This window comes from Amborella trichopoda, chromosome 13, assembly GCF_054954075.1.
Source record: "Amborella trichopoda isolate Santa Cruz 75 chromosome 13, AtrichopodaSantaCruz75HAP2 v2.0, whole genome shotgun sequence".
In the NCBI taxonomy this organism is placed as follows: domain Eukaryota; kingdom Viridiplantae; phylum Streptophyta; class Magnoliopsida; order Amborellales; family Amborellaceae; genus Amborella; species Amborella trichopoda.
The window spans coordinates 29,447,302-29,591,480 of record NC_142348.1 but is presented as its reverse complement, the minus strand read 5'-3'; the positions used below and the strand labels follow the sequence as shown (position 1 = coordinate 29,591,480).

The 144,179-nt window shown below is 38.4% G+C and overlaps 4 protein-coding genes across 33 annotated transcripts; all 4 read left to right on the top strand.

Moving 5' to 3' along the window:
- Positions 1-30,164: 30,164 nt before the first annotated feature.
- LOC18444939 (polygalacturonase) lies at positions 30,165-33,474 on the top strand. The gene is made up of 4 exons (XM_088856602.1): positions 30,165-30,302; positions 30,454-30,588; positions 32,588-32,877; positions 33,141-33,474. Exons 1-4 carry the CDS (start codon positions 30,165-30,167, stop codon positions 33,472-33,474), a joined length of 897 nt encoding a protein of 298 aa, XP_088712728.1.
- An 11,530-nt stretch (positions 33,475-45,004) lies between these two features.
- Positions 45,005-60,958, top strand: LOC18444940 (protein IN CHLOROPLAST ATPASE BIOGENESIS, chloroplastic). Of its 30 annotated transcripts, none has more exons than XR_016047379.1 (11): positions 45,005-45,130; positions 50,297-50,380; positions 58,277-58,351; positions 58,523-58,565; positions 58,667-58,724; positions 58,877-59,044; positions 59,203-59,257; positions 59,381-59,464; positions 59,697-59,778; positions 59,868-59,978; positions 60,591-60,958. XR_016047379.1 is itself a non-coding variant. In XM_006855096.4 (11 exons), exons 1-11 carry the CDS (start codon positions 45,016-45,018, stop codon positions 60,729-60,731), a joined length of 1,035 nt encoding a protein of 344 aa, XP_006855158.2. In that variant the 5' UTR covers positions 45,005-45,015; the 3' UTR covers positions 60,732-60,958. The 30 variants fall into 30 exon arrangements, 12 of the variants coding, with proteins under 12 accessions (XP_006855158.2, XP_088711733.1, XP_088711736.1 ...); XR_016047378.1 differs by having other exon boundaries at positions 59,381-59,475; XR_016047381.1 differs by having other exon boundaries at positions 59,381-59,479.
- Positions 60,959-66,789: 5,831 nt separating this feature from the next.
- Positions 66,790-104,389, top strand: LOC148779151 (uncharacterized). Its single transcript, XM_088856601.1, has 5 exons — positions 66,790-67,004; positions 67,084-67,203; positions 75,649-75,776; positions 103,631-103,924; positions 104,081-104,389. Exons 1-5 carry the CDS (start codon positions 66,968-66,970, stop codon positions 104,387-104,389), a joined length of 888 nt encoding a protein of 295 aa, XP_088712727.1. The 5' UTR covers positions 66,790-66,967.
- A 15,221-nt stretch (positions 104,390-119,610) lies between these two features.
- TMM (Leucine-rich repeat (LRR) family protein) lies at positions 119,611-121,398 on the top strand. Its single transcript, XM_020673998.2, has one exon. It carries the CDS (start codon positions 119,846-119,848, stop codon positions 121,313-121,315), a length of 1,470 nt encoding a protein of 489 aa, XP_020529657.1. The 5' UTR covers positions 119,611-119,845; the 3' UTR covers positions 121,316-121,398.
- Positions 121,399-144,179: the final 22,781 nt, after the last annotated feature.

Genomic DNA, 144,179 nt, shown 5'->3' with positions numbered 1-144,179 from the left:
ATCCATAAAGAGTTTTGTCATGGTCCCAAAACCAATTTTGAAAATAGATTCATCCACCTTTTATTTAGAAGTGGTTTAGCCTTAATCAGAGACATATTGGTCAGTGGACAATCTCTAATAAAACATATAAAAATTCTGGAATTTCATTGCAACCATAACAAAGATTCATACAAACATCCATCAAGAATTTCAACATGGTTCCAAAACCAAATTTGAAATAGACATACCCATATTTTATTTAAAATTATTTCGAGATCATTTGGACACAATTTTTTCAGTAAATAGTTCAATAAAAAACATGCAATATTTGTGAAAATTCACTGCAACTCACAAGAGTGACATGTTCATACAAATGAGGGCATGATTCCCAAACTATAAAAAATTTCAACATACAAAACCAATTTTGAAGTTGACATATTTCATTTAAAAGTAGTTTGAGATTATTTGGACACCATTTGGTTAGCAAACAGTTCAGTACAAAACTTACAATATTTTTGAAAATTCACTGCAACTCACGAGTGACATGTTCATACAAACAGGGGCATGATTCCTAAACCATAAAGAATTTCAACATGGTTCCAAAACCAAATTTGAAGTAGCCATACCCATATTTTATTTAAAAGTAGTTTGAGATAATTTAGACACCATTAGGTCAATAAAAATTTTAGTACAAGACATGCAATATTTCAGGAAATTTACTGCAACTCACAATAGTGACATGTTCATACAAACAGAGGCATGATTCCCAAACCATAAATTTCAACATGGTTCCAAAACAAAATTTGAAGTAGACATACCCATATTTCATTTAAAAGTGGTTGAGATCATTTGGACAGCATTTGGTCAGTAAACAGTTTAGTACAAAACATACAATAGTTTTGAAAAATTCATTGCAACTCACAATAGTGACATATTCATACAAACAGACGCATAATTCCCAAACCATAAAGAATTTCAACATGATCCCAAAACCAAATTTGAAGTAGATATACCCATATTTCATTTAAAAGTAGTTTGAGATCATTTGGACACCATTAGGTCAGTGTTTAATGGTATTTTTTTTAAGACTTGTATCCTCGTTACCAATAAAGAGAAAAGCAATATGCAACCTACGTCCGCAGGTACTAAAATGCCTGCAGAAAAGGGAAGCCATAGGATAATAAGCCCTAATCCATAAACGAAATTTCCAAATCCCTTAGAATGGCCCAATAAGGTTCAAAAATGTTGACAAAGGTCTCCGAAGAACACCTACTGAGTTTCGTCACAATCCGACGAGTTTAAGGCAGTGCAGATGCAGAAATAGTTTGGGGAAAATCAGCCTCTATCACCCTGAAAGGGGTCATATAACTAAAGCCCTACCACCAAAGCGTCAAAAGACTGTGAGACCATTGCCATTGGATCTAAAACATCCAAAAAATCTTAAGGCTGAAGTTTTGGCTTGATCAGATGTTTTTGGAACAAGTTATGGGAAAATTACCCGAAATGGGTAAGTCACACGCTATTATCGTGCACCCTCAGTGAACCAATTTCCATTAATGGAAACTGTGTTCATGGGTTTTGGGCTCAACTTTGAAAGGCATATCTCTCTCATCCCAAGCCGGATCAAGCTCAAATTTTACGGGCGTGTTTGCCTCGTCAACTCGAGCATTGTGATATGTGGCATGACCCATGTCGTGGCTCGAGCCAAGAGAAGAATACGAGAAAAGATCACGATTCAAGGCAAGGTTGCAGGTTTTCTAGCAGGCGCGCACCTCGATTGAGGAGCGGCATCATGACCCTCGCGTGTTTGATCCACCCAAAATTAGACCTATTACGAGCATAAGCATCGAGGCTTCATCATAGCCAAACCTCACATGTGATAGACGGTCAAATTCGATGTACAACGAGTATGAAATTGCTGCACTTTCCGGCCACCGGAAACCAAATTCCGTCCAAAAGATAAAAAATGGAAAATGGTCATTCAAGCACCAAATCAAGCCACGTTTATCGCCAAATGCTCACAACGACTTGCGTCGATATTCAATGAAGAAATCATCGAAAAACACCAAGAAATGGGTGTAGTCTTTAAACAAAGATCGCACATTTTTTGTGATTTTCGCACTTCGTGATCGTGGCCCAAATACCCGATCAGTGGCTCGAAAGTGGTATCAAAACGACTGTCTTCTTGAGCCCATCAAGAAAAGAATCATCTTTCGACCGAACGGAGACCGAAAAGACCTCGAACCAACCCTAGAAGATTGAAATAGTTCTTGGGCATAGCAAGGACTCTATTGGAATTTCGTGGATTATTGGTGCACAGGCAAAATTGTCATTTTTCCCATTTTCTTAGAATTTCTTTAATTCACTTAATTGTTAAGTTTTAGCAATTAGGTCAAATTTTGATTGTACACCCATGCTTGGGCCCCACTTCTATATAAACAAGCACGCACCTCATGTAAAAGGACCCAAGTTTTATTAATAAAAATTCTACTTTTTGCTTGAGATTTTGGTCACGTCTTAAAGAGAGAGAGAGAGGAGAGAAAAGACTTTTGGTGGTACCCTCTAGAATAAGGTAATATTATTTCTCTCATATTTCTCTCTCCTCCTTCTCTCTCCTCTTTCTCTCGACTTTCCCTTTTTCTCTCTTCTTTCCTTCTCTCCCCCTCTTCTTTATTTTTCTCTCTCTTCTTTCCTTTTCTCTCGCTCTTCTTTCCTTCTCTCCCTCTCCTCTTTCCTTTCCTTCTCTCTTCTTTCCTTTTCTTTCTCAGTCATTTACGTTCAGCAATGCGTAATGTCAAGCGTAACATTCTCTTCCCTCTCTGTTCGTTGCACACAGCAGTGCAAATGCCGAAAGTGACTTTCTGTTCCCCCTCTGTTCGTTGCGAACGATAGTGCAAATGCTAAGCGTGACACTCTCTCTCTTGTCTGTTGTGCGAGGTAGTACATGCTACCGAGTGTGATGTTCCCTTTTCTTTCTCAGTCTGTTAGTTCATTACGCAAGACAGTGCAAATGCCAAACATGACATTCTCCTCTTACTGTCTGTTGTGTGCAGCAATGCACACTGCCGAGAATGATGTTCCCTTCTCTCTCTCTATTTTCTTACACACTGCAGGCAATGCACACTGACGAGCGTGATGTCCTCTCTTCTCTCTTCCCTCTGCCGCGTGCGATAACAAGCACCGCAGATCACGACCTCTCTTCCTTCCCACTTTTCGCCCTCCATGGCAGCACGCACTATTGAGCACGATCTCTGTTCTCTTCTTTCTCCTTATCTTGTTTGACCAGAGGGCTGGCTGAGCCTTGGGCTGTCGTGTCAGTCTTGACATCGAGCAATTTAGCCGATGTGCCGGACTAGTTAACATGCCCGTCTAGCTCTCACACCAAACTAGTCACCGTGTCAGGACAGTCGTCGTGCCAGCCTTGTCGTCGAGTAGTTTAACCATTGTGCTGGTCTAGTTACCGTGCCCATCTAGCTACCGCACAAGACCAGCCACTGTGCCAGATTAGCCACTACGCCAATCTTGTTGTCGAGTAGTTTAGCCGTTGTACCGGTCAAGTTATCGTACACGTCTAGCTATTGCGCCATACCAGTCATCACGCTAGCCTTGTGACTCCGCCAGTCTAGCTGTCGAGCCAAATGACTTTATTCTCTTTTTGAAGGTTCACCAAGAGCCAAGCTGACTTTCATGGTTTCTCTCATTTTTTTTCTTCTTCTTCTCTCCACAAAAAATTCCGTTCTTTGCCTCTGAAGAGTTGGGTGAATTCCAAACCAATGTCCGTCCCACTTTTCTCTAAAGGACTAGTTGAAAGACATAGTAGCCTTCAAACCTTTCTTCATTTTCTCTATCATTTCCTCTATCTCACCCCTTTCTTTTCTTCCTTACTATAGGATCTTATTAAAAGTCCCTCTTCATGGAGACGTCGTAAGGCTATCGAATTGACATGGATTCTTTTATGTTTTTTTTTTCACTTCTACTTGAGTACACATGCACATATGTGTTCACCCTATGACAAGGTGGGGTCCTCAAACCCACTTGTCTGTACTCTAATGAGTGTGTGTGTGTTTTGCAGGTAAGAAGAAAACAGGTCAAGGGAGGAGATTCCGAACCGGCCACAGGCCAGGGGGGCATTCTAATGTGATCTAACAGGGTGCCAATGAAAGTTAGCCTAAGCACATCACGGACCCACGTGAGGTGAGTCCTATCTTGCGAACTTAATTCCTCTCTCACCGGTTGGTATTCCTGCCTGTGTCTTCTTCACAGGGTTCACGAGAGAGCGGTCTCAGGTTCTGAGTCCATCTCGAACCCCGAACTATACCACCAGGTCAACCTGACCCAAAGGCTAGATCGAGGCACCTAACCAGCTTAACAACTCCACTAGGGACATGCTACCCCATCGTTGGATCGTTCTTGTTTGGCCTTGCCTTTCTTCCATTTTCCTACTTATTAACACACACACATGTCTTATGGGTTGTTTAACCTGTTCATCCGAGTTGGGGATTTTATAATCCCCACACTCATGAAGTTTTCTCTATAACAGGTTCCTCGAACCTCGTTCTTGACCTTCCTTCTGAGCGAGGACCTAGTGTCACACTCCCAGGTTCTTACCTGGATTGGTGTGAGGAGGGACTTGAAAGTCCCTCACTCCTCATCTTCTAGCATTGGTGGACCCTCCACCAAAGCACCTTGCATGGGTGGCAAACTAGCCACCCCACACCGTATGCACCCTGCCACCGACAATTCACTTGTCAGTCATATTGCTCAAGGCAGCCGAAAGGCAATCCCTTCCCTTCTTGTGCATGGCAGCCTAGCTGTGAATGCTCCTGTGGGTCACCAAAAGGCCACCCCCATGCTCTACCACGCCGGGCCTTTGTAACAAGAGGCTCGACACATGGAGGAGGGGTCCTAAGGCCACCACCTCCCACACACACACTAAGGCTCGTGGTCCATTCACTCGAGCCACACTTCGGGGCAATCCTCGGGCTGCCTCAAACCACTGTACAGGTTCGAGTATTCTCGGACCAAGCCATGTTTACCTGATGCATACATATCACACTTCTCGGGGCAGTCCTCTGATTGTGCTTAGCCGAATACAAGAGAAACGACCCCTCGTCGTCCCTCTCAGTACATGCCTGCTCACTCAGCGAGGGGTGGCCACAAGGCCAATCCCTCACAAACACACGCTCGTGGTATTCAGCCTCCTAAGGCTGAACACACAGCTCGATCCCGGGTTGACCCTCAGGCTGCTTGAAACCCTTCTTCAAGGGGAGCACAGGCGTCGCCACCACTGACTGCATCAAGCACCCGACCAAGAGGTCAATGATAGCTATCTCCACCCCCATTTTTCCCTTCACCACTGGTAGAACCGCTCAAGACTTGATACTCGAAGACTTTTCCAAAGAGTACCCTTTCCTGATTGGCCCGACCTTTGGAGCTCATAAGAGAGCACAATGCAAGACTCTCCTGAGAGATGAGGTCTTTCATCCCCCGTCTCTCCCCAAGCCAAAACAAAAGCCAGAACTAGCCCCTATCTTTGACCCACATCCCTTGTTGCACCTGATGGGGACGGCCTTATCATGCTCGATGACAAAAGACCATTCATGGTCTCAGTTCTGGAAAGAGGTACACCAGAGCCTGAGAGCCAAACATGACCGAGGCATAAAAATAGCACCAAGGAAAGAGTCCAAGAAGCTCAGAGCAAGAAAGATTGCTGACCTCCTAGCAGAAATCCCTTCCAACCCTTACGGCCTGGAGCAGAACCTAAGGTAGAAGGACCAGGACCCTGTATGGTTATCAGCGTCACAGGAGACGACTCAACCGTGTAGCCCCCGCGATCCCAAGACCATTGCAAATCGGTCCTGACCCGATCAACGTACAAGGCTCGAGCTCAGTTGGGGCATGTCGAACCCCTACTGACTGACCTACCTCAGCCAGCCCGAAAGGCATGCAAGACTCTGACCATGCAAGGGATATATCTCCTTGAAGAGAGGGTCATCATAATGGTCATTGACGATCGTAATGACGACCAGGAGGATCGAATGAACCGGTTTGAGGACATGATGCGTAGAATGATGGACAAGATCGAGCTCATGGAAAGTACTCGGCCCTCTGAGAACTCATCCCACCATGATACCAATTCTCCTCATCCAGCCGAGCCGGTCCTGAGGCAGCCACCTCCTTCACACAACCATTCCTCCCACCGTCAGATCTCTCAAGCTGACATAGACGCTATGGTCACCCACAGTTTGCAAGGAAGGCAGATTTCGTTCATGCAAGGCCCAACCCTTTATCATAAGCCCTATCCTTCCTATATTGATCAGCTGTCGTTTCCCCATAATTACCAAAAGGGGAAACTCCCACTTTTCAATGGAACGAGCTCCCCTCATCAGTACACTCCCATTTCTATTCGGCATGTCAAGAGACAGCAACTGATGGGAGGCTTCTTCTCCATGAATTGGTTGAGACTCTTGACCAACTGACATTCAAGTAGTATGCTCGTCTCCCCCCAAACTCGGTCAAGACCTGGGAAGAAATGGAGCACTTTTTCTACAAGCGCTTCTATGAGGTCGAAAGAGAAGTTTAGGTTATCGAGCTTCTCACGATGACCCAAGATCCAGATGGACCCGCCGATCAATTCATTGCAAGGTGGAGAAATTTGGTTGCACACCAAGCTAATCCCATGCCAGAAATTGATGCAATCCAAACCTGCGTACACAACATGCGATCAGAGATTTCATTGAAACTTTCATATCGAACTTAATCTCTAAATCAGTCTGTATAGAGAGCCTCTTCAAGCACCATGGTGGGCCTCAGTTGCAGTCATCGAATGGGGGAAACAATCGTAGCTCGAGCAATGCTAGATTCAATGCCCGAGGCAATCAGCAAAAAGGAGTGGTCAGTGCCGCCATCACTATATCAGACCCCAAGAAGACCTCCCCTTAAACTCTAGACTTCTCCAAAGGGGTGAACCCAACATATGCTCAAGCCACACCTCAAGCAGAGCAACAATAACCCCAGGTTACAATAGGGTGCCTCCACCTCTGAACCTCTATGGGAAGGATTACTGGGCAGAGAAGACCACAGTTTATAGCTTCAATAAGGAGTGGGTCCCAACCCTACTCCAGATGCTGCTAGAACAACAGATGATCATCCTACCTAAGTTGAAGAAGTCGATCTCGTTACTAACATTAACTACTGATCTTACCACATGATATTGGGACATCCTATCCAAGACTTCTTTACCCTCAAAGATCATATTGAAGCTTTGATGCATAAGGGGCAAATACAGCTCAAGAGTCCAAAGAAGGCATTTGGTACAACTGAAACATCCCATATGGTGACAGTACAAGAAGAAGATGAACATGGATATCATCTTGAGAACCTGCCACCAGATCTTCTTCAGGCACTGTACTGCTTGATGCTCCAAGTTGGGGTCATTACACCAAAGTCATTCGTACAGCCCAGATACCTCCCTCGAGGGGCCAAAAAACCGTTGTGACCGTATCACCAGATACGAGGTCACGACCTGGATGAGTGCTTCGCCTTTCAAGCCATAATGAAAGAGAAAGTACAAGAGGGACACTTCATCGCCCCTATCCTCGACGATTATGTCAGATTGCCATCACTAGAGGTTGTTCGAACACAGACCTCCTCTACACAACCTGAGCTTTCTGATCTTGATGAACCTTCAACTTCCCAACCATGGTAAGTCTATCAAGGACGGAACAGAAACAGGTCCATGAGAAGGGAAGCGGTTCGCCAAGCAAAGCCATCTCCCAAGCAACGTGAGCTAGATCAACTTGCCCTTGTCCATGAAAAAGACAAAAGGAGAAAAGTACCAAGGGCCGTTTGTTACAAGAAAAAAATCCCTCGGCCCCAGACCATGGCGGAGTTTCTCAAGCCCCTTCCTCCATTGCCGATTCTGCAGAATTTCTTCCCCAAGTCAGGTGCTTTCGCTAATCAAGACTCGCAACCCAGTCGAGCACACATTCCTGAGCCTTCCTTTCCTCAGATTCCCAAAACATCCAATAAGGGTGATGACATTAAAAGAAGCCCCCAATGGTCCAAGCAGGGTAAAGACCTAAAAGATCCCCTACACATGTCCAATTCCAGTGATGACGCTAAAAGCTACCCAGATCGGTCCAATCTGAGTGATGACCCTAAAAGCTCTCCCCCTCCTCTTATCCCTAACACTTCTGGCCCCTCTTCCTTTCTGCTAACACATCCTCTACAGGTACAACACACAAATGCCTAGATTTTGAAGCTCATGACGAAGAGCTGAAAAGTTGCAACACTAACTGACGACATCGGAAGCAGCTGCAAAAGATAGTGGCCCAAGCAGCGGGCTTCTTGTTAGTTGTTGATGCCTTGGCATCCAAAGCCAATGCAAAGCCTCTCCCACCATCGAAAAGCTTCCCAAGCAGTGCAAGAATCCCAAGCCCAAGAGATCCCAGTGGCCTCCTGAACCCAACTTTGAGCAACAACTGAAAGAGTCAAGAGGACAGAGCCCCCATTCTCACGAAGCATGCCACATGGTGTAGATCTCTGGAGCAGCAACCAACGCTGATCCAATCAGTCTATAGTCAGGCATGAAGTTGCAGTTGCTCGTCCAGAAACCTTGGAAGCCCAGACTCCTGAAGTATCCTGGTTCGCCACTCGTCCCATTCCCTAATACCCAAACCAGTTTACCATCACTCCTCAAATACCTGTGACCACCACTGGTTTTGTATACCAATCTGCTTTCAAACCCTCAATCTCCATCTAGTCAGTCGATATTGGGCTTGTCTCCACCATTTGGCCAGTCGTCACCAAATCCTATGGCACAACCTTCTCCATCCCAAACCTGACAACAACCTCTGCAAACCAACCGGGTTGCACAACAAAGTCAGCCGGTACCCCAAAACAATCCTCCACTACCTAAACCTACCTCTCAGCCTTCCATACCACCCAGACCTATGGCAGGTCCGAAAGATCAAAAAGCTGACAATGAGAAAGAGAAGTATGATGTGGTGGTTGTCTTTATGATTGCCAAAACACAAAGCCCTCCCCTCACACTTTCTGAGCCCTACTCTTCCTAGTTGACTGGGGTGCCTCACAATTCGCCTTGTATGCTCCCTCTCCTTGAAGAACAAGAAATTGATGCAATTATCGTGTTTCATATCATCAAATCCTCATTCGAGAGAGGAGATGTCAAGAGCATGGGTACCTGCTTTCGAGGTTAACAAAGAACCCTTAGGATCACCAATCGAGGAGGAAGGAGAAATCCAAGAAGCCCCAGAGGAATGGGAAGAAGGTGGGAAAGCTACGGCCGATGATCTCGAGGAGATAAACTTAGGAGATGAAGTTGATCGAAGGGCGAATTTTATTTCGACCAACATGTCGCAGGAAGAGAAAGAAATTTATACTGCATTCTTGCTTGCAAATCGAGATGTCTTTGCTTGGCATTACCATGAGATGCCCGGTCTGGATCCCCAAATTGTGGTGCATCGACTTGGCATCTACTCATCTTTCAAGCTCATAAAACAAAAGTCGAGAAGATTTCGGCCCGACCTTTAAATGCAGATCGATGTTGAAGTGAATAAACTCAGGGAAGCAAGCTTTATCCGGGAAGTCAAATACCCGAAATGGCTTGCAAATGTCATTCCAGTTAAAAAGAAGAATGGGAAAATCAGGGTCTGCATTGACTTCCATGACTTCAACACTGTCTGTCCGAAAGATGACTTTCTGTTGCCATTCACATAAATTCTTAACGACACTACAGCCCATTGCCAAATCTTCTCTTTCATGGATGGATACTCAAGGTATAATCAAATAAGGATGGCTCCAGAAGACGAGGAGGCCACCGCCTTCCTGACTCCTTAAGGAGTCTTCTGTTACATGATGATGCCATTCAGATAGAGGAATGTTGGAGCGACATATCAGCGGACAATCACCACCATTTTTAAAGGTATGCTACACAAGGAGGTGGAATGTTACGTTGACGACCTAGTGGTAAAATCTAAGAACAAGTTCACATGCGCAACCTTGAACTAGTGTTCGAGTGGCTTTGCCAATACCAGGTCAAGATGAATCCCTTGAAGTATGCATTCAACATACGTTTAGGAAAATTCTTGGGGTTTGTTTTGAGGAATTGAGGATTGGAAATCAAACCTATCAAGATCAAGGCAATCAGAGAAATGCCACCGCCAACAACACTTCTAGAGCTCCGATCTCTACAAGGCTAGCTTGCTATATTCGAAGATTCATCTCTAATCTCTCATGTCGTTGTAAGCCTTTTACACACTTGTTGAAGAAAGATTCTCCTTTCAGATGGGATGAGGGATATCAAGCAGCCTTAGAGGATATCAAAGAATATTTGCTAAGCCCTCCGGTACTCTCTACGTTAGTGTTGGGAAGACCTCTCATTTTGTATGTGATCGCTCTCGACGAGTCACTTGGTGCACTCTTAGCACAAAACATTGAGGTGGGAAAAGAAACCGCTTTGTACTACCTCAACCGCAGCATGCAAGGAGCTGAGAAGGACTACCCACCAATTGAGAAGATGTGCATAGCTTTGATCTTCACGGTCCAGGAGCTTCGCCATTATTTGCTTAGCCACGAAGTCCAGCTCATTTCAGGAGTTGATCGCATCAAGTTCCTTATGATGCGCCCTTGCCTGTCAAGGCGTCTAGCAAATTGGTCATTGTTACTGATGGAATTCAACATCATGTACGTACCACAGAAAATCGTCAAAGGCCAAGCCTTAGCTGATTTCCTAGCTGCACATCCCCTACCAGCAGAATTCCCCCTGTCAAGTGATCTCCCTGATGAAGAGGTGTTTTGTGTTGAGCAACCTTATGATTGGAAAATGTATTTTGATGGGGCCTTTCAGTCTGAACGAGGTGGTGCTGGCATGGTGTTTTTGACTCCTCAAGATGGCGTTATCCCCATATCCTTCTCTCTCATAGAGACAGACTCGCATAATGAGGCTGAATATCAAGCGCTCATAATTGGGCTCAAGATTGCCCTAGACATGAACTTGGAGCGGCTCGCCATTTTTGGAGATCCGAACTTGTACTACGACAACTTAAAGGAATATACAATGTGTGAAAGGACAGCCTCAAGCCCTATCATGACACCGCTAAAACTTTGATGGCAAATCTCGATGACCTTTCCTTACATCACATCCCTAGAAGGTTGAATTCCTAAGCTGATGCCCTAGCCAAGGTCGGAGCCACCATCCAAGTCTCCCTAAAGGAACTCATGCTCATACGGGTAGCAGAATGGAGACACGTCCGGCTGGTCAAAGAATTAGATGGGGACGATGAGAGGATTCTCTTCTCAGAATGTCCTCCTTATCCGTTTGGGGCACTCCTTGCTACTAAGGATGCTCTCGAAGCCGAAAAAGCAGCGAATCGGACTGAGAAAAGGGAGGAAGAGACCTTTGATCCGATATGCACCGAGATTGAGCAGGTTGAGGATTGGAGGGAACCCATAATCACCTTTATTAAACATGGTCGGCTACCGAACAATCGTATTGAGCGCAACAACGTACGAAGAATGTCCACTAAATGCACTCTTCTTGAAAGCGACACTCTCTTTCGACGTTCCTTCGATGGAATCCTTCTTAGATGTATCGGCTCAAAGGGGGCAGAACTCGTACTAGAAGAAGTACATGCCGGTTCTCTGAACTTCACCAGTCAGGACCCAAACTCTATGAGTGGATACGTAGGCTGGGTTACTACTGGCCATCAATGGTCGTAGACTCGATGGCATACGCTAAGAGATGTCAAGTGTGTCAATTGCACTCGAATCTCATTCACCAGCTGTCGGAACCTCTGCATCCTACGGTGATGTCATGGCCTTTCTCACATTGGGGGATGGACATTGTAAGACCCATCAACCCTCTATCAGCATTGGGCCACAGCTTTATCTTGGCCTCCACGGATTACTTCTCCAAATGGGCCGAGGCAATTCCCTTCAGGAGTGTCCCCGAGATAGCAGTGGCCAAATTTGTATGACATCACATCATTTACCAATTCAGTGTGCCCGACCATGTCACATCAGACAATGGTCCTCAGTTCAGAAGCCAGCATGTCGACCACTTGGTTAACCAGTTTTGTTTTGAGTGGAAGTACTCCACTATGTACCACCCTCGAGAAAATTGTTTGGCTGAAGCTTTCAACAAGACTCTTTGCAGTGTTCTGAGGAAGTCAGTGTCTAGCACAAAGAAAAATTAGCACGAGAAGCTTCTAAAAGCCTCGTGGGCTTATCGCACCACCACCCGAAGTGCTATGAACTCTACTCCCTATTCATTGGTTTATGGGAGTGAAGCGGTACTACCCCTCGAGATTCAACTCCCTTCGCTGCGCATTGTCGTATATCAGAATATGACCGAAGATGAACAGGTTAAGCTTCGCTACCAAGAGCTATACGCGCTTGATGAGAAGAAATTCGAGGCCCAGCAAAACCTTGAACTCCATCGAGGGAAGATGAAGAGGCCTTTTGAAAAATCAGTCAAAGTCCGTTCATTCACTCGTGGTGATTTAGTCCTAACAGTAAAGCGACCGATCGTTATGCATGGGTGACGCAAGGGGAAGTTTGAGCCAAAGTGGGAGTGCCCTTTCGTGATCAAGAAAGCCTTGTCAAACGGAGGTTATATACTTGCTAATCCTGACAGATAGGAAGCAATGCTTCCTATCAACGGGTGCTACATGAAAAAGTACTACCTGTGACTTATGGTCTTGGAGGCAAGACCCTAAAACATGCCCTCAGGTTTTGGGGCGTGACCATAAAACACACCATCTCTACGGTCCAGAAGGCGTGACCTTAAAAATGCCTCCTTCAAAAAAAGACGAGCGTGGCGAAAACCCGAAACCATGGGCATAAATGTCCAAAAAGAAACGACGTGGCATGGTAGCGTCATCCGCTATCATGAGTAAAATTGTCAAAGGGCCGGCATGGTGAAAAACCGAAAGGGCATCATGGGAAAAAGAGTCAGCACAAGAAAGAATACCAAAAAAAATGGGGGAAGACAATCAACCTAAGCAAGCAAAGTTCTCATTCAATTAAGAGAAGTTACAAACTATAATAAGCTTAAAAATGTAAAATGGTTGTCAGCATTACTCTTGCATCTGAGGAAAAGAGAACAGTTGATCATCAGCATTGCTCTTGCATCTGAGGAAAAGAAAATAGTTGATCATTAGCATTGCTCTTGCATCTAAGGAAAAGAGAGTAGTTGATCACCGGCACAGCTCCCGCATCAAAGGAAAAAGCTAAGGGCTTTATGTCCAGTATATCAGATGACCAAAACATACCCCTCTGGCAAGGAACTGGCCTACGACGGCGAGCACGCCCTAATCATAGTAGGTACCCTTCCACGAAACAACCTAGAGTTCACAATTGTGCTTGAGGACTAGCCTCCAACAGACCTTGCAAGCCAGATTGGGATTCCACTGACCGACCGAGCGCCCGTGAGAATGCTAACCTTCGACAGTTTCTCCCTAAGACCTAGGCACTCTACAAGACCTTCATGCCTCTTAAAACACACGCCGTCGTGCACATAGCCCCCTGACATATGCACCACTATGCATGCAACCCATCGTGTGTACTCACCACCGTGCGTAGGCACTACCATGCACATTCTCACTGTCGTGCATGCTCACTGTCATGTGCATACTTTCTGTCGAGTGTGTTCACCACCGTTCATGTTCATTGTCATGAGCGTGCTTTTTGTCGTGTGTTCACCACCGAGCGCATCCATTGTCACACGCGTACTGTGTGTACACCATCGACCACAGCCGTAAGATGCCTTGAATTTTGTGCACGGCGACCCCTCACTTTCTGTGCGCTGCACCTGCATGCACATCGACTCACTGCATGGGCATGTGTGGCCCTTCAATTGCCCTGCGACCCTTGGTTGCCTCAATTGACGGAAGCTGAACGGATTCCTTGTCATCAAGAAATTACCTACCGTTGTTGCTCTCCTCCTATGGCTGCCAGAATTTCCAAAACCCCGACACGAAATCACCACAAACCCCCTGTCGTCACTACGCTCAACGCCAGTAGTCACCGGAAAACCCTGCTGCCCGTTGGGAAAACAGTGGAATCTCCATGTTTCTCTCTCTACAACTACTGCTGACAGGCCCTTGCATGAAAAAAGGGCTTTGCCTTACCTTCTTCTCCCCCTTTCCTGTGCGTTCCTCTCGCCAGGAAAGCTCATTGCCAGGCCTCTTTCTTCCCCTTTCCAACACGTTCCTCTTGCTGAAAAACACACTGCCAAGCCCTTTTTCTCTGTTCAATGGAGTTCACTCTCTCTCACCGTTAAAAAAACAACCTGCAGCTGTTTTTCAAAGGTAAAATGGTAAAAAGAGGTTTAAGATACCTTTTATACCTAAGGTTTCCAAAGAGTGCCCCTCACAAAGAAGAAATGACACCCAAGTCCAGAAGTTCAAACAGTGATGGGCTGGACTGGGTCGAGCTTGATTTGAACCCAAACCCGAAGCCGAGCACGCTCCTCATTGTCGTTTGCGTTTGGTGTCGTGCACTTTTTACCACCTTGAGCTTCTCACTGCCGAGTGCAACTTTATGCCATGCACTTTTCACCGTCGCATGCTTCACACTACCGTGCAATTTTTGATGTCGTGCACTTTTCACTGTTAAGTGCAACTTTCTGCCATGCACCTCTTACTGACGTGCGTCTTTAGCTTCATCAAGCTGCTGTCGTACACACCTTTCACCATACGCTGCCATTAAGCACGTCCATGTCACATGTTGTCTTGCACTTACCGCCAAGCATGTTCGCTGACGTGCGCACTCTATTGAAGTATGTGCCTCAACGAACTCTGCTGATGCTGCCGCTTAGCGTGCCACCTCTGTGCTAACATGCGTAACTTGCTATCGTGCGTCACCCTCTGCTACTGCACCGATGCCTTTTGCATGCACTTTCGTGCATGCCTTCGCTAGTTGGCCCGTCCGTGTGCGCACCAGCAAGTTCGGCCCTCATTACCTTTCCATCACAATCAGGGAATCACCCTTGGTCCCTAGTCTCCCAATGTGTCCACCTTACACATTCCCATATAACAATCCAGTTGCATGACCTTAAACTGTAGCAATGGTCCAGCTGCATGACCTTAAACTGTAGCAATGGTCCAGTTGCATGACCTTAAACTATAACAATGGTCCAACTGCATGACCTTAAACTGTAACGATGGTCCAGTTGCATGACCTTACAGTTGCATGACCTTAAACTGTAGCATTGGTTCAGCTGTATGACCCTAAACTATAGTGCACGTTCTGACCACATGACGATAAACTACTTTGCACAGTGGTCCAGTTGTATGACCCTAAACTATAGTACACGTCCTAACCACATGACAATAAACTAATTTACACAATGGTCTAGTTGCATGACCTTAAACTGTAGTGAACGCCCTGGTCGCATGACGATAAACTGCTTTGCACAGTGGTCAAGTTGTATGACCTTAAACTATAGTGCACATCTTGGCTGCATGATGATAAACTGCTTTTCACAATGGTACAATTTCATGACCTTAAAATGTAACGCATGTCCTGGCCGCATGATGCAAAACTGCTTTACCCAAGCCCTGGTGACATGACCTTAAATACACCTCCATACACGTGTGCCCCTCCATTACACAACTTTTTTATGCTGCCCGTCCGCACATGCATTTACACCCCATCTTCAATTTATCCCCAGTGAGTCTTACCCATGCTCACAAAACAGCGATCAGTTAGTGGGTCACCCATTATCCATCTCCCATACAAAGTCCATCCATCATCCATAGACAGTCTTGTGTCATCTCCACCAATCGAGTCAACACACAACCATACTCATTCCATGGCCTCCACATACCGTCATCCACCACCATCATGGTCCAGTTGCATGATCTTAAACTATAGCGCACGTCCTGACAGCATAACATTAAACTACCTTGCCTAGGTCCCGGAGGCATGACCTTAAACACACCCACACAATGAGCATGGCATAAACCTTAAAAGAGGAATGCCATGAGTAAAAATGACGAATGGGCATGGTCACAAAACCATGAGTAAAAGCGTTCCGTAAAAATGGCTATCAGGTCATGGGCAAAAGAGCCTAATAAAAAGAGGTTGGTGAAAACCGTCATTACGACACCACTTCCCCCGATCCAAGTGAAAACTCGCAAAGGGCATTTGGAAAAGCAGGTTGATGCAGAATTCGTCTTCACAGGAAGCTTCAACCAATATTTAAGGAAAAATCCTTGGTAGCAGAATACCCTGTTATCGAGACCCAAAATCACTCACGAGGCAAGAAACTGTCATACCAGGCACCCTACAAACCTGGTATGGCTGCCAACAATGCCACCAAGATGTCCAACAGGGTGTAGATGTTAAAATCATCCCTCAACAATCCACAACTGGCAAGAAACTGTTAAATCATATCAATACCTGCCCACAACAACTAGGGTATAGCCCTTTCAAAGCCACCTCGCCAAAACCCCTCCTTGACCAGACTAGATGTTCAGGATAGGCCAACAAAAAGCCCCCGACTGGACTTTGTAGGATGGGACCTCAGAGGTACTCTGCTTGTTAAAGCAAACAGAATATGGCTGCTAACAACACTGCCAAGATGTCCAATAGGGTGTAGACTTTAAAAACATTCCTCACAGGCAAGAAACTATCATACCAAGTGCCCTGCAAACCTGGTGTGGCTGCCAACAATGCCGCCAAGATAACCAACAGGGTATAGACTTTAAAATCATCCCTCAAAATCTCTTCTCCCCCTAGAAAAGCCTCTATGTATGAGCACCGTGGTTTCCCTTTCGAGAAGCAGCTTCGCACAATTACCCCTTCGGCAGACGTGTTGATCCAGTGACCAAGAAGTTTCTTTTTTAAGGCAAAGGACCAGTTTTGATTATGAATGTTATGCTTCTCGCTTCTCTCGAAGGATAACATTCGATGAGAAAAGTTGTTTAATGGTATTTTTTAACACTTGTATCCTCATTGTGAATAAAGAGAAAAGCAATATGTGACCTAGGTCTGCAGGTACCAAAATACCTGCAGACTAGGGAAGCCATAGGATAATAAGCCCTGATACATAAGCAAAATTTTCAACAGTCTCATAATGGCCCAAGAAGCTTCAATAATGTTGATAAAGGTCTCCTAAGACCACCTGCTGAGTTTCGTTACAATTCGACGAGTTTAAGATAGTGTAGACGTAGAAATAGTTTCAGGAAAATCAACCTCTATCGCTTGGAAATGGACCATATAACTACAGTTCTACCACCAGAGTATCAAAAGATCGTGGGACCACTGTCATTGGATTCAGAATGTCTGAAAACCCTGAAGGACCAAGTTTGAGCTTGATCAAAAGTTCCTAGACTAAGCTATGGGCAAATGACCTGAAATGGGTAGGTCACACACTACTACTATGCACCCTCAGTGAACCAATTTCTATTAATGGAAATTATGTTCATGGGTTTGGGCTCAACTTTGAAAGGTTGTATCTCTCTCATCCCAAGTCGGATCAAGCTCAAATTTTACAGGCGTGTTCGGCTCGTTGACCCGAGCATTTTGATATGTGGCACAACCCGTGTTGTGGCCCGAGCTAGGAGAAGAACACGAGAAATGATTGCAATTCAAGTTAAGGTTGCAGGCTTTCCAGTATGAGTGCACCTCGATCAAGCGGCCGCATCATGACGCTTGCATATCGGATCGACCCGAAATCAAACCCATTACGAGCATAAAGCCAGACCTCGAACGTTATGGACGGTCAGATTCGACGCACGATAAGTATGAAGTTGCTATACTTTTCTGCCACCAAAAACCAAATTTCGGCCAAAAGATCAAAAATGGTAAATAGTCGTTCGGGCACCAAGTAAAGCCACATTCATCACCAAACGCTCACGATGACTTGCTTGTAGATATTCAATGAAGAAATCATCGAAAAACACCGAGAAATGGGTGTAGTCTTTAAACAAAGATCGCACGTTTCTTGTGATTTTTGCACTTCGTGATCGTCGCCCAAAGACCCGATCTGTGGCTCGAAAGCGGTATCAAAACGATTGTCTTCCCAAGCCGATCAAGAAAAGAATCATCTTTCAGCCGAACAGAGACCGAATGAACCAACTCGGGAAGATCGCAAGAGTTCTTGGGCATAACAGGGACTCAATTGGAATTGCAGGGGAAAAATCATTATTTTGCCCCATTTTCTTTGAATTTATTTAATTCACTTAATTGATAATTTTAGCAATTAGGTCAACTTTGATTGTACACCCATGTTTGGGCCCTACTTCTATATAAACAAGCACGCACCTCATGTAAAAAGACCTAAGTTTCATAATAAAAATTCTACTTTTTGGTTGAGATTTTTGTCATGTCTTAGACAGAGAGAGGAGAGAAAATACTTTTGGTGGTACCCCGGGCATAAGATAATCTTCTTTCTCTCTCTTCTTTCTATCTTCTTTCTCTCTCTTATTTCTCTCTTTTTCTCTCTCTTCTTTTATTTTCTCTCTCTTCTTTCCTCCTATCCCCCTCTTCTTTCCTTTTTTCTCTCTCTTCTTTCCTTCTCTCCCTCTCTTCTTTCCTTTCTTTCTCTCCTCTTTCCTTTTCTCTCTATCTGTTATGTTTGGTAGTGTGTACTGCCACGCATAACATTCTCTTCCCTCTCTGTTTATTGTGCACTACAGTGCAAATGCCGAGCGTGACTTTCTTCTCCCCCTTTGTTCGTTGCGTACAACAGTGTAAATGCCGAGCGTGACACTCTCTCTCTTGTCTGTTGCACGCAACAGTGCATACTGCTAAGCGTGATGTTCCCTTTTCTTTCTCAGTATGTCAGTTCATTGTGCATGACAATGCAAATGTTGAACGTGACATTCTCCTCTTATTGTCTATTGCGCATGGCAGTGCACACTACCGAGCGTGATGTTCCCTTCCCTCTCTCTATTTTGTGCTGTCTTCTGTTTGTCGCGTGCGGCAGTAAGCATCGCTAAGCGCGACCTCTCTTCCTTCCCACTTTTCACTCTGCACAACAGCACACACTGTTGAGCATGATCTCTTTTCTCTTCTTTCTCCTTTTGTTTGTTTGACTAGAGGGCTGGTTGAGCCTTGCGCTGCCATGCTAGTCTTGACGTCTAGCAATTTAGCCTTTGTGCAGGACTAGTTACCGTGCCCGTCTAGCTGTCGCTCCAGACTACACTGTGTCAGAACAGTCGTCGTGCCAATCTTGTCGTTGAGTAGTTTAGTCGTTGTGTGGACCTAGTTATCGTGCCCATCTAGCTGCAGCGTAAGGCCAGTTACTGTGCCAGATTAGTCGCCGCCCTAATCTTCTCATCGAGTAGTTAACCATTGTGTCGGTCTAGTTACCGTGCCCATCTAGCTATCGCACCAGACCAGTCGTCACGCTAGTCTTGTCACTGCACCCGTCTAGCCGTCGGGCCAAACGGCTTTATTCTCTTTTTGAAGGTTCAACAAGAGTCAAGCTTACCTTCATCATTTCTCTCATTCTTCTCTCCACAAAAATTTTTGTTCTTTGCCTCTGGAGAGTTGGGTGAAATCGAAACCAACCTCCGTCCCACTTTTCTCTGAAGGACTAGTTGAAAGACATACTAGCCTTCAAACCTTTCTTCCTTTACTCTATCATTTCCTCTATCTCACCCCTTTCTTTCTTTCCTTATCGAATTGACATGGACTCTTTTATGTTATTTCTTTCACTTCTTATCAAGTACACATGCACGTGGGTGTTCACCCTATGACAAGGTGGGGTCCTCAGACCCACTTATCTGTACTCTAATGTGTGTGTGTGTGTTTTGCAAGTAAGAAGAAAATAGGTCAAGGGAGGTAATTTCGAACCGACCACAGGCCAGGGGGCATTCCAACGTGATCTAAGAGGGCAGCCACGCAAGTTAGCCCGAGCATGTCACGGACCCACGCGAGATAAGTTCCGCCTTGTGAACTTAATTTTGCTCTCACCGATTGGTATTCCTGCCCTTGTCTTCTTCACACGGTTCACGAGAGAGCAGTCTCAGATCCTAGGTCCATCTTGAACCTGAAACTGTGCCACCAGGTCAACCTGACCCGGAGGCTAGATTGAGGCACCTAACCAGTCAGTAAATAGTTCCAATTAAAAACATGCAAAGTTCTTAGAAATGCAGTTCACAATTTTGGCTTACTTTAGGAAATGACCCATAACTTCCAAACCCGGATGGGCATTGACACAAGGACTTTTCCATCTTAAAATAGAGGCACAAGGGTACTTTCTCACAAATTTTCATAGCCAACAAAAATGATTTCAATACTTAATTTATCATGTTAATAAGAATCATAGTCTTGGAAAAACAGGCATATCATAACATAAATTTCATAGTATGCAATAACATCCTTATTCAAAATCAAGCTTATAGCCAAAACTATGGAGACATGAATGTTAGATCTACTTACATGCACTCAACAGTGTTCCAAAATCCCCACACATGCCAAGTTCCTAAGCTCCCAAAAATGGCTCTAAGAGGTAGGGATTCCAAGTGTTTGAAAAAAGGGGCTCGTGAGTGAGTGAGAGAGAGCAAAATCCTAGGAGGCGTGAGAGGGGCAATATTTATAAATCAAGAGGGGGAGGCAGCTGGCAGGTAGGAACCAACTGCTACAAGTGGCATTCAGTGGCATCCAGGGGGCTTACTGTGGCATCCAAGTGGCAGACATGCATAAAAGTACCCTAGGCATCCATGCTCGGCAGTAACACTCATGGTATTTTCGTGCTCGGCGGCATTCTCTTTTTGTCTAAGTCACGCACAGCGGCATCCCTTGCATGCAAGGCGGCCTCATCTCTGTCCAAGTCAAGAGCGGCGGCATCCCTTGCACGCACGGAAGCCTCCTCTCTATCAATGTCACGCACAGCAGCTTCTTCTCTGTCCAAGTCATGCACGGCGGCATCGCTTGCACGCAGGCGGCTTCCTCTCTGTCCAAGTCACACATGATGGCATCCCTTGCACGCATGGCGGCATCCCGTACAACCACAATGGCTTCCTCTCTGTCCAAGTCACGCACTTCATCAGTCGGAAAAATTTTGGTCCTTGCAACTAGTGTTGCCCCGCCATCCCTTATCTTTATTGATTATGTTTACTTCAGTGACCATTGCTACAAAATTTTCATCAATGGTCATAGTCACTTGGTCTCTTGGACTTTTAAGCCCTTTCCGGTGTCCGCACTTTCTTGAATAGTGCCTGGTTTTCCACATACATAACAAGAGGCTTCTTGTTTTTGGTGGTATTGAATTTATGGTCCTTGTAATTTTCATTATGGACCTTAGGAAAGAAAAACTTCTTGTTGTATGGAATTTTCGCTCAACAAGATTTGCCTTAATATGAAAATTTACAGTTTCTTTTTTCTTTTCTCAAAGTCTATTCTCGTTTCAATTCGAAGAGATCTTTGAAGTTGAACTAAATCAAAGGTCCACTTTTTTATGTTTCTTTTTCTTTGATACTCTTGTCAAGATGGGGGTAGCTTGTGAATAATAGAGCATACTAAAAAAAATTCCACATTCCTTAAGTTCATTGACTCTGGAACTCATATACTTGTAGTCATCCTCCATCCATCTTTTGTAGGCCTAGGTTTGCTTCTCGATGGAGTTATCAGATGGAGGCGGTGGTGCAAGTATAGACTCGGTACTATGTAAGCCATTTTGGGTGTAGTAAGCAAAAAGATGACCTTATGTTCCCATCTTTTAAAATTCAATCTGTTGAAGCACTCGAGTCTTGTGAATCATGGTTCATGACTTTCAAGGAAGTCATGACAATCTCCTTGTTTTTACCCATAAAAGATCGTCTTGAATTATTTGAAAATTGGTGCATGAAATAGGGGCAAAAAGGTAGTGCAAAAATAGAAAATTGGAGCTTGATCCCTTCTTGTTTTTGTGCACGCAGGAGTGCTATCTCAATACGATATTTGCCCTCCTTCGATACTGTATTTGATGTGCATAAAAATGACAATTCGTCATCAAGATACAATAAAACAGAGATGTCTTCCTAAGCTCTATGCACTTGAGCTTGGAACCCATACACTAGACACTAGATTCTTGATAGTTTAGAGAGAGAAAGAGGTAAAATTGAGTAGAGAGAGAGAGAGGTTAGCCCCCTGGTTTTGCTCCACCAGAGAGCAGAGAAAGGTGTGTTGTTATGCAAAACCAGAGAGCAGATAAAGGTGTGTTGTTGAGAGGCTCAAAACTATGTTCTTAGTTATAATTTTGTATAGGAGGGAGGGCCCTTATATTATAGAGCTACAAGGAGGCTGCACGCTTATTGTAGTAGTGGTTATATGTACCACCAACAGCTACAAGTTAGAGCGTGCGGAGTGCAAAATGCGTCATCAAGCGCCCTTGTACCCACATGCACACAAATGTGCCATCTCTCTCACCTTGTATTAAGAGTATAAGACATGTGAATGCCTACTCTTAAATATATCTCATTTAACTCTCTCATCTTCAATGTGGGACTCAAACTCACATCTTTCTCTCTCTATAAAATAGCTTAGGAAAAAGCTACCAAAACATATTTGTTGTTTTGAAATACACAAGTATTTGTCAAACCAAAATACCAACAAAATGAACTATAATAAATTTTAGAGAGAGAAAGTATATGTAATTTTATAAGAGAGAAACTATCACAAAATTTTTAGAGATTGAAACTATTGTAAATTTTAATTTTTAGATAGAGAAAGTATATTAAAATTTTAAAGAGAGAAACCATTTATAGAGAGAAACTATCTCAAAATTTTTAGAGAGAAAGACTATCCCCAATTTTGAGTTTTAGAGAGATAAGGTATATTAAAATTTTAGAGAGAGAAATTGTATCAAATTTTATCATCAAACTATGGACATGAAAATAATTGCATGGAATCAATGAATTTTGTATTGTATATCCAAATAAGAAATTTAATGAGTCCATGGCAAGAATTCTTGATATTGGAAATTCATATATTTTCTTGGATTTCAAATATCCAAAATCTCTAATTTCCTCCTATCTAAATGGGCTAAGAAATATATAATCTTGAACATAGAGATCATGAATATGTAAAATAAATAAATTTTCATTATTATCATCATTTGAACCTTATCTCAACTATTTGGGGTCGGCTAGAAATAAATAAATTTAAAAAACTGAATATTTTATAAAGAAAATATTTAAGCCATTAGTTTTAACTTTTGTGAAGAGAGCACCCATGTGCATCAATGTTTAAGATGGACCTTTTATGCCTCGGGAGTGCAAACATAGAAAAGCGTCTCCCGTCAACAATTTTCCTTTTCGTTATTAATCCAAGCCCTTGGGTAAGTACCAGTGTTTTAAAAAACGCCGAGTCGAACCGGACTCGCCCGGTTCGACTCGAAAATCGCGAAATGGGGATCGGATCGGCTAAGAAATCGGAAATCGTCCGGTTTTAGAGAGAACCGGACGATTCTGCACAGTGACTCGCCGAGTCACTGTGCGGAATCGACGAGTCCGTGAAGAACACGGGTTGCACAGTGTTCTTCATGGGATTCTTTGAAATTTGTCATTTCTTGATCATTTTTCTTGTTTTTTTTGGCATGTGATCTAATTTGTAGGCTGTAAACAGCTTTATTCAGCTTTTTCAAAGATTAAATGGTTGAAAATTTTGGTGTTTTTGGATCACCAAAAAATTTGGTGTTTAGGGTTTCCGCCTTGTTTGAAAGTTTCATGCCAAATAGGGCATGAATCTTTCAAAATTTGTAGGCATTTTGATCTTAAAGCTGTGAATCAAAACCTTTTGTTACTAATTTGTGATAATCGTTGAGAAAAACAGAGTTTTTTGGAGATTGAAGGCTTCGGTTCACAAAATCAGGTAAGAAGTTTGGTTTTTTTTTTTCCGCCATTTGATTTATTTCACGTATATTTTGAACATAATGAGTTCAATAATTAGCGTTTTTAATCTTTATTGTGTCTAGTATGATTTAAAATTTTCAATTTTCGTAATCTGGTCAATTACAGCATGAAATTTGAGATGAACACTGAGATGTCTGCAGAACCAAAATTCCACTGTTTTTTTTTTTTTTTCCGCCTTTTGATTTTGTTTTCATGATATATTAGAAACAATGTGTTAAAACTTTAGGGTTTTGATTCCTTATATTGTTGTTTATCAGAAAATATACTCAATTGGATGTAATTTATTCACTTAGAGGTGGATTTTTTAGTTAAAATCGCTTATGTAAAACGGCTCTGTGAAGAACAGAATTTTTTTTTTTTTTTTTTTTTTTTTGTAACCCATGATAGAATTTTTTGCAATCCATGATCGAATTTTTTGTAATCCAGGATCGAAATGTTTGTTTGTTTTTCTTGTAATCCATGATCGAATTTTATTTTTTATTTTTTATTTTTGTAACCCATGATAGAATTTTTTGTAATCCATGATCGAATGTTTTGTAATCCATGATCGAAATGTTTGTTTTTTTTTTTGTAATCCATGATCGAATTTTTTGTTTTTTGTTTTTTATGTAACCCATGATAGAGTTTTTTGTAATCCATGATTGAATTTTTTGTAATCCATGATCTAATTGTTTTTTTCTTTTTTTGTAATCCACGATCGAATTTTTTGTTTTTTTTTGTTTTTTTTTTTTGTAATCCATGATCGAATTTTATGTAATCCATGATCGAATTTTTTGTAATCCATGATAGAATTTTTTGTAATCCATGATCGACTTTTTTGTAATCCATGATCGAAATGTTTGTTTTTTTTTCCTGTAATCCATGATCAAATTTTTTGTTTTTTTTTTTTTTTTTGTAACCCATGATTGAATTTTTTGTAATCCATGATCGAATTGTTTTTTTCTGTTCTTGTAATCCACGATCGAATTTTTTTTTTTTTTATGTTTTTTTTTTTTTTGTAGTCCATGATCGAATTTTATGTAATCCATGATCGAATTTATGTAATCCATGATTGAATTTTTTGTAATCCATGATCGAATTTTTTGTAATCCATGATCGCATTTTTTGTAATCCCTGATTGAATTTTTTGAAAATTTGTGATTTTTCTTTTTTATCCATGATCGAATTTTTTTTTGTAATCCATGATCGAATTTTTTGAAAATTTGTGATTTTTTTTTTTTAATCCATGATCGAACTTTTTGAAAATTTGTTAATTTTTTTTTTTAATCCATGATCAAATTTTTTTTTGTAATCCATGATCGAATTTTTTGAAAATTTGCTGTACTTTTTTTTTTTATTTCTTTTTATCCATGATCGAATTTTTTGAAAAATGATGATTTTCCGAAAAGATGTGAAATTTTGATTATCATGATGTATTAAACCCAATTTTTAATTTTTATTGTTTGAGTTTGCTGTAATTTTTTTTTTTTTTTTTCCATGATCGAATTTTTTGAAAAATGATGATTTTCCGAAAAGATGTGAAAATCGTGACAAGGTTTTAATTATCATGAGGTATTAAACCATATTTTAAGTTTTTATTGTTAAAGTTTTTGTCAAAAAAATTGTATGTTGATGGATTATTTATGCAAAAAAATGCATGTTATTATATTTTTAATGCAAAACTGTATTTTTTTTATCTGTTGTTCATGGATTTTTTAGTTGGAATGACTGGTGTTAGCTGGCTCTTTGAAGAATTGTTTTTATTATTAATTTTTTAATGCAAAAAATGTATGTTCTTGATAATTGAGTTGTAGCCATGTTTGGAGCTTGCATTTTGTATTATATTATTCTGAATGTTAGTAATTGATATGTATGCAAATATTATTGTCAAAAAAGGTATTTTGCAATAACAAATAACAACGAATATGACTACATGAACTACCGCAACATATTATCACTACACATGGTGATTATTTTTCTTTTTGAACTGTCACGTTAATTTTATACTTTTTACATCTTAAAACAGTTGAATCATGTCAAGATCTGCAGAAGACCCTGCATGGCAACATGGGGTCAGACTTGATCCCAACAAGAAAGACAAAATTATTTGTAATTACTGTCAAAGAGGGATAAGTAGTGGGGTACATAGGTTCAAGCAACACTTGGCAGGGGTTAAGGGAGAAGTTTCTGCATGCACTAGTGTCCCTAGTAATGTAAAAAACCAGATGGTGGCAATTCTTAATACTAACAAAGGTAAAAAAATTGCCAAACATATAATGAATGAGGAGATAGCTAGTTTATATACACCATCAAGCAGGAATGATACAGAAGAGCAATATAATAATGAGCTGGACATGGCCACAAGATTGAGTTTACATGAACAATATCAGAGGGAACGTGGGTTTAGAATGCCCGGTGGGTCTAGCTCAGACATGCATGGTGGGCCTAGCTCCGATATGCATGGTGGGCCTAGTTCAGATATGCATGGCGGGCCCAGCTCGAGCATGTATGGCGGGCCCAGTTCAATCATGTATGGAGGGGTTGGTAGCAATATGTATCAAGGAGAATCAGTTGTTGAAGAAATTGTTTCAAGGTTACCTAGGAGTGCCAGTATTGCAGGTCATGGTCGTAAAGACCCATTTCTCTCAAAGCCTAAGTCACAACAGATGACCCTAAAAGGCATGGTTAAAGGTACAAGAAACATGTTAGGGAGATATGTTGGTAAATGGTTCTACGATAAAGGGATTCCCTTTGATGCAGCCAATAGCCCATATTTTCCACCTATGATTAGTGCAATCCAGAGAGTCGGACCCGGGGTACAACCGCCGACGGCATATGAGCTCAGTGGGCCAATATTAGATAAAGAGGTAGAGGAAGTTAAAAAGTGGATTGAAGAATATAAACAGAGTTGGCCAAGGACAGGAATTACTCTCATGAGTGATGGTTGGTTGAATAAAGTTAGCAAAAAGGAGTTTTTAAACTTCTTGGCCTATTCCCCAAAAGGTACAGCTTTTTTGTCTAGCAAAGACGTATCAGGGACGAAGAAGGATGCAAACTTCTACGTACGACTATATGATCAGATAGTGGAGGAGGTGGGAGATAAGCATGTAGTCCAGTTTATTACGGACAATACGCGTGAATGTGTTTCTGTGGGCAGCAAGTTGATGGATAAGAGGAAGCATCTAGTATGGACCCCGTGTGCTGCACACAGCATCGATCTTATGTTAGAGGAGATTGGTGAGATCAAAATTGTGAAGGAGACTCTAGATGAAGCAAGGTTGGTGTCGAGATTTATATACAACCACTCTAAAATATTATTTCTGTTTAGAGAACACTCTAAGAAAAAAGAGATAATCAGGCCTGTCATAACCCGCTTTGCGACCGATTACTTAGCTGTGGACTCCATTCGAGAATCTCAAGGTGCATTAAAGAGATTGTTTACTTGTGAAGAGTGGTTAAATGACCACCTCTCGAAGTCTAGTACCGGTATAAAAGTGGACAACATAATCTCAAATAGGCTGTTCTGGTCTCGATGTTCCAGTGTTGTAGAGGCCACTGCCCCTTTGGTCACGGTGTTAAGAATGGTGGATGCTGACAAGAAAGCTACCATGGGTATCCTTTATGAAGGTATTGAGAGGGCGAAATCAGCTATTGGGGAGAAGTGTAATTTTGCTAGCAAAGTGATCGAGATTATAGAAAAGAGGTGGAACACCAAATTTGGACGTCCAATTCATTATGCTGGTAAATATATATTTATATCATTACAATGTTTCAGTTTAAATCATTTTTTTATGAAATTGTAAATGACATTTTTCTACCTATATATTTTTTAGGTTACTACTTCAACCCAAAATTTTTCTATTTGACACCTGAACAACCCCACAAGATTATGGAAGGGGTCAGATACATTATTGCAAGGTTGGAGAGAAGCCATCGAAACCAAGTAGCAGCAATACAAGAGGTATTATTTAATGTTTAGGTAAAAACTTCATTGAGGTATTATATTTGTGAGGAATAATGCACTAAAACGTAATATATTTGTTTTAGCTTGCTATGTATAGGGATGCTATAGGATCCTTCGGAACTAGACTTGCCAGAAATTCTCCAACTATGATGGATCCAGGTTATCCCCTCGCTAATATTTCGTTCATTCATATATTTAATCTTATGAATTATTCTTGCCCTTACAATGCTTTTTACATTTTAATCCAGCTGAATGGTGGGAGATATATGGTACTGATGCACCTCACCTAAAGAGGATAGCAATCAAGGTGCTCTCCCAGACATGTTCTGCTACTGGCTGTGAGCGCAACTGGAGTACGTTCCAATGGTTGCACACTATTAGGAGGAATCGACTCGCTTCTGAGAAGCTTCATAAACTAGTCTACGTTCATTATAATTTAAACCTCAAAGAGCGACAAATAAGAAGGAAGCTTGAAGACTATGGGCCGATAGACTTAGACACAATATTTGTCACAGACACAGCAGACCAATGGGTAGTAGAAGAGGAGGAGCCAGTGTTGCACAAGACAGCATTCCTTGAGGCTATCGGTGATGAAGATATTGAAGAAAGTGATGAGCAGCATGAAAGAGGAAGCAGCCAGCTAATGTATCCACAATACGTCGGTGATATTGCACGTAATGAGGGAGAGTGGGAAAAGGGTCTAAGAGAAAATGAGAGAGATGATGATTTTGAGGCCACCCTATCCCAGTCATATTATTCACATATCGAGTCCCAACAGCAACAGTGTAGGGATGGGCACGACAGTGCAGGTGAGCATGAAGGATGGACAAGCTTCGGGGATTTTGGATTGGGAACACAACAAAACACTAACACTCAGGGATTTGGGAATAGTCAGACGCCCGCTAATATCGATGATTCGTTTTTAGATCGAATCAATGAATTGTCAAACGAATTCAATCAATGGCACCAGCGTGACCAAGAAGAACAACAACGACGTCTACCATTTTATTTTTAGATCGTATGTTACTAATTTTATGCTTTATTGTAGTCCATGTATGTTGATATACTTATTCCATGATAATTCTATGTTTATCCGTTTGTGTGATGTAAATTAAATGCTGAATGGCGGTTCATGCAGGGAAAGAATATATCAATATTCGCATATTCATTCAAAAACATGAAAATTCTTAATGGAGTACCCTCATTTCTTATTGAATTCCTAAAAAACAATATTTATAATGAATTTTAATAATTTTTTCGGATTTTTTTGAAGCTTTATTCTGACCGATTCACCCGATTCCCAATCCGGATCGCCGATTCGCCGATCCGGATCAGTTTTTTGGAAGCCCGATCTGGGTCACCGATCCGTTTTTTAAACCATTGGTGAGTACTAATGGATACAATTATAACTCCTGGCCATTGGGTTTACCAATTTCAGCTTTATGTTTTTATTTTTAATTTAACAAGAAAACAAAAATCCCGTATGCTGATTGCTATAATTAACGGCTAGCATTCAAAGAGCATTGTGGGATTTAAATGAGGTTAGGCAGTTGAAATTTACAGGATAGGAGGAAGCTACACCAAATGGCAAGAATAGAATAAGATGGGATAGAGGGGGTTACTTTTGTTAATTGTTTAGTTTGTACCCAAAATAAAAAAATTAAAAAACCAAAAATTAAAAAAATGAATAAAATAAATAAAAAAAGAGAAAGGAAAAAGCTTATATAAGGTGGCAACCTTAAATGTAGAACTATGATACACCTCAAAAATCCACCATAAAAGGTTGTTTTAATGTTAAATATGCTCTACTTGATCATCTCAACATCGAGATGTATGATCATCTCAACATCGAGATGTATGACTATTATAAAAAAAAATTGAGTCCTATAAATAATGCATCTTGCAATACATTATCTAGACCGTCTATTTTCAAGATTTACATATGTTCATAAATCTACTTGATTTGAACCATATTTGGAATTCAAAATTTTACAACAGATGAAAGTAGATTTTCAGATAATCCTACGAATTTTTTGCACCAAAATTACATGTTATGATAAAATTTGGTGGCACGCCTTAATTGAATCGTTTAACCAAAATTACATGTTATGATAAAATTTGTTGGCGCACTTTAATTGAATCGTTTAAGGTTGCAACCTTATCCAAACCACACTCAAAAAAAGGACGTGTTTTAAGCTTACAAAGTGAGCTCCGACCACGTGTGTGGGTTCGTTGCGAGAGATTTGGTTGGTGCAAAAGCAAAACCATGGATCTATAAATAAGTATGCTGTATTTTAGAGAGCAAAATACAACAGGAGGAATCCTTCTCATTTATGATATAGAGAAGACATAGGATAATAGGATGCCTATACATGAGAATATGGTGCTGGATCTTTGCATTTGCATGTGGGGCGGCCGCCTCAGCTGCCGTAGCAAAATCCCCGCCCCATGGAGTTTTCAATGTCAAGGAGTATGGTGCAGTTGCCGATGGCAAATCCGATACCGCGCAGGTGTGTGTATGTGAGAAAGAGATGAGTTGATATATGCTTTTGCTTGAACAGAGCTTTGGTTCATGGAAGAAAAGATCATAATAAACTACTGAATCAAAAAGTTGGCAAAGCTCGTAATGAACTATTGAACCGAATCTGTGTATGATTGCAGGCTTTCTTGGGAGCATGGAAGGATGCATGTGCATGGAAGGGGAGATCGAGGATGGTGATACCCGAAGGGAGCTTCTTGGTTGGGCCTGACGAGTTTGAGGGCCAATGTCCAAATGCATCACCCATAGTGGTGCAGGTGAAGGGCCTAGTGAAGGCAACCATTGACATGAGCAAATATCTGTCCGACAAATGGATCGTTTTTTGATCGATTGACAACCTCACGGTCACCGGCTGTCGGACATTCGATGGACAGGGCCGTTCAGTGTGGCATCTCAATTCTTGTCCTAGTAATGCCAATTGCAAGCACCTACCTACGGTATTCAGAAATAGAGTCTCAGTTCCTTAGTGAGCATTGTGACGGCATAGTACAGAGTTTTTTTTTTTTATGTGGGGGTTTATGGCAGTGTTAGAAAGTGCAACGGCCAAATAATCGGTCCTGGTTACTCGGACCATGTCCGAGTATCTCGGCTGATTAATGCTGAGTACCGTAGCAACCAAAAAGATGTTAATAAATTATAAAAAATAAAAAAATATATTAAAGTAAGATTAAGCAAAACACTTCAAAATGATGTTAATAAAAGTAGTTAAAAAAAGATTTTAAAAATTCAACTTGTGATTAGGGGGAGTTTTTAAATAATCCAAAAGAAGGGAAAATGTAAATATAGTATTCATGGCTAAAACACTTTCCCATATTTGCCAAAGTGATAAAAAATATAGAAAAACATATAACAAATCAATTCCTATAAAAAAAAAAAAAAAATTATTTTTTTTTTTAATATCCCTAAGTTGGACATCCAACTCTGGACGACTCGAGCTCGGTTTTGGAAATGAAGCCTAGCACGTTATGTTGAGGCACCAATCCTCCTAGCCACGAGCGCCCCGACCCCATTACCTGGCACCGAATGATCTTTAAGAGGGGACTATGAAGAGCCCATAATTAGAAGGTTCAGTGAATATTGAAATGGCGGATGGTGTGGAGAGGAGAGTACGGCCCCTAGAAAGAAGATATGACCCCAATGAGTCCAACACTTTAATATTGAAGACAACAATTTTACTTTTGGGAAATTAAGTAAATATTCTTTATTTTAAGGATATTGAAAAATATTTAGAAATTTTTGAATTTTATAAAGATGTCTCTTTTTTTCCACATTTTTTCAAGAAATGCCTTTCAGTTCGGTGCTTGGAGTACCGTACTTAGGTTGTAACCTCGAAATTGCAAAAATGTTGTTTGATACTACAAAGACCAAACATTGTCTTAGCTTAATGCATTGCTTGGTACTCTTAGTACCGAACAAAATCTTTAAAAAAAAAACAAAAACAAATACTAGTTCGGTACTGCCAATATTGAATATGTTCTTGTTCTTTCTCTTATAAAATCAAGTTCAAAACTATTGGTACCAAATAATTTTTTTTCAAATAGAAACCAATTCGGTATTTTAACTGCCAAACTTGACTAAGATTCTGTAAGAAAAATAGAAGAATATATTCGGTACCAACTTCACCAAACTAGTTTTTTTGTAGAAACTAATATTATATTAGGTATTAAAAGTGCCGAACAAGACAATAAGCCAAGATAATGTTTGGTACTCACAATATCGAATATTATTTTTGCAATTGCAAGGCAGCAAACATAGTTCATATTCTAAGTATCAAAGTTAAGGGCCTTTTAGAAAAAATTAATAAGTTGGAAAAAGAGGCATCTTCATAAAATTTGAATGTTTTGAGACACTTTTTCAACATCCCGAAAAATAACAGATATTTACATTACTTTCTCTTTAATTTTTCTACCCTCTCTCATTCAGATATGATGACAATGTTTCCACAAAACATGAAACATTTGGCACAAGAGAAAAATACTCCATACTTGAAATCAATCCGGGGGCACTTAGACCAATATCCATTAGCCACGTATACCTGTTGTTCTAACAAGAGCGGACGTTACTCAACTCCACTACCTTTGGAGGAGCACGGACGGCATACATTGAATTCGACTCACTAATATGAACATTAATACTCATGCTTAGTGTAGTGTCCACTCCCTTTTTTCCCTGCAACAAATGACTATTATTTTGTTTTTATGGAAAATTTACAAAAGCACGTTACTAAGTGACCAACAATCTATGTATCTATTGCAGTCAATCAAGTTTTACTCTATGACAAACATGACATTGAGGAGGATTTCTTCGATTGATAGCAAGTTCTTTCACATAGCGATGCATGGTTGCAAGAATGTGAAGGCCCATCACCTCCGCATATCTGCCCGAGCCAATAGCCCAAATACCGATGGCATCCACATTAGTTCTTCCACTGGAATCAAAATTGCTCGCTCCCAAATTGGAACCGGTGATGATTGCATCTCAATTGGCCCCGGTAGCCATGACATATTCATTAAGAACATTTTTTGTGGACCAGGACATGGCATAAGGTGTTCATACTCTCTTTCGTATGTTTCAAATTTTCAGGTTAAAGCTTTATTTGAATTTGTGTAGCGGATCCCAAATAGTTGAGATAAAGCTCGGATGATAATATATCTTGCCTCATCTTTGCCATAATGAGCGGTTGTTAAACTAGGCGATTGTTAAACTAGGCAGTTGTTAAAATAGAGCCCATTGGTGTTAGGAGTCAATAGAACTAAATTCAAAGAATTGGGAGATGAGACATTAAACTAAAACCAATGTACCTTTACACTGTTGGCAGTTTAGGCAAATACCAGAACGAGGAGGATGTGAGCGGGCTAAAGGTGAGAAATTGTACCATCTCTAACACCACCAATGGCATGAGGATCAAGACCTGGCCGGGCTCCACTAGCAGCTCAGCTACAAATTTCACATTCAATGACGTCATTATGAATAACGGGCTCAACCCGATCATCATAGACCAAGAGTACTGCCCTCACTCATCATGCAGATCCAAGATGACAACCACCAACACCAACACCCCTTATCTCTCTCTCTATACAGCTATTTTTTGTATAACTAGCCCTCTCTACTACTTGGAAACCTTTGTTTTCCTCCTTGTTTGAGAACACCCATCTTCCCCATTCTTTTTATTATACTTTTTTATTTTTCACAGTTAGAATTTTTACTATTTCATGAACATATATAAAAATGGCGAAGTTATCAATTTATCTATGAGATATCAACATTTTATTACTTTACCCATGATTTTGAATTTAATTTCAAAATACATATAAAAGAACACAATCTTGTTGGAATAGTTGCAAATGTGCAATAGAATGTTAAATCATTCATCTCTTATAGGTATTTAGATAAATTTTCTCTATAGAAAATGCTAATAGCACCGCACTTAGATCAAAGTCTATTGATTACCAAAATTGAACTGCTTAAGCCCTCTTGATGTAAGGAATTAAAAAATCAGGGGGACAACCATGCCACAGTTGCTTCATTCAATCTTGAACCCTCTTTGGCTAATGGCTTTTAATGTAGCATTGCTTTCCCTGTAGATCAATCTCCCTGCCACTATTTTCTCTTCTTTGAACCATATCTCTCTCTTTCTCTCATGGTTTCCTCGCCCTATTTTGTTTGACAGCCACCTTCTCGAGTGAAGATAGAGAATATAACGTTCAAGGATATCAGGGGTACTTCTGCCTCCATGATTGCTGTCAATTTGTTGTGCAGCAAAAATTTGCCATGTCGTAATCTCAAACTCAAAAATATCAACCTCAAGTACAAGGGTGAAGCCCAATCTTCTTCTTCCTTTTGTTCCAATGTGGTTGGAGACTCCTACGGATTACAAATACCACCCACTTGTCTATAGACCCTTCTTCTCTCTCCTCAACTATTCCTCTCTCTCTCTCTTCTCAAATTGTTATGTAGGTGTGGGATGAAGACCAAGGTGCACTTCCTTTCTTCCCTCCAACTTGGTGACTGCCCCCCAAGCAATGGGCCTCCTGCTTTCATACCAAAGGGAGGATCTTTATACAGTCATTTTCCCATGAAGCCTTCTTTCTTTCTTTCTTTTTTTTTGGTTTTTTTCTCAATATTTTAACATTGGGAATGGAGGATGGGATGTTATATTGAGGCATCCGCCCCTTCATTTCCCTAAAACAGATGAAGTTGTAAGCTTCGCAATCATGCAGGATATAACACGTGATATGTATGAATATTGTTTAAAGAAATATCATTCCTCAAATAAAAAAAGTGACTTCATCCATTTTCATCAAACTTGAAAAGAATAGGGGAAGAAAGAAATATGGGGTAGAAGTCAAGGTAAAATAGTTACTTTTAGGGATTGTATGAAACCATTTACCTTTAATACAAGGAGTTCACAATTATTTATAATCATTCAATGTGACATCTGATAGTTTGGGTTTGTTACAAAGTTCGAAAAAATTTTTAGAATTTTGAGTTTGGTCAACGAAATAAATGCAGCCACTCAATTTCACATCTAATGGTCAAGATTAATTATGACCACATTATATACTTTCTCTTACTTTTATTAGATGACAATTGTGTTACTACGGTAAAGTGTCTTTCAAAACAAATATAGATTAGCCCCCAAAACGAAGACGATCACTTAAGATTAGCCTCTGAAATTCTAACCTAAGTCAAGTAACCCCCAAAACGAAGACGATCACTTAAGATTAGCTTTCGACGGCTCGAAAGTGAAAAACCAGAACATGAGATGAGCATGGACATAAATGGTACAAGAACCTTTCACTATTTGGGGATTTGATTGATTGGTGAGGTGCTGACATTTAGAACCCTCCATCCAATTTTTGAATCACATCCTACCCTTAAACAAAAGTAAAGCTTTGAGTATAGTCGTGTTTTGCTGATAATATGGGGACTGTCCTTTATTTTGAATATCAAGTATATTTATAGTCTTACTAACCTTCATTTTTAATTTTATTTACTTTTAGATTTGTATTCACCATATGCCACCAGGTTTCCCTCTTAGCCTACTAGTGTAGCTCACCAATGAGAATAGTAGAATAGGAAAGAAAAGACTTCATGGGGTCATTGCTTCTCTTTTTGTGGAAAAACTAATTGTTTAATTTTTCTAGGCTTTTAGTGATTCATATATTTTTATTTTTAAAATTTTGAGGTCATTGCTTCTCTTTTGGAGGAAGAACTAATTGTTTAAGTTTTCTAAACTTTAAGCGATTCATATATTTTTATTTAAATCTTTCTTTTACTCTCTTTCCTTCTAAATGCTCAGCAAAAGATGAGAGATGGATTAAAGAGAACACTCGGATAAAGGAGTACAAAAGACATTCATAATTATTTGGAACATGCGTTTATCAAAAATAGAAAAATCTACGAAAAATATCACAAGCATATTTTACATTAAAATAATTGACTAAAATACCTCTAAAAGGGTTTGGGAGTATTTTGATCAATGTTTTTTCATGAATTATTTTTTTTATATTTTTATTTGGTGTGTATCACTAAGATTTACACACCTTCTAAATTTTAGGTCATTTCGATTTTTAGAAAGAAAATAAAAAATAAAACGCTACTAAACAATCGTGACCGTGCGATGAACTTTGGATGGTGATGAGGGTAGGCGAAATCATTGTTTATTTTTTCTATAAGCATTGGAAAGGCTTTTCCATATATATATATATATATATATATATATATATGAAAAAAGCTAACAATAGCTAGCCAGCTATAATGAATAGTAATATAGGTGGAACAAGATTTGTCAGATCTTTATCATGCGGTTCAGAATGCATATCATTTTTTTAATTTTAATTTTTTTTATATAAATTGGATCATAATGAAATTTTGTACATGTGTTATAAAAAATATGGTGCACAAATAAAAAATATTTTCCAAAATATAAAATGATCGAAATACCCCTGAAAAATGATAGGGGTATTTTGGTCTTTTTAAATTATCAAAAATACTTTTTTTATATTTTTATATGGTGCGAAATAGTATTATGTATATACATCCAAAATTTCATATTAATCAGATTTATATAAAAAAACATTAAAATTAAAATAGTGATATGCATTTTGAACCGCAAGATGAAGATCTGATGGCTCCCATTCCACCGATACTTTTCATTATAGTTGGTCAGCTGTTGTAAGGTTTACCCTATATATATATATATATATATATATATATATAGGGTTTTGTTAAGCTGCATCATTTGTGGTGTAGACCTTTAAAGTGCTCAACAGTTTTTGACATTTAGATACCCTTACCCTATAATATAGTAACTTTTTGTTTTGGGATATTTTAAGTAATTAGTTAAGGTTAAACTAGAAATTCTTAATAGAAACAAAAGCATTTATTAACAATAATAGATAATGACATCATCGATATGGTGTGTGACATCACCCATAGGGTGCATTAATTGTTTTTAACTACTAATAGAATGCTACTATTTTTTTATAAAAATATCCATTCTACCCTTCTAAATAACAAAAAATGCCCCTACTTGAAAAATTTTGTATTACAATTCAATGGTATTTTAGTGTCAAAAAATGTTGAGAACTTTAAGGGTCTACATCACCAAGTGGTGTAGCCTAACAATATATATATATATATATATATATAACTCTTCTCAACGCCTATAGGTGAAAATGAACATTGATTTTGTTTACCCTCATCATCATTCAAACTTCATCGCACGGTCACAATTGTCCAGTAGTGTTTTATTTTTTATTTTTTTAAAAAAAATCAAAATTACTTGAAATTTGGAGCATGTGTATATTAAGCTTCAAATTTCAGTTCAATCCGATATGTAAAAGAAAAATAAAAATTGAAACACTATCAGACAGCTGTGACCGTGTGATGAAGTTTGGATGATGATGAGGATATATATATATATATATATATATATATATATAGGAAAATGTTGAGATTAACCCACTGGCTCCTATGAACATATGAGCCCAACAACCCATATTAAATTTGGACAGATTTGATGGTCACGACTTCATTTCGTGTTTGAATTTTAATCTTTTTACTAATCAAAATAATATAAAATTTTAGGTGTCTATTCTTCTCATCAAGGCACACATAATAAAAATATTTTAAAAATAATTCGTAAAACTAAATTGATCAAAATACCCCTAAAATATTTCAAGGGTATTTTGATCAATTTATTTCTTGTAAATTAGTTTTTTGATATTTTTATTATATTATCCTATTTTTGAAGAACACACGCGTAAAATTTTAAGTTATTTGGATTTGTAGAAAAAAAATTAAAATTCAAATACGAAATAAGGTTGTAACCGTCAGATCAGCTTAGATTCAATCTGGGCCATTGGGCCAATATGAACTCACATATTCATATGACCTAGTGGGCTAATCTCAGCATTTTCCATTTATATATATATATATATAGATAAGCAATGATTTCATGCAACTGTTGTATAGTTATATGATGCAATAACCTTAAAAAACTATCTTATGACTATTTGAAATATACACTCTTTTCATTCTAATGAACAATGACTATTTGAAATATACACTCTTTTCATTCTAATGAACAATCACAAAAAAAGAAAAAAAAAAATACAACCTAGAAAGTATTTTTTTAGCCCAATTAAAAAAAAACACAACCTAGAAAGTATATATATATATATATATATATATATATATATATATATATATATATATGAGCAATGATCCAATGCAATGGTTGTATCATAGTATAAAGCAATGACACTTCTAGAAAACCATGTGTTGTGGTATTTGTATGACCTCAAATTTTGCACACACATTCTTTTATCTCAATAATCAATGCCTCAAAAAAAAGGTTCAATTTGAACCTAGGTATGGTCAAAATAAGTCCCTTCCAAAAACGAATCTAGACCATTCACTTTGTGAATTTCAAGATCTTAGCCTTTATAAACTCAAAATAATTTTTTATTTTTTAACATTGTTCATCTAATGATAATAAAGTCATTCAAAAAAATTGGAAATAAAAAAATCTTTCTAAGACCTAGATCTTGGCATCTCACTAAAATGAACGGCCTATGTTAATTGGCTTAAAAATATATTTTTTAGGTTGTGTTTTCAATTTTTTCTTTTTTTGTGATTGTTCATTAGCATGAAAAGGGTGTATATTTTAAAATTTGGATCAAACAAATGCCATAAGATGGTTTTTTAAAGTTGTTGCATCATATTACTATACAACAGTTGCATGAAATCATTGCCATATAAATATATATAATGGCTACTATATTAGTTAGAATAGGAGACCTAGGGTCTTTAGAGATTTAGGATTTCTAATACTAAAGGCTTTAGAATTTCAGAGCTAATAGGATTTGTAAAGTTTCTACTAATTTGTTCCAAGATGTGTGTTGTTGAGCCCATTATGGTCATCAACACACCTTGCATCTTTGAGCTCCAAATTGCTCTAGATGATGTCAAATCTTTGTGGTCCAGTATAGTGAAGGTCTGGTCGAATTTCTACTCCCGTTGGGGGGTTGTGATCTGTGATTTTCTACCTTTATGGAACCTTATCTTGCTGTTCTAGATAGAATTAGACAGTTTTGGATAAGATTTGGTAGTTTTTGATAACTTTATAGTTGTAAAGCCTTTCAGTAGAATGATCGATGGGGATTAGTTTAAAGCTTGTTAAAAGGCTACCAACCATTCCTACATGGGTCATTAGTGTCTCATTTGCAACAAGTAAAATGATATGTGCATTTTATGTGATGCACCAACTAGCCAAAAAAAATTATGCATCCTTTTCAAATGTTTTTGATGTGGCAATGAGTGAATGATCAATATAGGCAAGGCCAAGCTAAATGGAATAAGCAATTCAGAAAGGTGAACTCATAGAGCTGACAAAGTGTGTGGGTTTTGGTACCAACAATTCCCATGCAAATATCTAGAATTATCATCAATGGTTGGAAAACAACGAGATTTCAAAAATAACTTGATAGATAGAAGATCAAAGTCTTCATTATTGGGGGGGAAGCTTCACATTTACCGAGTCTACACTCTCTACCTGCACTCTCTACCTACTTGTGCACTATATGTCACTCCTCGAGATGTTGGCTACACTAATATAAGATTTTTGTGAGCAAGAATAGAGAACAGACATGGATTTGATTTTCTCAACTAGTAGTAGGACTGTGAACGAAATCTGAAAGAGACATAGGGATTACAAGGATTTTGAATAAGAATCTAGCCTCGTGCAGACAAGAGGAGGGACACTTGCAAACTTGCTATTTACAAATATAGCGTCGATAGTTCAGATACATTTTTCAGGATTTGGGAAGAGGGGTTAGGCTATCTATTCCTTATAGGGGGATTTACTAAGGAAGAAGACTACTCATGGACAATATTAGGCTCCTAGTGGGGAATACTAGAAGCACAAGCTTATGACATGATAGATGGTTAGGATCATATCACTTCAAAGATGAGTACCCCACCTGTTCGTTTTGCACTTAACTAAGATGCTTTGTTTGCAAACTATGTAGAATTCAACAGTCTATGTCCTACCTAGGTCCTTAGATTCCTCCACAAAAGACTCAATCAATCATTTTAGCACAAAAAAGGCTACTTATAAAGCCTCAAATGTTTTAGCTCTACCCAAGAAGGGATGACATGGTGATAAGGGAATTGATAGTCATAGCATGCTCTAAGTACATTTTATGTGTAAGATGATTCTCAGAAGTGGAAAAGAAAATGGGCCAATACATAGTTGATGTTGCTCAACAAAGTCCTTTTGGTGGATCAACTAAGAAATAGAGGGCTTCAAATGCCCAATGTGTCCTGCTCTATAAGAAGTGATGAAAAATGTGATTCATCTTCTCCTCCAATATAACTTACTTTCGAATATGGTCCTTTGTAACCAATCTCTTTAGTTTTGAATGGCTTCCTCCCCTATTTATTGATCTTCTTCTCATACAAATGGCTTTCCCTACCATTGCCCACGCAAGGTATATGCCATTGTGATGCCTGATCTCATTGGCGACCTTGTGGTCCTTGTGGACTAAAAGTAATAATGAGGGAAAGTATAGAATGAGACCATTTACTTTTGGTACATGGTGGTCACATTAATCTTGACCATTGGATGTGAAATTTGGTAGCTGCAATTATTCCAATGACCAAGCTCAAACTTCAAGAGAAATTTTCTCGAACTTTGTGACACATCCAAGCTATCAAATTTCACATTGGATGGTTGTAAGTAATTGTGACCACCTTGAATCAAAGATAAATGGTCTCATTGTGTATAATCCCTAATAATAAAACTTTTAGAAGTAAACGTTGTGAATGCTCCATAGATTAAAGCTACAATAATAATTGTAATTATGGCTTAGGCACGAGCAAGGAAAGAATTTCATTGTTACACTACTTGGAGTTGCACTTGGACCTCGAGGATATCATATTCACTCAATCCTATGAGAAATCAAGGCTTGTCAGTTGGGTCTCCACCCCAATAATGCTTGAACTCCAAGTTAGCTTTCAAGGTAATATAGACTCGGTTGGATATGGGGAGATGCCATGCAGGTAAGGTCTTAATTAAATATGGTCCTCCTCTATTGCCGGTCTCTTTTGTTTTGCTTGGATCCCTCCACCATTTATTGATCTTCTCGTACAATGCTCTTGCCCCCCATTGCCCATGTGGTCTCATTGGCAACCTTGTGATCCTTGTGGACCAAACGTAACAATAAAACTTTTAAAAATAAATATTGTGAATGCTCTATGGTTAAAGCCATTTAATGTGAAATTTGATAGCTTGGATGTGTCACAAATTTCGATGAAATTCCTTTTGAAGTTTGAGCTTGATCAATGGAATAATTGCAACAACCCAATTTCACATCCAATGGTCAAGATTAATGTGAACACCTTGTATCCAAAGTGAATGGTCTCATTCTATATTTTTCCTATAGATATAGACTAGTGATATGCACGTGCATTGTACGTGAAATAAATTATTAGTTATAAAAATAAATTTTTTATTTTGAAATAATGTTTTAAAAGGACTTTAGATTAAAGAGAGACCTTCTAATAGATCCATCTTCACATAATTATAGAGAGAAAAGATAGACCTACTTGCCGGTCTTATTTGATAAAAATAATTGAGAAACAATACAGTGAATACTAAAATATGAATATTTTTCTCTTATTCTAATTTAATGCATTCTGTCTAAACCAAAGCCCAAAATTTCATTATTATGTTCTTCTTTTTTTTCTTTTTAATTATATCATTCACTAAATTAGTTTTACTTATATATATATAAGTTAGATTTATTTTTTAATTAACAAGACTAAAGATGTAAAAAGGAAATACAATAAAGAAATTATCTTTCTCTTTTTCTATTTAGCAATATATATTTTACTATATAATTAACCGATAACGATACAAATTGTTTTTTTGTTTTTTATATTGTCAGTTATATTAATTTTAATATAATTACTTTTATTTTTAATTACAAAATTATATATAATAAAATATAAAAATATGTTGCATAATACATATAATAAAATCATAATAAGCAAGTAACTATTGCAATCAAAACTAATCATAATGTTGGTATTATTTAATTTTCAGCTTTTTATGGTAGTAAAAATTTTCTTCTTTTTTTATTTTATTTTGAATTTTGAAAATTATAAAAAGTACAATAAAAAAATGGAAGGAATAGAAAAAGAAAAACATAAATGAATAAAGAAAATCAGAAGAGTTTTCCTTATTTTTTATTTTTTTTGCAATTAGTAATTATAATGATACTATAATTTTTATTTTTTTATTTACTGATGTGACTTGTATTTTGAAGTAGTTAGTTCTACAAAAATAATTTCAATTATGTACCTCTATAATTTTTATTTATGGTTTATAATTCTGTTTTTTTATTCTATGTTTTGCATTTACAATGATATCATCCATTAACATAAATTGAATTATTTTTACAAATAACAAACCATAAAACAAGTTCTTTAAAATTGAAAACAAATAACATTAACGATTTCAACTATACAAATTTTTTTTACATGAGATAGAAACAAACATTTTATATCATACATTCAACCGCTCTCTACTTAGGAAAAAGTTTTTATTGAAACTTGAAAGAAAATAAAATATAATATGTGTAATTGGAAGTTATGAAAGGGAGACATTTTGAAACATGGGGGAGACAGGTAGAAATTTGTTAAGAAAGTTGTTTTATCATGAAAGAGAGGGAGTGGAGGTATGTGATAAGAGAGAAAAGGGGAGATTTATTAGAAGAGAAAAAATAGGAGAGAAATTTTAGGAAAGTTGATTTATTAAGAGAGAGAGGAGGTACGTGAGAATATTGGTAACGAGAAAGAATAGAAAAATGTGGGAGGGGGCAGGGGAGAGTTATTAGGAAAGACAAAATACTCGCTTAATATAAAAAATATCAATTCCTAAAATAAAATTTCAATGTGACATATATTGGATGTCATCTGCATATGACTATAGATATGGCTATGACTATAACTATTCAAAATGAAAACCAATATTAGAAAAATTAGAACTGGAACAGGCTTGTTAGATCGGAACTGCTTGGGTCTCGAGTCCGGTTAGGGCCGATTTTGAATGTATAGTAATCCTAGGGTATACCTCCCCTAAAATGTTGGGCCCAAAACCTGCCTGTTAGGGGTCGAACGGGCCATGTTTTTATCTAACCGGCTGGTTTTCTATTAATCAGACCGATTAGCCGATATATCGGGCTTTATTTACAAATACCGGTTATGCGACTATAACGGGCGTTATTTTGCAATGGTGGCCATTATATGTAGTAGGCACCCGTTTTTTATTGTATAATAACTTTTTTTATTCTTTCCTGCCATTTTTAGGATTATTTCATACATTATTGCTGTGAATTACTATTGTTTATAAAACAATGAATTTGGATTGAAACATTGAAAAAAAAAAAAAAAAAAAAGGCAAATTTTTGTGCCTTTTGAATATTTCTACCATTCTTTCTATAATCTCTTCAATACCAAATGGTTCATGATTAAATTTAGGTGGTTTGATAGATAATCGAAGCATTTACCATATATGTATTTCAATTTGTTCAAACAAAGAAAGATTGTGGGTTGATTTTGGCCCTAAACGCTGCTGCTCAAAGAACCTATGTTCTATACAAATACGCAGATGTTTAATCAATTTATTTGTCTTTTTTTATCAAATTGAGTTATAGATTTTGATCATCAAGGCCGCATCTCCCAAATAAAATAGGTATGTTTATTTATGATTAAGTAAATTTTTTTATATGAATTTTTTCTTACACGATGTTATGAAAATTTCATATATTTGAAATTTCTGTCATTTTTTCAATTAAATAAAAAATATTGAATATTTTTTTTATGAAATTTGGTGTGTTTAAAAGATGATCGAAGCCTTTATAATGAATGTGTGTTGATTTGTTAGATTATCCGAACATCAATGGTCGTTTCTTGCTCAAAATGTTGCTCGATTTATGGGTTTTGAGAATCGATTTTTCTAAAAACAAAAATTATTTGCTTAATAAATTTTGTTTTTTTATGAATATGGGAAGTTTCTTTCTATTTTGTTTAATTCTTTATTTTTTTGATAAAAATATGTTTTTTTGATGAATATGATAAAAAAAAAAAAACAGATTTTTTTTAATGTTATATATTTTTTCTAACAAAAATTAAATAAGTGCATTATAATGTCGCTTGATCTTTTGCTCAAAATTTTTTCTGGATTTTTTGGTAATTATATTGTTTTTAAGTGCAAGATATAATTCTATTTGTAATAATGAAAATAGGACATTTTGTTTTTTTAAGTGCATGAAAAATTCTTGGTTGCCTTCTGTTCAATGAAACACAATGCCATTGTCTTGTATGTTTTTGGTTATTCTTAAGTTTTTGTTCCTAAAATAAAAGTAAGTAATAAGATAAGGGAAACGTTTACATAAAGCCGTGGTTCTAATGTCTAACCAATCAAATTAGAGCTTGTTTCAAAATTTTCACTAGAAGAGGTTGTTTGATGCTCAAATATCTTCAAATTGATCATCTCGACATCAAGGTGCATAGACATGAGAAAAAAAATAGATTTCAAGTTTTGGAAATAGTATGTTTTATAATGCATTTTTAGATCGTTAATTTTCAAGTACATCTATCAATCTACACTATTTTTTAAGCTTTAAACTTTATAAATAAAGATGAAAATATATTTTAAGGCTATCACAAAGATTTCTAGTGTTGAAACCACATTTTTTGACATTATTTGAAGGTAGGCTCTATAATAACCGCATCCATGAGATAATGTACACTAAATCTATGGTTTTTTTCTAATTTTTTTGAAATTTTTTTATCCATTTTAAAAAATATAATTCTGCAGATCTAGTTAGTCAGATTTAACCGCCCGGTTAGTAAGTCCCGGCCCCACGCTCGCTTCCGATTCTAACTGTTCTCGGGCCATGCTCGGGTCCTAATCTATCCGTTCCCGGGCCCATATCCGGTTAAGCACTCTAGTTCAAAACTCCTTGAGGAAACGAGGGTGTGATTCAGTGCTCTCAATACAGGCTAAGAAATCAAATGGATAAGCAATCGTTTATTGGGCCCCCCGCTTACATGAAGTTGGTTTCTGTAAATACTCGCACCAGGGAAGGCAGGCTTTCTAGGGAGAGAGGATGATGAGGGGTGTGTGTGTGGGAGTGACGACTCGTCCTGCCCTAGCGGCACTGCGTTCCCCATTCATCCTTCGCAGAAAGGCCACCGCTCTGCAACCCACTTGTTCTTCTTCTGGTACTCTCTCTCTCTCTCTCTCTTCACTTCACATATGGCTGCAATGTGTTTTGAGAATGCTACTGTGTTATTTTTTATTTTTCTCTCTGGGTTGGTGTTTGGAAGAATGTTTCCTTGCTTTCATGAAATTGGAGGTTTTTCCTCAAGTATCCCTCGCATTTTTTACTACTGAAAGTAGAATAGGTTTGTGGAAATTGGGCGGTTTCGTGAACTCTCATTGCTCAGGATCAGTGTCAGCCGCTTTTGTAATTAACCCCAACTGAACAATGGCATTTAGAGAAACAGATTATCTGGTTTGGAGATGCATATGATGTATCTTTTTCTCTGCTGGATATAAAATCTGGATTGTTTTAGGGTGTGTTGAAAAATCCTGCGAGCAGTTTCAATTTCAAGATTTTGAAGGATGTTGAGATTCTTGAGACTTCACAGAATTTCAAATTAAAATCAAAAATTGGTTTCATAAAGCATTTCCCGAAGCACAATTACCCATCTATGTAAACAGAGAAACCAATCGTTTCACTCTGGTTGATCATTGAACGCTTGAATGCTTACGCCATGGCACACCAAGTTCTCATTAGTTCCAAGTGTTTGATCTGTAATAGACGCTGTTTTTAGCATTTTCACAGAGATATGTTACAAGCATTGTCTCGTAGCAAAAGTTGGTTTCAAGAGATTAAATAAGCTTTTGAAGGGCTTAGTAGCTCAGGAATGAATGCCGGATAGGTTTAGGATAAGGGTAAACTATATTTAGTTCCATAAAATGAATAGTTCACAACTTTGTTATTATTTTGTTCATGTGAACTGCAGATACTATGCTGCATGTTATTTGACTACATGTGCTGGAGAAAATCCAATCCCAATGCCATCCTTAGAAGCCTGAACAGTAAAGATAGAAAAGAATAGTCAAGAAGAAGCAGTTTTGGAGAAACTGTGTGGTTGGGACCCGTGAGTGCTTAGGAAACGTCTGCATATTTCATTTATATGCATACAGATTGCATCTTATTTACTACAAGATGTTTAGCATTACAATAGACATTCACCCTTTTTGTCTAAAATATTTGTTACCATGTTATTAACTACAAAATGATTACGATTGCATCATAGATTTCTCTTTTTTGTTGGTTAATCAATCAGTATTTCTAATAAATATATGTGAACGGGCACACTCATCTCATGCATAGTATAGACATTAAGATATGTAAAAACTGATGCATTCTCTCTTGAATAGAGACGATGGAGCATCATCTAGTGCCTTTTTCGTTAGCTACATTATGTTTTGAGAAATAATGGAGGCAATGGATCATCATTTACAGCAATGTGGCTAAACTTGGCGGTTCTTGGGTGGCTTTGGAGTTTGTTGTGGGCATCACGAGGAATAGCAGCTTCGTGCTGGATCTTATTGGTTCTTGTTTGATCATTAGACAAAAAATAAAATAGCATGATCATGTGCCTCAGCTTACCAGCATTATCTTGGTGGGTGAGGAAGAAAAAATTTTACATGAGTCAATGAGGAGAAATGTGTTACAGTGGCCCTTTTTATACCTTGGCTTAGATATGGACCAGTTGAACGATTCTAATATGAAAAATATTCTCCCGTTTTTAGGTAAAGGTCCAACCTCATGAATAGTGAATTTCCCATCTCCTATGGTGTTTTGAAGCTGAATTATGAAAAAAGAAACAAAAAATAAGCGAGTGGTTGCTTGGAACTTGTTAGATTGGAGACAAAGATTAAGACAAGAACCTCCCCCATAGTTATATTCTTCTGTTCTTGGGCATGCAAATTCTTCTTTGGCGGAAATGAAAGTGGCTCTCACTTTTTGTTCATTCAGAGTTCTATGATGGATCGTTGGGCAATTGAACTATGTCTATATCTTGTTAACTTTTTATGTTAATATTTGTATTTAACTATTTATTTTTTTCTGTTGATGATTTTTTTTACTGTTGTGCAAACTAACCAGTGAAATTCCTGAACTGCACCTCAAGTGGATTGTTCCTGCAGGAATTGCAGCCTCCATGAAGTGCAGAATAGGAATCCTACAATAGTCATGATATTCAGTTAGTTGTGTTGATTTTGCCAGCAAGGTGAAAAAGTGGATTAGAGCATATCACCTCAACTGGTAGAATGGACAAATGGGCAGCAAGCATGCCTTAGCTAAGAGAAATACACTACCATTTCTTGACATTTGAATCATAGCTGCCTATTGTGTACCTTGTCCTCATGTGGTGTCTTGGACATGATGGGTTGCATTCAAAGTTGTAAAACATAAGTCCTTTCTGTTCGCTGACTTTAATAGTATTCTGTATTTCAACTATAGATATAAACCCTTGTTTGCAAATGAAAATGACTGCATTTTTTTTTCAAAATGCAGTTGGCCATCTAATGGATTTTCAGAAACTGTGTTCAAATCATTTTGGTTTGGGTAGTTTGCCTGCTTTTTAATAGCTCACTGCTCTTAAAAATTAACCATGTCCTCTGCCATTAACCATCTGGACTTTCTATCACCACCACCATCTTAGTAACACTATCTAAAACCACCACTAAGCCCCTTTTCTCAAGAAAAACCACCACCATCCAAGAAACCACCATTGTATTTGGCCCCAAAAACCAAAACTAGATGTTGGCTACAGAGAAGTTAAAATATGTGGCATAGTCAGATTCAACAAGCTCTGGGAGACTTGGAGAAGACTCAGAGAATCTGCCAAGTCCGACAAAAAACTAACCAGGTAAAGTGTCTTAATTCTAGCGAGTTGGGACCTCTCTAGAACTGGCCCCTGATCGGTTCAGAGTGACTCAAGCAATTGTGCTCCCAAATCACTGGTTTTATAATCATTGTGCCTAAGCCCTGAGTCTGGCTTTTAAAACATTCAAAAAAACTATAGCTTCTAGCGAAGTATGACAAAAGATTCTTAAGTGTTTTTTGAGGTGTCTGCAGGCAGATCTCTACATTTTGGGATGTTGCATTTCTTCCAGACAAAGGCATCTCTCATTTATGTGTCATAACATTGATCTATGATGGTTGTTAGTTTTGATATCCTGGGACCGAGAATAAGAGGTGTCTTATTGATTATCAATGTTTACTGCTTTATTGTTTTGTAGTAGTTAGTGTTTGTGACTCCACTGCAGCAAAACGGAGAATGTTAGTGACATATTAATGGATTTTCTTCTAGGATTTCTTGGGGCCCATGATGAATTGTGACTTCACTTAATTTTACAGGATGGACCGTGTGAGAAGGTTGGGGGAATGTAGAATAATGAACGTGGAAGATATTCTCATATCTGATGAGGCACAATATGTTGCTTTTTTCATGTGATCAACCAAGCTCAAATCCACTGGCATGTGTAGAAGTTTAAAAAGAGGGCCTACATATTTGGAATATTTTCAATTCCATTAGAAGTATTCTCGGCATTTTTTGCAATCTTACGTCTTTAATGCAAGTATGCAACTTGATGAGGACCATGGTTCTCAATAATAAAAAGGAAAAAAGAGCGAAACCCATTTTGCTTGCTACATGTAGATTCCTATTTTCAGAGTGGCAATTGTTGAAGCTTCTAGAGTCCTAGCTTGCAATGTGGTGTGTAGTGAGATGTCTTTCAAGGAATGGGTTTCCGTATGATGAGGATCTTCCTACAGATTTTATCCCACAAACCAGGCCTTTATGGCTTGTTCATCTCCTTCTGGCATGGCTATCAATGCTCTTAGGCTCAGAGTGGGATAGCTTCTTACCAAAAAATTTCAATTTCATTGTTTTTGTTCCTAACATCCTTGAGTTCTTGAAGTGGTATTGTGATTTGCCTGAGATATGACAATATTCTGTTCCAGTATGAATTCTACCCTTGTAATGGGACTTTAATTATTGTGTGGTTTTATTTGATGATTTTTCTTGTTGTAATGTATATGTTACATGGACACGGATATGAGAATTTGTACCTTACTCCTATTCGAAGAATCTGCTCACCTATCAATGTTTTGCCAAGTCTAGTAAGACACATCCATATGATGCATATGTGTCTATGTATATTGATGTGTAAACTTAATGTGTGATTTTTAATAATGCATTAACTTCACAAAGTAAAACATGTGAGTCCAAATCAAAAGCGTTTGTGTTATACTAATGGGCACGCTTCTTATGATGCATACACAAGTGTCTAATAAAATGGGCACATGTCTTGTTTGTCCAATCTATGGACTTGCATGTCCACATAAAAGACATGCTGTGCAAACAATGAAAATTTCTAGACATGCATGTCGACACAGATTTACCATGTGTTTATGTTTTTCAACATGCGCATCTAGTGCATTGGCATGTCGAATTCTCCTAAATACGCACAACACGTGTTGTTGTTGTTGCATAGCATATAGGTATGTATGTGCTAAATGTTTTCATAAAAGACCATTATTTCCTGGAAATTTAAAACATAGAAGGTATCCCATCACTTTAGATGGGAAAATATTAACAACATGATCACACCGCCTCAAAAAATCGATGAGGTGGTTGAATTGACTAGATTGCCAACAAAGTAGTTACTTTTCTTCACTTAGGTACCTCCTCAACTATTTTGTTAGAAAGCGTCCAAGCTGCCCGTGTTCCAGATTGGGAACCCTAAACAACCTAGGCATTTTGATTAGTTGGTGCCTTTAGTTACTTGAGCCAAATGAACTAAATACCCATGCTTGTTTCAAAACCCAAAACATTTTTTTCAATAAAAAAACCTGTTATGATTTTGGCTTGAGTGTCTAAAGTGGGCCAAGTTACCAAAATGTTCCTATTTGTCCTGGGTTACAAATTTGGAACAATTTTTCTTAATGAAAAGAAGGTTTGGTAACTCGTAACAAGCAGGTTTATTTAGGTTATTTGACTCAAGTGACTTAAGTAGGTCCATCAAATTACCAAAGTCCCTCACTTGTTCATGGTTACAAAACTTAAAACAAGGACAATTTGGGTATTTTTTTTAACAAAAGTCTTGAGGAGGTACTCAAATGCAAGGATATTTGGAAAAGTAAGCACTTTGTTTATAAATTGCTGATTTAACCAGCTTAATGATTTTTTTAAGTCATCCTTTTAGATGTAAATGCAAATGAAATTATTTTTTTAAACTGAACTCTCTGTAGCTTTTGTATAATAGAAAATTTGTAACCAGCACTAACGATAGCGCTGAAAATGCAGATCATATATCATTCATCAGTCATGTTGCTGCAGCTCAACCTCCCCAAAATTTGCATACCTTGATAAAAATACTGCAAGGAAGAGGTTTACCGGATCCTTCCACAATTCTGTAATGAATGTTAAGATTTCTGTTGCAACTGGAAAATATCCTTATTGTTCCGAATGACTGTATTTCATTTGGTTAAAATGCTCATTCTTCCTGATGGATTTGTCATCTGACATTAATTTCACTTTGGGGACCAAATCCTTTGTGTTATAAGATTTGGTGTCATCTTTTTGTTGCATTGATATGGTTCTTAGTTGGTCAATCGATGCTTAATCCATATGATGGAGCACGAACATTACCTGGAAGAATATACCTGGTTGGTTAAAATCGTAATTGGTGTCCAAGCAGCATTTTGCTTTAGCATGTGGCGAGCATAGAATTTGTTCTAAGTTCCTGCGTTAATATGTCTACCATAGACTTATGTGCTGGAAAAATATTGGGCAAAATTAAGACCCTAGGATCATGAATATCTCAATTTTCCATGCATGATATATCTGTTAAGTGGAATCTGTTCTCTGTTATGTTGTTGACAAATTCAATAACACCTGTGAAAAATCTTCTTGTGCTCTTGGAATCTTGGATAAATTACTTCTTGGTTACTTTGTTAGTAACCATATGTTTTCAATTGCTCAATATGAATATTATATGACTCTTCATAGTAGCCGAGTACTTGACTTCATTATATATGATTTGTTGAGTATTTACTACACAGCGAAACAATGAAAGAGGAAATTGGGGGGCATGTGGAATGTAAAAGATGTTAAGTTGATCCATTTGATCTATATTTTATGATTGGAGAGCATTGGGAACTTTTCATGCTTTTACTCAATACATATCTTATTTTGACATTGCTTTTAGCGGGAAATTTCCATTTGTGCATGCATCCTATTCTGTTATTCTTTTTCACACTTCCTTTATGGGTTTTTTTCATGGTTTCATTTTATTATATACTCATAGCTCACTCTCCTTTATCTAACGATTGAAAATGAGAAATATCTATGTTACCAGGTATTACTTTGACTTGAATGTCGTATTGATTTCAGTTGTAACCCGTGAGAGGAACTCTTCTAGTTATTGGGATCTTCTAAGGAGGGGTTTGCTTCTACTCCAAATGCTTGATCTTGTGCTCCAAGACATGGGGTCTCGATTCAGGGCAATTCCTTGATATTTGGGATCTAGATCTCTATGCCCAAATCTAGGTTCCACGATTAGGCGGAACCACGATTCTACCAACTTAGAATCGAGTATCCTCTACTTTGGAATCGAGTTTCACTGGCACGTTTTTTGGTTCATATACAATATAGTGGAGATCTCCAATTTTTTATGACCTTCAAACTTTCTGCATACCATGATTTCCTACATATTTTGCAATTCATAACTTTACACACCTTGTGAATTGTGAATTGTATCTAGTCTTAAAGAAAGGCAACAAGAATGAGAAAGGAGAGAGAAGGAAGTAGCTGGAAGGAGATACAAAAGTTAGTCGCATTGCGGTTCTGGTGAGGAATGAGATCATGATCAATACCCTTTACTTCCTTAGGGCTAATTCATTGGGTCTCGTCCACCTCCCAAAGGACTTCAATCGTTTGAGTGTGGTCAACCAAATTGAGCCACTCATGGGGTTGACTTATGGGTGAAGGATCTCTTGTGTATATATCATTGAGCCCCTAGTAATCCTCGATGGAGGAGAGGTATGGGGAACTATACATGGCAATGTCTTTCCTTTTTTCTTGTTGTTCAATGGAATTTGCTCCCTAATTACAATGAAGTGGATAGTGAACTTCGGGAACACGCTCCCTAATAGTTAGGGATCGCGATCCCTATACCTAACCACCTATGGACCTCATTCCCTTGGCGGCGGATCTTTGAGCCTACCTTGCTCCATGCACCATCTCCCGATCCGGAGCTCTTGTCTCTCCCATTCCTGGTAACTATGTTCTGACCTAAGATTTTAAAGTTTGAGTAGGTCCCAGGTTTGAAATTTGATTTTTAGTGGTCCTAGTTCTTCGATAATCACACTTCAACGGTCCCTTTTTTGTGGACCACTCAATCGGATTGACATGTACTTCACATCTTCTGCACATGAAAGTTTGCGTTTATGCTTGGATTTTGCCTATTAGACTATCAAAGTGTTAGATTTGTTTCCCAGTTTCTAGGACTTATGTCACCATTTAAAAACCTTATTTTGAAGTGAACTTCTAGTAGCTGGTGACAAGTTCTCAAATCAACTGATTCTCATGCATTGAAATTCACATAGAATCTTCAGCTATAATAACTTTGTTTCTTCAGTTTGCCTATAATTTCATTTTGTTCTGAATTTGGTTCTCTCCAGAATTCAAAGGGGAAATATGTTTGCATTCTGAATTTTTCCAATGCATTTTCTACTCTGTTATATGCTGTAATTCCTATTCCAAATGCTTTTGATATAAATATATTTTTTTTCTTTTGGAAATTTGAATGGAATTGAATGATATGTTTATGCCTTAGTATAACATTCCCATATACATGCATACACATAGCGGACCAGAATCTATGTGATGTGATTCCATTACCCATACTACACTGTCTGACAATTTTTCTAAATATAAAAAGTAATATGATGAACGTATAAAGTCAACCTTCATTAAAAAAAAATGAATAACATAAATAAAGTTTTTCAGAATAGTTTAATAATTAAAAATTATGATACATTTAAGTAAAATGTTTAATGTATAATGTGATCGTCATTAAATATATACGGGAAACATTTTTGCACCCTGGAAATATTGCACTATAATGTTTCCCACCTCAAAAACCACTTTTGAGGTGGGTAAGGGACCCAGAATACCTCCAAATAAGATCTGGTTTTGAAGCTCCAAAAAAATCTCCAAGACGCTTAGATCCACCATCATCATCATCGTCATCACCATCATCGTCAAAGGCTTTTCCCAACTAATTGGGGCTGGCTACACGAATCCTGGTTCGCCATTCTGCTCTAGCATTATCGTCAAGGGCCATACCTTCAATGAGGCCACGTTTATGGGGAACGCCCTAGCATAAATAGCTAGCGTACATTCCATATTCATGAGAAGTTTTGACAAAGATTTACGTTGGCTGCCTACCTAACACAATCCCGCCCCTTTATCAGGGTATGGGACTGGTTAAGGGAAAGTTTAAGGTCTTCAATTCTTAGATCAAGGTCGCTTAGATCCACCATCCATTGAAAATGGAAACCGAAAAATTGGGTGTGGGATGTAGCTCTTTATGGGCTCCATGCTTCTTCTTCTTCTTCTTCTGCTCCTTTCTTTTCTTTTCTTTTCTTTTTGATGATATTGGTTTAGGAGTGGCTTCTCCAAGTAAGATTTGATTTCTAAAGCTCAAAATCCCTTGGATTGATGCCCATTCAAAGAATGTCCCATATTTAAGTTTTGTGGTGGCAATAGATTTGGAGCATTTTTGTAGCTCCAAGTCATTTTTGTTTATTATTGTTTTTGAGAGGAGACTGATATGGAACATTTTTGGGTCTCTCACCCAGCTCAATAGTGGTTTTTGAGGACAAAGAACTTTACAGTCTGATATTCCTCGAGACTTCCTAGGGACATAAATCATTCTCCCATTTCCCATTATCTTTGGTACATTTAATATGTTATATATAAGATATAAGTCCATCAATAAAGATGTACTTTAAGGGTTTTTGTTTAGGGTGAGGTTTGTATAAGATTTCAACCTTATACTGGAATGTCTCTAGCGATGGCATGAAAATCTGTTATATCCTCTAATTAAGAAATTTAAAGCTTCAAAAATGATGTTGATCGAGCAGATCTGTAAATAATTAAATTTTTTGGAAATGGACGGTCCAGATATTAATGCTGTACAAGATGCACTACTTTCAAGACTTGAAATCTTTTCCTTTTCATATCCATACATCTCAGGTTGAGATGATCAATTTGAGGGTTTTTCAACATTATAATAACCTTTTCTAATGGGTTTTTGAGTACCTTACTTCAACAGTATAAGGTTATACTGTATATAATTTTTTTTCCTTTTGTTTAACTCCATTTTTTGTACACACATTCTCTTGACCTTCACAAACATCATCATCATTATCATTTTAGCCTTTTCCCAATTAATTGGGTCTACATGAATCTTGGTTCTCCATTCTACTCTATTAAAGGCTATATCCGTAGTGAGGCCATAGGTTCACATATGTTTTCGGAGTACTTCCAACCACGTCCTTGTAGGCCCCCTTGCCTTTTTTAGTCCTTCCATTTAAACTAACTCGCACCTTCTAACAGGTGTTGTACTTAGTCGGCACCACACATGTCCAACCCATCTAAGTCTACTCTCTCTCTCGAATAGATTCATTTCGAATTTTTTCCCTTCTTGTCTTGCCACTCATCCATCTCAACATCCCCATCTCTGCTACACTCATTCTACGGGTATATTATTTTTTGTTCGCTAACATTCCGCCCCATAGAGCAAATCTGGTTTCACTGATGTCCTATAGAACTTGCTCTTCAGCCTCATTGGTATGCAGTGATCACGTAAAATTCCAGTTACACGTTTCCACTTCACTCATTCAGCTCTAATTTTATGTGCGACATCTTCCTCGATCTCTCCATTTTCTTGGATTATCGACCCAAGATATTGAAAGTGCGGTCTTTTTTGTACTTCCTGACGGTCAATCTTAACTACTTCCTCGTCTGTACTCCTATTATTACTAAACTTGCACTCCATATACTTTGTCTTAGTCTGACTAATTTTACAATATCCCTTTGAAAAAGAAACATAAAAAATAGTTCTTTGAGGAGAGAGAAAATATCATTGATACCATCCATCCATTTTGATGCATTCTCAGATCAGGGTTAAATTGTTTTTTGTTTCTTTGAAAAGCATCCTCAAAATTTGGTGTCAAATAAATCCTGTTGATTGAGTTTTTTTTTGGAGATGGCAAAGCATGGGCATGTGGGATTTGGATGATATATATATTCTGTGTGTATGCACATGTGTGCATGTGCCTTGAATTATGGGGAATGCCATGTCCAGGCCCCTGCTCTCCATTTCTGTTTCTCTGTCTGTAATTCTAGGCATCTTGAAACCTGGTTGTTTGCCTTTGCTCCATGAGCATTGTTAATAACTTAGATGTTGCTCTCCTGTCAGTACTTTGAACATTGTCATAATAATGAGGCAGACTTGGAATTCCAAACCTTGCTATGTTGCCAAACTTTTCTGTGGGCAACTGGTTGCATTAACTCACTTTCTAATATACATACATATCTTCTGAATACCATTGAAAATTGCATCTTTTTGGTTCTTGATCGTAGTCTAATAAATTGGAAGTGCTATCATCCTTATAAGTACTTCACATAATGGTCCATAGTTTGCAGAAAACACCAGAAGTCTTAATCTTAAGTATGACCACGAGAGTATATTGATCAAACTTCAAAACTTTATATTACCCCAAAAAGATGCGGCAGTCAAACAAAGAAATAAACATCTTCTTTAAGTATGTTCTTCTCTCTTACTAGAGGTTACTTTATTCAATTATTTTTAGCTTCAAGATGCTTTATATCAACCCTTTCGTCAATAAGAGGGAGTTAATAATGTTACAATGGCCCAGAGATCGAACTGGTAGGGGCACTGGTCTGGTTGGACCGGGCAAACTGGACTGGTTCACCAGTCAGTTTGCACAATAAAATAAGTAAAATTAAAAAAAATAAAAAAATAGAAATTTATAAAAAACTAAAAATAAAAAGTTTATAAAATTAGTCAAGTAATTAAGAAACAAAAAAAATAATAGACAAGTAATTGAAAATAAAAAATGAAAAACAAACATTTACATGCAAGAAATTGCACATAATCCACAATTAAGCAAATACATAAAATAGTTTAACTATTAAAGTCAAAAATACCTTTAGAATGAATGCAAGAAACATTCCATTGCAACTTTTTAGGGCAAAAAAGAAGGATACTTCAACATATGTAAAAGCACTAGGAAACCAGATATTTTTCAATTTTTCTAACTTTTGTCAAATCCTAAGCAAATAAATTAAGGAATAGACCAAATGGATTTACTTGGGGGACTGAAAGCTTCGGATTGAGTGGCCGACATATGCTCCAAAAATTCGCCAAAAATTCACCCAAATCTTAGGGTTTTCTCGGGTTAGAGAGAGCGAAAGAGAAAAAACCACCAAAGTTTTTCTTTCATTGAAAAAGTCTTTTTATACTTAAAACTCATCATATGTGTTAAACGTCATTCTTTAATGTGTTTAGAAAGGGAAATCACCTCTATCTGTTTTATCAAATGCTTGCAACATCGGATATCGAAGAGTGTGGACATAAGTATTACGTGTGAATTACTCACCCATATTAATGAAGACAAATGGAGATCAACATCCAAAAAATGTGCTTACATGACTTGTGAATTGCTCGAAAGGTTATAAATATCACTATACATCCTCTGTAACCTTTTACCATTTTTAGGCATGTTTTTGTTTAAATACACTTCATGCTCCACACTCATTATTACTTGTAAGGTAGTTAAAAGAAGTAGCTGGGCTTTTAATGGTCTCATTAAGTTTGGGCATATAAATGATATCATTAGTTAATTTCACAATGAGAGATGAATACACTCACATAAAAGTCTATTCTTATGTGGGTCTACTCTTCTTCACCAAATGCATTTAGGGATAAAGGCCATGAAATCAGTGAGCTACTCCTATTGATGGTCTTTCATCATCTTATGCTACTGAGCAACATGGAACTAGACCAAATCCATTTCACATGAGCATGACCATTGCAGAAAGGAAACCACTTCAGAATGTAATACTATAATACTTCTTGAATGAATAAAGCGCTATTCAACCACCATCTTGGTGATCCGTACACTAGAAGGGTACCTCAGTTTCTGCATGCACCGACTGGTTTTCACCGAGAATTTAAATACTGATTCTTTAGATTGAATCCAGTATCCAGTAATCAAGGTTCAAAACGGCGGATGCGGCTGCCTAGGCGGTCAGGGGTCTAAGCCACCTAGGTGCCAAGGCGGGCGCCTAGACACAAAGGCAGATGCGTTGGGGGCAGGGGGCAGATCCTTGCAGGGGATTGGGGGGCCATATGTTGTTTTGTGTGTGCTTTTTGTGAATGTGTGTGCATGTGTTTAGTGTGTGTGTGTGCATGTGTGCACGAGTGTGTGTGTGTGCATCCATGTGCTTGTATATGTGTTTAGTGTGTGTGTGTGAGGCCTTTCATGAAATTCTTGAATATCATGCTCTTTCTTTTTTTTCTTTTGGATCCGTATTTTTGAGAGAGGGACCTCCTGCCGAACACTTGGAGGTCATCTTCCTCTTTTTCGTCTTGTTACATGTAAAGATGGAGCATATGGGTCCATGTGTATCTTTGTGTGTGTGAGAGAGAGATAGTGGGATGTCGTGTATTGAACACTTGGACTCTATCTTCTTCATCTCCTCATACCAGAGAGAGAGAGAGAGAGAGAGAGAGAGAGAGAGAGAGAAGGGAAATACATATGCCTAATTTTCAGTTGGGTGGATTTGAATTTTTTTTTTTTCAAGGGGTGCACCCAGACCCGCCTAGGCCTGCTCGCACAGACCCCACCGCCTAGTCTATGCCTTGGAGGTTTGAGAAAATGGCCGCCTAGGCAGCAAGACGGCCAAAATTTTGTTCATTGCCAATAATCAAAGGTCCATTAGTGAACGACATATAATGGTTGAGCAGCTCAAAGTTTTCATTAGAAAAGCATTAGGTATCATTTGCAATGGAGATTGAGGGACCAACAGTCTCCATCTTATTTAGCGGATCTGATTTGTAACGATAAATTAATCCTTCAATTATTCAGTGATGGTTCTTGGGTTCTAATCATGTTATATTAGGGAGCTGCATTTTGACTTGAGAGAGCCTCGTTCCTGCCAAAGTCCTTAACCGGTTTTATGCCGCAGGTGAAACAATTGTCTCTCCATGTGCCAGACAAGGACTGATCTCACTTGCAATCCCTTTATCAAGGAATCACTCAGGTGTAGAAGAAACTCTTCCACCCAGATCTTCATAGGTTATTGATGAAGAAGAGCTATGTGGGGATTTATATTTATTTACTTTATTTTATAGGGAATATTTACTACATCCAAATTCGTTCTCCATTTTTCCATTTTTAGTGTTAGTTTATCAACCCATTTTCTTCATAGCAGGTACATTGGTTGCGCTATTGAGATGGCCCACCCCTCCAGCAGGGTAGGTTTCATGAATGAGAGACACTCTTGTTAAGTTTGGTATGCTCGAAGTATTACTTCTGAAAATTACGGTTATCATGTAAGTCTCTATTGTGCTATCAGAATGGAGATGCCAGTTGTGGAAGTCCACCAGCATGGGGTGTGGCTTTTAGCAAAGAGTGTAAGCTACTTCTACAGTTTTACCTGATAGAAAGCTGCTCTCCATCAGAGCTAATATTGCTTCTTTTGGATTTGTTTTGGTGAACTTTTCTTGATTCATAGAGCAGAACACCTGGTTTGAGGTATGTTCTGATGATTTTCATATAATTGCAGGTGGATCAATACATCCACCGAATCCTGGTTGAAGAAGATGCCTGCCATTCCGCAAACATTGATGGGAAGCCATATTCTGTCTTGAATGATTCTGCCAATAACATTTATAAGAGGGGGGACTTTGCTATGTCTCGGATCAGTAATTTGGATATCTACCTTTTGAAAATGGTACAAAGATCTGCTAACCTTTCTAATAAAGAGAAAAAGATATTTAAGACAGGAAAAAGATATTTAAGACGGAGGAAAAAGATATTTAAGACAGGAAAAATGTGGATTTGAATAGGAAATAAGGGGTTGATATTCACCTTAGAATGATCATTTTCCAGGTTGGTTTGTTTCCTGATGTAATGGAGCGGAAAGCACTGGGTCATTTGGAAAAAGGTGACCAGGTGCTTATTGTGGTTTCTTGATCTCAATTCTTTTACGAAGCAAGTTAGTATGCCCCATTTTCTTGATAGTTTTGCCTAATATATGGCTGCTTGCTATGTTTGATTGCCTTGAAAGGTTTCCGCACTGGTGAGTGGGGAATTCTATGCCAAGAAGGAGCACTTTCCAGGATTTGGACGGCCATTTGTGTTTAATGCAGAGGTTCTGCTGAAGTTCGTAAGAGGCTTATGTTTTATATCCAAGACGAACACATGCATATGCTTACATACATCATGCATGTGTACGACCATGCCTCATGCATACTCAAATACATGCATGCATAGATATATTTGCTGCATGTATTTGCTTTTCCTTGGAGGATTTATATTCAAACTACGAGCATTGGGTTTGCTAAGTCCCTATATTCTTTAACTAGCCAATGCATGTTTTCCAGAGTAGGGCGTAACTTGGAAGCTAAGGATGCTGCTAGAGTGGCTCTTAAATCCCCATGGTGGACCCTAGGCTGCAAATATGAGGTTTGAAATCTTCTATTGTTGGATAGTTTGTTCTAGTTATCAAACATGAGTGAGAATTACATAACAAAATATATGAGTGTTTTGTTCAGCATGTTGCTGAGATTGCACAATGGGAAGATGAGCAGATTGAGTACATAAGAGAGAGAGTTACTGAGGAGGGAAGGCGCGAGGATCTGAAGAAGGGGAAGGCACCTGCCCAGGTATGCAGATAATTGTACTAGCATTGAAGAGCTTGGGCATGAAAACTTACAATTGTGAAGCCTGGTACAGTCGTTACTTTGAAGGAAAGAGACATTTAAAAAACTGGGGTTGACCTGCCAAAGAAAGAGGAGAGATGTTTAAGACTTTTAGATGCTTAGAAATATCAGAAACAGTGACAAAATGAAAGTAGTATTTAGTTTGGTTTTCTTTTTTCGGCTTTTCCTTATAATGATTGTCAGATTCTGGCCTTCAAAAACAAGTAAAAATGAAGGGTTGAGTTGCCTTACATCGAAAATATTTTGAAGTTTTAAAGTTGGTTGTATCTATTGAGATTTAGGCCAAAATAATCTCCAGTAAGTGCCATAAACATTTAAAATTTGACGAAATAACTTTTTAAATTTCTGATTGGATCAAGAATGCTTTACCATTTGTCTTTCTTAAGATCTATAGAATATCCAAACTTCATAATATTAATTTGTAGAAGAAATATGTTCCAGAATATTGAAACCAGATTAGCTGGGATTTTAAATGCTTTTGCTCAGGAAGTAGTCATATGTTAGTGGTTCTCCTATACACAGTTGTGTTATTATTGGTTTTTCTTTAATTTTCAGGTGGCTTTAGACCAAGCCGCATTTTTGATGGATCTTGCTTCTGTAGATGGTACATGGCTTGAGATTGAAGATCAAGTTGCTGACTGTTATGAGGAGGCTGGACTCCCTGAAATAGCTAGATTTATACTGCATAAGGGTTGACTTGTGATGGGAGTCTTTCTTATCCTAAAGGTCATCATATAATCTTCCCAATGATTATGAATTTCAGCCCTTTTTTTTCTTGAACATTATTGAAGTTCGAGAATTTGGGAAAATGTCTTTGAAAGAGTGTGCATCTTGCAGAAGTATAAAAGGTTAAATTGTGCAAAAACCCCATTAATGCATAGTTGAGTCCGAATAGAAAGTATTTGGATGAAGTTGATGAGAAATCACATGCAAAGGGCGATATGAAACACTTTTGGTTGAGTTTCCCTTTTTTTCATCAATGATTCATCTAGCAACCTGAAGTTTGTTTTACAATTGATTAGTTGCAATTCCTGCCTCTCCATCTGACTCCGTTTGTATGAGCTTTGTCTCCCAAGACAATGAAAGACTACACGGTAGAAAAATATGCAGAAAGTATGTGTGAAGGATCATTGCACTGCTGCGTTTTAAGGGAAGTTCTCTTCCATAAGAGAGGATGCCTCTAGGAAATGAAGCTGTTGCATGTTGCTTAAACTTTAGTGTTCAACCGTCGCTATGTGATGACAAATCGTGCAATCCAGAAAATAGTGTAATTATATTGATAATTTTGAATTATTGCTAAAAACAAAACCATGCACATTCAGTCATGACAATGATAAGAATGATTAATGCAAGCAGGTGTCATCCAAAATCCATCAAAAGGACTAAATTACCAAGTCTAGGTAATTACTTTTAGGAAAAAGCACTGTTGTCAAATTCGCTTCGGTTTGGTGGGAAAAAACGAAGCAATTTGATGCTTCGGCCGGTTCAGAGGAAGACTTAGGAATTTTTTTTAAATGTAATATAAATAAAGTATATATTTACATATAAAAATATGAAAATAATAAAAATTATAAAAATAAAAAATTTCAAAAAAAAAAAGAAGAAAATTATGTGCTTCGGCTAACGATTTCAAATTACATTGAAGCGCATAGCTGTAGTTAAAAAAGACAATTATGTGTTTCAAACGAAGAGGCCAAAGCTTTAGTCGGAGAGATCGAATCAGACTGAAGTAGGCCGAAGAGGTCTGAAGCAGGTTGAAGCTGATGCACCAGAACTTTGCTTCACTTCAGTCTAGGATGCAAATCTAGAGACTTTGGCCTCTTTTGTCGAAGTGAAGCGAGTATGATAACATTGGGAAAAAGTTTATATAAGGTTGCAACCTTGAAGTGTAGAATTAAGGTGTAACTCAGAAATCCATCATAAAATGTTGTTTTGATGTTCGAAAACCTTCTAATTGATCATCTCAACATGGAGATATATATGAATATAAAAAGAAGATGTATGAATATGAAAAGAAGAAAATTTTGAGTCTAAAAAATAGTGTATCTTGTAGCACATTATTTGGACCGTCTATTTTCAAGATTTTCTTGTATCCATAGATCTATTTGATTTGAACAGTTTTTGGAGTTTAAAATTTGATAATTAGAGATCAAAATAGACTCTCAAGTCATCCTAATAATATTTGACACCAAAATTACATTTATGATAAAATCTAGAGGCACCCCTTAATTTGATTGTTTAAGGTTGCAACCTTAGGCAAACCACACCTTTATTTTTAGTGCGCAACCTTGTTTAATACTTATATTGTGCTTTATCATCACCATCATCATGTAAACTTTATACCAACTATTTGGGTTTGGCTATACGAATCATGTTCTATTATTCTATTATATTAAAAGTTATTTTCTCAGTCAAACCATAAGTCATCAAATATTTCTCTCTGCTTCCATCCATGTCCTTTTGAGCTTTCTCTCTGCCCTTTTAAAGCCTTCCACTTGAATCAAATTACCTATCCTAAAAGGTGTTAGTTTTAGGTCAATGCTGCGGTCAATGCTACACATGGTCATAACACCTAAATTTACTTTTTCTTATCTTATTATATATTGGAGCTACCCTTAAGTTCTCTCAGATGTACTTGTTTCAAATTTTATCATTTTTTGTTTTACTATTCATCCATCTCATCATCCTCATCTCAGCTATACTTGTTCTATGGATATGTTGTTTTGTTACTGTTCAACATTCCATCCCGTAAAGCATGGATGGTCTTACAAGTATCTTATAGAATTTTCTCTTAAGTTTAATTGGTATGTGATTATCACATAAGATTCCAGAAGTATATCTCCACTTCGTCCAATAGCTCTATTCAATGTACGACATTTTCTTCCATCTCTCAATTATCATGGATTATCGACTAAGACATCAAAATATAATTTCTTTTAGGTACTTTTTGGTTTTCAATCTTACCTAAGTCACCATTTCCACTCCTATTTTTACTAAACTTGCATTCCATATATTCTATCTTAGTTGATGATGTTTATAGCCTCATCAATCAAAGCTGTCATTCGGATAAAATATATACTATAGTAACTCATCCTGTAGATACTTAGTTAACTCATCCATAACTAAATTAAAAAAGATATAGGTTCAGAGTTGACCTTAATGTGGGTCTACTATCATTGAAAACTCACTTGTTTATCCACTAGTTGTCCTCACATTAGTTCCTACTCTCTCATATATATCCCATACTATGCCAATATATTTTCTAATTGATTCCTTTCTTTTTCAACACCTATAAAATTAACTCTCTAGGTAGCCTATCTTTATGCTTTCTTTAAATCAATAAAGACTATTTGGAGGGATTTTCTCTTCTCCCTAAACTTTTCAATCAATTACCTAAGTAGAAAAATAACCTTAATGGTTGGCTTTTGGTTTAATGATAGACTTGTTTCATGTCGTAGCCTTTGCTCAATCACTCTCTCCAGCAACTTCATAGTGTGACTTATAAGTTTGATCCCTTGATTGATTGTACAACTCTGTATGTCTCATTTAATCATGTAAATCGATACCACACCGTTTTTTGATTTGACATTTTCTTTGTTCTCAAAATCTTGTCGACCAGCTTGGTCAATTAGAATATGCATCCTCTCCCATGTACTTCTAAATTTCTATTAATATACCATCCGTTTCTGAAGCCTATCTTATGTTGATCTTTTTCAAAGTTGTTTTCACTTCAGATATCCTAATCCTAAGAATGTGTCTATGACCTCCAACTTCATTCATGTTAAAGGTTTCTCCTAATACCATACTCCCAAAGTGGTCATCCTTTAGTAATTTTTGAAAAATAAATTATCCACATTTATTGACCTCTTCATCCTTCACCAAGACCCTTTTATCCTTACTTTTAATGCATTTAACATGATCTAGATCTCTACACTTCCTACTCTCATTTTTGCTAGTTGGAAGGCATCTTTTTTCACCTTCTCTTGTCTCCACTTTATTCTATAGATCGTCATATGCCTTTTTTTTTTTTTTCTTAGTGTTCTTCTTGCCATTTATATATTCTTCTACGTTTTGATCATTTTTATTACATTACCAAGCTTTGTAACATAACTATTTTTTGCTAATAGCCTTTTGAGCTACATCACTCCACTACCATGTTTCCTTATCTAAATGTTCATTTCACTTTTTAAAGTAGGTGTTTATTATTGCTAGGTCGTATGCCCTAACCAAATAAAAAAATAACATCATTCATCTCATTTATTTCCCTAAATCTATATCCTCCATGTATCCTTTATATTCTATACTATCTTTTTCTATATGACTATTTAAGTACTCTTCTAAAACTGTCCTCTTTCTATTTGGTATTCCTTAGAGTAGTCCATCCATGTCTTCCCAACATTATCTTTTAATTATATCATCTAATCCTACCAATGGCATATAAGCACTAATTATATTAATTATTTCCTCTCCTATCATAAGTTTAGTTATAGAAGTTTATCAACTACTATCTTACAATCTAGTACTTTATCCTACACCATTTTATATTATTATTTTTTTCCTATATATTAAAGTTTATATTCATCAATTTCCTTAACTTTTGTCTCTTTTTACTTAGTTTCCTGTAAGCATGCTATGTTAATTTCTCTTTCGTGTTATTGTATCCACCTACTCTATACTCTTACTTGTTAAAGTTCCTACATTTCATGTGGCTAGACAAATCCCATTCTTTAGACTAGCTTCTTTACTTACGTTTGCCCAAAATCGTACGAGAACCCCTTGCCTTCTTATTACTACAACCTGGCATCGTTGTAGCATGTTCCTTCCAAGGGAAAGTCCTAGCTAACCCCTGCTAATTTCTTACTACACCCAAGTTTCAGTATATTGTATCGCTTATAAACGCCTTAGTAGGAGGATAAAATATTGGACTAAGATTCATAAAGAGATGTGGCAAAATTTTTACGCTGGTTGCCAACCTAACACAATCCTCCTCCTTTTTCATCCAGCGTTGAGACCGGCCATGGTAGAGTTGCACTTATGATGTGCTTTACACTCCTAAATTGATGGGCTCATCAATTCCCTTATCTTTTTTTGCCAACCATGGTCATTAAGCTTCAAGTTAATTTAAAACTGTTTACAATTCTTTGGTTCGCCATCCGCTAGTGATTCATAGTCACTATGACTCTCTTCTAGCTCTTCCCAGGCCTAAGTTATGATACTACGAGGCCTTTCCTCTTTGTTTCTCTACCCTGACTACAGAGAAATGGAAGAAAAATGATCATTATTATTTAGCTTAATTGCTATGCTTAGGCCTGGTTAATCTGATTTAAACTCATAGTTTATACAAGTTATTTTTAGAATAAGGGAATTTACATGATAATGTATATCTAAGAAAAGGATAACATGTATTATATATTACATAAATGTCTCACCTTTTGTCTTTTCCTTTACCCCAAATAACCTCCATGGACATTTGCGTATTAAATTGAGGTTATTTGTAAGTGAGAGTCAGGTTTGGACATTTATTACCCGAATTGCTCTATTTATATTGTCTTCGTCAGTGAAAAGATTCAGATATTTAATGCCCAATTTCATATCCCGCTTACAAAATCACAAGTCAGTGGATTTGGATATCCAATATTTGAACTCGTTCACATTTTTTTATGCAAGGGATGGGTTCGATCACCCAATCTCTGAACCCGTCTCCCACTCAAAAAATTATTGAGTGGTTTTCGATGTTGGGTATCCGAACCCATTTTAATTTAAAAAAGTGGGCCAATCCAAACACTCAACTTCCAAATCCTCTCCTAAATGATATTTTTTAGTAGGGATGATTCTTATGTCGATATCGAATATCCAAACCGGACCCCCAATAAAAAAAAATACCTTTGGACATTGGACGTCTGAATAAAGGATTAAAAAATTACAAAAATAGGATATTTGGATAATATATAATGTATATGATCCTTTGTTTAAATATACTTCTACTGAGATTTATTTGTAAATTTTCCTTAAAATAATAAACGTTCTTCATTAAAACATAAAAAAAGAATGCATCATGTAGATACTATCGATATCTAATATTGGCAATGTTATTTCTTTGTAAATTTCCTTTAAAGTAATAAACTTTCTTTATTAAACTATAAAAAAGGCTGTATCATGTAGATATTATCTAATACTGTCAGGAAAATAAAAAATAAAGGGATTCGACATAATTTTGGGAGTTTACTGAACTTTATTTATTAGAAACCCACTATGTAAGGATAATCATGGTTCATATCCAAGGTGGAGAAGTGAAGCTGCAATTCAGTTTTCCCATAGGTTGCAATACTGCTTTTATTCGCCTTTAATTGTCTATTCACCACGAAATGGCAAAATCTTTGGTGAATTTCACAGAATATGCTGAAATTCGGTTTTTAGTAAAATATAACTGAAATGGGGTGGACAGTAAGAAATTGCAAATTCGTTGAAATTTGTCTGTTTCTTACTTTAGGAATTTTACAAAATTTGGTGATATTTTAGGTTTTGAGTAAACTTTCACTAAGAAGGAGTAGGGTGAAAGAAATTGCAAATTCGGTGCAACTTCTTTACTCTCTTCGTATGTCTTACTTTATTGTGTAAAATGATGGTTTCCTCTGTTGTCTGGATTACACAACCTTTATACAAAAATTTTCCCACTCTTAAATTTATGTATGCTCTTTATTGTTTTACTTAAATTCTAAATTTATTGATGAAACATTTTATTCTTCTTATTACAAGGAGAAAGGTTCAGAAACTTGTCTTGGCTATGGTTCTCGACCTTTGGCTGAGGCAAGTAACTCAGCCTACTCAATCTCGGCCAAGTCATTGGCTGCGATTGTTTAGAAGAGAAAGTGGTATCAACTATAGGCAAGCACAAACTCAACCCCCTGAGGGTCGTGCTTGGTCAAGCTAACATGTCGACTCTTTCTTCATTTTTGTATAAAAGGCCAGGTAATTGTTCTGCTTGATCTATGCATGCAAGTGTCGACTTACATTGCAATCACTAACAGGCTAGTCTCTCGGTCTTTAGGTCATGGATCTTATGAGTATATGGCCACTGCCCAGAGTCCTGTGGCGCAGCACTTGGACTTTGCATTTATGCAGTCATTCTTGGTGATCGTCGCGCATTTGTTTCCCTGCATCATTCTTGGTATTTTTATCTTTCTACTTTCTCTTGAGCTTCTTATACTTTCTTTATGTGCCTAATTTTGCTTGAAAGAATTCACCTTTTTTTTAGGTCGGCTACTTTGGTCTCTACTCATGGACCTTCCCTCGATTTGTGATAAGAACTTGCGAGGGGGATGTGCTAGAGGATCTTCTCATCCTCTCATTTCGTAGGCTACTCGTAACCTAACTCATGATCACTTTCCCTTCTAGTGCTAAGATGCTTATGGAGATCACTAGAGTCTCCAACAGTCCGGTAGTGAATTGAGCAAAATAGAGCCTAAAGCTTGTCATTTACGTACATTTACATCATTTCATTCTGGTTGATGATGCTTTGCATCTCATTGAGGTGTTCTGTAATAGAATCCTCATTTTTGAACTTCAGGTTTACCATATTTGTTATTAGGAACACCGTATTCTCTTGTACAATTCCTATATTTTGTTCCACAATGACATTACATATCTCTCACTTGACACACGGTGGTATACAACATCATTCAACCATTTTTTGTAATATTCCAATAGCTTTTCAATCTAGCTTCTTTCACTCTTCTTCAATCATGCTTCAGGCTTATGTTCTACCTCTTTAATGGGCATGTACAAGTCCTTGTAAATTTAGTCTTCCATTTTTTTATTTCTAAATTATCCTATTATATGTTATTTTTAACGTACTTGTATCTTCGGGACGAATAATGAGAGAGCCAGTAGTAACCTAGTCCCACCGATACCCCAGACACTACCAGACTAAAGGAACACTGTAAGCCTAAAATTAGGCGACCTTTAAAGAAGTATCATAATGGCCTCAAATTGCATGAGAGGGTAGTTTTGGATACCCTAAAACATCTGTAAAGTTTTGTCACGTTCAGACGAGTTTTTATATGATCAGGACGAAACTTGGTTTTCAAATCCAGTTCCTTTCATGCTAAAAATGGACTCTATAACTATAATTCTACTTTATGGATCTCAAAATAGTATCAGACCACCTCCATTGGATCTGGATGTCGAAACACCTCCAGGTACCAAATTTCGGCTCAATCGGAACCTCCGGGATCATTCTGGGCCGAACTTACTATAAAAGCGTGATTTTACACTATTGCGGTGTAGCTTCGGTGAACCAGTTTCCATTTATGGAAATTGTATTTTCTCATTTCAGGATTATTTTTAATTGCTCATAACTAGCTCGCTTTGAGTCAAATTATGCTCAAATTCATAAATGAGCTAGATCTACATGTCCCGATTGTTTTGACATATGACACGCATCATGGTGTAACCCGAACCGAGAGAATTTCTAGCGAGAAGATGGACTCGAAACATAAAAATTCAAATTTTATAAAGAAGAACATCCAATTCAAATTTTATAAAGAAGACATAGCTCAAGATCCCGATGTCGGATAGTCGCAAGTATGGGTCCGTTGCGTCTGTCCTTCAAATAGCTATAGTTTGATATAATTTTTATGTATGATTGGAAACCGGATGATACGAATTTTAAGGTCGAAAATGACATACTTTTTCGGTCGTCGGAATCTTATTTTCTGGTGACTTCCCAAATTGGAACGTGCTCAAACGGAGACCAAAATGGACTAAATTTATTGCAAAATGATTGTGATAGCATCATCTTCAATTTGTGATCAAAATGAAGGCTTGAAACATCAACGATCATGTCGGATTGGTGGTCGAAGAATCACAAAGTTTATGGATATGGTCGGATTTTGGGTTCTTCCTTAATAATCTGTTTCAAGATGATCAAAGGGTATCAAAACGTACGCAATAGTTCAAGCATCGATTCTATGACGATTGATCGCTCGAATTACCACTATAAGCATCCAAAAAAGCTCCTGAGGCTTAACAGGCAAGAGTCCCCTCATGGAGAGATGGTATTATCATTTGTTGAAAAGTGCTTAGGGGTATTTTGGTAATTTGGTAAAAGTGAGATTAATATTTTAATTCATAAAATGTGTATTTTTTTTTACAATTTTGGGTATTTATGAGCATTCCACTATTGTTTAGTGGTTGCTCTAGATATTGGAACCCAAGTCATTTGTAATACAACTTGGTCATTTGCAATAAAATTCTTGAATACGTGAGCATTTTCGAGTGAGATTCTTAAGTTCTTAGCTTCTTGTTTTCAATTTGGTTTGAAGTTCAAGAGTAAATGGATAGAAGAGAGAAATATTTCTTAGAGAGAGAAAATACCCCTAGAACCCTACACTTCATAGAACCTCAAAGTTCCAATTCCTTTAGGATTCCTAACTCCCAATCCCATACACCGTATAACTCCTAGCTTTCATATACCTTAGAGACCCTAGCTTCCAATCCTACTCCATACACCCTACACCCTGCCCTACACCATACACCATAGTATTTCATACACCATAGCATCCTATACACCTTAGTTATTTTATACCTTACCCAATCCCATAAACCCTAGTTTCTATACACCATACCTCAACCCAATCCACCTAAGCTAGGCACCTAAGCCCCTAAACCCTAATCTTGACCCAAGACTTAAACCTCTTTCTATCTCATGTGAGCGTAAAGAGACCGACGAAGGTGCACGTAGGCTCAAGCCTATTCTAAGTTCACTCTCTCTCCTCTCTCTTCTTTCTCTCTTCTCTCTCTTTTGCTCTCTTCTTCTTTCTTTCCTCTCTTATTTCTCTCTTCTCTTATTTCTCTCTTTGTCCCTCTTCTTTTTTCTTCTCTCTCTCCTCTATCCTCTCTTTCTCTTCTTCTTTCTTTCCTCTCTTCTTTCTCTCTCTCTCTCTCTCTCTCTCTCTCTCTTTTCTCGGACTTAGGGCAGGTATGAGCCCTCACCTTCTCTCTCTCTCTTTCCCTCTCTCTCTCATGATCAAACTCCTAGACCCACACCTAGGGCGGGCCCAGCTACCCTTTCTCTCTATCTATTTCTCTCTTACACCCTCTCATCTCCCCTATCCACCCTACCCTCTCATCTCCCATTTCCGCCCTACCCTCTCATCTCTCCTATCCAACCTACCCTATCATCTTCCCTATCCGCCCTACCCTCTCATCTCCCCTCTCTGCCCTACCGTCTTATCTTCCTTACCCACTCTTCCCTCTCATCTCCCCTATTCGCCCTACCCTCTCATCTTCCCTATCCTCTCATCTCCACTATCTGCCCTACCCTCTCATCTCCCTTATCAGCCATACCTTCTCATATCCCCTATTCACCCTACCCTCTCATCTCCCCTATCCACCCAACCCTCACACACTCCTATCTGCCCTACCCTCACACACCCCTATCTACCCCATCTGCCCTGCCTTCACATACTCCCCTATCTGGCCCAAGCTCTATACACTACTCTATCTCCCCCATATTCTCATATTAGCCTCATCCGTTCTCCATTCTCTCACCTACGTTATCCTCTCATCTCCCTATTAGAGTCTGAAGGTGGGCCCATCATTCGTTGACCCCATTCATCTCATTTTCTCTCACCTTAAACACTCTCGTTTCTCTCTAATCATATTTCAACTTCCCATTTATTTTACTTTGCTTTCATTTCATCACTCCTTTATTTCTCTCTTTACTCATTGTTTCTTTCACTTTTCGAGCACTCGATTCGTGGTCGTCCTGAGATTGTTTTCTAGGGTTTTAACTCTTAAATTGCTACTCTAACCATCAGCTCATACAGTGAAGTCGGGTCATAAGAGATACTGATTCCCTTCCAGTAGGTCACTCAGGTTGGCGTCATCCTGAGTTAGCTTTCTTTAGAGTTCTAACCCTTTCACTACTCTAAGCACCAAGTCACACAGTGTTTGGGTTGTGAGAGACTTTCATCTTTCTTTCTTTCTCTCTCTATCTCTCTCTCTCTCTCTTTCTCTCTCTCTCTTTCATTTTCGTCTCTCCCTTGATCATATTTAGGTGGCTCTTTGGTTTAGTGACATAGTTATAGGCTCAGTCCTGCAACTCCACTTTCCAAATCCTCCAGGTACTAAGGTTTCGTGCCTGGTACTTTTTCTTATCTCCGGCAATACCTCTTGAGAGGGGTTATGTCGGGAGGCTGATCAATTTTCTTCGGGTCATCCATTGGCTTATTTTATTTCTTCTTCTTCTTCTTCGTCTTCTTCTTTTTCTTCTTTTTCTTTTTCTTCGTCTCATCTCTAAACCAATTTCTTATCGATCTTTTTTTAATTTTGTCCTACCACTCTACCCCAAAACTAGAGCCATTAACCCATAAAACACATCAAAGAGGAGTATATTATATTTGGATTTCATTAACGGTTTTCAAGTGAGAGTTGCGATGAGGTGTTGAGTTTAGAGAGGGAGCCACATCCAAACCACGCTACTGGACAATCGGAGGGTTTTCATTCATTGATCTATAAGGGAAATAGCACAGGCTTATCCCACGAGCTCAAACCGCAGTGAGATAGGTGCTCGAGTCCATCCCTTCATCGCTTTAAAATCCTCTCATATACCTATCCGCACGTGACACACGAGCAGCACACGTGCTTGTGCGGTCAAGCGATTGATCGAGAGGGGGACAATTGAACCCAGGTCCTCGAGGGAGAGCGAGCAAGGTAGATCCAGGCCCGATCAGATCTGTTGAGTGAAATCATATAGCTATTGATAGTGGGATAAATCTTTTTAAACTACACACATGGCTTAAATGATCCAATCCAACCTACATCAGTTCACACTTTCTTATTAGTGGTATGCTTCACCATCAACCAGTGGTGTTTCACCAATATTATGAAGGTGGGTCATCAAGGGTGACAACTTAGTCACAGTTGGTGTGGAGTCACGTTTACCCGTGACCTCATATCGATAGTATGTCCCAAACATTCCATTTTCGGTGGTCTTAAAGATCCTACCTTTTGGATGTTTCTTCTTTGCTTGTCACACAACTACTAGCCTCACAACATTAACACGTAGCAGTTGTGATGACCAATAGTGGTTTGAACTCAAGGGAGCCAAGCTCTAATACCACATTGTTTGGCATGCATTGTTCAAGCCCTCTCACAAACAACATTTAAAAAATGGATCGGACCTCGATCGCTAGTTTAGTTCGGTATATTATGTAAAGACAATTCAAGATCTTGTATTTATGTTATATTATATCATGTATAGGAAGTTACTTTTTGTAACTTATCTTGCTCTGCAAGTTAACTTGCGGTGTAAGTTATCTCTAGTTGTATTATATGTACATGTTGATAATAGTTAATAGAGATAGGTTTTTCATCTGCCTCTTTGTGTGTTTGACATGGTATCAGAGCAAGCTTTCATTATTACCCCGTTTCTATCTATTGTCCATTCCTGACTGCGAATGGTTCCTTGATCGACCATCTTGTGGCTATTGAATCGATCTCTTTCATTCCTTGCGGCCATCTTAGATCTTTCTTTAGAAGCATGATCGCAGTAAACAATTTTCAATATCAGCAATCTCTAACAAATCTGGCCACTCAAGTACTAATTTTCCTTTTCGACAAGGTATTTCTCTAGCAGAAGTTCCTTTATGGATATTATTTTCAACTTTCGTTTCAGATTTGGGTTGCTTTTTGTTGATCGCAGTTTGCCTTTACTATTCATCATCTCTAATATTGTTGTCCCAACACGTTAATCTCTGGCTTCAAACCTTTTTAACCTCTTGCTTCTGTTGCAAACTGTGTTTTGCAAAGTGTGCTTGCAATTTGGTTTTCACTGTCACCAGTATTCACCATCTCCAATAATTATCTTTGTACCTCTCTTACTTTGTTACACATCGTGTTTTGTAAATTCCTTTGTTGCAAATTGTGTTTTGCAAATTATTTTTCACCTTCCACAGTGGCAGTTTTTTTTTTTTCCATTGGTTGCTTCTTCAGTTGGGGATTCGAGGTTCTTGCTTTTTTTTTTTGAAGTTGTTATTCCATTGTCAGTCTATTTTGTTTCTAGGGTTTCGTCTGATTTGTCTTTTAAAGCTCCGTTTGTTGTTTGTTCCTCACGTGAGCATAATCATCAAAGTCTTGGTCACCATCTAACCTTTTCTTTTTACTTGATCTCTCGTAGAGTACATTGAAACGTTCGTTGCGCCATTGTCTTAGTCCTTCCAGATTTTGTTACCAAAAAAAAAAAAAATCTCGCATATGAGTTTTGATCGTAGGTCCACGCTCTTGCTCATGTCTGAGGTTGCTCATACAATTTGTACATGGCTTCTGAAAATGAGTCGTGTTAGCTATAAAACTTGATGTGAAAAACTATCCCGATTGGGGCTTCCATTTTCAATTTTTTGTTGAAGGAAAAGGTTTGTGGGGATTTATTGATGGAATTGAACCTCAACTTGATCCATCCAATACTAAAGAAATCCAGCAATGGAAAATCAACAATGTAAAAATTGTTTCATGGATCCTTGGCTCTGTGGATATGGACATTGAAAGGCCAATGAAAGGCTTCCGCACTGCGAAAGAAATGTGGGAATATATGGAAAATATTTATCAGCAATCAAATCTTGCAAGGCGCTTCCAAACTGAGTATGATATGTTTACCTATGGACAGAGGGAGAAAAATATCCAGGAATATTATGCTGGTTTTATGAACTTGTGGACAAAATATGAATCTGTAAGTATAACGACTATCATTAGTGCTTGTTGCATTAGAAGACTAAAGGAGATAAATGATGACAGGAAGGTGATGCAGTTCCTACGATAGTTGCATCGAATATGAAGTCATTTGAGCCAATCTTTTGAATCGCGAAACATTGCCCAATATGGATGCCATTCTGGGTGATTTACTTCGTGAGAGACAAGGATTGTAACACATGCCACCATTGAGGGAAAGAAGGATACAAAAAAATTATTTGTGGCTCAACGGGCCAGCGAAAAGCCACCACAAAGAACCCATCTTTACTGCAATGTTATGATTGTAAAGGATATGGTCATATAGCTTCCCATTGTAAGAAGAAATTTTTTTTGTAATTATTGCAAACGTCTTAGGCATATTATCACAGAGTGTTGAAATCGTCCTCGATGAGGCAACATGGAATCAGATATAAGGAAACCTTTTTACAAGACATACCAATTGCTAATGATGATCCAAACACAAGCAGGTTCCCAAACAGTAGCCACGTTAAATGATATTTGACAATTGGTACAAAACTCTGTGTCTACGGCTATCTCTTAGACTTTCTTTGCTATGGGCTTATCTGATATGAATTCTTATTTATCCCCGAGTGTGAATCCCCTTTGGTTTATTGGCTCGGGTGCCTCTAATCATATGACTATAGTGCACACAAGTCTATTATCTACTAAACCATACCAAGGTAATAGTCAGATTCTCACAGCTAATGGGGAGAAACTGAATATTATTGGTATTGATAATCTAACTTTGTGTTTTCCTTGGGCCACCTTTTTGTTTAGTTAATGTTCTCTTGGTTCCTAAATTAACTGCTAATATAATCTCTGTGTGTTACCTTGCTGATGATAATTATAATGTTCGATTTTTTCGTGAAGGTTGTGTAATACAGGACCTACGCATTGGGGATAGTGAAAGGAAAGGGGCATATAATTAGTCATCTGTTTACCTTGGAGTTTCAGATACCAAACTGTGTTGCTACTTTCTTTTCTTCATCGGATTCTGATTTTTTTGTTTCTAATAAACAATGACATATTTGGCACCGGAGACTTAGTCATTCGAATGCAAATAAATTAGATTTTTTGTTTCATTCAGATTCATTGCCAAATAAAGCATTTGATTTAAAATATGTTAATAAATCTTGCATTAGTCGTTTTTTGAATAAAAGCGTTTGTTTGCCTTTTCCTATTAAAGTAGATAAAACAACTGCACCTTTTTATCTTTATTCATAGTGATGTGTAGGATCCTGCTCCAATTTTATCCAAAATGAGATATAAGTATTTTGTTTTGTTCATTGATGAGTTTACACGCTATACTTGGATATATTTTATGTGCCATAAATATGAAGTGTTCTCCCATTTCAAAACTTTTCTATCCATGGTTGCAACCCAATTTGGTACAAAAGTAAAAATCTTATGGTCAAACTCTAGGAATACTTATCACATGATTTTCAAGAATATTTGAAAAGGTATTCAATTATAGAAAACTTGTCCCTATATTCCACAACAGAAACAAAATGATATAGCTGAAAGGAAAAACCTCCATATCTTGGAAGTTGTTAGGATACTTATGCATGACTCCCGTATTCATTATAGCTTTTGGGTTGAAGCTGCATCAACAACTGTTTATCTCATAAATCGCCTTCACTCAGTTTTTCATAAAGAATCTCCATATTATTCATTATTTCATATTCATCCTGATTATTATCTCTTGTATATTTTTTGATGTGTTTGTTTTGTTCATCTTCCTGCACATGAAAGAACAAAATTTTCTGTTCAAGCTGCTATTTATGTTTTTGTGGGTTACTGTCCAGACCAAAAGGGATTTATTTATTATGATCTAGCAGTTTGTCGTGTACGTATTTCTTACCAGATTTCTCAGATGCCAACACCACTGATAACTTATCAATACATTTAGTGCATCAACAACAAGGCAAACAATACAAATCCACACCTCCTCCATCTCACCAAAGAAAGCGAGGTCAGACCTCTGTCCCACCTGTAAGTGATTCTCTTCCTTTATCGTTTTCTCCTAATCAAGTTTCTTTTGATTGCTCTATCCATTTACGATGTTCTTCATGTGTAACTCAGCCACCTGACCAATATGGCTTTTCCCTTAATGATTTTGACTTTTTAGTACAACGTAGAGCTTTATTTACTTCTATTGATATTGTTGAGATTCCTTCCAAACACCTAGATCTTTGTTTATTTCCTAGATCTTTGTTTATTTCCAAACCCTTAGATTCAGTTGATATTCCTTTCACCTACCAACAAACCTTGACTACGCCATGTTGGAAAGAAGCCATGGATGCAGATATAAGTGCCTTGTTGGAAAATGACACTTAGGATCTTGTATCGAGCCCTCCTAATACATATCTTATTGAAAGTAAAAGTGTTTTTTCTATGTAGCTTAAATCTGATGGAGGGATTGAGTGATATATTGCTAAAATGACCATTATACAAACAATAATTGCCCTCTCAGCTATTCGTCAGTAAACTATTTCTCAAATGGATGTAAAGAATGCATTTCTTCATGGACTTTTGAAAGATACGATATATATGTGACCTCTACCTGGGTATTGCCATGACAAGTCTATGGTCTGTCATTTGAAAAAGTCCTTGAATGGTTTAAAACAAGCTCTAAGAGCTTGGTTTGACCGGTTTTGACAGGTCGTTCTGAATGCTTGATTAAAACAAAGTGCTCATGACTAGTTGCTATTTACCCACTATTGTTATTTAGGGATAACAATAATTCTCCTATATGTTGAAGATATTCTCATTATAAGAGACAACCTTGATAATATACAACACTTGAAAGAGCTTCTTAGTCACTCATTCAAAATAAAAGATTCGGATCTGTTGACTTACTTTCTTGTCATAGAGATTCATCATTCTCCTAATGGATATATAGTTAACTAAAAGAAGTACACTAAATATTTGATCAAACTGGCCAACTTATCTGATGATAAAGGGGTGGATACACCAATGAAGGTGAATGTAAAATGTAGAAATGATAATGGGGACAAACTTCCAAATCCCACTCTTTATAGAAAACTGGTTCACAATCTACTTTATCTCACTGTGACTAGTCTTGATATATCTCATGCAGTACAGGTCGTCAGCTAATTTGTTGCAAATCCCCGTCATATCCACCTCTTAGCAGTCCATCGTATCATTAGTATCTGCGGGGTCCACGCCATAGAGGCCTATTCTTCTCCTCTATCTCTTCTCTGTAGTTACGATCCTATGCTGATGCAGATTGGGTAGGCTGCCCAGATATGTGACGCTCGACTACTGGGTGGTGTATATTTCTTGAAGATTCTCCCATATCATGAAAATGTAAGAAACAACAAACTGTGTTGAAATCTTCTGCAGAAGCCGAATACCTACTAATGTCCTCAACTTGCAGTGACATTACTTGGTTGAGAGATCTTTCACATGACCTCAATATTCTTCATTGAACTTCTCCACCGTTGTATATTGATAATATGAGCACCATACGCATTGCATCAAATCCAGTGTTTCATGATCGCTTAAAGTATATAGAAGTTGATTGTCATTTCATTCATGAAATGTTTTTGGCTGAAGAAATTACACTCCCACATATTTCCTCATAGCAACAACTTGCAGATATTTTTACCCAAGCAATGATTCGTGCTCGTCATGACTGTCTCATTACAAATTGATGTTTTTTAACCAATCTTAGTTTGAGGCGGAGCGTAGAGATAATTAAAGATCTTGTATTTATGTTATATTATATGGTGTATAGAAAGTTACTTATTGTAGCTTATCTTGCTCTGCAAGTTAACTTGTGGTACAAGTTATCTCTGATTGTATTATATATATATGTTGATAATAATCAATATATACATGTATTATATTTACATGTTGATAATAATTAATAGATATTGTATTATGGATTTTCATTGTTTTATTAAAAATATATAAATACTGAGAACCTATTTCATGTCAGAGTGTTTATTGACTATACTAAGAATCTTTTCCCTCTCTCTCTCTCTCTCAAGTCTACCCGTCCTCTCTCTAAAATGCTTAATCTCATATCCATGGATTCATGATCTATCTCTTGACTAATTTAGAAGAAGAAGAGGGAAGAGGAAAAAGAGGGGGAAGGGGGGGGAGAAAGAAAAAAAGGTGTACCAAGTTTGATGTGGACTTACATTTTGTGAGTTTTTATTATGGAAGTATTTTGAAATAAATGTACATTCTTTTAATTTTATTCCCGTTATTCTCTTTTTATATCTAGATGATTGAACATTTTATTGTACATTTATTGTTTTCAGTTATTTTAAATCAAACCCACGAAAGTTGAGGAACCTTTATTTGTAATATGGTTGTTTTTTGTCCTTTTAAATGTAGTCCATAAAAGAGAGAGAGAGAGAGAGAGAGAGAGAGAGAGAGAGAGAGAGAAATATTTTAGGTAGTCCGCAAAAGTCTAAACATTAAACTTTAAAAGGTTTTTCCTACATTGGGGAGCTTGAAGAAAAGAACATATGTGTAATCCATTTCACTTAGTGAGTATAGGGCTATCCACATGGCGATATAGGGCCTCTAGTAAATTACACAAATTTTAAAAATAAAATAAAAATTTTTAACAAATAAAACTACATGGGAAACATGGAGCCTCTAGTAAATAAAAACTTAAAAAATATAAAAAAATTAAAAATCACATAGAACTAACTAGTTCTTAAATGGAATTGGCTAGTTCTTACTAGGAACCTACTGATTCCTATATGGAAGTGGTTGCTTCCTTCTAGGAACCCATTGGTTCCTAAGGGAACCGGCAGGAACTAGCCAATTCCAACTTAGAACCAATTGGTTTCCACATGGAACTGGACGGTTACTACTTGAAACCAACCAGTTCCCAATATTTATAGGGAACCATATTGGCATCCTTGAAAACGAATCCAGATTGGACCTTTTTTTAAAATATTGCTCACAAATTGGGACAAAATATCAAACATTGTGTGTGTGCGAGCTTACAGTAGTGGAAACAACGAAGAAAAGGAAATAGAGAAGCACCAAATACAAGATTAGACAAGAAATCTATTACAAACAATAAAGTTCGAAATATTTCTTGTAATAAATCATCTTTTTCCAAGAGGCAAACTCTCTCTCCCATGATAAAACTCTTTCCCTCTCTTTAGAGCTTTCTCTAACTAGGTTTCCCTTCCCTTAGACTCTCTTTCTCTCCAAAGGTCTTCAACTTTCTCTTAGAATTTTCTCTCATTAAAAATTTTTATCTCTTCTTTCTTTGGCTTAAGAGGGTTGCCAATAAACAAACACTCTTTTACTCTATAAGATGATATCTTCTTCTCAATGTGCTTCATCTTGAGCATACAACCATCTCTCTAGATTACCATTCGGCATAAAGTGCAAAACCAAAGCTTTGAAGTCCAAATTGGAATATGCGGTAATAATCTTTACCAGGTTTCGGTGGTGTATCTTTCGCATCACTCTACATTATGCATGAAAACTCTTTGTGGCACCTTCTCTTTGCAAATTCAGAACTTTGATTGCAACCGGTGAGCCATTTGATAGGAATCCTTTGTATACCCGACCAAAGCTGCCAACTCCAAGTAAGTTGAATGATTGAAGTTATTAATTGCCCGACGAAGCTCATAGTAAGATATCCACCTTGGACCAGGGGCATCCGAAGTTCTGATGGATCTTCAAGATGATCAATCCAAGGTGGGAGTTTAGAAAGGTGGACCGACTAGGAGAGAGGCGTGTTACTTGATGAAGGTAGTTTTGATAGTAGGGTAATCAGCGAGTATTGCTGGCCGATGGAGTTGGTTTGAACGAGATGATCGATAAGGTATTGTCGATGTTATCCTATCAAAGTAAGAAGCGCCACGAAACCCTACCAGAAGATGTTTTCATGGATCGGTCCGCTTTTTTTTTTTTTTTTAAAGGTAAGTGTTTAGATCATTCTAGTGTTAGTTGACAATTTGGTGCATGAAAGAGTTCAATCAAACTTTCTTTTGATCTCTCTCAAGATCAAATTTTCTTTTGATCAAATTTTTTGTACCTATTCTTTTGAATTCTCAAGATCATGATCAAATTTTCTCTAGAGCGATTGGTAAAAAGTGTCCGCCTCAAAGAGTTCTTTAGGTGGAGGCTAGGGTTTTAGAGAGAGAAGGGATGGAGGCTAGGGTTTTAGAGATCGAGAAGATGTTGGAGCTCTTTCTTCTTAGTTGTACAGATGTATATTCTCTAGGTCAGATGATGGAGCTCTTTCTTCTTAGTTGTACAGATGTATATTCTCTAGGTCAGATGATGATGTCGAAAATGGACCCGCCATACTTTCTTGCTGTTCGGATCTCTAGATCAAAGTGGGAAGGTCTCAATATCAAGCCAGAGCTTTTTATAACTAGGTCTTTTTCACCACCGATCACTGAGTTTTATGGGTTATTTGATTGGGCACAGAGATGATATAATCTTTCGTACTCTCTTGATATGAAGATTATTGGCGCGAATAAGGTTGTGTTCAAACTTAGATCTAAGGCTGAGGTTCATAGAGCCCTATCTAATCATTTTTACAGGATTCGGGGAAGTCTCCTCTCTTTAGGTTTATGGAAGGCTTCAGGCCATAGCTCCTATGTGAAGAGGGAACAAGTTTGGTTGGGTCTTAGTGGAATTCCTTTGATGTAGGGAAGGCCTTTTCAGGCCCTATAGATTGCCATTCTTTTGGCAGTCAATTTTCCCCGGTGCTATCTTTGGTTTTCCTTCTTGCTTTTCATAAACCTTTTGGCCAAGCGTGGTGCTTAATCCTTGTGCGCCACCTCTTTAGTCACAAGATGTATCCTTTACTTTTCCGGTTAGCAGTGGCGAAGCGGAGTAGGTCCCGTTTCGACCCTCTTCTTATAGATCTGATGGCCATCGTCGTTGTGGAACTAGAGGGGGACCTCACCCTCCCGGAGGATATAGTTGCAGTGTTGCTGGCGGTGGAGAGTGAATCTTTGCAACTGGTTACCGTTCTTGAAAACAAGCCTTTGGAGATTGAAATTCCGCCTTATACTGAAGCCCAGCCACCCCTTCCAGTTACGGTGGATGATACACATAGGTGGAACAGATGACGAAAGTTATGGGGATAAAAGATGTTCCCATTGCTTTGCTGATGGATGAAATTAGGAAGAGGAGGAAAACTAAGGCTGCAATAGCAAGCAAAGAGGTGTGTCTTACAGCGGTGGCTGTCAGTGGTGGTAAGGCTAAGGATCATGCTACATTGGCTAGTGATAATCTTCCTGTGCCAAACGTTGTTAATGGTAAGACTAAGGAAACCAACCCGATGGCTAAAGTTTTGAAGACTAGCAAAGAGAAGAAGGTTTTTCATTATGGTGTGCGCTCTTCAGCGAGGTTAGAGGCATCTGGCGTACATAAAGGTGGCTCCGGGCTGCTGTTCTTAGGTTTCGTGATCCTATGGTGGTGAATGTGAATTCGTAATCTTTGTCGTCCTCATTTGATGAAGAGTCTATTGACCCTGTGATGTTTAATGATGCAATGTTTGATGATGCATCCTTCGGTGGCGGTCCATCTGGACCAGGTTCTTCTTCCTATACTTTTTTCTTTTAATGAATATTTCGTCATGGAATGTGAAGGGCTTGGGTAGCCACAAGACAAAAAGGGATGTTTTGTTTTATGTTTTTAAGTTTAAACCTGCTATTGTGGCCTTGCAGGAGACCAAACTTCCTAGCCCTACTTTGCTGGGGGTGAGGGAAGTTTGGTCAGGGGGCAGTTTGTTTTGTTGGAATAGATGCTATAGGTAGTTCTGGGGGGATTTGGGTCCTTTGGGATCCAACCATTTTGTCTAATTTTGAAACTATGATTGGAGACAATTTCATTGTTTTGGGTTTCATGGGTCCTAATTTGGGGTTCTCATATGGATTTATGAATGTTTATGGATCTACTACTTTTTCTTTGAAGGAGGGTTTTAGTTATGATATGCTTGCTGTTATTCACTCTGTGACTTATCCTATTATAATTGGGGGGGATTTCAATCTCATTAGGTGGCCTGATGAATGTTTGTCAGGCCATCCAATAGACTCATCTATGAGAAAGTTCAATTGGTTCATTGAAAGTATTGCCTTTTTGGACCTACCTACTATTGGCTCCAAGTTCACTTGGTCTAATAATAGTGCCTGCAACCTTGTTATGTCAAAATTGGGCAGATTTCTTGTGGCTGCAGAATGGTTAGAGGCTTTCCCACTTACTTCGGTTAAATCCCTAGCGAGACTCTCCTCTGACCATAAGCCCATCTTGCTTGGTACGGGACGTCTCAGTGGGGGTCCTAGACCATTCAAATTGGAAGTGGAAGTGGGTTGTTTGGAAGACAAACTGGCGGTTGATATTATTACAAGGACTTGGCTGAATCCAGTGGTGTAGGTCAGATGGACTTCCAGGTTCATAAAAAAGTATTGAGTGTTAAGCACAAGTTGCTAGAATGGAAGAAGGAGCATAAATTTGATGTCAAGGCTAAGATTGAGAGGGTGTTGCCTAAAGTTGAAGGTTTAGATGTCTAGAATCAAAATAATGGAGTCCTTACTGAGGCTTTGGTTATTACGCGTTGTCTGAAACTGAAGGAGTTGGAGGATTTGCGAAGATCTGAAGAAGTCTATTAGAAACAGAGATTGAGAAATAAATGGTTTAAGGAAGGAGACCTCAATAGTAAGTTTTTTCATGCTATTGTGAGCTCTCGGAAATGGCAAAATGATATCTCAGGCTTAAGTATCACTGGCATAGATCTCGATAATGATGAGGAGACAGGTTTGGGAGTGGTTAATCATTTTAAAAATACCTTTTCTAGGGAGGTATTTTTAAAACCCAGATTTACAAATGTCCCCTTCAAGGTGCTGAACAGTGAACAAACTTTGTTACTGAAGAGAAGTATATCCTTAGAAGAATTTAAAAAGGCGGTCTTTGCGTTGGGTGGTGATAAGGTGCCTGATCCTGACGGGTTCCCAATGGTGTTATTCCATAAGTTTTGGCACATTATGAAGGATGATCTGCAAGCCTTGGTCAGGGAATTCTTTATCACAAGGTCTATCTTTAAAGGCATTAATTCCACCTTTGTGGCTTTAATTCCTAAAAAGTCTTTGATTTACGAGCTATCTGATATTAGACCTATTAGTTTGCTTACTAGTGTCTGTAAGATGATAGCCAAAGTTCTAGCGGAGCGCCTTGAAGAGGTTCTACCTCTCATCATCTCTACTTCGCAGTCAGCTTTTATTAAGGATCGTCAAATTATAAGTAGTGTACTGGTAGCACAAGAATGTATTCATTCTCAAGTTACTAGACATGGAGAAGGTATATGATCGAGTGGAGTGGGTGGTGATGCTAGAAATATTGAAAATGATGGGGTTTGGTACGAGGTGGAGAAGTTGGATCTGTGGTTGCCTTTCATCAGCACATTTCTTAGTGTTGTTCAAAGGGACTCCTACTGGTTTCTTTAAGGCCTCCAGAGGACTACGACAAGGTGATCCACTCTCTCCTTTTCTGTATATCATTTATGCAGAATGTTTTAGTTTAATGCTGAGTAGGGTTGAGAGAAGTGGATCCTTTGCAGGTTTCAAAATAGCTAATCCTGATATTACTATATCTCATCTTCAATATTGTAATCTCCACTCTATCTACTATAAGATATTTTCTTATATTTTATGGATTGTATTTCCCTATAATTTTGGCTTTCTTTATGGCTATATCTATCCATGTCTATCTTCCTCCCTATCTCACTGTCCTTTTTTAAATATATAAAACTCCTAAAAAACGTTCTCTCTCACTCCCTAAAGAAGGGGAATGAAGATGGAAGGCAATCTATCTCCTTGATTTTCTCTCTATCTATCTCTCAATTTCCTCTCTACGTATTCTCTCTCTTAATCAATATCCTCTCTAAGTCTCTCTCTTCCTTTAAATACATCTCTCTCTCTCTCTACCCCAAAGATGGGGATTATGACCTACATAATAGGTCAACTATTTTATAACCTCTACCATTAGGGTCCCTTCGTATTCTTGCGATATGTGTTCACCCTTTAATTCTGATTAAAAAATGTAGTATAGATATAGCTCATGCAATGACTGTTATAATTTATTTTTGATGTACTTGTATCCCCGAGATACATAAAGAGAGAGCCAGTAACAACCTGGTCCTGCCAATACCCCAAGACATCTCCAGACCATGGGAACACTACAAAATAAGCCTAAAACTGGGAAACCTCTAAAACATTGCTAGAACGGCTTCAAAATGTATGAAAAGGGTAGTTTGGGATGCCTGAAGGATGCTCACAAAGTTTTGTCGTATCGTGAAGTCATAACTTGCGGTCTGGGTGTCGGGTCGTTGCAAATATGGGTCCGTTGCGACCGTATTGTGAAGGGCGGTATAATTTTTACACACAAGTGGAGGTCGGTTGGTGTGAATTTTGAGGTTGAAAAAGGAAATTTTTCGGTCGCCGAAATCCCATTTTATGTTATTTCCCAAATTTGAAATGTGCTCAAACGGAAACCAAATCGGACGAAATTTAGTGCAAAATGATCGTGGCAATGTGCTCTTTAATTCGTGATAAAAAAAATAAGGACTCGAAACATCGTAAATCGCACCGTATTGGTGGTCAAAGTCTATGGACTTGGCCGGATTTTTGATCCTTCATGAAAAGTCTGTTTCAAGAGGATCAAAGGGCATCAAGAATTGATTGCCCGAATTATTTTGTCGCTCAAAATATCTAAGGGGTATTTTGGTCATTATGTCCAGAAATGAGATTTTATTTTAATTCATTTAAAGTATAATTTCCACAATTTGGCTGAGTTTTGAGCAATCCACCCTTGTTTTGTGATTGCTATATATAAGGAACTCAAGTCATTTGTAAATCTAAGTTGCGAAGCATAATAAAAATTGGGTTCTTGCTCCTTCAAGTCATTAATTAGGCATGGCTTCCAACTTCAAAGGTGAGGAAAGAGAAAATTTTTGGTAGAGAGATAAACTACCCCAAGCCTATTCTTTCTCTTCTCCCTCTTGCCTCTGTTCTCTCTTTCTCTCTCTACCCCATTTTCCCCAACCACTGTGTTTCCCCACCTTCTCTCTTTGTTTCCCTTCCCTACCCTCTCTCACACGCAAGTCTCCTCTCCTATTTCCTCTCTCTCTTACATGTAATGCCTATACCTCAATTCTACCTTATCCGCTCATAGAATTACACTCTTCCTCTCCATCTTCTCATATCTCACAACTCTTCCATCGGTCCCTAGATTCACACTTCTAACTGCCCCTATCTTACAACACTTCTTATCCACCTTTAACCCTTTTCTCTCCATCCGCACCCTTATAGCCTAACTTCCTATGCCCCTTTTATCTCCCCTTTTTTACAGACACGTATGCTCAGAGCGACACTTGAGCGTGGACCCGGCTTCCCCCTCACGTCTCCCTTTCCTTTGCCCCATTTTTATCTACACGCATACCCAGGGCTGTAGTAACCCGCAGCCCGAGTCAACTTCACTGCTTTTCCCGATTTCCACTTCACCTTATTGCGTCCCCGTGTCAACTTCACTGCATTTCCCCATTCCCTCTTCCCTTTATCGCATCGTACGCCCAAGGCTGCAGGAACCCACAGCCCCGTCAACTTCACCGCGTTTCCCATTCCCTCTTTCCCTTATTGCGTCGTGCGACCTGGGCCGCAACAACCCGCGACCCTGGATTTCCTCTATCATCTTGCTCTTCTTCCATATCCTCTCATAATCCAGATTTCTTCTATCGTCTTTCTTCTCTTCCCTATCCTCTCATAACCCAGAGCCGTGAGGGCGGCTGCAGCAAACCTTCCACGCAACTCTTTTCTCCCTTTTCTCTCTCCTACACGTATATAACTCTTTTTCTCCCCAAATCTTACCTCCTCTCTCTCCCCACCACGCCACTCTTCTCTCATCTTTTCTTTCTCAAACTCTCTCTCTCTAACACTTACCTCCCTCTCTCCCAAATCTCATCTCTCTCCCACGCCATTATTTTCTCTCCCTCCTGTTCAATCTCTCCCCTCATTATCCCATATACCACTGTTTCTCTCAACTCTCTCAACCATCCCTATCAACTCTCCCAATCGTGTTTATGTCTTTCAACTCTCCTAACAAATCGTCTTTATCTATTTCAACTCTCCCAATCCCTTGAACCTCTCTCTTCAGTCCGTCAGATATTTCTCTCTCCTCTCCTTCACTTACCTCTCTCTTCTCTCCTCACTTATTTCTCTCTCCTCTCCCTCATGTCAATTTTCTCTCTTTCTTTTTCTCTCAAATCTCTCTCTTAGATGTAAGCTCATACACTCACATACATCTTACACTCTTACACTCTCACTCACACACTCACATCACTCACTCACACACTCTCACTCACACTCACATTACACACTCTCACTCACACTCACATTACACACTCTCACTCATACACTCAAATCACACACTCTCACAATCACACATACTCACACACTCTTACAATCACACATACTCACACACTCTCACAATAACACATACTAACACACACACACTCTCACTCACACACTCACACTACACTCTTACTCACACACTCATAGTCACACACACTCACCCACACACTCACATCACATACTTTTCTCTCTTACACGTCCCACTCACACTCACGTTACATGCTCTTTCTCTCTACCACACACTCCTATCTCCACTCTCTTACACACCCCTTTTACACACTTCCACCCGCACTTCACTCATCCGAACCTACATTGTCTTGAACACACCACTATTTATCCTCAACCCCTCAGGCCCTTAGTTTAGGCCCCCAATCAACTATATTACCAATAGGAGGAAAAAAAAAGTATATCCTGAAGGCCATTTTTTAGTGTGTTTTCTCCACTCGAGCCCATTTCAAGTTGGGGCACCCAAAGCAGCATCCTTCTCGACGTAACTAGGTCCGAGCATGTCATGAGGTTGGAACCTAAGACAACTAAATTTGAGCTCAAGGCAACTCATGAGCACGAAGAAGTTATGGGCATGCGGAAAAGAGTATTGTGGCCCCCGCTAAAGAAGCCATTATATGCTCCCTTAAGCAAAGTATCTTTTGGATGACGCAAGTTTTGAACCAAGAAGAGACAGGTTTCACTACCATGTTGCAAGAAAATGACCCACCATCTCCACCCACAGTCTTCATCGACATCCCGGTGTAGAAACGAAAAGCAATCCACGAAAACTAGAAAGAAGAAATAAATACAAAAGAAACTGACAACCAACCACAATGCAATGATATACGTGGTTTGGCAACGTGCCTACGCCCACGGGAGATGAGAACTTCTTTACTGCCAATGGAGAATAGGGATACAAAAAGCTCTCTTCCTCACGCCTCGCTGATTACATAGCAACCTGTGTTTTGCCCTTAACCTTAGATAAATCCCCAATCACAACAATATATATCGAGTTTCAGATAGATGATACAAAATACTGAAATACCTTGCTACGGATATATTAAGTCTCAGATACATCGAGTCCTATGTACAGATATATATTAAGCCCTTCGGCCGTTTAGGGTTTTGACTGCCCTCCGGAGTCGTCTTTTTTACTCCACCTTGGCAAATCTATTTCCTCAAAATACAAGACATCATTCCTCAACACCCGGTTGCCCAGATCGAAATCAAAGATCAATATCATTAAACTTCTTCAAAGGGCCGAGAGCCTCATTGCCAAGATAAACCTCATGAACAAGGAAGAGGCTCTGCCACCGTTTGTCCTCTCTACTCGTTTACCTGGATTCATCCTAGAATCTTGGAGATCGGATGAATCCGATTCTTCTTTGGCCAATTCAGGAGATGCGACTTCTATTACCTTCATCTACCCAATCACTCCATCCTCTGATGAGAGTTCGTCACTCTCATTTGAGGAAAATCACCCCTTAACAATGGGTGGGATGAGGTGCATTCCCTATACTGGTACTCTCACTAAAGTGGCTTCCCCGTGCCACGAAGGTGCCATGATTCCCTATGAGGCCGATTGGATGCCTTATCCATGCCTCAAAAGCTTCATATGTCCTTTTGATGATGCGACTTCACCATCTTATGAGAATTTCATAGTCTCTTTCGATGACAACGATATTCATGCCTTAAAAAGTGAAATAGGCTCAAGGGAAGGCCTAGTGTCCATCGTCAACGAGGTTGTTAAAGTAGTAGATGAACTCATGATCGAAAGCCTCATCGAACAAGAGGCATTTGGTGAGAAAATTCTGTTGGAGTGTACCACCTCAAATGAAGAAGTTTTCAAGGCAATCAGCCCCAAAGCCTCTATTATCCCTTCACTCTCCAGTGATGAGCAACTCAACCCTTCAAGGGATGAAGAACCTTCAAGCATGACCATTGTCACTGCCATGGTGATAAATGACATATCAGAATTACATGGAGATGAGATTGCGAAACTTAAGGCCACGTTAAGGCAATTGCAAGTAGAGATGAAGACAAAAGATGAAATGATAGAAACCATGCGCCAAGAGATGTTGGTGTCCAATAAGGTTGAGCATATTCACTCGGCACACCAAACCCTCTTTACCACCTCCCCATTGAAATGATGCCATCAAAAGAAGAGTTGTTTCCACTCATACCTCCCTCACTCTCAGTCCCTTCTTCATCAGCCCAAGTTGTGGATAAGGAACTAGTGAAAGGCATGGTAGCTGAAGCATTGAAGGAATACAATATACCAATGATTGAAGGGTTGAATCATTATCAAAAACCTTACTTGGCTCATGTTGACCAAACTCCATTCCCATAAAACTACCAAAGGTTTGATTTTCCCAAGTATGATGGCACTGGCTCATCACAACATCGTGTAGCTTACTTCGTTAAATACCGTAAACAATGAGCATCTCTTGCTCCGACAATTTATGGGGACCATTACAGGAGCCGCATTCAAGTGGTACTCTTTATTACCACTAGGTTCAATTTCATAATGGGAACAAATGGAGATAGAGTTCCTCAAGCGCTTCTATGACATAGAAAGGAATGTGCAACTTCATGAACTTCTTGATGCAAGGAAAAGGCCATATGAATTAGTGATCAAGTACATCAGAAGGTCGTGCAACCTGGCTATAAACTTGGCCACTCCAGTAAGCGAGCTTCAAGAAATGGAATAATGTGTGGAAAGAATGCATCGTGAATTGTCAATGCATGTCAACACAGCATGTCCCTTTACATTTGCCAAAATGATTGACAAAGCAGTGCGAATGGAAGACTTGCTTAAACATCATGGAAAAATGGAAGAACCCTTCACAGTGGTTGGCAGTGACCATGCCAAATACCATGCACTTCTCGTGGCAAAACTGGCACAAGGGTTATTTCTTTGATGAAGGCATGGTCCCCGAGTTCCTTGAAACTCTCATATCCGAGGGAATGATCGAGCTACCCGTGCTAAAGAGGCTTGAGGAAGTCAAAAGGGATGACAACCATAATTACTGCGAATATCATAGAATGCTTGGTCATATGACTGAAGATTGTCATGTTAGTAAAGACATCAGCAATAACTTCATAGACAATGGGCAATTGAACTTGGGGATAGATTCCATGCAAGATGAATCATAAGCACACACAACGATCCTAACTGCATGACCTTAAACTACACGGTAACGGTCCAAGTCGCATGACCTTAAACCTGTGTGGCACTGGTGAGAGCTACATGACTCTAAACTACTAGCACACGTCCTAACTGCATGATGTTGAACTGCATCGCACAACAGTCCAAGCTATACGACCCTAAATTACTAACACACATTCTGACCACATGACGTTAAACTGCTTTGCAAAATGGTCCTAACTGCATGACCTTAATTGCACGATAACGGTCCTAACCGCACGACGTTAAACTACACGGTAACCATCTTAACCACACGACCTTAAACTGCACATTAATGGTCCAAGCTATACGACTATAAAACTATAGCACATGTCCTGACCGCATGATGTTAAACTGCTTCGCACAACTATCCAAGCTGCACGACCTTAAACCTGTGTGGTAATGGTCCAAGTTATATGACCTTAAAGTATAGAACACGTTCTAGCTGCACGACATTAAACTGCATTGCACAACGGTCCAAGCTGCATGACCTTAAACCTGCATGGCATTGGTCCGAGCTACATGACCTTAAACTACTAGCACATGTCTTGGCTGCATGACGTTAAACTGCATTGCACAATGGTACTAACGACACGACCTTAAACTTCACGATAACGGTCCAAACCGCAAGACCTTAAACTGCATGGTAATGGTCCTAACCGTATGACCTTAAACTGCACGGTAATGGTCCAAGCTATACAACCCTAAAACTATAGCATACATCCTAGCCGCATGACGTTAAACTGCTTCGCACAACGGTCAAAACCACATGACCTTAAACCTGAGTGGCAATGGTCCAAGTTATATGACTTTAAACTATAGCACACATCCTGGTCGCATGACGTTAAACTGCATCGCACAACGGTCCAAGTCGCTGACCTTAAACCTGTGTAGCATTGGTCCGAGCTACATGACCCTAAATTATTAGCACATGTCCTGACCTCATGATGTTAAACTGCATCGCACAACGGTCCAAGAAGCTTGACCTTAAACCTGTGTGGCATTGGTCCGAGCTGCATGACCCTAAACTACTAGCACACGTCCTGGCTATATGAAGTTAAACTGCATTACGCAACGATCCAAGTCACATGACCTTAAACCAACGTGGAACTGGTCCGAGCTACATTGCCCTAAACTATTAGCACACGTCCTGACCGCATGACGTTAAACTACATCGTACAAAGGTCCAAGCTATACGACCCTAAAACTATAGCATAGATCCTGGCCGCATGAAGTTAAACTGCATCGCACAACGATCCAAGCTATACAACCCTAAATTACTAACACAAGTTCTGGCCGCTTGACGTTAAACTGTTTCGCTCAACGGTCCAAGTTGTACGACCTTAAACTGTAGCACATGTCCTAGCCGCATGACGTTAAACTGCTTCGCATAGGGGTCCAAGCTCTATGACCTTAAACTATAGCACAAGTCCTAACTGCATGACGTTAAACTGCTTCACACAGTGGTCCAAGTTATATGGCCCTAAACTGTAGCACACGTCCTAATTGCATGACATTAAACTGCTTCGCACAACGATCCATGCTATATGACCCTAAACTGTAGAACACGTCCTTGTCGCACGACGTTAAACCGCATCGCATCATGGTACAGGTTATATGACCTTAATCTATAGCACACGTCCTGAACGCACGACGTTAAATTGCATAATATATGGTCTTGAAGGCACGACCCTAAACTTGCCTCTATTAGGACTTGGTGGATGACCTTAAAATACACCAATTTGACGGTCACAACGACATGACCTTAAACATGCCTCTCCACGGTCACAGTGGCATGACCATAAACATGCCTCTCCACGGTCACAGCGGCATGACCTTAAAATTGCCTCCTTCAAAAAAAAGAAAAAATAAAAGATGGACATGTCGAAAACCCGCAAGGGCGTCATGGGTAAAAGAATAAAAAGAAAAGAAGAGAAATGACAAGAAAAAGAGAAAGAAAAATGTTGGACATGGTATGCACCCAAAAAGCCACCATGGGCAAAATATGTCAAAAAAAAAGAGAAAAGACAACCATAGTGAAAACTAGCAAGTGCATTATGAGAAAAAGTGTCAAAATAAAGGGAGTGTGGTGAAAACCCTTCGGGGAACTCATTCTTGAAATAAGGACGTGTTGATCCTATTCTACAGGTCATCAAAAATAAAAGTGTCATGGTCGAATGCCCCTATAGCATGACGTTAAACTGTGCAACATACAGTCTGTTTGCATGACTATAAACTGCTTCCCATTCCTACATATCTCCATGGGGTGGCTCAGGATACCTTGCTACATATAGCCCCTATCATGTCCCTCTTCATAACATCCCCATTGAAAGAGCACCATCACTTCAAGGTGCTCTCCCCAATTGAGGTATACCATAGTTTCGACTGTGTGGCTTCGAAGCATGCAATCACCTCTCCATAATGTCATATCCCCAAGAGCGTTATCACTCCAAAGTGCATTCTCCCCAAGTGAGGTGTACTATCTGACTATGTGTCCTTAAAGCATGCAATCTCCTCTTTGTGCGAAGTAGCAATATCCCCAATTGAGGCGTACCACAGTTCTGATTGTGTGACTGCAACTCATGCCACCGACTCTTCATAAGCACCCCCTAGTAGAGGAGCACCATTACTCCAACATCCCCAGTAGAAGAGCATTGTCATTCCAAATTCAACACCACAAAATACTTTCCCTAAAAGAGGCGTACCACAATTTCGACTGTGTGACTACAGACCGTGTCATTGCCTCTTCATAAACCTTTAAAGCATGTAACTGCCCCTTTACACAAAGCAATATCCTCAAATGAGGCGTACCACAGTCTCAACTATGAGAATCAAAACCAAATTTTCACCTCTTCATAAACGACCCTAACAGAGGAGCATCATTGCTTCAAAACCCGTAATTTCCAGTGCTACTCCCAATGGAGGCATACCATGGTTCCCAGTTGCGTGACCTCAACGCATGCAATCGCCTACTCATAAAACCATATCCTCAGAGGAAGAGCCATATGACTCAAACTGAGCACCATTGGGTGCACTCCCCAATTGAGGTGAACCACAGTTCCAACTGTGTGACTTCAAAGCATGCAATTGCTTCTTCATAAAGACATATCCCTAGTGGAAAAGCACTATCATCTCTAGCTCAACATCGCAGAAGTAATAGCCCCAATGAGGCATATCACAATCTTGACTAGGGGACTTTGGACCACACTGCCGTTTCTTCGAGATGAAACGATAACATCCCCAATAGAGGCGTACCAAAATCCCATTTGTGTGACTTTGTCCTATCTATTTCACACATCACCACATTCATGAGCACTTTCTCCCCACCAACCACTTCATCTCTCATGACTCTTCTGCTCTCCATTTTCTCAGTTGAGGCACACCACTCATGGCTCTCTTGAGCCTCCATCATTCATGTTTTGAGGTAAATCACGAGACTATTACCCTAGTTTCGAACTATGTGTCACCTCAAATGCCACACAAGCCCATTTTTCCATAAACCATTCTTCACACTATTGAGAAACTTGTAGTTTTCCATTGGACCCTGCACTTTATGGCTCCCCATGATCCCACTTCATGTCATGTGTGCCCCTACCTTAACAGTCCAACATGAGTGAGAACTTTAAAAGCACCCCTATTTGGTCTAAACAAGGTGAGGACCTTAAACTTTCCCTCAATAGTCCAACACGGGTGAGGACTTTAAAGGAACCCCTATTTGGTCTAAATAGGGTGAGGACCTTAGACTTTTCCTCAATGAGGCGATCACCTCTACTTGAATGCTCTCATTCAACCGCGGGTTGATCCATCCACAACCACCATGACACTACCTGTCTCATGTGAACTCACCACCTACCGTGCGAGTAAACCCTCATCTCCCTCTCGCTCTCATCAAAGGCTCCAGGAACATGCCTAGGCGCAGCTCTGTCAACCTCCTTTATCCCCCTTTCAACTTTGCACAAAAGCTAAGGCCCGCACGTCACCATGCCCCGTCAAACACCCCCCTTTCTTGTACTCTTCATATGAATGCTCAGGCCCGCGTGTCACCGCGGCCACGTTAACTTCTAGCATCTCCTTCTCTCTCATTTCATTAAAGAGCTTAGGCCCGTGCGTCACCACAGCCCCATCCCCTTCTCTCTCGCTTCACTAAGAAAAACCTCAGGCTTGCACGTCACTGCTGCCCCGTTTCCTTCTCTCTCGCTTCACTAAATAATTCTAGGCCTGCGCATCACCGCGGTCTCGTCAAGTCTTTTGTCCCCTTTTCTCTCAAGTCGCAAAGACAAGCTCGGGCATGCACAAACACGCAGCCTCATCAAACAAAAATGTTTCCCCCCTCTTTCAACAACACACTGCAAGCTCCCTGGGCATACATCAACGTGAGACCCTAACAAAATGTTTCTTCTCTCTCTCGAACTCATCATGCAGTTTCTTGAGCACACACATACGTGCAGCCTCGTTCAAGCATTTTCCATCCCTCTCTTATTGATTAAACGTTCTAGGTACACATTTAAACCTGAACTCCTCCCTCCTGAGTCCATTGTTATTTCTACTCTTACACATGGATTCATTCACAGAGCCACACAATCTCTCGGCTTAGCCATGAGCTCAGTGCACACACTTGTCCACAATAACACCTAATAGAAAAATGAGCTATGCTCCTTGTTTTACCTACACACACTAACCTCTCAGTGTGTAACCTCGAGCTATGTGAAGCCCAGAACCTTGAGCTCAGTAACCCTCTAACCCCAAACCATAAACCTGCTAATCCAGTATAACCATGGATTTAGTCTAATAAAATTCAATGGACTCTAAGGATGTTTTTTGTCTTTAATGATTCAAATACCCAGCGGAGTTATATCCTTGATACACTTGATCCCCATTGGGAACACATCAGGAATAAATAAACACCATTAGAAATACACAAGTCTACAACTGGGGGGATGAACTTAGTAAAGCCATGGGAATCCTAAATAACCCCATTCACCAACCCTGATCTCATCATAGAACATCCTAACAACCCTTGTTCACTTGGGCTTCAATTTAAGAGCTCCATTATTCCCATGGAGCTATACCAAACATATCCTGCTCATTCGAATTTTCATGAAACCCCATGAGTAATATCATGCGTAGAGCACCATAAGAACCCTTGATGACATACCATCCCCAGTGGTCCATCAACTCCTAAAAGGATTATCACCTTCACTGACCAATCACCCTGGATGACTCACCATCCCCAGTGGACTACTGCCACCGGAGGACCATAGACAGTGACGGTCTATCTCCCCCAGTGGAATGTTATGCCTAATGGACCAACATCCCCATTGAGTCACCACTTTAATTGGTCTATCTGGTCCATCCACCTCAATAAATCAACATCCCAAGTAGACTGGCATCCCTAGTGGGTCACTACTGCCAAAAAACCATCACACCAATGGTCCACTACTCCATTGAGTTGTAATCCCCTGGTGGTGAGTCGCCACACTAAGTAGATTGCTACCCCCAGTGGTGCAAGCATACATTACCCCAGGGAATGTTTTCATGTATCAGAACCCACTGGTCCATCTAAAACCCCTAGCACCCAGCAAGTGTGAACCATTGGTCACCTTGCAAAAACCCAGTGCATCATCAGTGATGTCTACTTCCTCAATAAAATCCTCACCTATGGTATTTGTTACCTTGGTGAGTCTTACGCAGATATGATCCCTCTGTCTTATGCATTGTCAAGGAGGAGGATTTCTCTAAAAAAGAAAGGAAGCCAGGCATGATAAGCATCCGATGGGGATCATCATGAGTAAAAATGAGAACTTTAGGTGGACATAGCCACAAAGCTATGGGTAAAATCACCAAAAAAATAAAAAAACTGGGCATAGTGAAAACACACAAGGGCGCATGAGTAAAAATGACAGGCGAGCATGGCCTTGAAGCCATGAGTAAGAGTGCTCTGAAAACAAGAAAATCGAGCATGGTGAAAACCCGAAAGAGTGTCATGAATAAAAATGGAAATCAAAGGTGGACATGACCGCGAAGTCATAGGTAAAAGACCCTCAATAAATAGAAGAAGTTGGTGAAAACCATTTTTTATGGCGTCACTTCTATCCAGTTCAGGTGAAAACCTGAAAGGCGCTTAGACTAATAAACATGTTGATGCATCTTTTGAGTGAAGATGACCTTAACCCATTATAGCGCAAAATTGGAAGGTACTAGGTGAAAGTAAGACCAAACCTTCTAAAAAATAAGTTCTAGCGGCACTGGGATAAAGTACACCAAGGGCCCCCAGTTGTTGCAAAGAAAGCTGCTGATGTGGGAGAAAGCCCTTAAACAAGGCACACACCTGAGTGGGACGAGGTTGAGGTGCATGATTTGTCCAAGGCGTTGCCAATGTATGGGTGTGCCTTGCTCGGGCTGACCTGTGGACCCTCGATGCGTTGTGCCTAGTCACACACCTCGGTGCTCACCACCCATACCGCGTGGGTGTGCCCAGCTCGTGCAACCTGTAGGCACTCACAACGTCGTGCCTAGACGCACAATGCGTTGCCCACTAGACATACTGCATGGGTGTGCCTTGCTCGGCTACCCGTAGGCCCTCGCGACGTTGTGTGCCTAGGTGCACAACACAGAGCCCTCAAACCATACTGCGTGGGTTTGCCTTGCTCGGGCTACACGTAGGCCCTTGCAGTGCCGAGTGCCTAGGTGCACACCACGAAGCCCTCAACCCATAGAGCGTGGGTGTGCCTTGCTTGAGCTACCCAACAACCCTCGTGGCGCCCTGTGGCTAGACGCACATCTTAGTTCCCACCACCCCTCCTGCGTGGGTGTGCCCAGCTTGTGCAACCTGTAGGCCTTTGCGGCACTATGTGCCTAAGCGCACACCACGGAGCCGTCAACCCATACTTCGTGGGTGTGCCTTGCTCCAGCATCCCACCGGCCATCTAGGTCCCCTGCCTTCAATCGTACGTGTGGTGATGCACCCAAGCACGCAATGTCATGCATGAAGATGGCATGGGTTGTTCTTAGGGTAAATCTATGCTAGTATGACCCCATTAGGTGTCACTCTGAAGTTTCAGGTGTTTTAAGTCATCATATATAGTTGGGATAGGTGGGCACTAGAGATAGTTGAGGGGGATGGGTGGCCCCTCATGTTTCGTTTGTTGGACCCTTCATAACCGCTCACCGGGTCTCATGGCCATGCATCACCCCACCCCGTGTCCCATCATTGGTCCATTCGTGGGTGTGCCCAGCTCGTGCAACCTATAGGCACTCGCGACGCAGTGCCTAGGCACACACCTCGATGTCGTGGGTATGCCTAGCTGGGCTACACGTGGGCCCCCACGATGCCATGTGCCTAAGCGCACAACACGAAGCCCTCAACCCATACTGCATGGGTGTGCCTTGCTCCAGCAACCCATAGGCCCTCGTTGCGCCCAGTGCTTGGGCGCACACCACAGAGCCCAAAACCCATACTGCATGGGTAACCCTTGCTCGGGCTACTCGTAGGCCCTCTCGACACCGTGTACATAGACGCATACCACGGAGCCCTCAACTCACTCAGAGCCAAAACGAAGTTCTTGTGACACTGGGATAAAGTTCACCAAGGGCCCTCAGTTGTTGCAAATAAAGCTCCTGATGTGGGAGAAAGCCCTTAAGCAAGGCACTCACTTAGAGCCAAAGAAGATCAGAAGGTACTGTGTGAAATCCAGACCACCCCTTCCCCTCCAATTAGATTGGGAGCAAAGCCCATCAAGGGCACCCCATTAGCTGGTCCATTGGGAGGTGTTGTTGAGACGGAACGGTAAGCCCTTCCACAAGGCACCCTATCAGCACACTCCCTCAGAAAATGGATTTTAAGTGACATTGGGAAGCCTTAAGCAAGGCCCCCAATCGCTAGAATCCACTTCAGTTGCCTCTCAAAGAAGAAGCTTGGCATGGTCTCATCCTCAAGGATCGTACTGATGGCAGTGATCGAAAAGAAAAATATTATTGAGAGGAAATAAAAGCGCCTTAGTAATGATTTGAAAGATGAACTTCGACGAAAATTTTTTGTTCCGAATGCTATACTTCTTGCTTATCTTGAAGAGCAGCATTTGGTGGGAAATGCTCCTCAAGTTGTTATACGTCACTTTGACATACTTGTATCCCAGAGACGCATAAGGAGAGAGCCAGTAACAACCTGATATTGTACGTTATTTATTACTTACTTGTATTCCCAAATCGTATAAGGAGAGAGCCGGTAATAAACTGGTCCTGCCGGTACCCAAGACACTATTAAACCATAGAAACACTGCAAAATAAGCTTAAGACTGGGAAACCTTGAAAAAAAATGTGTTAAAATGGCTTTGAAGGCATAAAAAGGGTAATTTGGGATAGTCAAAGGACACCCACAAGGTTTTGTCACATGCTGATAAGCTTGATACCATTAGGACGAAATTCAGTTCTCAAGACCAGTTCCAATCATGCAAAAAATAGACCTTATAGCTACTAACCTATGATAGGGCCTTTAAAACAATACCAGACTAATGTTATTACACTCTGAACATAAAAAACCAGACCTCCTAGAAATGTTCTGGCCCAAATTACCACAAAAGGGTAGGCCTTACACTATTGCGGTGCGACCTCACCAAACTAGTTTCCAATCTTGGGAGTATTTTTAAATTTCAAGATGATCTTCAAGAGTCCACAGGTCACTCGTTTGGAATTGGAACAAGCTAAAAAATCTGACATAAGCTAGATCTCGACGACCCGATCATTTTGACATATAGCATGGATCATGACATGGCTCAGAACCAAAGATTTTTCTAGAGAGAAGATGAGCCTGAAACCATGAAAATCAGAGCTTTGAAAGAAAGAAATCTTGAGCTTTGTGAATCGATAACTTAAGATCAGTACATTAGATCATCTCAAAATTAGGCATGATGTGACCGTGTCACGAAGGGCTACAAACTGGTATAAATTTTACAATCAATTGAAGATTGGATAACACAAACTCCAAGGTTGAAATGGCAATGTTTTTTGGTAACCGGAATCCCTTTTTTCGGTGACCTCCTGAATTCAGAAATACTTCAAGCAAGAACCAAATCATAGAAAACTTGGTGCAAAGCGACTGTGATCGTCTCCTCTTTAATTTGCAATCAAAATGAAGACTTGGAGCACCATGAATCTCATTGTATTGATGGTCAAAGATCACAATCTAGCGATTTTTACTTTCAAGAAAAGTCTGTCTCAAGACGATCAAAAGACATCAAAATGTTCAGAATCAAGCAAACATCAAGTCTATGATGATGGATCATCCGTATCGTTGCCACAAGTACCCGAAAAAGTTTCCAAAATCTAGAAATGGCAAGGGGCCCCTCAGAGAGGGATGGTTTCGTCATTAGGAGAAAAGGTTTAAGGGCCATTTTGGTCATTATTCCTAATTTCGGGATTTTATTGCAATTTATTTTAATCATAACTAGGCTAAGTTTTGAGCATCCACCCTATTTGGCATGACCTCTATATAAACAAGCTTAGGTCAATTGTAAAAGGGCTGGATTATTCATTAATAAAATTGACGCATTAGCATGACTTTGCTTCTGATTCTTGGATCCAGTGGAGAGGAGAGAGAAACATTTTAGAGAGAGAGAAGCTACCCTTAGCTTCAGCACCCTAGCCTACCCCATGGTCAACAATTGTGACCCATCGCGGAACTGCAATCTCGTCATTCTCTCTTTCCACACTTCTTTCTTTGCCGCCTTATGCGATAATTTAGAACTGCAGTCTTGTCTTTCTCTATACGTCTCTCTCTCCCTTCATGTGATAAGTTTCAGAGCAACAGCCCCTACGACCCTATCTCTCTGCTCACATCTCTCTCTCTTTTGCCTTACGCGGGAACTAGGAACCGCAACAGCCCTGCAGTCTCGTCTTTTTTTTCTACGCTTCTCTCTCTCTCTTCATGTGATAAGCTTTGGAGCCACAACACCTGTGACCTGGTCTCTCTCTCAGCTCATTTCTTCTTACATCACGATATTCATCGCATGTTCAATTTGACATCTTCCAGAAAAGCCTCAAGAGTCTTAATGCTTGGATCGTCAACCTCCATAGTGTCCACACAATAGGGGTACCTCTGTCATCTTTTCCCCTTTATCCTTCCTTTGCCAGCCAATCCTTGTTTGAGTGAAGCAACATAGAGGGGTATTTTCGAGTATCCATTGCAAATCTTGGAGTAAACAAAGAGACGATACGACACATTAGAGTTTGAGGAGAGTTCATATCCAAGCCACTCTGGCAAACAGCTAGAGGGCTTCGTGATTGTTCTAAGAAGGTGCAAACCCGGTTGCATCCACGAATCCACAAACGACGAGGTAAGTGCCTAAAACACGTATTCATCGAAAATCACTCTTGTTGTTGATTACTATCCGCATAAAGAGAAGCGCACGCGTATGTCCTAAAATGCATTCCACGCACGCACCCCTTGCGGTTGTTTGAGAGAGGGTTTTCTCTAAACAAGAAAACCAGGCCCCGACCACCTGGTCCTACTGGTACCCAAGACACCGCCAAATCATGAGAACACTGCAAAATAAGCCTAAAACTAGGAAACCTCTAAAACAATACTGGAACGGCTTCAAAACACATGGAAAAGGGTAGTTTGGTATTCCTGAAGGACGTTCACAAATTTTCATCGCATTCCGATAAGTTTTGATATGATCAAGATGAAACTCGGTTCTCAAATTTAGTTCCTATAATGCTGAAAAGTGACTTTATAACTACAACCCCATTTTCGAGGCTTGAAAACAATACCAGACCACCACCATTAAATCTGTATCATCGAAAAACCCCTAGGGAACAAATTTGGGCTCAATCGGACCTTTCAGGACCATTCTGGGCCCAAATCACCGTAAAAATGTAAGTTTTACACTATTGCAGTTCAACCGCGGTGAACCAGTTTCCATTTATGGAAACTGTGTTTTCACCTCTCGGGATGATTTTCAAATACTCATAACTCATTCGTTTTGAGTCGAAATATCCTCAATTTTGGATACGAGCATGCATCATGATATAGCCCAAGACGAGATAATTTCTAGAGAGACGAACAGCCCAAAACCTTGAAAATCAGAATTTCAAAAGTAGATATCCCATACTTCGTGAAGTCATAACTTCCAATCCGGGTATCAGATCGTCGCAAATATGGGTATGTTGCGACCATATTGCAAATGGCTACAGTTTGGTATAATTTTTACGCACAATTGGAGGTCGGATAGTTTGAATTTTGAGGTTCAAAAATGCAAATTTTTTTTGGTTGCCGGACTCCCATTTTTCGGCGATTTCCCAAATTTGGAATGTGCTCAAACGGAAACCAAATCGGACAAAATTTAGTACAAAATAATTGGGACAATGTGCTCTTTAATTCATGATCAAAATGAGGATTCAAAATATCGTGAATCGTACTGAATCCTTGGTTGAAGTTTATGGACTTGGTCGAATTTTTGGTCCTTCATGAAAAGTTAGTTTCAAGACAATCAAAGGGCATCAAAATGTTTGTGATAGATCAACATCGATTCTACAACGATTGATCGCTCAAATTATCACCGCACACATCCGAAAAAGCTCTAGAAGTCTAAACATGGCAAGAGGCCCCTCATGGAGGGATGGTTTTATCATTTGCTCAAAAGATCTAAGGGGTATTTTGATCTTTATGTCCAAAAATGAGATTTTATTTTAATTCATTTAAATTGTAATTTTCAATTTAGCTTAGTTTTGAGCAATCCACCCTTATTTTGTTGTTTCTTTGTATAAGGAACTTCAGTCATTTGTAAACCTAAGTTGGGAAGCATAATAAAAATTGGGTTCTTGCCCCTTTAAGTCTTTCAATAGACATGACTTCTAACTTCAAATGTGAGGAGAGAGAAAATTTTTGGTAGAAAGAGAAATTACCCCTTACACCCCAAGCCCATTCTCTCTCCTCTCCCTCTTCCCTATCTTCTTTCTTTCTCTTTAACCCATTTTCCCTACACGCAAAACTTAGGGCCTCCCCAACCAGCAGCCCCATCTCCTTACCTTCTCTCTGTGCTTCTCTTCCCTACCCTCTCTTACATGCAATTCTCCTCTCCTATTTTCTCTCTCTCTTCCCTTATCAGCTCCTAGAATTACTCTCTTCCTCTTCATCGGCTCGTATCTCACAACTCTCCCATCTGTCGCGAGATTCACTCTTCTAATCGCCCAAACTCCCTATCCGTCCTTATCCCCTTTTCTCTCCATCTGTGCCCTTATCCCCTAACTCCCTTTGCCTTTTCTTATCTCCTCGTTTTCATGCACACATACGCATAGGCCTGCACTAGAGTGTGGCTTCAGGTTCCCCCTCACATCATCCTTTCTGTTGCCCTTTTTTTATCTCACATTTTCTCACACACGCATGCCCAAAGGCCTTAGCAACCCGCAGCCCCGTCAACTTCACTGCACTTCCTCACTCTTCCGTTTATTGTGTCGTATGCCCAAGGCGCAACAACTAGCGGCCCCATGAACTTCACCACGTTTCTGCATTCCCTCTTTCCCCTTATTGCATCATGCGCCATGGGCCGCAACAACCTGCGGCCCCTACTTTCTTCTATCGGCTTGCTTCTCTTCGTCATCCTCTCATAACCCATAGCCGCGCTTGATGGCGGCTCCAGCAAACCTCCCACTCAACTATTTTCTCCCCCTTTCTCTCTCAAAATCTCTCTCTCTCTTACACATATATATCTCTTCTCTCCCCAAATCTTATCCCCTCTCTCTCCCCTCCACACCACTTTTCTCTCCTATTTTCTCTCTCAAACTCTCTCTCTCTCTTACACGTACCTCCCTCTCTCCCAAATCTCTCCCACGCCATTATTTTTTGTCCCTCCTATCTTGTTCAATCTCACCCCTCATTATCCCACGTACCCCTCTTTCTCTCAACTCTCTCAACCGTCTTTATCAATTCTCCCAATTGTCTTTATCTCTTTCAAATCTCCTAACAAATCGTCTTTATCTAGTTCAACACTTCCAATCCTATCCCATTCAATCTCACCCTCATTATCCCATGTACCCCTCTTTCTCTCAACTCTCTCAACCGTCTTTATCAATTCTCCCAATTGTCTTTATCTCTTTCAAATCTCCTAACAAATTATCTTTATCTAGTTCATCCCTCCCAATCCTATCTTGTTCAACCTCACCCCTCATTATCCCACGTACCCCTCTTTCTCTCAGCTCTCTCAACTGTCTTTATCAATTCTCCCAATTGTCTTTATCTCTTTCAAATTTCGTAACAAATCGTCTTTATCTAGTTTAACCGTCCCAATCCCTTGAACCTCTCTCTCCTCTCCCTGACGTATTCCCTCTCCTCTCTTTACATACCTCTCTCTCCTCTCCCTCATGTATTTCTCTCTCCTCTCCCTCAAGTTAATTGTCTCTCTATCTTTCTCTCTCAAATATCTCTCTCTCTTACACGTAAGCTCATACACTCACACACTCACATCATACACTCTTACACTCTCACTCACATACCCATATCACCCACACATTCTAACTCACACTCACATTACACACTCTCACTCACACACTCTCACAATCACACATACTCACACTCTCACAATCACACATACTCACATTCACACATACACTCACACACTCTCATTCACACATTCACACTCACTCTCTCTCTCACATACTCTCACTCACTAATGTCGCCATACCCCTTCGTGACTGGGCCAGAGAAGGGTCGCAGAACTCAAGAGGGAATGAAAGGGCCATGACATAATAAGTAGAAATTATTAGGGTTATTTATTAAGATTATTTTAATTATTCTTTATTTAGGGAGTGCACAGTGATAATTAGCAAGACGACTTTAGAGTTTATATTGTGTTTGTCTTATATTTGGGTTAGTTTAAGGGATATAATTAGGATAAGGGTAAATTTAGAAAAGAGTTTATCTTTATCAACAATAACCAACTTGGGAGGTCTTTTTTGGGTAAAACATGAGAGGGAAAACATGGCTATCTAGAAGCCCGTGGATATGAGAGAGAGAAAATAGGGATAGGTGTAGAGAGTAGGTTTTTATTAGTTACCTTATTTTAGTCTATTTAAAGGGACATCTCCTTTCATTATAAATAAGTCTATGAATTGAATAAAAATTGGTCTCTTGAAAGAGATTGTTTTGGGGGTGGATTCTCTTGCAGACCGTTGAGAGAGGGTATTTTTTCGTAACCTTCCTTCTTTTTATTGTCAATTTTCTGGTTTTATTCTCTCCCTGCATCAATTGGTATCAGAGCCAGGTTCCGATGGCTTCACAAGAGACACCCCTCGATGGATTAAAAGTATTGACTGGATTAGTTCAAGCGCTAGCAGAGAGAGTAGACCAATTCATGCTTGTAGCTGCAATAGTCGATGAGCTTGCGCAAAGGTTCGCTCAGCTTCAGAATGGAAGGAATCTGGAGATTGGCGTTGGAACTCAAGGCAACAAAGATGAAATAGGTATGCATCTTGTTCCTATGCGCCTAATGACTGAAGTACTTCGTCCTTTTATTGGTAAATTTGTTGTGGTTTATTTTGATGATATCTTGGTTTTTAACGCTAACCCACATGACTATCTTAACCACTTGGAACAAGTTTTTTATGTGCTAATGAAGGAATCACTTATTGTGAATTTGAAAAAATGCTCATTTATGACAAACAATGTTGTCTTTCTAGGGTATGTTGTTTCATCTGAGGAAATTAAGGTGGATCAAGAAAAAGTGAAAGCCATAGCTGAGTGGTCGGTGCCAAAGTCACTCGCTGAGGTGCGTTCTTTTCATGGCCTATCGACCTTTTATCATCGATTTATCAGCAATTTCAACACTCTAATAGCATCAGTGACTGATTGTATGAGGGTTAAAAAGTTTTCATGGAATCCCGCTGTTGAAAAGAGCTTCACTCTAATTAAACAAAAGATGATACAAGCATCAGTACTTGCCTTACCAGATTTTTTTAAGGTGTTTGAGATTGAAACTAATGCATCAAATGTTGGCATAGGGGCAATTCTAAGCTAAGAGGGATGACCAGTGGCCTTCTTTAGTGAGAAATTGAATGATGCATGTAAGAAGTATTTGGTTTATGACCTCGAGGTTTACGCTACTGGAGGCACAACCTGATTCATAGAGAGTTTGTTCTATACTCAGATCGTGAAGTACTCCGGGATTTGAGTTCCCAAAAAAAGTTGAATGCACGACATATTCCTTCAAGAATACACCTTCCTATTAAAGCAGAAGGCTGGAACCCAAAATAAGGCAGCTGATGCTTTAAGTAGAAGGGTAGTGTTGCTTCGAACTTTGTCTATAGAAGTGTTGGGGTTTGAAGTGATAAAAGATCAATATAAAGTTGATCTAATTTTCAGCAAGGTCCTTGAAAGGTGTGTTGATGGGCGAGACCCTATGGGTGAGTATCTCGTGTATGATGGTTGTTTAATTAAAAGTGTGCGGTTATGTATACCTGATTGCTCCCTAAGGGAAAAGATAATCATGGAGCTTCATGGTGCGGGCTTGGGTGGACACTTTGAGAATGACAAAACTATGGCTATGGTTGGAGAAAAATATTTTTGGCCACATATGCGACGAGATGTTGATCGATTTGTGATCGATGTCGAACTTGCCAAGTGTCTAAAGGTCACACACAAAATACAGGTCTTTATACTCCTCTTCCTATTTCAGATGCCCTATGGGTTGATATTTTTATAGATTTTGTACTTGGACTTCCACGTACTACACTAGGTATGGACTCTATTTTTTTTTTTTTTTGATCGATTTTCCAAAATGACACATTTCATTCCATGTAGAAGAACTATGAAAGCTACACATATCGCGAATCTCTTTTTCAAAGTTATTGTAAGGCTACATGGTGTTCCTAAGTCTATTACATCTGATCAGGACACAAAAATTTTAAGTCATTTTTTGCGCAGTTTATGGAAGCGCATGGGAGCCAAACGTCAATTTTCTAGTGCCTATCATCCTCAAACAGATGGGCAGACCGAAGTAGTGAATAGAAGTCTTGGTAACCTCTTGAGGAGTATTGGTGGTGATAACATATCTTAGTGGGACCTTGCTTTGCCTCATGCTGAGTTTGCTTACAACAGTTCAATAAATCGATCTACAGGAAAATCACCATTTGAGATTGTTAATGGCAGACGCCTAATCATATGTTGGACCTAGTGCTATAATCCATGCCAGGCAAGATAAGTGATGGTGCCAATACTTTTGTTGAGCATATTCGAGATTTGCAAACCCAAATCAAGAAGAAAATTGAGGAGAGCAATGCAAAGTATCAAAAAGCCTCAAATGACCATAGAAAAGAGAAGATTTTCAAGGAGAGTGACTTAGTAATGGTGTATTTGCGAAAGGAAAGGTTTTCGTTGGGAACCTATAATAAACTCCAGTCCAAGAAAGTGGGTCCTTGCCGCATCTTGAAACAATATGAGAAAAATACATATAAGGTAGAATTAACAAAGGCATTGGATATCTCCCCAATATTTAATATTGCTGACTTATTTGAGTTCCATGGAGACCCTCTAGAAGTCGCAGAAGATGTAATTGATATGATAAAGAAATTACCAAGGAAGAAAGATGATGAAATTGAGCAAGTTTTGAAGACTGAAGCTTTCAAACTCTAAAAGGTTCCTATCGCCAATTTCTAATCAAATGGAAGGGCAGGCCATACTCTGATAGCACGTGGATTTTTGAGCCAGAGTTCAAAAGAGTGGATCCAGACTTATATCGCATATATACTGAAGCCAACTCGTCGAAGTCGAGTTCCTTTCAACTGGGGAGGAATGATGCAGTCATGCCCCTTCGTGACTGGGCCAAAGAAGGATCGTAGAACCCAACAGGGAAATAAAGGGCAATGACGTAATAAGGAAAAATTATTAGGGTTATTTATTATGATTATTTAAATTATTCTTTTGTTTAGGGAGTGCGCAGGGATAATTAGCAGGGCGACTTTAAAGTTTATATTGTGTTTATCTTATATTTGGGTTAGTTTGAGGGATATAATTAGGATAAGGGTAAATTTAAAAGAGAGTTTATCTTTATCAACAATAACCAACTTGGAAAGTGTGTTTTGGGTAAAACATGAGAGGGAAAACGTGGTTATCTAGAAGCCTGTGGATATGAGAAAGAGAAAATTAGAATAGGCATAGAGAGAAGCTTTTTATTAGTTATCTTATTTTAGTCTATTTAAAGGGACATCTCCTTTCATTGTAAATCAGTCTATGAATTGAATAAAAATTGGTCTCTTGAAAGAGATTGTTTTGGAGGTGGATTCCCTTGCAGACCTTTGAGAGAGGGTATTTTTTTCTTAACTTACTTTTTTTTATTGTCAATTTTCTAGTTTTATTCTCTCCCTACATCACTCTTACAATCACATACACTCACCCGAACACTCACATCACACACTCTCTCTCTTATACGTCCCACTCACACTCACATTACACGCTCGTTCTCTCTACCACACACTCCTATCTCCACTCTCTTACGCAACCCTTTCATACACTTCCACTCGCGCTTCACGCATCTTAACCTACACTGTCTTGAACCTACCTCTGTTTACTCTCAACCCCTATAGCCGTTAGTTTCCATATTACAAATAGGAGGAAAAGCCAAGTATATCCTGAAGGCCATTTTTTAATGTGTAGATCCAAGTGCTGCGTAGAAAAGCGAGAGAGCCGAATTCAAACCGCACTACAAGGATAGCTGGAGGGATTTCGAGATGATCTAAGAGGCCGAATCGCTCGGACATGTCCTCTCAATATTCAATTTGAGGAAGTGCTTATACTATGTAGGGGCATATTGTCCACTTAGGTAAGAATATGACATACACTAAGAGTTTTCAAAAAAGGAATTTGGATTTTGAGTTCTTTAACACTTAGATAAGGCAAAACGTGAAAGTCTATATTCAATTTTAGGATGTTATTTTTCATATTCATAGGGAATATGTTATTTTTAGGAAGTTATTTTTTTCAAAGATAGAGTGATTTCAAGGTGGGTGGATTGAGAGGATTTTAAAGACGAGGGTTTTTCTCAAATGTATCATTTAGGGAGGGTTTTATTAATTATTTTCTTTTGAAAATTAACGATTCACATGCCATCATATCCCTTATCTTAAATTATCGAATTCTTTTAAATAATATATTTTATTGTTTAGAAAAATATAAATTTTTCATATTTCTTTTTTTTTCAAAGAAAAACTAAAAAGTTGATCGTAATCATAAACTAAAATCTTAACCATATATATTTTTCCAGGGATGTTTTGAGGCAGGTATTTCTGGATTAGTTCTCCTTGCCCCACGATTCATCATATCATCATTCAAGGTTTATCTTAATTAATTGGGATTGGCTACATGAATCTTGTTCCTCCATTATTTTTTATCAATGGTCAATAAGACCAATAACAGAGGTTCAAGATTCATGATAAGATGTGGTAAAGTTTTACACTAGTTGTTTGTCTAGCGCAAGCCACCTCCTTTACCCGGGCTTGGGACAGGTTAAGGGAAAATTTAAGGTGCCCCACCTGATTATGATTCTTAATTAGTACTATCCATAAGTATGAGCCTATTGGACTCTAACCAAGCAAGATATGATTCTTTTTCCCTATTTATCATCATACCAATTAAAATATAAAACATTGCTGGAATGCTTATGACTGACAAATAGATATCTAAAAAATTAGTTGTACGAATGATCATGCTTACTACAAACTTACAATTTGCAATAAACTTATGTAAAGGGAATATAGATTGAAACTTACAAGGTTCAAGCATAAATATAAAAAGAAAATCTTTTGAGAATTAGATAGGAATTAAACCCTAGAATTGTAACCACCGAGGCCATCGACAAAATTTTCTTTTGAATGTTAACTTGTAGGATGCAGACTAAATGTTTGTACACAAAGTGGATTCAAATATGTTTGCAGAATCTTCGAGTCCTAAAAATACTCTAAAGTGGTTTATGGGGCTTCAAGCAATGCTTTAGAACTTGACAACCCCCTTTCAAACCTTTTCTCATTCCGGCACAAGCTAGAATCATATGTAGATGTATGCCTCGGTGAATACGTCCAGTTTTTCTTCGAAAAAACCAAGTGCATTTCAAACAGTGTACTAGCAGTCCCTCAACCCTCATAGGTCAACATTGGATGGTTGAGTGTCAGTCTTCTGCTCAAATTTCGTCAAAGCAAAAAAATAGTACAACATATCTTTTTATTTTTTTGGTTAGAAAAGTATACAAAGTGACTATTAACTTTTAGTACAAGAAAATCACAATTAATATTTTTTATCTGATTTCAAATCAAGTAGTTGTAAGAGTGTCATTCACTAGAATAAAAGTTTAAAAAGAAAAAATCTCAAACTTCATAACACACCCTAAGCCATCCAATTTGACATATAATAGCTAGGAATAATTGTGACCTCGTTATAACAGAGATAAATAGTTTCATAGTGTAGAATCCCTTTTCAATTTAATCCCCAACTAAGTTCTTTTCTAATCTATTTTTCCTCAAGTTTTGGTGAGCTCATGTTTAACTAATCTCCCAATTCATTTGATGTCTTTATTGGTTATGCCAGCTTTGATTTGCAAAGAGATTGAAAAAATGATTAGGAACTTCATTTGGGGGAATGTGGATGGAAAAAAGAGGTCGCATCTTGTAGATTGGAACAAAATTTGTGCACCCGAAATGGAGGGGGTTTGGTGATTAGGAAATTGAAATTGGTCAACCAATATTTGTTGTCCTAAGTGGTGGTGGAGACTTTTACATTGTGAGGATCGGCTATGGAGCCTAGTGATAAACAAGAAATATGGCGTTTCTGTAGATTCCTTTATATCTTTCTCTGTGTTGAGAAGAGTTCATGCGTCAAGTTTTTGGAAAGGTGTGGTGAGAGTTAAAGAAGTTGTAACGTGGATAATTTGCAAAAGAAAGGAAAAATGATGGTAAATATTTGTTTACTATGTACAGACGATGAAGAAAATTATGACCATTTGTTTTTGCATTGCTTTTATACAAGAGTTGTTTTTGCATTGCTTTGATATGTTAGGAATTCAAATGGTAAAGCCGAGAAGTCATGATAAGCTTTTGTTACAAATGGATGTACATGGCCTTCCAAAATGTGGTTGGATAGTGTGAATGATCTTTAAAGTAGCCATTTTATGAGATTTATGGAGGGAAAGAAACTATAGAACTTTTGATGAGAAGGTTTATGGGATGCTGGAGATTAAAAAGGGCATTTTAGGTGGGGTTTGGAATTGGTTCTCAGTTTCGAAAGAAGGAAGAGGTGTCTCTAAGATAGACATTTGGATGACCCTGAAGAGTGTGGTGACAAATAAGACTTGGAATCTCAAGCTTAAAGGTAGGTGTATCAAGTTAAATTTTGATGGTATCTCTCTTGAAAATCCGAAAGCAGTCAGTTTTGGAGGTGTAGTGAGAGATTCGATGAGGGCTATTCTTCTCTCTTTTTCATCAAATGAAGTGGAGTTTCGTGGCCTATCAAGAAGAATGAGATGTCTCAGGGAGAATTTTATAGGGAACAATATTATGGTGGAGGGGGATTCCCAAAATGTAACCAATTGGTGCAACAAAGTTGCCAAACTACTGTGGAGGTCCTATTCAATTTGGGCAGAGATTGTGGATTTATGTCAAGGTTTGTTCTATTTTCAACATGTTAATAATGCCGCAGATGGATTGGAAAAGTTTGGATTGGTAAAGTTTGGGGTTACCTTGGATGCTACTCTTGTAACAGATAATCTTATTCATGTATAACTTGGTTGTAAGTTTTGTTGGGTAATAAAATTTCGTAACATTGTCAGAAAAAATAAAAAGGGTAGTGGGTATGATATTTCATACAGAGTGACTAGGATAATAAATATCTTCTCAATGGAATGCATCAAGAAATTGTGTCAATGTTTTCTTTATACTATTCTCATTAAACGAAAAGTATATTGTATTGGTCGGGCTTGGATCTGCCTCACCCGGGTTCCCTCGGGGGCTCAGGTCTGATAGACCCCCACTCGAACAACCGCTTGAATTTGTGGGAGCTCTTGCGTGACTCGTGCGTCACTTGCGGATAGGTATGTCCAACTATAAGAGAATTTTAATGCGATGAAGAGATTGACTCGAGCACCTATCTCAACGCGGTTTGAGTTTGTAAGATAAACCCAGGTTGTTGCCTTCTTAATTCAATATACGAAAGCCCTCCAATTGTCCAGCAGCCCAGTTTGGACATGGGCCCCTATCAAAACTCAACACTTGACCTCAGCTCTTTCTAGGAAACTGTTGATGAAATTCAACTGAAAATGCTCCTCTCTAGTGGGCTTTATGAGTGTGTGGCCCTAATGTCCGGGATAGGGTAATTAAAGCGATAAGGAGAAAGAGGGAAGAAGGGAATAAGAATGGATGGTCAAATGAGAGAACGGAAAAGTAAGCTTCTTACGACCCAAGCACTATGTCACCTGATGGTTAGAGTGGCGAAAGAGTCGGAACTCTAGAGAAAGCTGACTCAAGATGAGCTCACCCGAGTGACTGAGTACAAGAGAATTGGTATCTCTTATGACTCAACTCTATTGTATAGAATGAAGGTTAGAGTATCTATCCGAGAGTTAGAACCCTAAGGTGCTATCTCAGGATGACCTCAAGTCGAGTGCTCAAGAAATGAGAGAAGCAACCGACAAAGGAGTGAGAGATGCTCGGACCCACCCTGAGTCTGAGCAGGTGAGGGAAAGAGTGAGAGAGAAGGAAATATGAGAGAGATTTAGAAGAGAAAAGAGAGGAATAAAAGAGAGAGAAAGAAAGAGAAGGGAGAGAGGAGAGAGAATGGACTGAAGATGTGTTTGAATCTAGGTGGACATTAGAGAGAGAGTCTTGGGGTTGGTCGGTCAAGGTTAGGGTCTAGGTGTGGTTTACGGAACCCTAAGGTGAGTGATGTGTAGTGAGGTGTAGGGAGTAAGCTATGGTGTATGGTGGTCTAAGGTTTGTGGTGTAGTATGTATTGTAGGGAATGGGCTTTGGTGTATGGTGGTCTAAGGTTTGTGGTGTAGTGTTTGGTGTAGGGAATGGGCTTTGGTGTATGGTGGTCTAGGGGTATTTTCTTTCTCTAGAAAATGTTTCTCTATCCTCTATTCTTGGTCTTGAACTCACACGTAAAGCAAAGCAAAGCAAAGAGAACGAACTAAAATTTACTCTAAATGCTCAAATATTATTAAATGATCAAGAGTTCAAATACCCTATTACAAATGACTTGGGTTTCCTTATATAAAAAAACTACTAAACAAGGGTAGAATGCTCAAAAGTACTTAAAATTGTCAAAAAAATACACATTTAATGGATTAAAATAATAATATCGTATTTAGACCAAATGATCAAAATACCCCTAAGCACTTTTCAACAATGACAAAACCATCCCTCCATGAGGGGCCCCTTGTCATTGCTAGTCTTAGGGAGATTTTTCGGACATCTATGTTGGTAATTCGGATAATCAATCGTCGTAAAATCGATGTTTGAACTTTTGTGAACGTTTTGATACACTTTGATCGTCTTAAAGCATATTTTTTAGAAAGAACCCAAAGTCTGGCCAAGTCTGTAAACTTTGCAATACTTCAACCATCAATGTGATGTAATCTAAGACATTTCAAGTCTTCATTCTTATCACAAATCAAAGAGGACACTGTCACAATCATTTTGTAGTAAATTTAGTCCATTTTGGTCTCCATTTGAGTATATTTCAAATTTAGGAAGTCATCGAAAAATAAGATTCCGACGAACCAAGTTCTGAATATGATGAACCAAGTATGAATAGAAAGTATTGATTGAAAGAAAAGGAAGTGCACAAACCAAGCTTCGATGAACATTTCCAGTATAACTTAGAATTACAATGCACAAGAACTCTAAATTGATAACAATGTTGTTTTTTCTATTGATTCCCCGGAAATATGTTTGTTAAATATGTGATTATGACGTCCAAGAAATAGAAATAACCAAAAAGCTAATACATTCAAGGTTCACATTTGCCCTAAATTTCATATAAAAATAATAGGGTTTTGATATATAATTGGGAGTCGTGAGGAGTTGTAAGAACTTTCAATCCTTGTTAAAATTTACATCAAATAGTTATACATACTCGAACACCTTTGATTTGGGCATCAATGGATATACAAATATAAGAAAAGAAACTATCAGCACAGAGAGGAGCATGCTCCTATATACCTTACACTCACGGACACTGCCTACCTCTCTCTGCTCCTTTCCGAATCTGGGCCTTAAGTGAGTTAAGGTGTTGAGTGTCCTTTCTCTTTGATTTCCATGTACTAGTGAGGCAAAAGCAACAATATCAGGTCCTACTCTTTCTCTCTTAGACATTTAGGTGTATCCTCTCTTTGTAAGGCGTCATTCTATCTATCTATCTCTCGCACCATATAGGGCAAGTAAGAACTGCAGTGATCAGCCCCTTTCCCATTCTGTGAGGGACGTTTTTGTGGAGATCTTGAATTTCCAAAGCTTATCTAAAGATGAGGTGGTTGAAGTGATCCTCTCACATATTGGTTATATGGGATAAGGCTAAATCTAATTTAAATTTCAGCCTTGCCCTAAAGAGCTCAAGTGAATAGATCTTTGCTTCGTTTAAATCAAACTTGAATTTAAACATAAAACAAACTCATTTTGACCAAATCATCCCTTGAGAAAATATAGGGATTTCATTATTTTTGTGCCTCTCAAGTTAGTTCAACTGTCTAAGCATATTTCACTCCAATTGATACTACTTTTTAATGGAGAGTCCTTTGGAACTATAATTGGGTATAAACATAGAGAACGTAAAGAGGAACCAAATAGTCGAAGTCCTACCTTAAAGGATTTCATAATGAGGTAGATATACCCCGTCAAAGTTGACCCTTTGCTATTGCAGATCTAGGCAGCAGATGGATTAAATTGCTCCTCCTCATAGATGTATTGACCATGGGAGTTGGATATCTACCGGGGGAACTTATAAGGAATATCTCCACAAAATTTGGTACAAAAAATCTTAATATGCTAGAAGATATAGGGGTCCGGCGGTTAAACTCTGAGACAGTTAGATCACCATCGTTCCACCATTAACTGCCTTTCACAGGAGATTCTTAGGTGCAACCCATATCATGGTGATATGGAACTGAGATAGGAATCTAATGGATCAGATCCCACAAAAAAAATCCTTATAGATTGGGAAGAATCTCGATTTTAATGACTAAAGGTTATCTTGATAGCTGTATAAGTGCCTGACAGCCGCTGAACATAATCCTTGACTATTGATGAGGGATCAAATCATCTCCTAGTAAACTAAAACTTTATAGGAGGGTTATTACACCTCAAATATGATTGTCCTAAAGGTTTCATGTCAATTCCCAAGTATCTTGAGGGTGACTATCGACCAGGGCATATCTTGACGACTAGTAGATCAGGAGATGTATCAAATGGTATCCAATTTGTGTGATCTTGAACTAGAGGCATATAAGGCCCCAATATGGATATTTCCAAAGTTCCTTCTCATTCTGATATAATTTGATGAGGTTTTACAAGGTCTGTTAGTCAAATCCCTTGTAACAAATAGAGTCTCTCAATACATATTCATTTGTATCTAAACTTCTCAAATATTTTCTAGAGAGGCATATAATGGCCTTGTGAATAGTTTCATAGTTTGATCCCGTATTAACATATTTTGATATTCTTTGAGTGGGTCTGGCTGTTACAGTATGTGGTGACTGCCTATCAGGGCTTTCAAAGCATTTTATGGCCTTAGATGGCAAGTCCTGATTATATCATACCTTTGATGTGATAGTCAAAGTGTATTTTGTAGTTATTTCTTGAAATCATCTTCATAAGCCTCTTGGGGAATCCCTTTGGCTGTCAAGCTTAGATGTGCTAACGTCCATTTAACCCTGATTTAATTTAGCCTTGGGACGAATCTTGACCATTTCTTGTATCACACTTTATATGTTCAGCCGCTAAATTATGGGTCCAAAAAATACATCCAACACATGTATTATGGATTGAACCCTAATATTGAGCCAATACGAACCATTAAACAAAACAAAGAAACTCTAGGACAAAATGAAAACTGTAGCCTTAAAAAAAAAGAAAGAAGATAATTTTACCAAAAAACTGCCACAAATACTTTAGAGGCTGATGTGGTCCTTTTAGAGACTTTTTTTTTTTTGACAATTTTAGCTATCAAAATTTACATAGTAGATATAGTTTTTAGTAGTGGTCTAAAAGGGTGAGGACCTTCAAATTTCCCTTAAACTATCCCAAGCCTAGGTAATAGAGTGGGTTGTTTTGGGTAGGCAGTCAAAGTAAAAGTTTGCCAAAATTTTCAGAAACTTTGAATTTACGTTATCTACTTATGCTAGGGCTTCCCTATAAGCGACATGTTGTACAATGACCTCACTGACGATATGACCTTTGATGAACCAGAATGACATACTAGAATTCGTGTAGCTGACCCCAATTAGTTGTGGAAAGGCTTTGATGATGATATAATTTTTGGTAGTCTTGAAAGAAATGGTCCTATAGAGAAATTGGATAAATGGGCAGAAATTTATGCGGAAATGCTCAAAATTACCTGCATAAAAAACCAGTAGCATATATTATGTTTATTACATCGTAGCTAAGGGTAGACAAGTGTTGTTAAATAAAAGGGGACACTCTCCCTATAAAGAATATAGGGTGGTTGGACTTGATATAAGACAACGTATACGCATAGTATTTTTCAATTTGTATTTTTTATTTATTTTTTTGAACAAATCAAATTATTTGGTAAGGATAGAGAAAATTAAGAGACAATTATGGAACATTTTATATATTTAAAAAACAGGGAAACCTATGGACTTTGAGAGATTTTAGGAGATACATTTAAAAAATGACAGAAAGAGATATTAATAATGAAAATCTACGGAAAAGGGATTCATTTTAGGAGAATTTTACTACAATATGGTTATTTTATGACAAACCATTACTAAAGCCATATTCCATAATTTGGATAAGCTTTCTATAGTTAAAAATATATATAATTCATAAGAATTCAATGGAGTCTTGGTTGACTATTTTATTTTCTTTTCTTTTTTGATCAAATAAGTGACCCACAAGAAAATTACGAATTTGGGTATAGTTAGTAGTTAGGATAAATATAAAAATTATGAATACAGATTAATATGGATATTTTCAAGGAGAGGGAGAGAGTAATGTGAGAGACAGAGAGAGAGAGATACCTTCACATACCCTCATGTTTTCCATGTTCCCCATCTCATCACCGTGTATGCAATGTTTGTTCTTCACGATTGTTCGTTAATTTATTTCTTTTTTTTTTTTAAATATGTTTAGTTCAAACATGCATAACTCTTATTAGATCTTTCTTTTGTTATTTTGTTTATTCTCATAATTATTTTTATTTATTTATAGGTGGTGAGAGATTTATTTGAAGTTATTTGTGCTTGACAAGTCACATATGCATCTTTGAAGGCATGTTACTATTATTTATTATTTATTTTACTATGACATAGGAAAACATACCAATTATAGAAGGGTGCGGTTTCTATAAGGTTGCAACCTTGAATAATCCAATTAAGGCGCACCTCCAAATTTTATTATAACATGTAGTTTTGGTATAAAGAATTACTAGGATTATCTAAAAATATATTTTCATATCTAATTATAAAATTTTAAACTCCAAAAATAGTTAATATCATGTAGATCTATAAACATGTGAAAGTTTTTGAAATGGACGGTCTAGATAATGTGTCGTAAGATGCACTATTTTTAATACTCAAAATCGTTTTTTATGTATTCATACATCTCAATGTCGAGATGATTAATTAGAGGGTCTTTCAATATTAAAACAATCTTTTCCAATGGATTTTTTAGGTGCATTTGTAATTCTACATTATAAGGTTGCAACCTTATATAAACTTTTCCCATTATAGAATAGGTTTAGAATTCCTAAGGGTCTTGGAAGGAGAAACTATAACTTTTTGCTTACATGGTTTTACTGTACTTGGATCAACACTTCTTTGATCTATTGTAAGGCGCATTTTAACCATCTCTAATTTTTTTCTCTTTATCTCATGTTTTCCCCATGAATATGTCTTTCCTCTAAATCACAATTTAGCCACCCTTACATCTAAAATGATTCCATTAATAGTGTCAATATAATTTTATTTTTGTTATTTCAAGATATTTTTTACATTTCTATTATTTTTACATAAATTATTGCACTTGTTTTGAACAATGTTTTATTTATGTAGATTAATTGTTTGTTTCTATACATCCAAACTTTTGGAACTAAATTATTTGTGTGTTGGCATTCTTCCGACTCGACAAACGTATTTCATCTTTAATAGTGAGTTCATTGAAATTTTTATCTAGTTTTTAAATTTTACCAGTTCCCATCAATTGTAAAACAAGATTTAGAGTGACTAAGAAAACTTTGCATTTGCAAGGTACATAGTTATTTTATTTGAATTTCATAAGCACTAGCATTATATCAATTTCAATTCATACTCTTACTTTGAGTATATTTTAATTTCAATTCACAATATTATTTTGGGTATGCTTTCTTTTAAAGTTCTTTTGAAATGTCATGATTGCTAATAATCTTCATGTTCCAGTCATATTTATTCGTTTTGTTTTTCATAAATGAGTTGAATAAAAAAAAATGTTCTTCTTATTGGATGCATAATGCTCTTAAGCAAATGTGCAAAGCATGTGCATTGTACTATTCAAGTAGTATACAACTCTTCAAGCTTTTCGAGAACAAAAAGAAGCGACAAACTTGTATCACCTGTTTAACATGTTATATTAAATTATCAACTCCATTGTTCTTTTAGTTGACATCATGGAGGGATACTAGGATGTGATAGTCCTCTTGGATCAAGAATCATTGAAAATAAGAATTGTGATGAAAGTTTTTCAAGAATATATTTCCATAATGTTTACTGTGGCCAAGTAGCTATCACACTCGTTTGTAAAGAAAATTCAAAAGAAAGAGCCATCAATGATTTCTTTCTCCTATTTATTCATAGGGCAAATCAAGACATAATTTGATTGCCCATAATTTTATAGTAATTTATTGGGTCATTGGACTTAGTTTGAGATCTTTTGTGGAGGGCCTGACATCCAGAAGCGGCAGCTTTTGGAGCCATCATTTTCAGACTCTTCTTCGGTATGGGTCCAAAAATAGGACCGAGTAGGTTGGGTTCGGGTCCAAATTCTAGACCTAAACATTATTTGGGTTTGTATCTAAGTCTCGTAATATCTTTATGGATCGCCATTTATAAAATATAGTTAAATACATAGATATTTTAATTTTTTAATCATGTCCGGATTCAGGTCCAAGTCCCACACTATATTTTGGGTTTGGGCTAGTGTCCAATGAATTCAGGCTGGGTCTGATAATATTTTTAGGATCAGGTCACGGTCCAGGGCACCAATCCGTTGTCACCCCTATTCCTCATCTCAACATTGGCCAAGGAGCCCCGTGCTAGAGAAGAATACAACACACTTGGATATCTTACGTCTACGAGAAGAGATATATTCGCCCTACACACACTATGGAAGTTACTTTTTTGGAGGTAGTACTATTACAACTAATAAACTCCAACATAATAATAACAACAATAACACACAATGTACCATCAATTACTATTACCATGTAGCAAAGGCTAGTATTATATGGCATACCTTTCCTGTAAAAAATAGGAAAACCCACCTCATTTTTGTGCACCTTCACAATCCATGTGGTCACCAACTTACAATACATGCCAATTATTAGTGCCAAATGAAATATAACAGCAAATACGAATGAAATCAAAATTCACATTAATTAAATAAGGGCAACTCCATTCTCACTAAAAAGTAAAGGCTTAAATTTCCATGACTTACCACTTTACTTATCAAAAAAACAGTAATTAAATGTCATAATGTCATAAGGCAATGAAGTGTACTCATTGAAGCAATGATAGGGAGAGAGTGAGAGAGAATGACAATTAATGAATGAATTTGTGAATTTGTGTGTGAGGCTGTGAGCTTCACGTGAATTTTATTTATTATATTAAATCCAAGGTTGGTGATCCTCTCCCCTTTGACTCTCTCACCTAAATGTAGCGTAGAATAATAAAGCCTACTCTCCATATCCCCGTGAAAAGCATTACTCTCACCATTTAATGCACTATATCGTATATCATCCCATTCTGTGGACCACCTTTCAATCTTAATAAATTGTTCCCTATGGATATTGAGAACTTTTAATACAAGCTTTTTTACTTCACTTTTTGAATTTAGCCTTTTAAGATAAAGTTTTTTTATTAGTTTTCTATGCTTCTCTTACAACATAAAACTTATATGTTTTTCTTTATCCAATCGTTCATTTTGAATGGAGGATTAAGATTGTCCCAATCACAATGTCATGTCCCTACACTGTTTTATTTTTAATTTTTTTCTATAAAATATTTTGAAACCAAATTTTGGGCATCCAATCGTCTATTACATTCGTACTTGTAAAAAATATAAAAAAAATATCCCAATAAAATAAAATTACCAAAATACCCCTGAAAGTTTTAAGGGATATTTTGATCATTATATTTTATCGAAAAATTATTTTTAATATTTTTTATAGGTGTGACCTAATGAGATGATAATGCGTATCAAATTTCATATTCATACATTTTTTATAAAAATAAATTATTCTGAGGCATTAGATCTAAGATCAAATGGTGAGTGGCTTACTTGATAAAAAATGGACAGCTGGATGGTAGGAGAACCATAGATCTTTTATGCTGTAGGGAAAGTATAAAATCTTTTCATATATTATAAGTACACTAACACTTTTTAAAATATGAAAAAGGTTTATATAAGGTGTCAACCTTTATACTATACGAGTAGGGTGCACCTAAAAACCTCATTAAAGAAGGTTATTATGTTGGAAAACCCTCAAATCAATCATCTCGACCTCGAGATTCATAGACATAAAAAAAAAAAAGGGGATTTATAGTCCTAAAAATAGTTCATCTTCTAACACATTATCTAGACCGTCCATTTTCAAGAGTTTCAAGTGTTTGTAGATTTGCTTGATCCTCACTATTTCTAGAACTTTAAGTTTCATAATTGGGGGCAACAATACATTTTCATATCATGGCAAGGCTTTGCGGCACTGCAATTGCATTTTCGGCATAGTTTTGAGGTGCAACTTACTTTAATAGTATGAGGTTTACAACTTATATAAACCTCACCCCTGTAGATATAGACTTACTAAACGCTTGGAACCATGTACATTATTATTAACACCACCTTCGGACCCACATTAATTAGGGCATCCCAACTTCAAACTATGTAACCGTTTGAAAGGTACTTAAATCCTTCCCAGTCTCATTCTCCACCACCATCTCAACCCACTATCTCTTCTTTCCTCTCTCTCTCTCTCTCACACACAAAAGCTTAAGCATCAAGTGGGAATGATGGGAAGTAGGCTAGACTGGTTCATACCTGTAGTGGTAGCAGCCATGGCTGCCTCTGCCATGGCATACACAGTAATAGTCCCTGACTCAGTTCCCTCCACCCTGGTTGACACCCCTCAAACAGGCCTCTCCATCTACACTGACAATGCGCACACCGACCCGAACGAGCAGCAAGCGGTGTATGACATCATGAAGGCGACCGGTAATGGGTGGGCTACGACCATCCCCGACATCTGCAAGGGCCGGTGGCATGGCATTGAGTGCGTCCCCGACAACAATCGCATCCTCCACGTTGTCTCTCTCTCCTTTGGCGCGTTATCTGATGACACCGCTTTCCCGACCTGTGAAGAGGGGGCGTATATTTCGCCTTCTCTTACTAAACTCCCTCACATCCGCCGCCTCTTCTTTTACAAGTGCTGCACCGATGGCCCTCAGCCGATCCTGTCGTTTCTTGGTCGACTTGGGAAGTCACTTGAGTCTTTGGTTCTTAGAGAGAATGGGCATGTTGGAATCATACCTGAAGAATTGGGCAATCTAACCCAGCTCAAGGTTCTTGATCTCCATGGAAATGGACTGGTTTCTAGCATACCGAATTCTTTGGGTTCTCTGTCTAACTTGAGACTGCTCGACCTGAGTGAAAACAAGCTCGAAGGCCAAATTCCTCAAAGCATTAAAGGTCTGAGGAAGCTCAATGTCTTGAATCTGAACAAGAACCTATTCCATGGTCCAATTCCTGACCAAATTGGATGCTGCACTTCTCTAATTAAGCTCGACTTGAGCTCGAACCAACTCACGGGTCCAATACCGGACAAGCTTGAGAGCCTCAAATCACTGCTCTTAATGGATTTGAGCTTTAACGAGCTTTCAGGTCCAATCCCCTCGACCATCGGTGAATTGGGTTCGCTTGAGGCTTTGGTATTGAAGGGTAACCAAATGGGTTCGAGCCAAATACCAGAAAGCTTTGGAAAGTTGCGGAGCTTGATGGCCATGGTGATGTCTAATGTGGGTCTCAGTGGCCCTATACCTGAATCTTTGGGAAAGCTTTCCAAGCTCAGGGTTTTGCACTTGGACAATAATAGGCTTAATGGAACCATACCCAAAAGCTTGAGTGAGCTTGGTGATCTGAGCGAGCTCAGATTGAACCAGAACAAGCTAACGGGTCCGGTTCCTTTCACTAAAGAGATGCTTTGGAGACTTGGAAGGAACATTCATCTATCAAACAACTCAGGTCTGTGTTATTCACCGGAAGAAGAGAGAGAAGAAGATGATGGTTCTCTCTCTCCCTTGGGTATCAAGTACTGCAAGCTCAAAACCACAGCTCATATCTCGTCGCATCGACATCTGCACCTGTCGAACCAGATAGCCCCCTTTCCTAGTTCATCAGCTGCCATGTCTAGGAGAGCTTATGATCTCGCACTGTACTTAGTAGCAGCACTACTAGTACTAGTATGGTTTCTCGCTTTGTAAATATGATTGAGTTGCATGGTTGTACTATATTTGTTCCTTTAAGAAATGCAAGTAAAGCTCATGATTTCAGGTTTCTGTCAAAAGTTAGTTTGCTTGGCTAACTGTGATGTTCCTCTAATGCTTATATTTGCAAATAAATGTGATGCTGCCGTACAAAGGAAGGGATGTAGCATAATGGCCCATATGTAATGGAGGTAAGCAGTGCCACGATTTTCGATCCCCGTCGTCATCGCTCGTCAATCCGGATGTGGAATCTGTCAAGAGCGAATCGGTTTCGGAGTGATATGGGTCTCGACCCTTTTCCCACTTAAAACCTTTTTTCTTTTCTTTTCATTAAGTTTATATAATGTTTTATGTGGCCCCCCTAAATCCCCTCCCCATATATTTTCCTTTTTATTTTATTTTATTTATATTTTTTTTATCATTGTTCGAGACTGTAACAATCTTAACCTTTCAAAAATAAAAAAACTCTTTATAGTATGATAGTTCATATAAGCATTATGGTTTTTAGGGACCATCACTACTTTTATACCTTTTTACCCTTCACTTTTCTTATCATCTGCCACGTCCTTTAGTGGACGTGGGTTGTAAATATTAGAAGTTTATTATTAATGCTACACCTCACGAATGAGGTGGTGGTGTTTTAAAAAATTTAAATAAGACGAAAGGTAAGACATCGCCTAACAACTCCTTTCTCGCTCTCTCTCGTTCTCCCTCTTACAAACGCAGTGAACTCCTCTCTTAACCGATTTTTTTTTATTAAAAGCTGCCTCTCAAATATTATAGGTAAGTGACTTCATTGTCTTGAAGAATAATTCGTTTTTTTTAAAATGAAATAATTATTTCTGTCTATTATCACGAATTTTAGGCACAGTAAATTTTATGCGTAAGTGACTTCATAGTCTTGAAGAATAATTCGGTTTTTTAAAAATGAAATAATTATTTCTATCTATTATCACGAATTTTAGGCACTGTAAATTTTATGCATAAGTGACCTCATTGTCGCGAAAAATAATCTTTTTAATAAAATTGTGATATTTTATCTATGTTAAAAATTTTAAATGCTGTAAATTCTTAGAAATAAATTTATTTAATTTTCTTGTCTATTGTTAGAAAATTTTAGATACTGTAAAATTATTAGAAATAAATGTGATATTTCTTCTTTTAGTAAAATTGTGCTATTTCTTTCTACTGTTTTTTAATATTTAGACATTGTAAAATTTATGTGCAAATGACTGCCTTGTTATTTGAAAACTGATATTTTTACAATTGATTATAGCATTGTGCGTGAAATGTTTATTTGCGAATTGACATCCCATAAATTGTGATAATTCCGTATTCTTGAATTTCTATAAGAGTTTTTCTATACATATTAGATTTGCAATTATGCTAGAATATCTTTACGAACTGCTACCTTTCAAAATTTGAGCCCAAAAGATTTGACTGGTTATTTTTGAAATGTTATTGAAAGTGACTATTATTAATGGTTTCAGTGAAATTCATATTAATAATTTCAGTGATATGTTGAGTACATGATATTACTGCTTTCGAATGTTTAAAGAGATTTAGAAATACTTTAAGTATGCAAGTGGACTCATCCGGTTCGCCGGTGAGGTATAAGTGGACCTGTCCCGTACGTCGGTAGGGATTAAGTGGACTCATCAGGTACGCCGGTGAGGTATAAGTGGACCTATCTGGGACTTCCATAGGGATTAAGTGGACCCATCAGGACGTTGATGGGGTATATAGGTGACCTACTTAGGACGCTAGTAGGGTAATTTGTGAAATCATTTGAATTATACACTGCCATTAAAATGCTATATGCATTTCAATTATTTGGATTACACTTAATTATGCATTTTTGAAAGTGAAACTTTTGATGCATTTCTGTTAATAGATCTCCTTTTTGAAAATATTGATATTTTTCAACCATGATTACTTTTAGGATTATGATGATCACTTACTGAGTAGCCAATTTCATCAAATTGTGGTCAACGTTTTCTCAGAATAACTGTGGTTTCATATTGAGTGCTCGTCAGGATCAACTTTGGAAGATATTGTAGTTGTGCTTAAACTTTCTTTTGTTACTTTGTAAGAATTCGCCAATGTAAATTTGTCCTACCAAGATATGTATATATGTTTAGACCTTTATGTTAATATTAGTTATGAACAGAGTTTATATAGGTTTGAGGGAAAAAAAAAAACAAATCTTAAAAGGGGGTTTTGATTTTGATTCATGGCATGGTAGATATTTAAAATTGCTTTGTTTTGCCTGTCACATGTCAGAAATATCAGTATTGTCAAATTCTTTGGGTGTGACAGAGACTATTCGAGAATGATCCAGATCACCAATTCAACCGATTAGAGCTGAGATTGGGAGTGGGCTATCTGTCTCGCCGATCTATTTTTGTTTTTGTTTAAAACATTGGAGGTAAGTGTATAGTAATGCTCCTCGATGCCGTTTTTATAAATTTCAGATGAGGAGATATATAATTATCTAGTAATTTTTAAGTGGTTCTTATAATTTTAGATAAAAAAAACTTCTCAATTTAGTCTTATGCCAGAGTAAGTGCACAATATACTCCGACGAGAACGTACTATACATGCCCTTACCATGTAACATGCGTTTTGTTAAATAAATAAATAAAAAAATAGAAGATTGCACACCCATTAGGCCATTACATAACAACCCATCGGGATAACAATAGGCCAGGTGCCCCGGCTTAAAAAACTATGCCTTGGGTTAGGGGTAGGGGAGGGTCAGGCTTTTTCATTGTTTTCTATATTTTTTTTTTTTTTTACTTGGCCTAACCTAGTGTAGTTTGGCCCTTATAGGACTAGAGCTAGGCTTGGAGTATAGCCTTTTGGGCCCGGTTAGGGCTGAGCCGGGCCTCAGCCAGCCATATTAAGACTAGGGTCGAGCTAGGGCCACAATTTCCATTGCTGAGAAAATGAGATTCAACAAGATTCCGGCGATTGGCTTGGGGTATCGATCAAAAGAGCTGCAATCTTAAAATTTCTTTTCAAAAACTTGGGAGGAGAAGGAAAAAGAATCTTAGGTTTCCAATGAATGAGGATGCAACCCACCAATTCATTCTGATAAAAAATAGCTATCAATTTTGGTGCTTTTACCTGATTACAAGATGATCTTCTAGGTGATTTGGAGTTTGATTCATCTAAAACATTTGAGGATCACACATACTCTAGATGGGTGGGGACCATTGAAGAAGATCATATCTCGCAGATTTTGTGGTAGAAGATGACCTAGACGAATGCACTGGCTATGAGTTTGCTTTTTCATTTTCATGGAAGATGCTCTTTACAGCTATTTTCAATTTGCAATGGTTATGACTTTTTCTTTTTCGTGGGATAGATTATTTTTGTTAGGAAGTAAAAAATGGAGAGCGTTACTGAGAGGTTAAGCATGGAAGTGGAGGATGATAGTGATGATGTAGATGATGGGTGCAGAAAGGTGGTGGATCACCCTCATGTCATCTTGGGGAAAGATGAAGTTCTCGACTCTGTAAGAAGAACTTCAAAGATGGTGGTGGGATCTTTCTCATCACCATCTAATGACTATTTCGGCCTTGGTGACTGGGCTAGGAGGGCCTGGAGTTTGTCGTACGAGCCTGCGGTCAAGAAAATGGAGGACGACCATTGTGTCTTTATCTTAGCATCTTCTGACAATGTGTGGAAAGCTATGCAGGTTCCAATACGATGAGTTAGAGGTAAGCTCTTAACATTTAGAGTCTGGAATTCTTTGGTTCATCCTTCCTTAATTCGCAAAATTTTTATTCGATTAGACTGTTTGGTATCCCTTTGCTTGTTTGGAATTTTGATATTTTTCAAAAGCTTGGGAATATATGTGGGGAGGTTGTCAGTATGGACTGGACAGGTCTGAACAATGGGGATATGTCTTATGTTCGGATGCGAATTAAGAGGAATTCGTTTTCTCCTAATATCAAAGCCAGTATTTGTTCAAGGAGATGATTTTTTAATTCAAGTTCAGATTGAAGGTCTTAGAAATGGTATCAAAGAGGCTGACAAAGTGAAACTGAGAGTGACTGAAAAATGACTCTAGGGATGATATGGAATCAAAGTGGCAAATTGTACGCAGGAGAGGCCGAAAAGAGGGAGAAGGTAATGCCTTTGGGAAACAGGGTTCTGGAGAAGTGTTGCAGAGAACAATGATAACCAAGCCTCAAAGGTGGAAGAGTTGTACACGTGGTGGATGGAATAACGGTAATTTGAAAAAGAAGGTGGCATATGATGCAACGCCCACGTGTAAACAAATTTGGGTTTCAAAAAACAAGTAGGTCAAAGTAGGTGATAGTTATGTAAATTCAAAAAAGGATGACCAAGTAGCCCTTCAAAGATGTGAGGTGGGATCCACTAGCCGACAAAGAGGCGGTGGAAGTGCTGACCAAGGCAATAAAGATATTCAAAAGACAATTAAGGGGGATATAGGGAAAGTCAATCATATTCCTAAGGGTGGCGGGGAGATCACCTTTGGGGACATAGTTGTCCCTATCAACCAAGTATCAAGTGGGATTAACGTTTATCCATTGCTTAACTTGGGGGGCTTGGATAGCATTGGCAGTTTAACCTCTAATATGAGGGAGGTCTCTTATTGTATTGAAAGAAAGGAACCTTCTACTGGAAAACATGCCTTAAGAGGTAGGAAGAGAGAGATGACCTTCTCTGTAGAGGAAGTGGTGGATGTTTTGTTTTATTTATTCAAATTCCACAAGGTTATTGCCACAGTGCTTGCGGATGCCTGGTGGAGGAGCATGGAAAGGTTCTTGCCTTTTGGTAGGGCTGCTCAAAGGAGGTTGATACGGGGTCCGAGGGTTATAGCCGAAGATCAAGGCCCGTCGATCGTGGTCATCGAAGAAGGGGTGGGGGATGACATTGTACCAATTCAAATGCTTCCGGCCGCTACGTCATTACCTTCTCTTCAGCGGTGGAGGACAGTGACTTAGAAGACGAAGTTAAGCTTCCATCACCTCCAATGCCTTTGGGGCAACGTAATCGTGAGCTTTTGCCTCCATTGCTGAGGGCGGCAATTGTAGAGAAAGATCAAGAAGATGAAGGTATGCTTTCTATTGTGGATGGCGATGGGGTAGGTGGTGAAGTTGTAGATGAGGGAGATGTTGGTGATGATTTGGCAGAGATACAACCACTGTTAATTGACGGGCTAGATGAAGATAGGGAAGAGGGGGAGATCGTAGAGGGTGGAAACTTAGAAAGTGTTGTTGATGTTGAAGTAAGGGTTAATGGGTAGGGTATTCCAATTGGGGTACCTGATAATAATTTATAGGAAATATCTGCAATGTGGGATGATATTGGACTTGGGTCTAATGTCCCCATTGCTCAGGTTTTAGAAGTGATTAAAGAAAATGTTAAGAAGGTTAAAGAGGGCTGTAAACAAAAAGTTGAGATGGGTGTGGGCAAGAAAGCTACTGATGTGGGGGAAGTCTCGTTTGGTTGTGGACAGACTGTTACAACTCTGACTAGGTTCTCGCTTCGGTTGGTGGCTAGACGTGAACCTCAACCAAAGAAGCTTGCTATTGCTGATAAAAAGAGAGGTAAAGATGCCATTGAGGAGACCGAGTCCATCTCTTCCTCCATTAGCTCTGATGGTGGTTCTGGTCCGGTCGGGATAGGTTCCTCATCATATTTTAATGAAGATTTGTAGTTGGAATGTTAGAGGTCTTGGTAGTATGGGGAGAAAACGTGAAATCCAACTTTTGGTCAAGTCCTTGAAGCCTGAAGTTTTGTTGTTGCAGGAAACTAAATTGCCAAGATCGACAATTAATACAGTTAGGGAGATATGGGGTGTAGGGCCTGTGGCCTTTGTAGGGTTTGAGTCTACAAGTGCGGCTGGGGGTTTGTGGTCCCTGTGGGATCCCGCTTGCTTTAAACTTGTTGATTTCCTCTTGACTGAAAGGTTTGTTATGGTGATTTTGAAAGGGGTTGTGGATCGTTTTGTCTGGATGTGTTGCAATATTTACAAACCAAATGCGAATGAATTAAACGAAGATTTTTTATATATATTATCCACTCTGATTGCTTATGTGAATTTGCCGTTTTGTATTGGTGGTGATTTTAACATGATTAGATGGCCAACTGAAATTTCATCTTCTACTTCTCTTAATCTATCTATGAGACTATTTAATCAGTTCATTTTGCGGCATCAGCTTATTGATTTACCTATTAATGGGCATATTATAGAACAATTTTATTCAAAGTAAGAATGATCGCTTTTTGGTCTCTAATGAATAGGAGCAACATTTTCCGTTGGCTCGCTTTGTGGCTTTTACCAAGTTCTCTTCGGATCATATCCCATTATGTCTATATACTGAGAATTGTCATTTTGGTCATAAACCATTTCGGTTAAACCTAGTTTGGTTAGATGAAAAGGAGGTTCTTAAAATTATTAAGCACACGTGGAAAAACTCTATTATTTTGGGGTGTTATAGTTTTCGCGTGCATAAAAAGTTCGTTAGTATCAAGCATAAGTTACTTCAATGAAACAAAGAGACGAAGTTCTAAATTAAAAAAATGATTCTGAAGATCATGTTAGATTTGAAAGGGGTAGAAGCTCAGATTCAAAATGGGTGTAATTTAACAACTGGTCTTCGAGAGGAGAAGGTGGGTCTCCTATGTTCTCTTCATGAGATGCTCAGATCAGAAGAAATATATTAACGACAAATATCTAGGGGAAAATGGTTGAGAGAAGGTGATTTGAAAACAAAATTTTTTTACGTAATTACGAACTCTAGGAGAAGACAAAATGATATTTTGGGAGTTCGATTTGAAGAAGTTGTTGATAGGGATAGAGATGCATGGGAGATAAAATTTATCAGCCATTTTCAGCATTTATTTACCAAGGATATGGTTTTTACTTATACATTGCATGGGTTGAATTTTCAAAGGTTGTCCTTGGAGGAGGCTAGATCATTGGAAGGATGGGCATCTGAGGAGGAGGTGAAGTGAGCAGTTTTTACTTTGCCAAGAGATAAGGCTCCAAAACCTGATGGATTTCTTCTTAGGTTTTTTCAAATATTCTGGGAGGTTATGAAAATGGATTTGATGATGATGATTAATGAGTTTTTAGAAAGGGGTGTTCTCAATAAAGCAATAAATTCAACATATATAGCGCTCATTCCAAAAAATGGCTCTATCTGAAGGATATCGGATATTCGCCCTATCAACCTGTTAACAAGTATATAAAAAATTATTGCTAAGATACTGGTTGAAAGATTGAAGAAGGTGTTGTATAGAGTTGTGGTGGGTCCACAATCAGCATTCATTCAAGGGAGAGTTAGTTCTGATGGGGTTCTCGTTGCTCAGGAATGTATTCCTTCAAGGAATTTATGGGGGGAACCTGGTGTTTTGTTAAACTTGGATTTGGAGAAGGCATATGTTAGGGTGGATTGGGATGTGCTTTTAGAAGTAATGAGATGCATAGATTTTAGGGAAAGGTAGTGCGATTAGATAAGGAATTGTTTAGTGAGCACCCATTTTTTCGATTCTGGTGGAAGGAAGCCCAAAACGTTTTTTTAAAGTCTCAAGGGAGCTAAGACAAGGAGATCCCTTATCCCCTTTTATTTTCACCATAATGGGGGAGGCTTTTAGCCGTAGCATTGGTAATGTGGTAAACATGGGTCTGTTTAATGGGTTCAAGATCTCAGCTAATAGTCAACAGATTTCACACCTTCAGTATGCTGATGATATGCTTCTCTTTTGTGATGCATCTGTAGAACAAATTATGAACTTTAGAAGAATGCTTTTGTGCTGTGAACTGGGGTTACATCTCAAGGTGAACTTTGAGAAGACTTCTATTATTGGTGTGGCATGTGAGAATGGGATTGTGAACCAATTAGCTAATATTTTGGGGTGTATAGTGGAGGTATTTTCCATTAGGTACTTGGGATTGCCAATCTCAGACTGTCAGTTACCAAGGTCGGTTTGGGATCCCATGATTGAAAGGATGCATGCCAAATTGGATTTGTGGAAGTCAAAAAATCTATCTTTTGGAGGCAAGACGACTCTTATTAAGGCTTCACTTTCTAATTTGCTTGTGTTCCAGATTTCTCTGCTAATGATGTCAACTTTAGTCTCAAAGGTTATTGAAAGACTAATGAGAAACTTCTTTTGGTGATCAGGTAAATTTGGAAAGAAGTGCCACTTGGTGAGTTGGGATAGAGTATGTACACCACCCTCTGAAGGAGGCCCTGGAGTTAGGAGAGTAAAGTATGCTAAGTATGCTTTGTTAGCAAAGTGGTGGTGGAGATCTATGGATGGTAAGGAGGCACTATGGAAAGTAGTTATTAAGAATAAGTATAGAGAGGATGGAGATAACTTGTGGTTAGGGAATAATAGGAGTTCAAAATTGCAATCAAGAGTTTAGAAATGTGTTATGCAAAATAGAAGGTTCATGTTGAGTTGTTCGAGATTAGAGGTAGGGGATGGTCTTAGGACTCCATTTTGGCACGGGAAATGGAATGGGGAGATTTCACTAAGGTATTCTTTTCCTCTGATCTATAATGCATCATCTAACCCTAGGCCAAAGTAGGTGAGGTATACTGCAGGGAGAGGGGAATCTGGGATATAAAGTGTGCATATAATAGGGTTAGTGATGAATTTATCTTGTAGATGGTTGAGTTACTTAGATTGCTGGAAATTTTGAAATTACACCAAGACTTTCATGGTGACTTGGTATGGAAGGATAAAAGTGATGGGGTCTTTTTTGTGAAATTAGCATATAATCTTCTATTCCATGATAGGATAAGGTGGAATAGGGACTCGTTGAGTAAAATATGGTCTTGGAAGATTCTATAAATATTGAAGGTGTTTCTTTGGGTGCTATTTCAAGGGCGGTGCTTGACAATTGATAAGCTTATGAAGAGAGGGAGGATAATGACAGATATTTGTATGCTATGCAAGGAGTGTGATGGAAGTTGTGACCACATATTCTTACAATGCCCTTTCACTTGTCATATATGGTGCTGGTTTCTTCACATGATGGGAATTGTAGGACCATTGCCCCGAAGCCACATAAATATTATTAAATATATGTCTTTTGATGGGTTACCAAAGGTTGGAAACTTGATCTTCATGATTGGAAGGTCTACAGTCCTTTGGGAGATCTGGTTGGAAAGGAATAGAAGGGTGTTTGAAGGGCTGGTAATGGAGAAGGATTTGCTGAAGAAGAGAATTCAGTATACAATTTGGAGTTGGTTCTCTATTACGAAGGAAGGTTTTGGGGTCTCAAAACTTGACATGGAAGTGAACATGAAGAATTTAATGATGCAAAACGTGATGAAGTTGAGGCACAAGGGAAGATGAATTGTTTCGGGATTAAGAAGTAGAGAACTGAACCTTTGGGAATCCTGGGCCAGCAGGCTTTGGAGGTGTGGTAAGAAATCGCTTTGGAAAGTGTATTTTCTGCTTTGCAGGTCCATGTGGTATAAAAACAACCAATGAAGCGAAACTAATTGCGGTGCTAAAGGGGCTCCAAACTTTAAAAGATAGAGGCTTACATGAAGGATGTGTGATAGATTGTGATTCCCTAAATGTGGTTAATTGGTGTAATTGTATCTCCAGACCTCCTTGGAAGTTAAGGTCAGAATAGATGGAAGTAATGGAGTTGAGTCGGGATATGACTGTGACCTTCCAACATGTTTATAGAGATTGGAAATGAAATCGCGGATGCTTTAGCTAAGAGAGGAGGTGTGATGCAAGATTTGATTGTTTCATATGTTTTGATTACTTGATTGCATTGTAATCTCTTTTGATTAATACAATGATGGAATATTGTCACAAAAAAAAAAAACACAGCCCACAGCCCCTCTTTGAGGAAAGACCCTAGTTATTTACTCATGGGCATGCATACTATGCTCCCTCGGAAGCATAGTTGACTTCTACTCCCTTTGTAAGAAGACTTATTTTGGAAGATGTTTTTTGAAATTCAGGGAACTATTTAAGAATTACTAGATGATTATTTTCAACAACAAAAAAACAAGTTTAAAATTTGATTTTTCTAACACTTAGATCTCACCATATAAAATTGGATAGTCTCTATTCAATCTTGAGACATTATTTTTTTCAAGTGTATAAGTACAATTAGAAAAAAAAAGTCTTTTATTGAGTTAATCTATGAGTTGAAAAGGTTACACCCCTAAATTTTGAGATGGTAATATTAATTTTAGGTTGGGGTTTGACCCAAAGGAGTAAATAAATGTACATTCCCGCTTGTGTAGAATATCTTTTGGCTTTATTCATTAAGCAATCCCATAAGATTGTGTGCTGTATGCCATACCATTGATAACTTGATAATATAAGAGTTTATGCTAATAACTCTAGACTACCGATATTACAAAAGGGAAAGGTTTCTATAGTTTCCCTACAACATAAAAGATACTCTCATCAAGCTGTCCAATTTAGATCAAGTGACGCACACAACGTTTGCTCTAGATCCGACGCCTCAGAATATTTTATTTTTAGATTTTTTTTCTACAAATTGCATGAATATGAAATTTAGAACGTATCATCTTCTCAATGAGGTGCACCTACAAAAAATATTTTAAAAAGACATTGCGATAAAATATAATGATTAAAATACTCCTTAAAACTTTCAGGGGTATTTTAGTCATTTTATTTTATTGTTAATATTTTCTTATATTGCTTACAATTGAGAGTTTAAGAGAGGAGTAGACGATTGTGATTGGGGTCATCTTGTTGGATAAGGGGAAACATATAGGTTTTATGCTATAAGGGATGTATAGAAAGCTTGCCCATTACAAAAATCTCTTTGAGTCTCTCTTTCTTCAAATCTGTACTTTTTTTTCTTCCTGTTTTTAACTTTTTTTCAAAATGCCTCGCATGTGGACCTTCAAAGTCTCAAGTAATCATAACTTTGGACCAAAGTCCAAAATTATTTTTTTGCTTACTTTAGGGCCTTCAAAATTTAAAGTCCCAATGACATTGGACCTCAATGCTCGGGAGTGTTCTCAAGAGTTCACTACAGATCTTCAAGCCTTGAGGTGATTGGATTTTTTGGGCATTGAAATATCCTAAATAAGTGGAATTTAGAACTTGGAGACCTGGAGTGCTCTTTAGATTCCAAGTAACACTTCAAACCTTTAAGGTCCGAAACAAAAAATTTGACCTTAAAAGTATGAAGTAGGGGCATAATTTTGAGGGGGGAGAAAGACAAAAAAAAAAACAAGAGAATAGTATTAACGTTAAATACAAAAATATTGAGGGTAGTTTTATGATAACGGATATTTAATGGGACATGAGAGTAAATTTCTCATAACTTAATGAAGGGCCCTTTACAACTAATAGCAGCTCTTATAACTATTAGGAAAATTGTCTCATGTGGGATGGACCGCATTTCTACAAGGTCCAGAGGTATAAAGCATCCATCTTAAAGATGGATGCAAATTAGTGGTCCATCTAAAAACAATTATAACTAACGGTCCCGATGTTTTCTTAGTATAGTTATTATTTGTAGTTTTTAATTATTATTATTTTTCATATTCATGACCTCCATGTTAAAGATTATATATTTTCTACAAATTAAGATCAAATTATGGTTAAAAAATATATTTATTGCCAAGCACGCATTTCTACAATATAGAGGTTAGCTGCATAGAAAAAGTGTCCTAACTAATATTTTAGAATTTTTTGAACCTGTGCATATTGCAAAAGCAAAGGGACCTTATTGTCTTAGTTTGTTGAAGCTATGTTTAATAATTCTTATAATCTAACAAAAAATATCATCTAAGGGGTCAAAATCCCATAAAAACTCATTAAAGGGGTTTGAAACATTCTAGTTAATATTAAAGAACGTTTGTTTTTTTTCATTTCACTGAAGTACATCCTGAAAAAATATCTTCAAAATTTTACCAATTGTCTTTGAACCTTGAACAAGGACATTACAATAATTTGGCCCAACTAAGTGCCCCTAACCATATGATATGAGTACCCGTGCCTATTTAGGGAGGCTCAAATTACTGAAAAGTCCTACTTATTTAGTTTCCTAACCTTGAATAAAGACAATTTGAGCATGTTGAGTATATTTTTCTAAGGAGAAAACAGAGCAAAATGAAAATTAAATGCTAAACTATCTAATTTCAATCTATCTTCTAACCCCCTTTAGGGGCCGTTTGGATCAATGCTGTCAGATTCGCTTCGCAATCTTTTTTGATTTGGAGAGAAAAATGAAGCAATTCGGTGCTTCAACTGATTCGAGAGAAGACTTCATATTTTTTATTGAATATAAAGAAATTATATATATACATATATATAATATGAAAAAATTAAAAAAAAAAATAGTTATTTCTTTGCTTAGTCCGAATCTGATCGAAGGCAGACCCGAATCTGACCGAAGCCCAAATATGACCACAATGACAACACTAGACTTTGCTTCGCTTGGTCTAGGCCTAAACTCTGAAGCTGTCAGCCTCTTCGGCAAAAGTGAAGCGAATTTGACAACACTAGTTTAAATACCTGAAAATGCATTTTACAAAATATTTTTCCAAAGGGTACATTTCTGGCGTTTCGAAAAACTATCTCGAGTTTTAAGTATTAGAGAGAGAAACTATATCAAATTTTAAGTATTAGAGAGAAAAACTATCACAAAATCTTTAGAGAGAGAAACTATCTTAAATTATAAATTTTAGAGAAAAAGTACCTGAAAATTTTTAAAGAGAAAAACTATCTCAAAATTTTTAGAGAGATAAAATATCTCAAAATTTAAGTTTTAGAGAAAGAAACTATCTCAAAATTCTTAGAGAGGGACGCTTTTAGGTTTTAGAGAGAAAGTACCTAACAAAATTTAGAGAGAGAAACTATGTCAAATTTTAAGTGAGAGAGAAATTATCTCAAAATTTTAGAGAGAGAAATTATCTCAAATTTTAAGTTTTAAAGATGCAAAGTACCTGAAAAATTTTAAAGAGACTATCTCATGATTTTTAACTAGAAACTATATCAAATTTTAAGTTTTAGATAGAGCAAGTATCTAGAAATTTTAGAGGGAGAAGCTATGTCAAATTTTAGAGAGAAACTATCTCATATTTTATGTCTCAGGTGAGAAAGTATCTCAAAAGTTTTAGAGGGAGAATCTATCTAAATTTTAAGTTATAGAGATAGAAAGAACGTAAAATTTTAGAGAGAGAAACTATCCCAAATTTAAGTTTTAGAGAAAGTATCTTAAAATTTTAGAGAGAGAGAGAAAAAAAAAACTATATCAAATTTCAATAGAGAAACTATCTTTAATTTTAATTTTTAGAGAAAAAAAGTACTTGAAAATTTTTAGATAGAAAATATCTCCAAATTTTAAGAGAGACAAACAATCCAAAAATTTTAGATAGAGAAACCATCTCAAATTTTAAATTTTAGAGAGAGAAAATATTTGAAAATATTTAGAGAGAAACTATATCTAAATTTTCGAGAGAGAAACTAATTCAATTTTAAGTTTTAGAGAGAGAAAGTATATTAAATTTTAGAAAGAGAAATCATATCAAATTATAGAGAGAGAGAACTGCCTGAATATTTTCAAAACAAGAAGTTATCTCAAAAAATTTAGAGCAAGAAACTATCTCACATTTTAAGTTTTGGAGAGATAAATTATCTTAAAATTTTAAAGAGAAACTATATCAAATTTTAGAGAGAGAAACTATCTCAACATTTTAGAGAGAGAAATTATTTAATATTTTCAGTTTTAGAGAGAGAAAGTATCTTAAAATTTTAGAGATAAAAACTATATCAAATTTTAGAGAGAGAAACTATCTTAAAATTTTTAGAGATAGAATCTATCTCAAAATTATTGAAAATGGCATTATAATAAGTAATACAATAAAAAAAATTTAACAAAAACAGTAAAAAAAAGAACGATTGAAAATATTATGCATCCATTAACCATCCATACAACGGAAATCTATTTTATAATAAATACTTTTGATAATTTGAGAGTGATTTTTTTTTTTTTTGGACAAAAGCACAATAATCTTATTGATAAAAAATAATTACAAGAGAATTACAATTGAAAGAAGGAAAAATGGCCACAAGGTGTCAATGGACTCAAGCTTTTGCCAAAGAATCTGCCTTATCATTTGACTCACAATATATATGATGGAAAGAAGTGACATGGAACCGACATCGATCTAGAATTTCTATATAAGCTTCCCGCAAGTTCCACGTCGGTCTCCCAATATGATTGCTCCAATTGATAACATTTAGATAATCCCCTTCCACTACTCAAAAGAAATTAAAACACTTCTCTTTCAAACCTTGTAACAAATCCAAAACTTCAGATTTATTAGCATTCGCCTCACCAAGTGGGCCTGAATACGAGAAAAATACCAATCTGTCTGAATTTGAGATTATCCCTCCAACACCTACTAGCTCTGGGCTTCCCCAAGCAAAGGCAAAGACCATTTTCCCTGCGGTTTGATTTTCAAAACTGTCTTTATTACCAAATTTTTTAAATTAAACATAATATCCACCTTCGTCACACCAATTGCTTCCTCTGTTTTTGAAAACCAAAACAACACATTATGAAGGATCATATCTTCAATAGCATGGTAAATAAACCATTGTCATACACTTGCACTATATCACATACATCACATTTGTATACTTTCAATTTCATGCTCTTATAAACTTGGCTACCCTTACCTTGTGTGCTGCAATGGTGACCAAAACCTACACACAACTCACTCTTCTCCAAGCTTCTCAAGCTTTCACATAGCCCACCTCCACTCCTCTCCAAGTTCTCCCAAAAGCTCAAAGGGTCTAAAGTAGCTTCTCAATGGGGAAAAATGTGGCTGAGAGGGAGCAACCTCTTGAGAGAGATGTGAAGGGGTGAATAAATAAAAAAATAAAAGGGGCAGCATGCATGCATCAACAAGTGGCATCAAGGGCCTCCACATGGCACACACTTGGAACAAGTAGCAATATCATGGCACACTAAACAACAAGCAAGGGACAAGTGGTGCATAACATAAGAGAAAAGAAGAGGAAGTCCCTTGGACTACCAAATACAGTTGCGCCCAATGGCCCACATTGCACACGATGGAACACAGCCGGCACTACACAGCCTGAGCTACCTCTCTCTCTTCACAGCCGGCATTGCCTCTCTCTCTTCACAGCCGACGCTAGTCCATTTCATGCATGGCGTTCCTCCCTTGACACTCGCGGCGTTATCTCTTTCTTTTGTTCACTCACGACGCTGCCTCACTCTCCCCTCTCCAAACGGCATTGCCTCACACTCCATGTTGTGTGTGTCCTTTCCTTTTCTTTGACTCAGGAAAATTTTGGTTCGTTACAGAGAAGCCATAAAGAAATATATTATACCTGGAAGAACAGCACATGCATTTTGAACAATTATTGCATAAACATATACACAACTATGTGTCATTGAAAAATCATAACATTTTAACTAAGAAAGATGCAATATCCATTTATTTGAAGTTTGAAATGTGATGATGGAAAGTAAAAACATTGAAATGAAGTTTAAAAACTCACAATTCATCTTCAAAGTTTAAACTAAAACCATCTTGTAGTCTCCTGACCTTCAACTTAACAATGAAATTTAAAAACCATAAGGTAGGTAAGACCTTTGCTATTTACAGCCAAATCCATGCGAGAATCTAAAGTGACCTCCCTCTTATTTATACACTAAACAAGATAAAAAATAATGAATGAATCATTAAATAAAAATGTGTCTTATTGAATTATGGTCTAAAAGAAACCAATCCTATGGATCAATCTCTATGAACTGCCTGTGGCACCAGCAAAGGATTCTCCAAAACAAAACTATTACTAAAACAAAATAGAAAGGATAAAAGTATTGAAAACATTCAAGGTTAAGAAAAAGGAGTGAAAGATCACTTATTTGAGACCAAGCCCATTGGCATGGCACCCACAGTCGGAGCTCCAATCAGCTTAGTGGTTTATGTTCCATCCCTCCCTCCTTGAAAGATGCTCAATAGGATCAAACACTCGAACAACAGGACTTTGGACTCTCTTGAACTAAAGACTAATGTGGTTATGGTCAATTGGTTCGAAGTTGGTCTTAAAGTTTTATCTTAGAGGAGTGGGCTGAAAGGGCTCTAAAGTTGTAGGGATCAGGGGACCAAGGTTAAGGTGTTGGAGATAAAGTTTAAGGTTTGGTTAGGGTTTTGGTCTGGCAAGGTCTTGGCAGGGTTACTCAAAATTGGCTTGCTTAGGCCATTTAGGATAAGAGTGCTTATAAGAAAAATATTTCTAGTTTCCATGGGGAGCCATCTGTAAAATCTAGTGCCATAATCTTTTTGCGACAAGCTATGCATTGTTAGCGATGCACCTCATGTCACTATGCAATGGAAGCCCCCCATCGCCCCAGGTTTCGCTCCATCAGCTGATTGTTTCTTAAATTTGATGATGCACCAGTTAGGCGGTGTTGATAATTGTCTTGAATTCCTATTTTATGGGATTAGTTTTCCTTCTTTATATGCCCATTTTTCTTGCAATAATAACAATGAATATTAAATTTTCCTTATTTGCATTTGGATCTGAACCTACCCTGACCTTCTTATCCCTTTTCACTTCTCTTAACAGATCTCTTTCTAGCTATTAAACAATCTACATGTCGCTAAGCATTACCCTGTCTCTTCCTCAAATCATTAAAGAGAAGAGTGGAAGTCACATCCTCCATCTTTATGGAATCCTTTTCATAAAGCAATGTTGTGACAAGATGCTCATAAGAATGAGGGGGTGAGTGGTTAGATGCCTCGATCTTGGCCTCGGGTCGGGTTGACCTGGTGGTACGTGTCTCGGATTTCAATGGGAACCCAGGACCTGATTCCGCTCTCTCGGGAACCTTGTGTATAAAACAAAGACATGTACACCAACTGATGAGAGAGAAATTCGGGTGTGAGGCAGGACACACCTCACCTGGATTCGTGACACACTCGTGTTAACTCGCGCGGGCGCCCTCTTAGATCATGATGGAAAGCCCCCAAGCCTATGGCTGGTTCACAATCGCCTCCCTTGACCCGTTCTCTCATGTTTCTATAATTACACACATACATGTTAGTATATAAGATAAGTGGGTCAGAGGACCTCACTTTGCCTTTAGGTGAATGCACACGAGCATACATTCGAAGGGTAGAATACAGAGATGAAGACCAGTCTAATGTTCACCTGGTCTTCCGGACGAAGAAAAGAGAGTAGAATAAAGATGAGATGAAAGGAGGGGAATGTTAGAAAATGAAAGATTAGTATGGATTTCAACTAATCTCTCAAAGAGAAGAAAAATAAACTCTTTGAGGCTGGTCTACTTTTCACCCAGTACTCTAAGGAAGGAACTTTAAAGACTGGTATGGCTTTCAACCAGCGCTTTAAAGAAATGGCTTTAAAGAATGGTATGGCTTTCAACCAGTACTTTAAAGAAATGACACTAAAAACTGGCATGGCTTTCAACCAGTACTTTAAAGATGAAATGTGTGTTTTAAAAATGAATGAAGGTTAATATGGTCAAGAGAGAGAAAGAAAGTAGGAAGAAATAGAATAAGGGAAGGGAAGAGGAGAAAAGAGATGATAGAGATGAATAAGAGAGAAGAAATTTGATCAGGCACCCAGATTGTCACAGGGGTAAGACTAGCACAATGGCTGATTTGGCGTGGTAGCTAGACAGGCACGATGCCTATGACTTGCATGACGACTAAACTACTCGACGTCAAAACCAACACACGAACTAATTTGGCACCATGGTTATCTTACGTAGCAGCTAGACGGGCACGGTGACTCAGACCGACGCTATGGCTATACTGCTCGACAGCAAGACTAACTTGACAGCACAAGGCTTAACCTGTCCTCTAGTCAAATGAGAGAAGAAAAGTGAAGAGAGAACAGAAGGAGAATAGAAAAGAGAAGAGAAGAAGAGGAGGAAGAGGAAGAGTTAGAGAAGAGACAAAGAAAGGGGGAGAGGGAAGAGAGAGAAGGAATAAGAGGAGAGATAAGAGAGATAGAAGAGAGATAAGAGAGAGAGGACAGAAGAGTGATAAAAGAATGAGAAAGAAGGAAAGAAGAAAGATAAGAGAGAAAGGACGGAAGAGTGAGAAACGAATGAGAAGAAAGGAAAGGAGAGGGGTAAGAGAGAGATAAGAGAGATAAGGGAGAGAGCAAACAGAGAGGGAGGGAGGAAGAGAGAGAAAAGAAAATAACGAAGAGAAAAGGGAAGATGAGAGAGAAGAGAGAGAAGGAACATAAGAGAAAGAAGATGAGAGAGAAGAAGAGGAAAGAAAAAGAAGCGAAAAGAAGATAAGAGAAGAAGAGGAAAGAGAAAGAAGAGAAGAGGAGAAAAATCATGCGCGGCTGTGAGCACTGTCGTGCATGACAAGAAAAAGAGAGATGAGAGGAAGTCATGAACAGCGGTAGGCTTTGCCGTTCATGATAGCAAAGTGATAAAGAGAAAGAACATGGATGGTGATAGGCTCTGCCATCCATGACAGAACAAAGAGAAAGAGAAAGAACATGGACGGTGATAGGCTCTGTCGTCCATGACATAAGAGAGAGAAAAAGAAAGAGCATGGATGGCGATAGGCTCTGTCGTCCATGACAGAAGAGAGAAATGAGAGAAGTCAGGCGTGGTGGTGAGCACTACCGTGCATGACAGGAAAGACAGAGATGAGTGAGATTCATGGACGGCAATAGGTACTGTCATTCATGATGAAAGAGAGAGAAAGAGAAAGAACATGGACGACGATAGGCTCTATTGTCCATGACAGAAGAGAGAGAAAAAGAAAGAGCATATACAGTGATTGGCTCTGCCGTCCATGTCAGGAGAGAGAGATGAGAAAAATTATGTGCGATGATAATCACCACCGTGCATGGCAAGAGAAAGAGAGATCATGGGGTGAGAGACGCCATGCGCGACGGAGGGTACCGCCGTGCACGACGGGAGGAGAAGCAATTTGGACAGAGGCTCGGCCGCCACTTGGGAAAGGGCCAGCTCACTGTACTCATCCTAGAGATATTCGGAGAAAAGGGAAAACGCATGCTTGGTAGTAGATACGGTCATGCATGATAGAGAAGAAGAGAAAGGGGATAGAGAAGAGAGAAAAAGAAAGGGGAGAGAGCGAAAAGGAAAGAACAACGAGGAAAAAAAAGAAAGAGAGAAGAGGAGATAGAAAGAAAGAATAAGAGAAATAAAGAAAGAAGATAAGAGAGAAAAGAAGAGAAAAAAAGAGAAAGAAAGAAAAAGAGAGAGGAGAGAGAAAGAAAGAAGAAGAGGGAGAAAGAAGGAAGAAGAGATAAAGAAGAGGAGAGAGAAAGAAAGATGAGAGAGAAAGAAAGAGGAAAAAAAGAAAGAAGAGGAGAGAGTAAATACCAGACCATTTCTTCTCTCTCCTCTTTCTTTCTCCAAGACGTGACCCACAAACTCAAGCTAAAGTCTTAATTTTTATTCAATCCCCTTCTTCTATCCCATTGAGATATCACGTGTATATATAGAGGTAGGCCCAAAACATGAGCGGATGCCCAAAATTTACCTTAATTGCTAAAAAATATAATTTATTTGAATTAAAAGAAAATCTAAAAATGGGTATAAAATGACAATTTTGCCCTTGCCCAACAATAATCAAAATTTCAAAACAGTGCATGTCTTTTCCATAGAACGTGTGCAATCTTCCAATGCTGATTCGAGGTTGCTCCAGCGCTCGTTCATTCAAAAGATGATTGTTTTCTTGTTGGGCTCTAAATGACGATCATTTGATACTTATTTTGAACCACGAATCATGTTTTTGGGCCACGATCATGCGATGCGAAATTTATGAGAAACTTGCTATCTTTGGATCAAGATTGCACCCATTTCTTGACATGTCTTCACAATTTCTTCACTGAATTAAGACGAGCAGGTCGTCACGATCATTTTGCAACAAATGCAGCTCAATTTCGTGCCCAAACGAGGATTTTCTACTTTTGGGTTTTTTGCCGGAATTTGGATTCCGACGGCCAGAATTTTGCAGTAATTTTAACGTCGTTGTTTGCCAAATCTAACTGTTCATCACATGCGAGATTTGGCCCATATGTAACCTCCGACCTTACGAACGTAATGCAGCTGATTTCGTGTCGCTCTATTATTTGAGTGTCGTGATACGGTCGTTCAAGCGAAACATGTTGCTATTGAATTTTCTATAACTCCTGTCATGAATCATTTACTTCTCTCTAGCTTTTCTCCCTGTTCGACCATCATCACAGGCCATGCCACATATCAAAACGCTCATCTTGATGAAACGAACGCGCTCTCAAAATTTGGGCTCGATCCGACTCAGAACGAGGAAGATTTGGTTCCCGAAAGTTACTGCCCTAAACTGTCAAAACCAATCTCCATTAATGGAGACTGGTGTAGGGAGGGCGCATTGAAATAGCGTGTGGCCTACCCCTTTTCAATCTTTTGCCCATAACATTGTCCTGGAGTGATCGATTGAGCTGAAACTTGACCTATAGGGGTTTTCGACTGTGCCGGACCCAATGGCAGTGGTCCCATAGCTATTTGACCCTCCGATGATAGACATGTCGGATTATGACGAAACTTGGCAGGTGGCCATTTGGAGTCCTTATGAACATTTCCACTTGTTATGGGGAAATTATGAGACTGTTGAGAATTCAACTCATGTATGAGGGGATTGACCGGCTTCTCTTTATTCTGCATCGGGGACCCAAGGTGTTGAAAAATGCCCTCAAACAGTGAGGACAATAAAATTATAGCCTTATTCTCTTCATCCATTTTAAAACGAATATTCAATCATTCATAAATGATTTTATTAAAATGATTTAGGTACTCATGAATATATGTACCTTCATTCATATGCAGGGTGTACAATTTTTACTTAAAAAACAGTCGATTTGTGAGGGACTTCACAATATATAAACTCTCAAGCTTTGATCAAAGGCTTGATGTTGAATCCTCATTGCCGATATTAAATAGTACTTCACTTGATAATAACAATTAAATAATCCTCATAGCCCTAAGATATAAGTCTTCTCAATCCTCATCCGACATGGATTTCTATTTCTTCAAATATCATTTTAAAGTTTTATGTAAACCTTGTTTCACTAGTAAATCCCGAACATTAATTTGTCAAATTCCAAAAAAAAAATTTCCATTAAATTTCTCCACCTCAAACTTTGCATCCGAGACCTTTATTGCCATACCGATAACCCCAAACCAGGCTCTGATACCACTTGTTGTGTGCAGAAGCTCGAAACCCGATGAGTTGATTTTTGGTAATTGCTTACGATGAAAATCTGACAGATCTTCCGATGAAGTTCTCTCAAATTTTAACACCTTAGACTAATTAAAAAGATGTAAATAAAGTGGCAGAAAATGTAGGACAGATCGAATTCTGATCCAAGGCTAGATTTACTCGGAAACGAGCAGATCTACTCTCAGATATGTGGCAGAGCCAACATGATCCACAACATTAAAATATAATTTTTAAGGTAAGTTAACATATCAAAATTAAATAAAAGAAGCAAAACAGTAAAAAGAAGAAGAAAGAGAGAGGAAGAAATAATACCAAACCGATCTGGATGGCCCGAGATTCTGGAACCTTCGAGGGCTCGCCCATATCAGAACTGGTCCTCTTTGCCTCTCTGATTCAGATGTTGACCAGCAGATCTCAAGTGTAAAGGGTTAGATCTAGGGTTGTTGTGCCCTAATTCTAGTTTTGATATAGGGTTTTTTCTCCCTAGGCCTAGGTTTTCTCAATCTTGGAAGTTAGGACTTCAAGAGGCTAGGGTTTCTATTTTATCTAGGATTTCCAATTTAGAGATTTTTCTAAAGCTGTCGATCTTTCTCGGGGTTTGGAGGAAAATTTCCTTAGTTTTATAAGGGTTTTGTGATCTTCAGATGTTGAATATGAATTCTGAGACTTTCTCTAATTTATTTTGGATTTTTGGGGATTTTTTCTAAATTTTTAGGGATCTTTTAAGGGTCTTTCCTATTTTTGGTGTTTTTGGGTAATTTTCCTAATTTTGAGAATTTCTAAGGTTTTTTTTGTCTCTTTTTCTCTTTCCTTTTGGGTTACGAAGAGGGGGTATTTATATGATGCAATTTGTGATTTTTCCTAAATTTTTTGGAGTTTTTTCGGAATATTTTGAATTTATCTTAAAGTTTTAGCCTTATCTAATTAAAGAAAACATGTTTACTGCATCATCAGATGCATTGACTGCATCATCAGCCTGCATCTGGGCATGTCGGGCCCGTTACAGCTCTGCCCGCGGCCCGACAGCTGAGTCTCACATGGACTAAATTGTCATTTGTTATATTTTTTTATCCATAGGTATGATTCAGACGATTCTTGAACCAATGGAAAGCTCTTGGGCTCTATTTCAAATTAGGATAGGATTTGGGTAGTTTTGGGGTAATTAAATTGAGTCTACTAGGATAATGTGGTCCTAAGGGTTCAAAAAACCATAAAATTTGCCAAATTTAAAATGGGGTGTCTACAGTTGCCCCTCTATGGTGCTCCCTATCATTCGGGGGACAGATGAGTGGCAAAGAAATAGACACTTTAGTGTTCCCTATCATTTGTGGGGCAAGTGAACGTCAAAGATAAAACAGATATTTTAAATTTCTTCCTGAGGTCACGTGGTCAGGGGGCACACCAACTATCTGTCCAAGTTATTGCTTTCACCGAGCTCACCCACCTTGGCCATTTTTCCTCCTATGGTTTTCGGCGTGAGATGTCAGTGAGTTACCTAAGCTTGAAACTCGAGTTGGATTTTCTAGCCATGTCACTTAACTTCAGGGGTTTTTGTAGTTTGAATTTTTAATCTTGGCATTTTCTTTGATCTCCTTAGG

Coding starts and splice junctions, on each gene's coding strand:
- LOC18444939 (XM_088856602.1), top strand. CDS start 30,165: ATGAGAATATGGTGCTGGATCTTTGCATTTGCATGTGGGGCGGCCGCC. Junction 30,303..30,453: donor GCAAATCCGATACCGCGCAG/GTGTGTGTATGT, acceptor GTATGATTGCAG/GCTTTCTTGGGAGCATGGAA. Junction 32,878..33,140: donor GGACCAGGACATGGCATAAG/GTGTTCATACTC, acceptor GTACCTTTACAC/TGTTGGCAGTTTAGGCAAAT.
- LOC18444940 (XM_088855607.1), top strand. CDS start 45,016: ATGATGAGGGGTGTGTGTGTGGGAGTGACGACTCGTCCTGCCCTAGCG. Junction 50,381..58,276: donor AAAAATACTGCAAGGAAGAG/GTTTACCGGATC, acceptor TTTATGCCGCAG/GTGAAACAATTGTCTCTCCA. Junction 59,779..59,867: donor CCCTAGGCTGCAAATATGAG/GTTTGAAATCTT, acceptor TGTTTTGTTCAG/CATGTTGCTGAGATTGCACA.
- LOC148779151 (XM_088856601.1), top strand. CDS start 66,968: ATGTCGACTCTTTCTTCATTTTTGTATAAAAGGCCAG. Junction 67,204..75,648: donor GTTTCCCTGCATCATTCTTG/GTATTTTTATCT, acceptor ATTTCTTACCAG/ATTTCTCAGATGCCAACACC. Junction 103,925..104,080: donor TTTATTTTGATGATATCTTG/GTTTTTAACGCT, acceptor GAGGAAATTAAG/GTGGATCAAGAAAAAGTGAA.
- TMM (XM_020673998.2), top strand. CDS start 119,846: ATGATGGGAAGTAGGCTAGACTGGTTCATACCTGTAGTGGTAGCAGCC.